General features: G+C 39.9%; 7 protein-coding genes, 1 long non-coding RNA gene and 1 other non-coding gene across 19 annotated transcripts in view; 8 read left to right on the forward strand and 1 right to left on the reverse strand.

Annotated features, from left to right (window-relative positions):
- The first annotated feature begins 434 nt into the window (after positions 1 to 434).
- On the forward strand, positions 435 to 10816 carry LOC142377207 (protein bicaudal D homolog 2-like). Its single transcript, XM_075461088.1, has 8 exons — positions 435 to 972; positions 3711 to 3923; positions 4743 to 4895; positions 5257 to 5721; positions 6282 to 7283; positions 7479 to 7630; positions 9001 to 9232; positions 9492 to 10816. The coding sequence occupies exons 1-8, from the start codon at positions 733 to 735 to the stop codon at positions 9492 to 9494; spliced, it is 2460 nt and encodes an 819-aa protein (XP_075317203.1). The 5' UTR covers positions 435 to 732; the 3' UTR covers positions 9495 to 10816.
- A 1267-nt stretch (positions 10817 to 12083) lies between these two features.
- On the forward strand, positions 12084 to 16868 carry card19 (caspase recruitment domain family, member 19). The gene is made up of 6 exons (XM_075461091.1): positions 12084 to 12140; positions 12597 to 12736; positions 13335 to 13491; positions 13618 to 13680; positions 14213 to 14278; positions 14467 to 16868. Exons 1-6 carry the CDS (start codon positions 12134 to 12136, stop codon positions 14574 to 14576), a joined length of 543 nt encoding a protein of 180 aa, XP_075317206.1. The 5' UTR covers positions 12084 to 12133; the 3' UTR covers positions 14577 to 16868.
- Positions 15593 to 15720, forward strand: LOC142377991 (U6atac minor spliceosomal RNA). Its single transcript, XR_012769586.1, has one exon. It is a non-coding gene; the product is annotated as a U6atac minor spliceosomal RNA (small nuclear RNA).
- Positions 16452 to 23051, reverse strand: ninj1 (ninjurin 1). The gene is made up of 3 exons (XM_075461092.1): positions 22826 to 23051; positions 19273 to 19510; positions 16452 to 17184 (listed from the first exon to the last, which is right to left on the reverse strand). The coding sequence occupies exons 1-3, from the start codon at positions 22880 to 22882 to the stop codon at positions 17042 to 17044; spliced, it is 438 nt and encodes a 145-aa protein (XP_075317207.1). The 5' UTR covers positions 22883 to 23051; the 3' UTR covers positions 16452 to 17041.
- Positions 23052 to 26576: 3525 nt separating this feature from the next.
- Positions 26577 to 50466, forward strand: wnk2 (WNK lysine deficient protein kinase 2). Of its 10 annotated transcripts, none has more exons than XM_075461093.1 (29): positions 26581 to 28058; positions 31763 to 31935; positions 32640 to 32860; positions 33167 to 33324; positions 34125 to 34213; positions 34426 to 34645; positions 35629 to 35881; positions 36232 to 36539; positions 36650 to 37549; positions 37967 to 38089; positions 39481 to 39513; positions 40011 to 40433; positions 40616 to 41308; positions 41448 to 41497; positions 41601 to 41763; positions 41871 to 41987; positions 42072 to 42242; positions 42335 to 42377; positions 42498 to 42653; positions 42834 to 43696; positions 44283 to 44340; positions 44458 to 44522; positions 44976 to 45562; positions 45663 to 45895; positions 45981 to 46211; positions 46374 to 46472; positions 47314 to 47358; positions 47466 to 47791; positions 48596 to 50466. In XM_075461093.1, exons 1-29 carry the CDS (start codon positions 27390 to 27392, stop codon positions 48896 to 48898), a joined length of 7773 nt encoding a protein of 2590 aa, XP_075317208.1. In that variant the 5' UTR covers positions 26581 to 27389; the 3' UTR covers positions 48899 to 50466. The 10 variants fall into 10 exon arrangements, 9 of the variants coding, with proteins under 9 accessions (XP_075317208.1, XP_075317209.1, XP_075317212.1 ...); XM_075461094.1 differs by having other exon boundaries at positions 46374 to 46448; XM_075461097.1 differs by lacking the exon at positions 46374 to 46472.
- A 1525-nt stretch (positions 50467 to 51991) lies between these two features.
- LOC142377213 (inter-alpha-trypsin inhibitor heavy chain H3-like) lies at positions 51992 to 112947 on the forward strand. Its single transcript, XM_075461104.1, has 23 exons — positions 51992 to 52178; positions 54469 to 54629; positions 54765 to 54869; positions 55206 to 55368; positions 55455 to 55565; positions 56446 to 56574; positions 56741 to 56857; positions 56953 to 57121; positions 57207 to 57317; positions 57772 to 57953; positions 58107 to 58286; positions 58386 to 58510; positions 61905 to 62125; positions 62587 to 62604; positions 63157 to 63192; positions 63881 to 63925; positions 65934 to 65987; positions 109041 to 109112; positions 110343 to 110450; positions 110909 to 111077; positions 112029 to 112177; positions 112363 to 112447; positions 112559 to 112947. The coding sequence occupies exons 1-23, from the start codon at positions 52107 to 52109 to the stop codon at positions 112671 to 112673; spliced, it is 2697 nt and encodes an 898-aa protein (XP_075317219.1). The 5' UTR covers positions 51992 to 52106; the 3' UTR covers positions 112674 to 112947.
- LOC142377832 (uncharacterized) lies at positions 78489 to 88649 on the forward strand. 2 transcript variants are annotated; one of them, XR_012769557.1, is made up of 3 exons: positions 78489 to 78574; positions 87550 to 87770; positions 88565 to 88649. It is a non-coding gene; the product is annotated as an uncharacterized LOC142377832 (long non-coding RNA). The 2 variants fall into 2 exon arrangements; XR_012769558.1 differs by having other exon boundaries at positions 87599 to 87770.
- Positions 91951 to 97900, forward strand: LOC142377214 (inter-alpha-trypsin inhibitor heavy chain H3-like). Its single transcript, XM_075461106.1, has 12 exons — positions 91951 to 92110; positions 93871 to 94031; positions 94167 to 94271; positions 94593 to 94755; positions 94842 to 94952; positions 95832 to 95960; positions 96127 to 96243; positions 96339 to 96507; positions 96593 to 96703; positions 97158 to 97339; positions 97493 to 97672; positions 97772 to 97900. The coding sequence occupies exons 1-12, from the start codon at positions 92039 to 92041 to the stop codon at positions 97898 to 97900; spliced, it is 1629 nt and encodes a 542-aa protein (XP_075317221.1). The 5' UTR covers positions 91951 to 92038.
- Positions 112948 to 120370: 7423 nt separating the features above from the next.
- LOC142377212 (inter-alpha-trypsin inhibitor heavy chain H3-like) overlaps positions 120371 to 142693 on the forward strand; it is a 24778-nt gene continuing 2455 nt past the window's right edge. The window contains exons 1-22 of the mRNA XM_075461103.1: positions 120371 to 120854; positions 122615 to 122775; positions 122911 to 123015; positions 123361 to 123523; positions 123610 to 123720; positions 124597 to 124725; positions 124892 to 125008; positions 125104 to 125272; positions 125358 to 125468; positions 125923 to 126104; positions 126258 to 126437; positions 126537 to 126661; positions 130115 to 130335; positions 130797 to 130814; positions 131902 to 131919; positions 133007 to 133024; positions 134112 to 134129; positions 135797 to 135814; positions 136381 to 136401; positions 137090 to 137134; positions 141279 to 141350; positions 142581 to 142688. Coding sequence (XP_075317218.1) covers positions 120783 to 120854; positions 122615 to 122775; positions 122911 to 123015; positions 123361 to 123523; positions 123610 to 123720; positions 124597 to 124725; positions 124892 to 125008; positions 125104 to 125272; positions 125358 to 125468; positions 125923 to 126104; positions 126258 to 126437; positions 126537 to 126661; positions 130115 to 130335; positions 130797 to 130814; positions 131902 to 131919; positions 133007 to 133024; positions 134112 to 134129; positions 135797 to 135814; positions 136381 to 136401; positions 137090 to 137134; positions 141279 to 141350; positions 142581 to 142688 — 2182 coding nt within the window. The 5' untranslated portion in view covers positions 120371 to 120782. The remainder of the gene's footprint in view (positions 120855 to 122614; positions 122776 to 122910; positions 123016 to 123360; positions 123524 to 123609; positions 123721 to 124596; positions 124726 to 124891; positions 125009 to 125103; positions 125273 to 125357; positions 125469 to 125922; positions 126105 to 126257; positions 126438 to 126536; positions 126662 to 130114; positions 130336 to 130796; positions 130815 to 131901; positions 131920 to 133006; positions 133025 to 134111; positions 134130 to 135796; positions 135815 to 136380; positions 136402 to 137089; positions 137135 to 141278; positions 141351 to 142580; positions 142689 to 142693) is intronic.

The raw sequence follows: 142693 nt of genomic DNA on the forward strand, positions 1-142693 counted from the left end.
AATAAATTTGGATAGGCCTGTCTGAGGTGTACACAGCCTCTCGCCCAGTGGCGGCTGGGATCAGCCAGCATTATTAAATTGAGTTGAACTTTTTAACATTAAAGTTCAACAGTCAAATAAAGAAAGACATTTTAGCTTTTGCCATCTAATAGGGTAAAAAAAAAATTCTGAATGTTTTATAAATATAAAAAAAGTCAGAAACTATGACTCCAACTATTTAGCACTGGTTACGGTGCATATAGTTGTAGTTTCATTATAAAATCTCTAGATGGCAGCGCTGTACTGGCTCCCTTCAGTCCGTATGGAATCCTGGAAAAGGTAGCGCAATGCATTGTGGTACCTGAAGTCAACGCGGCATCTGAGATACATTGTCTGTTCGAGAGCGACATCTCAGTTAGAACTTCATTTCCCTTCACAGCTTGACAGATTTGAATGCAGTGCAGAGAGCTTTTTCCAATCGATGATCTCAACTTAAGTTTCCTCTGTCAGCCGCACGGAGAGGCTGAGAAAAGTCCTCGAGAATGACAAAACTATCGTTCGACTTGAGCTTTTTGTTCAAACGTAAGGCGGAAAAACGCAGAGGGAACTGAACGCCATTCAAACCTTAACAATGCGGTTCAAACAAAGAGGGCAGTGATTTGTGCTCTTGGTGGTTTTCCGCTCTGCTCCTGCTAGCCAGACAGCCAACCAGGGCTGGGTCCCGTTATAGTTGAGAATCGGCGGCTCGCCAAGATGTCCATGGAGGAGCAGGAATATGCTGAGGCTGTGCTGGTGACAGAAGCCGGGCCGCAATGGCTCAGAGCCGAAGTCGAGCGTCTGGCCCGGGAGCTACGTGTAACGACACATGAAAAGATCCAGGCGGCGGAATACGGGCTGGCGGTGCTGGAGGAGAAACAGCAGCTCAAGCAGCGATTTGATGACTTGGAGAGCGAATACGAGACGGTCCGACAGGAGCTGGACCAGCTGAAGGAGGTAACCTGAGGTCAAAGCCACGCGTCCAGATATTTTTAAGTGTTGGCACTCTTGGTAGTTGTAACGTTAATGAACTGTGTCAGTATGGTGAAGATTAGGGACGTAGCCTTGTGACAATCATTAAGTGCTAGAACGTTAGACATGTTCACCGGATGTGTTAGCGGTCATTAACATGTTAGACGGATGAAGACCCACCCAAAAGACTAATCAGATCCATCATGGATCCTTCCTGTAAACTTTTGGTGGATTAGTTGCTGGAACTAACTGCTAGGCTGGAACATGACATATGACCCCCGAGCACCACAAAATGCCAAAAGTGTAAGTGTCTTTAACTTCCAAGTTTGAATTCAAATGGGATTTTCTTTTTCTTGCCTTGAAGAATTAAAAAAAAAAAAAAAAAGGCACATATTTTGGTCACTTGCCCATACTTGCTTAAGGTATGTGAAGAACCGAGGCCCTCTAATCAAATAAGAATCAGGAGCAGCGGTAGCTTATGGCATCATTTTATACATGTGCAGCTAACTTGTTGGTCTTTCAGGTCAAGAAGTAAGCCAGAAAGTCTTGTCTGTTGTCAAAAAAATAGGACGAAAGGGCATTTTTACCTTATCACTGTCGTTTATTGGCTGTTTGGAGAACTATTTCAACTATTTTCTTGAATCTCGCCACTCGTTTCAGCTTTTGAAACGTCATAACAAAGCTGCAGAGCATCCTATTGTCAAAGTTGATAGTTTGGCTTAGTGTGCTTTTAGTGGAGTTTACAAGACAGTGCTGCACACTGAAATGTACTGTTTGCAATACTTACAGAGTCCTATTGGCTGTTAATTCTCTCCTGGTGCTGTAAGCGCACTCCAGTGCAGTAGAGATGCATAATGTTGCCGCACACTTAAAAAACACAATCTGTTGGTTTTCAAACACAGTTTACCTTCGACACACACGACTGTCTACAGTGCTATTATGGTGCCGCTGTCTCAGGGCTGCCCGGTCACAGTACGCCTCCAGGTTTTGCGCTCATCAGTAATTTACACAAGTTCAAAGGAAACATTAAAGCCTAAATTGAAAAATATACTGGAAGAATTATGTAAGAGAGAATAAGGAGAAACAACTTTAGTCAATGAAATTCCCCACTTGTGCTAAAATAAGCCTCTATTTCAAAGCAGAAGTGTGGGTTTCCCCTTCTGTTCGCTGCAGCTGGTGTTTTATTGTGACCAGTTTCTCATCAACACATTTGTTTCTTGGAGTACTTCCATAAAAGTACCGACCCTACGCTTACTCATTTTGCCATTCAGTTTAAGGGGTCTGTTTGTTTGCTTTGTTGTGTGTTTGGTTTTTTTTTACTTTTACTTTTCACCTGCACCCACAAGCTCCCAAAATCATCATCATCAATCATAATATGCACAGGTCATGGGTGAACAAATGAGCTCAGGCATGTGTCAGTCTCCTCTGTAGCTGTAGAAATGTACCTGTTAACCCTACCAAGCGTCATGTATAATCATTTATCTTACTGATAAAGTCCCCATATCATGTCATCGCATGTTAAGTCGAAATGAGGAACTCCGTTTCTTTCCACGGAATGATTCTCTGGACTTGGACGACTTCTCCTCATGGTGGCTTTTGTCCACGTTACATTAATCACATCGCCAGTCCCACTTCAGTCTCGTGGTTGCTTATTGTCTTAGTCATTCGCCTGGCGTCACGTGTTGTTGAAACAGAACCATCCCATCAGTCGCACTGAGAGTGACTCCTGATCCTTTCACACCTTAACATCGGGCCGCGTCTCGTTACACAAATCGCCGCTTGTGAGAAGCAGTTGCGGATCAGTGGTGGGTTTTAGGACTTCTTTGGATGGCAGCTGTTGCATCACCAGTTTGTCTCGGTGTTGGCTTGCTCTAGGCATCCTATCAGTTTGCTGCGTCTTAACCAGTTCTTTGCTTGACACCAAACGAGTAGTGCATCTTATGAAGTTTTATATTGTTTGTTTGAGTGGAAAACAACTTATGCCCACAATTTAGCTGTTTGAGAAATGACCAGAAAGCCGCCAACAAATCATTTTTCAGGTATATTGCTGGTAATTAGTCTATAAATGGGTAAGCTCCTCCCATTTATCCGGGGTATTTTTTTAATCAGCTCAGTGGTTACATTTAGTGGTTAAGATCAGGATGACAATAATCTGAAAATACCGTCCACCTAGCAATAGATTGCACGCTTAACGGTTGGCTTTGATAATGCCTGAGAGAAAACGAGGAACTTTGCTGTCATTCTGAAGACTGTTGGTGTTCATCAGCAATTTTGGTCTGGAAAAAAATTTACACGGGTTGATTCTTGTTTCTCTGCCTTTACCAATTCACTTTTGTCTCCTCATGATTCCACTTCCCTTTATTGACGTTGATGAACGCACAGTTGCCTGCTCTTGGATTCCCTAATAGGCATGAGCCCCCGTCTCTCAAACGTGGGCCTTCAACAGCCACTGATTTTTCCACTTTGCTCGTCTTTGTTGCCATCTGAAGTGTACTCTCATGTCTCTTTTTTTTATGCTGGTAACATGGCTCTTCTCTTGTTTTGGAAAAACCCACTGGGGAATAAATTTAAAGGTAATAAATACGTAGCATTTGACTGGGCAAAGTGACTTTGGGATCATTTAAACATACAGTAGTTTTAAATGATAAATGTTCATTCTTAATAAAGTTTTGTTGTCCTGTTTTTTGTTTTGTTTTGTTTTACCTTTGTCCGTCTGTCCCCAGGCGTTTGGACAAGCTTACTCCACCCACAGGAAGGTGGCAGCCGATGGGGAGAGCAGGGAGGAGTCGCTGATGATGGAGTCTGCCAGTAAGGAGGCTCTTTACCAGCAGAAGGTCCTAGAGTTGCAGAATGAGCTCCGACAGGTCAAAGCGTCCCTCTCCAGTGCTCAAGCGGAAAACGATCGCCTGTCAACCATTGCTCTTGAGATGAGAGAGGTAATGATTAGTTCTACCCAAGTTTACTAGCATTTAGAAAGTAATTTCATAGGCTTGCTTCTCTCTCGACTCTTCCTTTTGTTCCAGCTGACGATATAACCAAACTTAATGTAAGTTGAAATTCTGAGACCGTAGTCTTTTATCTGCTGGCATTAAAGGAGAAGTTCGTGCTTTTTTTTAAACCTGCACCTTATTCCGGGCATAAAATATGTTCATCTACTCACCGCTAACAGTTTGGTGAAAGTCGGCGTCCTTCGGACGCTAATTAGATCCGCTTATATCCATATATTGGGCCATTGGCCGATGCCCCCGTTCACTCCTGTTATATGGATATACGCGGATCTAAATATCGTCCGAAGGATGCCGAATTTCACCAAACTGTTACCGGTGAGTAGATGAACGTATTTCATGCCAGAAATAAGGTCCAGGTTTAAAAAACAAACAAACAAACAAAAAAAAACTAACTTCTCCTTTAAGATAGCTGTTTATAGTATATTTAGTTAATACTCAGATATCAAAGTGTGAGCTAGTTGGTGCTTGTTAGGAAGAAGGTCAGTTTGCAAGCTGGAACAGACTTAAGGTCTTACCCCTGCGGTATGTGAAACAGGCTGCGATGCTGATCCCCATTTCACCCACGATCACTGTACCATGGCAAGGACACTAAGTGTTTGCAAATGATGCTAAACCACATCGGTGGCAGTGAATATGGCTTTCATTTAGAAGAACCGCTCATGCCACCTGCCATAACATGCCGTTCCTCTGTTGTCCCCGTTTTTTGTGTGTGTGTGTGTGTGTGTGTGTGTCTGTGTGTGTGTACAGAATTCGGAGCTGGCAGAGCTGCAGCACAGTCAGCTGCGAGATGACATCAGAGAGTATAAAGTTCGGGAGGCTCGGCTGCTGCAGGACTACACTGAGCTGGAGGAGGAGAACATCTCTCTCCAGAAACAAGTGTCTGTGCTGAGACAGAGCCAGGTGAGACGAATGATGCCAAACAGTTGGTCAGTATCATTTTAAATATGAAACGTCATTCTCGGGTTTATGATGGCACGGACCCAAATGATGTCTTCTGGTTATAACACGGCTTCGGTCGCTGTGTTGTGTGCTTCCAGTGTAAAAACCGACTTGGCCTAAATGAAAACGGGTCACTGTATCAATATTTTCTTTGAGTAATCAGCTTCTTTTTTTTTTTCTTTTTTGCACGATAGTGATTTTTTTTTTTGTTTGTTTTGTTACATCGTTACAAAAAATTGTTATCACATTAGCACGATTACAGTTGATACCACTCGAGTGAAGTTATTTGTTGTCTTATTTATATTTTCGACCATCTGCACAGGTGGAATTTGAAGGTCTAAAACATGAGATCCGGCGTCTGGAGGAGGACTCCCAGTGTCTGCACAGCCAGCTGGAGGAAGCCATGCGTCTGAGAGAGATCGCTGAGCGACAGCTTGCCGAGGCTTTAGAAACCATCAAGACGGAGCGTGAGCAGAAGGCAGCGCTGCGCAAAGAGCTCTCCCACTACATGACCATCGGTGGCTCCGTGTACAGCAGCTCTTTCAATATCTCCACCGATAACCACAAACTCCACGAGGATCCCTCCACCATCGCTGAACCTGACAATGATGATCTGATCAGAGGCTTTGAGAATGGCTTAGTGAAGACGGGCGACAGCGACGAAGACAATAGAACTGTAGTGAACAAGAGAGGAGAGGCCTTCAAGCCGGCTCCGAGCCTGGTGGACGACCTACTGAGTGAGCTCAACATCTCGGAGATACAGAAACTTAAGCAACAGCTAGCGCAGGTACGGGATACGCTTGGATGGTAAACCTTTACTTTCTGTAATTGTTCAATCAAAATCCAATTCAATTCTCCACTGTTTTCCGATAAAGTGCACATGTTGAGGTAGTACAGTGAAACTGTCAGTTTCGCTTCTCTAAATGGATGTGTTGGCTCAAACCTGTATCTAAAGTGGGCGCCCGCTGCCGCAGGGATGCAGTCAGAGGCCCAGTTAACGTTTTTTGCAACACTTTATCAAGCCATCATTTCGTGAAAGAAACCCATCCGGTCACTCAGATGTTAGTCACTTTTTCTTTAATCTTTCCCACAGCTTCATTCAGACATACCTTTGAATGTCACTGAGAGGGCCACAATGTGTGTGCCGTATTTATACTAAAAACAAAAAAAAACATGATCTTTTACTCCTCCTGAAGACTCAACTGTCCCCGCTGCTTATGAGATGAGAAGCCGCAACAATCGTAACGACTTAACGTGCATGCAGCACTGTGTTATCCCAATATTATTATTGTTATTATCAGGTCATTAAAAGTCATTCAACTGACTCTTTGATTTTATTTTTCCTAGGTTGAGCGAGAAAAAGGGTCCCTGATAAACTCCTTGCAGGAGAGCCAGAAGCAGCTGGAACATGCGTACGGCACTGTGTCCGAGCAAAAGGAAACCGTCAACAGGCTGACTGAAAATCTAAGTGCAATGAGGAAACTTCAGGCTACTAAGGAGCGCCAATCTGCCCTGGACAGCGAGAAAGATAGGGACAGCCACGATGAAGGGGACTATTACGAGCTGGACATTAATGGACCTGAGATCCTTCAGTGTAAATACACAGTCGCTGTGTCTGAAGCTGGGGAATTGAGGCAAGAGCTGAAAACACTGAGGGCACGGTATGAGGAGTGTCGAACACGATATGAAGAAGAGCGAACGCGGTTGGAGAGCGATGTCTTAGACTTGAGGTCAAAGCTGTTGTCCCTGGAGAAGATAAGCCAAGTTGATAAAGCGGAGGTGTGCCGTCTGGAGAAGGAGCTGCGCCTGGTCAGCGAGGCCGCGGGAGAATCGCTTGGCAGCCTTAACGTGGCTCAGGATGAACTCGTAACGTTCAGCGAAGAGCTGGCCAATCTCTACAACCATGTGTGCATGTGCAACAACGAGACTCCAAACCGTGTCATGCTTGACTACTACAAGGAAGGCAAGGCTCTGGTGAGAAGGGGGCACGAGGCAAAGGAGAGCCAGTCTGTACTGCTCACCAGCGGGTTGATCAGTGAAACTGAAACGGGGAAGCCAAATTCTAGCAACACCACGGTTACCCCATCTCCAGCCCCAGAGCACCGCCCAGAGCCAATGAACGTCTATAACCTCGTGGCTATCATTAGGGACCAGATCCGCCACCTGCAGCAGGCAGTGGACCGCACCACAGAGCTGTCACGTCAGAGACTTGCCAATTTGGACCTGAGCACTGTGGCAGATAAAGACAAAGAAGCTTGCATGGAAGAGATTCTCAAGCTCAAGTCCCTGCTTAGCACCAAAAGGGAACAGATCGCCACTCTCAGAGCTGTGCTCAAGGCTAACAAACAGGTCAGAAAAGGGCTTTGAGCTGGCTAAATGTATGTGTTTATGTCTATGCATGCCTGCTGTGTGAGGAAGGAAGTTCATTGTTTCTCAAACTGACAACAGAGGGGATAATCTGCATTCCTATAGGAAAACCATGGAGTTCAAAACCGTCATACCAGTAAGTCCAAGTAATTAATGATGATGTTTTACTCCATTTAGACAGCTGAGGTTGCCCTCGCCAACCTCAAGAGCAAGTATGAGAGTGAGAAGGCCATGGTTACTGAGACAATCATGAAGCTGCGTAATGAACTCAAGGCTCTGAAAGAAGATGCAGCTACTTTCTCCTCGCTTCGAGCCATGTTTGCTACAAGGTAAGATGTGCCCTCTACTCTGTTCACATAAATGATTTACATTTAATTTTGACCAACACGATAGTAATCGTCATGTAAAAGAAAGAAGGAAATAAATTGATGCTCATCAGACGGTGGAAGGTTGAAAAAACATCTCTAAAGTTTGGTTTCCACCATAAAAACCACTCACAGAACATGGTGCGTGATCACTTGTGAGGTTTCATAGGTACGTAGGGTAAAGTGTTGGCCTCTCTCTTGACTGATGCTAATGTTCACCATCAGGAGAACACTTGACAACAACGATGCACCATAAGACGGCCACTGCTCTCTCAAATGAACATGGCTTTCCTGTCTGCAGTTTGCTGAAGCTCAGTAGACAAATCAGAGGTCTGTGTAGTTTGAATGAAAAGTGTCCTGTTTGGAAAAGGAAAAAGGATTCAAATCTGATCCTGTCTGTGAAACGCTGAGGTGGCAGGAACACCATGTGGACCCGTCTGCTGCATCGAGATCAGAGTGGTTTGAGTTGATGGAACAATGAATTCTAAATTATACCACTGAATTCTTAAGGGAAATAAAAGTACCTTTGTCCCTTAAGTGCATTTCATGTTGAAATGGATCATACAATCTAAGCTTTTCCAAAGAAAGATGAGGAAAAAGAAAACCTAAAGGTTTAAAATGATAACGTCAAAGCTCAAAGTTAAATCTGATTTTAAAAATGATTTGGAAGGATCTGGAACAAGCAGTTCCTGTGAGCAAGCCCACCGACGTCCCAACATTTGAGCTCAAGTTCTTTCAAGCTGTTGTTAAAGACTGATCAGCAGTTTAAAAAAAAAAAAGTTTGATTGCAATTCAAGGGGAGGATACTTTTACAACTTTTAAATATGTGATAAGGGATCATCTTCCACTAAATGTTATAAAAAAAGAAAAACTATAGATTGTATTTGATTGTTTTTTTTTTTTCAATTACTTCTTAGGTCTTGATGGTGTTTAAGGTCACATTTCTGCAGAAAAACATTTAAGGTCACATTTATACAGTCATTTCTAAAGTGTTTACAAACCCTCATTTACTGTTTTATGTCCCACCTCTGTCTCTTTCCACCATATCAGGAGAAAAAAAAGCTAAAACCCTGCTGCTACTTGTGCACAATTATTGTGCTTCTTTGTACTTTTGTGAGAAAGACACAGAGCATTGTGGGAACAGTCTGATGTAACACTTAGTCAGCTAGCAGGGACCTCATCCTCCCATCTGGAAAATGCTGTGTGGTGAAATGGAGGAAACACATCAAGTTCAAGGCGAATTGCTCCACCTGCTGGCAAAAATGTTCATCCCTGGCTTCTCCCTGTTCCTCTCCTCTGCTGCGTTGGCCACCTCCTCCCTCTCTCTCTCTCAGATGCGATGAGTATGTGACCCAGCTGGACGACATGCAGCGGCAGCTGGCTGCGGCTGAGGACGAGAAGAAGACGCTGAATTCTCTGTTGCGTATGGCCATTCAGCAGAAACTGGCTTTAACGCAGCGCTTGGAGGATTTGGAGTTCGACCACGAGCAGGCGCGCCGCAACAGCGCCACAGCGGCGGGAGGCAAAGCCAAAACAAAAGGAAAAGGAGCCTCCTCCAACCACCACGTAAGTCAGGGGCTGCGCTGCAGAGCTGCTTCTGCGTCTTTTCCAGATGATCTCTGATGAGTAAAGCAGAGTAGTTGAATTATCCTCTGGTTGGTGCAAAAGCCAGCATGCAAAGCACACTTGAGTTCCCTTCTCGGGTTGTGGCGCCCACCTATTCTTTGCTTTAAATATCTTGACAGCTTATTATAAAACTATCTCGCTGACACAGAAGAAACTGAAATCATTGTGACTTTATTTTGTTCCTTCTTTTCGTTTGCAGTAAATCTATCAAGCCAAGTGTCCTTCAGGAAGACCGTCAGAGTGGACAGTCGCCGCTTCTCCTGGTTTTTGGCGCTTTGATCATGATCCAAATCGTATCGTCACAAAGACAAGAACATATCCAGCAGTATTTGCCAAGAGCCTTGTGTTAGAGTGCCAAAACGAGTGTTTAAAATTCTCTCAACTTTTGTCAACACTGTGCGACTGTGGAAAACGTGACTTAACGCGTCAGCTGTCCTCTGCAAGTCCGTCAGTCTCCCAGCAGTACGCATCACTATGACGACTGAACCAGAGGAAGATTCTGGACGCACGCCTTGCTGATTACTCGTTGCCTGTTACCCCGACTGAGCACTTTTTATTACTTATTTGCTCTTAGGTGATTCCTCTTTTTTTTTTCTTTTTTTTTCCCCCAATAGCTTTTTATCCAAGTCTTATTCAGTGTTTCAACTAGATCTGTGTGCTTATCTGCCAGAATCTTAATTACATTTTGAAGTGTCTAAATATATATTCTGCTAATTTATTGAATGGCAGCAAAGTCAGAGATGTCACATTGGAATTTAAAAACCAGGAGACTCAACTGGCTGGTTTAAGATCAAACAAGAGAGACAAAGGAGCTACTCTGCCTCTGTTGTACTTGGGCTGAGGTTTAGGTTTGCCTCTCTGACAATTGATAAAAACAAGCAAGGTTTTGTTCATGTTCTCTCCTTTTCAGCTAATAAAAAAGGATAACAATGCAAATAAAAATAACAATATGTAATATATGATATATCATGTTCTGAAATATGTTATTATCGCTCTGAGATCCTACAGATTGAGGGTGACAAAGCTGTTACAAGTACAACTAAGCTCGTTATGACTGAGGAACAATGTCGCAATATGAACTTATTTAAAGATTTCTAAGTTAACAAGAGTATTCAGAAAGTTTATTCATGAAGGAGTTTTTAAGTCGTTTTTAATACAACTTTTGTAAACCTTTTAAGTTCGAGGTCTGCAGTGCCATTGTGTGTTCTGTGTGTTTTAAGTGCAAAAAAAAAGTAAATGTGCCATGTGAAAATTTTACTCATTGTTGCTCACATTCTTGGTCCTAACTGATTTTTACATGTTCTTACCATGACTGCAATCGTATTTATTTGTCTGAGTAGACTACACCATTCATTGTGCTTTTTCTTTGTTGAGGGAGTCTGAATTCAGCTCTATGGTCTCAGTTTTGTGAAGACTAAACTGTGGTTACAAAAAAAAAAAAACATTAGCAAAATTCATGTCTGTCTGCTCTGCCTCCACTTATGGCTGGTGAAAAAAATAAAAATAAATCTAACTTTCACATGACTGATGTCTCTGGTGTTTTTCTTATGCAACACTTCTTTGCAAAGTATTATTTCCAATAAGATTAGATTAGATTAGATTGTACTTTATTTATCCCACAACGGGGAAATTCACTTGTCACAGCAACAACAGACATGAACAAGAAATTACAAAAAGAAATTTAAAAAAAGAGAAAAAGCAAGTACTAAAAAGTAAAGTGACCTAGTATAAATAATATTGCACATTGTGAAGTTGAAATGAATAAATACGGATAAAGAAAAATCTCTATATGAGTGGTGGATTATCATGGAAGGCAACAACATGATCAGAGGGTGCATGTGTTGAAAAGTCTGACAGCTGCTGGGATGAAGGACCTGCGGAACCTCTCCTTGCACCGTGGATGTAAAAGTCTGCTGCTGAAGGAGCTGTACAGGGACCCCACAGTGTCATGGAGGGGGTGAGAGGAGTTGTCCATGATGGATGTCAGCTTAGCTAACATCCTCCTCTCACCCACATCCTCTATGGAGTCCAGGGGACAGAGCTCGCTCTCCTGATCAGTTTGTTCAGTCTCCCTCTGTCTCTGTCCGTACTGCCCCCTCTCCAGCAGACCACAGCGTAGAAATTTGCTAAAGCTACCACAGAGTCGTAGAAAGTCCTGAGGAGAGGCCTGCACACACCGAAGGACCTCAGTCTCCTCAGCAGGTGGAGGCGACTCTGGCCCTTCTTGTAGAGGGCCTGTGTGTGATCAGTCCAGTCCAGTTTATTGTTGAGGTAAAGCTTCATTATTCCGCTTAAAAACAACGGTTGCTCGCATGCAGCGACGGATCTTCTGTGACCTGTTTTTGAACTTTGTTAGTGTGCAGACAGGCTGCACGGTGGTGGTGGTGTCAGCACTGTCGCCCAACAGCATGAAGGTTCCTGGTTTGAGTCCCCGTTGGAGACTCTTCCGTGTGGAGCCTGCATGTTCTTCAGTGAATGTGTGGCTTCCTCATCATCCAAAGATGGCCCATGTTGGGCCATATGGTGGTTCTAAATTGACTCTGGGTGTAGGTTTGACAGCACACATGGTCGGTTGTGTAGTTTGTCTGGCAGCTGGGGGAGGCTCCAGCACCCCCACAACTGTGAACTGGTTGATAGTAAAAGAATGGATGAATATAAACTAGTTTTCAAAGAAGCTTCTATAAAATACACACGTCATAGCATAGATGTAGACCTCACTTTTAATAGCAAATTGTGCACCATTAACAGGAAGTTGAAAAAAGTACGTTGACGTAAGCCTGTCTCTTTCAGCGTGATGACGTCAGAGGGCGTTTCCAAACAGAGGACAGAGGGGACTTCACAATGGGAGGTTTGTGTCTTTCTTTAACTAGAATGTAAAGAAAAGAAATGCCCGTCTCACCATTAAGGCGGCCAGTTTGGGTTTTAAATCATGTCCATGACGTCCAGGTCACGAACTGCAGCACAAACAAACACAGAAGTTTCTTCGCTTTCTCGAAGGCAGCGGGACGTCTCACTTTAAAGTCTTGTTGAGGTTTCTGAAAAAGTTCCACAGCAACACGTTTGACAGGAGAACGAGCCTTGTTGTAAAGTGTGAAGTTGATATTGACAAGTGTGTTTTCGCAGCCGTCCCGATCCACCAAGCCCTCATACTCCACTCCTGCTACAATTATTGAAATTACCTACGATTATGTCCGCTGTATTTTGCCCTAAAATAGATCAGCTGCTGCCAGTGGAAGCTAGTTGATTGTCTAACAACTGCTGATGTGCTGAGTTTTAACTGCGTTTAACTTCTCACCATGGACAGACAGTTTTCACGATCAGCTGATAGAGGACAGCGCCTTCCTCAAAGCTGAAAGGAGACTGGACACAGAGCTGGTGGACAAACTCATCCTGCAGCTCAACAGAATCTACCCGCAGATCCTTACAGACAAGGAGGCCACCAAAGTGAGTCCTACTCGTTCATTCACTCATCTGTATGGCCTGCTGGTAGATGTGCAAAGTAGACATGAGATAAACAAGGTGAAAGGCCTCCATTTGGACTAAAAGTTAGGCTTTTGAAATGTACCGCTTTAAGTTTTATTTGCAAAAATACTCTCAAAGGTAAAGCTGCTCACCCTGTAGTAGACTGACACCTTACTAATATCATATTGCCAGAACGACTGTACATAATATAGCATTATAAGTGGTGTATTAACTTTCAAGCAACATTTTATGCCGAAGCTGTGCATATTTTGAAATTTTCTTTAATCCATAACTGCAGCCCCAATGCAAAACCTTTGTCTGAAAAGCAAAATCAGAAACTACAGCTTTGAGATAAATGGATTGGTTTCGAAAATAGCCCAAAACTATTCCATTTCAAATTTAGGTAATCTACCTACATGCAATAAAAGAATGAAGAATCATGAAAGCAACTACTCTGACATTGATATAAGCAAGCTGGCTTAAACTTTTGCTTATATCCAGGGAACCTGCAGAAGTAAGCGTCGCAGTTCAGCTGGGGAAGGAAATCCTTTTATCATAACTGTTGTTCTCTGTTGTGCAGTTCAGAAACTTGGATGTCCCTACAAGTGTCCGTCTGGGGGAGCTCCTGACACACCTGCAGGCAAAGGGTGAAGAAGCATGCCGGGAGTTTTACAGAGCTCTTCACCTCCATGTGGAGGACGTGTATTACAGCTTACCCACACGGCTCCGCCTCAGAGGTTCGTCCCCAAAAGCTGCTTCTCTGTTTAATCTCACTCGCATACCTACTGTTTATATGTGTATGTCAGAATAGATTGCATGTATTCAGCTGTGTATTTCAATCGTCTCTGACATTCTCATCCCAGATTTGTTGGATCCGCTCACATTGCCCAGAGTGTACAAACAGAAGCATGTTCTGAATGACAGAGGTAATGCAAAGGTTATACGTGTCACGTGAGTGTGTGTAGGTCGTTGTTATGTTTAAAGAGAAAAACTCTTAAAAAAAGATGCGTTGCGCTTGTATTTATAACCCCTTGAGGCACGATGCTACAGATCCCTTTCAGATCAGGTGGGACATTTGTGTACTACTCCAGTTCAAACCAGATGCCACACGATGACATTGTTTGAACTTTTTTATACAAAAAGAATGTGGACAAATATTGGGGTGAAGACAATCATTTTGAAATCTGAAGGTTGCTGAAGGTTTAAGCTCTCGCATAGCTTATATTGCATGTTTTCTGTCTGCATTGAAACTGAGGAATAAAGGCGTGAACGTCAGAAAACCCTAAAGTTTTAGGAGGCGGTTTGCTTTCAGACGCTGCTTGGGTTGTAGTGCTTTTTTCCTTTTTTTTTTTTTAAAAGCACGCTGGAGCCTTAATGTGTGAACGCGCTGGCTTAATATTTACCACTGATACGTGCAGAATACCGATATTATATTCTTATGTACATATCTGTTTCCAGGTCCCCTCTTCTTTGTGGGCTGTTTCAGCTTGGCTGTGGGAATGGCTTTACTCTATTACTACAGTGGTAAATAATTTCTTAGTTTTTTATTTATTTATTTTCTTAAGGTCTCCCGATAATGTGTTCACAACAATATGATGTTGTCTGTGTTGTTGTCAAGTTCATGTTTTTCATGCAATCTTCTACTACTCAAATCTTCTTCTTCTTTATACTGTTAATCCTTTAATACTAAGAAACTGCTTTTTTTTCTGTAGAAGCTAAGGTGTCGGGAAGCAGCCGGGCTCTCGGGATGGCTGCTCTTGGTCTGAAAAGAAAAGCTCAGGAGGTCCTTATATGGTACACTGAAGAAGACCTCATGAAGTAGTGGGTGACTCCTTCACATCCGGTGCTTCATAATTACTGATACTACCAAAGCAAACTATATCCTCTCAAGTGTTCAATACTAATTTTATTCACAGTATATATTGTTTAGTATATAATTTGTTTTTGAGCTGGGGTCAAATTTGGCACTTTCTTTTCTGCACTTATGTCTTGTTAAAAGGGTTAAAGGGATTTATACATTTGAGGCTGCAAACACTTGCAAGGGCTTTATGCAGTTTTATGTCACTTAAAACCTCCAATTATGTCAATTATTTACTTACAAACAAACTTAAGAACAAAAACTATTGGTTTTCTATTGCTGACAAATTGAAAAGTCATTCTCCTCTAAAAGAACCATCTCTCACACAATAAGTCAAATTCATCAGTACCATTTAGATTTCGTGATTTGAACCTCAATTGTTTCGTTTTGTTTTAATTTATTTTTCTTTTTTTGGTTTAGATAAATATCCGTGGATTTTTGGAATTTTACAAGTTATGTAGAAGTGACATGAGATTTCAATGTACTCCTGAAAGGCAGCAACAGACACCTATCGGCCTGATTCTCAACCATGGCCGCCATCTTGTGGGCAAATGAGGAGCTGCATAATCAAACTTCGTGTCGGTTCTTGAGAAACTGAATTAGCTCTGCTGATCCCGTTTCGGCAAATAAAAAAATAATCTTGAACGCACTCATTCGAATGACCCTAAACAAATTGTAAAACAAAATTAAGACGTATTTAAAGTTTTACTGGCAATCACGTGATACTCCTTAACAAATGATATATCGCTCTTCGATCGCAGTGCATTGTGGGTGTAATTGTGATAAGCCAAAATATATCATTCTTAAAAGAATTGCCGTAATAGTTAAGCCTTAAAACAATAATGTATTGGACTAAAGAAGACTTGTAGTAGCTGGAGGCTATGTAATCGACTTTTAAGAAGAAAACGGAGCTGCACCATGAGTGAAACACGATGTTGTGAGGATCGGTATATAAAGATGCGTGACGCCTCTTTACTCTCGTGTTGTATGAAAGGAGAGAAGGTTAGCACTCCCCTTGACAAGGATGGAATTGGCCCTTGTGGCCATCAACACACATACGGTTAAGGCATTGCCACCTACTTCGTGGCATCTCTAACCACATTTTTTAATCAAGTTTCTAATTTTTCTCTCTCTCTTGACGTCGCATTAATGTTCAACTGCTCCTGTCCATATCCACAACCGCGCGTGCTGTTTTCAACATGCAACTGAAGAACGGAAGCGTGTGTCATTATTTTCCCATGAGTTAGTTTCCGCTCCGCTGGACTCGCGCAGCATCATGGAAAGTTTTATTTTTTTCTGTTGGGCCGCAGGGATACTGAAGCCTTTCGCCTTGGTTTTACAATTTTTGTCGAAATATTTAAGCGTAGCTTGAGTTAATATATATATATATATATATATATATATATATATATATATGTATATATATATTGTCCAGTCTAATGTGCCTCTGAATAAAAAGTAACGAGTTTTTTGACGATCCAGTTTTACATAAAAACAATCGATCTGCATCAAAAGTGCAGCTTCTCAACATACCGGTGGAGGGCGGCTTTGTTACTTTATGGTATAAAGATGAATCCTCAGGATATCAGAGAGGTCAATTACAGAAGCACCTGAAAATGTTCAGCAGCTCTGCTGCTTGTGCCTTGACAGTTTTGTTATTCTAAATGGAAATGTTTGATTTAATTTTTTTTCGGAAGTCTAATACTCCTGGGTTTGTCATACATTGTGTGTACCGTGTCGTAGAGAAATGCCTTACATTTGCAGGTGCCATCATTTGTAAGAACTTTGTACATAAAAACAAAAACTATGCATGGAAATGAGAAAAAAACAAGAAGCGTGTCACTATTTCTAGTTTTATTACAAATCTCATTTCAATTCACTGTATGTAATGCAAGAGTATATGATAAAACTGACTTTGGTTCTTAAAAAGTGATAAAGTGATGCCTCTAAGCACACACAAACACGTACAGACAATAACTAATGTGCATGTAAATATAAGACACTTTGCATAGCACTTAAAATAAGTAAGGGCCACTTCAATGATCGCAGGAGACATAAGTAAACATTATATTTGGCCCCCCACAGTAAAACTGTTGTACAGTGCATTGCATCATGTAGGGGGAAATTAATCCTGATACCCTCATTCAAGTTTTAATTTGGATTACGCCGTATTATTACAGTTTCCTTCCTTATTTCCAAACAAAATTAAGGCATATTGACAATAAAAAAAAAGCAACAGTGTAACAAGTTTAAGGTCTTTTTTTCAGAAAACATCAAAGTCTTGATATTTGTGTCACAAAGAGATATATTATAAAATATTTATTTGCATCAGTAACCTGAGCATGATGGGAGGTAAATAAGAACCAGCTGTCGACAACAACTTTGGGATCTTCCATCAGCAGACACCAGGCGTCCTGCAAAGTGGACGATCAAGCATTCGAGCTGGGCCGCTGCACGCCGAAGGCTGTGATGAAGACGTTGACTACGACTATGACAAAGACGAAAGCTGTGGCGACGTTCTCCATGATGTTCAGCTTGTAGTGTGTGCTCTCGTCATTTAGATTCCACTTGACTGCCATAAGAGAAGCAAAACACGGAGGTGAATTGTGCACAGTCAGTGGGAGTGACCTCTCTGCCCCACAAGGGGGCAGCACAGAGTTTCCTGTCACATTAGCTTTGACGCATTCATTACTGAAAGGTTTCAATTAACAGCACCTGACAGCACTGCCTTTAGGTGAATAAATATCTTTCTCCTTCAGTGAGGCATTACATGCCTCATTGGTCTGGGAACGAAACATGTGTGGGTCTGTTTTAAATAGGAGGCGGGCCTATATTTTTAAAGGCCATCTGAGCGCTGTCAATTCCCCTGTGAGCAGATCATCCCAATAATGAAGACAGCTCCTTCAAATTGGAACCGGCTGACAGCAGAGGCGAATTCATTTCTTCCTGCCGTGGCTCTCTAAGCTCAGCGCTCTCTCACAATAGTATTCTCTGTTAGGATGAGATAAGAATACAGCCGGAGGGGAGGAGGGGCTCTCTAACGTATTCGGGAGGACAAACCTTGGACTGTAGGCCTCAAATTCTCCAGTTGACCAGCTCAAAACTCGGGTCACTAACTAACTCAAAAAACATTTGTCTCAGTGAAAGAAGTCCCTGATATTTGTGGCTAAAAAAATCAGCCTCTAGAAACACGCCATGAAACTGATAAGTTACATCAGATACTTTTCAAATCATACATCTAACTGAAAATACAACACACACACAACATAGAACAGAAAAATATTGCTGAATCACAGCTTCTTTTCACAGCCCTCTGTCAGTGTTTGGGAACCAAGAAAAAAATCATCTGAGCTTTTCCAAAGCAAAACACCTTCCCCTTTTTAGTTTTGAAATCTAATTTCTGTTAACAGGACAGGGCAGGGCAGTTTAACACAGAGACAGAGTCTTTTATTACCAAGCTAAGTTGCTGTAATATGTGAACAATGTGGTGTGACATTGTCTTGCTGAAAACACAAGGCCTCGGCTGGAGGAGATGCCATCTGCACGGCACCGTGAATGCTGTTCCAAACTTGTGCACATAAGTCATTCAGCATTAGTAAGGCCACTTTCCTGTAGTTTCTCTCCTCTTCAGCCTGCGGGACACAGTGTCCACGATTTCTATGAACACATTTCCAATGTTGATTCGTCAGATATGTTTGCCTCGGTCTACCTTAACTGACCTCAGGCCCTCAGAAGGTTTCCTGTTTATACAATCTTTTCTTTTTTTTTCCTCGGCATGGCAGGGTTTAAACTTGGATGTGTTGATGCAGGGGTGAACTGTGTTCCCTGTCAGTGGTATTTTTGAGTCCATGCTGGCATTTATATCTGTCTACACTGCAGTGCAGTCCGAGGTCCTCAAGAGCGAGGCCATCAAAAAACTTGGCCACAAGCCGTGTCCCTTATATTCATAGATTTTATTTTTAGGATTCTTTGAATCTGTCTATTTCTTGTGGATGATGAAATCCAAAAAATTTTTTTTTTGAGCTTTATTCTTGAATTTGGAAAGTGGAGGGTCCCTTCTAATATTTCCTTTTGGAAGAGGAAGCCTCTGTTACACAACCTTTCCTGTATTTTAATAACCTGTCCCAACCTACTTGTGAAGTGCTGCTGGCCTCCAATTCAGAATGAGCTTTTATACACGTTTTTCCCCTTTATTTGGTTTGTTTCTTCTCTCTTTTTCTACTAAACATTTTACACAGCGTCCCCGCTTTTTTGAACTTTTTTTGGTTTTGAGGCTACATGATGTCTGGTTAATCACATCAGTCAATTATATCAGTAAAGCCAGACAAAGACCATGAACATATAAAACAAGAGCCGTTTTTTGTGAACAAATTTGATTTGAATAGTATTAAATAGTAAATAGTAGTAATAAATAGTATTTTTCTATTCTATTCTATTCTATAACACTGCACATTCTATATATCTTTTTTGTAGAATGTGGTGGAGTAAGACCATAAAATAAGAAAATGTGCTTTTTTTTCAACACATTTCTCATCATTCGTTGGTGCAACATTCAAAAGACCTTTGATGCCAATTTATGTAATTGAGCTTGACTTTATCTTGACTTCTCGTAAAGTGAGGAGAGCTAATACGCAGACGAGCAAGACCGCAGTGAACTTACCTATAAAGATGAGCATAACTCCGACCACAATTTGCAGGATGAGAGAGATGCTAATGAGAGTAATGAGGGGCACGAAGAAGGTGAAGCTCGGCCCTTGAACTAGCACAGCTTTCAGCTGCGCGGCGTTCGCCATGAGCAGTGCCACGTCCAGCATGCTCTCTGCTGCGCTCTTCTTGTTGGCATAATGATTCATGTTCAGGGGCCCGCGTTGCCTCCTCCAGTTTCCCCGCAGAGGAGCCTGAACATAAACACAAACCCTGACATTAGTACCACACCGAGGAAAGCACGTCATGAGGAGTTGGACCTGATAAAAAAAAAAAAAGAAATCTTCCGGCAGTTTGGAGCTGAATCATGTGCTGAACTACCAGAGACAAAACAGTGTCAAAGCACCGTCCGTCGGGTGGGTGGAGGATTTAAGATCTATCACAGCAGAGTCCTTTAACATTAATACAAACTAACCAGTCTTCCTAGACGCTAAGTGTTCAGCCCTCATCTTGTCAAAGTGAAAGCTATCTTTTTGATGCATTGCCATGGTTTCTCTGTCATTCACACTTGCGTAAAATCGGGCTTTAAAAAGTGACTTTAATATTGAGAAGTGCTCGGCCTCTGCCATCATGCTGGAGTTTTTAAGAAGTTCCTCTGGACTACAAAAGTACATTTTGTCCATCGTAGGTGTCTTTCCATTTTGAAATCCAACGTATCAATAACCAAAACGAGGGTCTAAACGGGCCCTCCTTGTTCAGGATTATTTCTAGGCGGAGAGTAAATTTCACCACATTTGTCATCCAGTGGCAAATGTTTTCTCTTTTATGGGCGTTGTTTGTCTAAAAGGGTATCAGGGCAACCCAACCCATATTCAACAAAACTTGAAATGTCATCTTAACTGTGGTGGGAAAAACCTGAAAAGGGCCCAGTTCTGCATTCCAAGTAGTTTTGTTTTGATGTGGAGGAAATTTACACAACCAAAAGTTTTTTTTTTTAGTTTTTTTTTGCTGAACAGGAACATCCGTTTAATTGGAAAGTCAATGAGCTGGATGTATTTATAGGTCAACTACAAAATGTCATGAAACTAACCAGGTCATGAACTTTGTTTCAAAGGTTTCCTCTGAAAAACAGTAAAAAAAAAAGAGAGATGCTGTTTTTTAGAAGGAAGTGCCGCACACTAAACTATAACAATATACACATAATAAACACCAACCTTGCTTAAGGTTCACAGATATTAATTCATCATTAAATATCTTTCAGTTATTCACTGAGTACCAAAACAAAAAACAGAGTGACATTTCATTGAGATGTGCTCATTCTAACGGTTCTAACGCTTTTTCCTTCCTTCGTGCAAAGCAGCAAAAGAATGGGCCACTTTCTGGTGATCTTACCAGCACAATTAGTATGTGTGTGTGTTTATGGTTAATTTAAAACCCACGTAAAACACTGCATCATGGGCTGAAGCTCGGCGCCACGTTGCTCCTTTTGCAGCTCTGAAAACCTGCCAAGCCGCGGAGGAAAAGGACGCCTTCGTGTTTGAGGGTCAGGGCTGCAGCACCGAATATGTCCACCTCGAACTCTTGAACTATTTCAGTTTCGTTCTTGGTTTGCGAAGCCACTTGAGCAAATAGCGGTAATACTACTCTGAATGTCCTGACATACTGAGGTTTTTCTGGAGGGATTTTTGCTGTGTGTTCTGGGCTGGATAGAAAATAACATTACTACTGTGCACTTGTTTGATTAACATCACATCTGATATCAGCTTTTGATCTAACTTGGCATACAGAGTCTTGTGTACTTGTATAAGTATACTTATATTACACTTTATTATTTATCTTTTAACTTGGCACACTGCAGATTTCTTGTCCAGAGTGATATCTTCAAATTGTGCGGCTCAGCTCTGAATAGTTAATAGAAGACACCTCTAAGTAGTTACGCTGTTACTACTACAGGGCAGATCCTGACTGGGTGTTTGATTTAGCCATTGTTGCTTTTCAAAGTCTGTCCTGTGGCTGGTTTTGTGTCCAAGCAGCTGCACTAACACCGCACCAGACAGCGGCGTTTTCACAGCTCTCCACCGCAGAAGTGAACCTGCAGTTAATTCCCAGTCGCGGCACCTCTTTCCGGGTCACTTCCCATTAAGAAAAGTTTTCTAAAGAGGTGTGTTTGCTTACAGTCTGTTCAAGGATAAACTGCAGAGCTTTGAGATTACAGTTAGCCGTAAAAAACAGTGAAAGGAAGTTCCCAGATTCTTCGTGCAAGTGAAAGCACCCATACAGGCAAAATAAAAAATGACCTGTGTAATAGAAGCTGGGCACGGAGGATATAACAGGAGGGATAAAAATGTAAATGTTACTAGCTAAATCAAGTTCAATCAATAAAGTGCTGCTTTATAAATACTGGCTGCATGTAGATGTGTGAAACAATTCAATTATTTATACTGAAACATCAGTGTGTAAGCAGCACGTTACGATTTCAGCCGCTGGAGACGAAGCAGGTTTTAGCTGCTTAACATACTGGTTAATATAATCTGAGGGGAGCGGAAAAGGGGAAAAAAAACTATTCAAACATTAACTATCAAACCATGTGAGATGTTTAGGATGAAAGATCACTGTTTAGTGAAGCTTCAGATTTCTGAAGTCGTGAGCTCACCTCAGTAGTCTTTTTTTCCCTCTTTCATGAAGACATCAGAAGCAGAACCTTGAGCCGAAAACAGCTGGTTTAATCTTTAAGCCAGTTTTGTATTTTAGGTGCTTGTTGGGTGATGTATCTATTGTTAAAGTAACTTATAACTAATGTTGTCGAATAAGGACAGTGGAGTACAAAGGAGCCTACAAAAGCTCTCACGCAAACGCTGTAGAGCAAAAGTGCACAGTATGGTAAAACTGAGAGAATTTAAAGCACAGTTGGAGTGTATGCACCAACTTCCCATTCTGTCTATGATTTCTGGTCTTTTGGGGAAACCTCTGACACACAACTTAGGCTACTGGCTCCTTTTACCAAAAAATGTGCGTTTTTTTGTTGTTTTTGTTTGTTTGATTAGGTCAAACATCCCAGATGTGGGTCAGTGACTGAGCTCACCCACCTGATCCCACACAGGAATGAACGTAAGCTACACTTCACCCACGGTGCCCCGTCTCGGCTGTCATCAAGTGTAAACCGACCCTTACTGAGCAGACAAAGGCGAGAGCAAACTCCAATCCCAGCACAAACAACAACAACAAAAACAGTTCAAAAACGGTCAAACAAGCTTTGAAAGTACAACCAAACTGGCCCAACGCTCAAATGTTTTGCCGCTAAAAAGCCTCCGTCCGCACACTGAATTCAAAACACTCGGAAATACACGAAAAACAGTCAACAATACTACTGAAAGGATGAGAGACGGGTGAAAACCCGACAGCTTCGCGGTGCCTTTTTTACACCGACGACTATCTCTGGGTAACCGGTTACTCTCTCTGTGAGAGCGAACGCTTGGCTGGGCAGGATGTAGGCGACGGATTAACATTACTGGACATGGAGACATTTCTCTGCCCTCCACTACCGGCTCCTTCTTCCTCTGCCACCTCACCTCCGCCTCTCCGTTTCGGTCAGCATCACCGTTCATCTCCAAACGTTCAGTCGCCATGTCTTCTATTTGTGTCCCGATAAGGCCCTTTCATGTAGAGGGGCCGCTGCCGGCGGTTATAATCACGGGCTGTCGAGAGGCTGTACATAAAATAAGGGGTACTGCTGCTGAGAGGGACGGAGGAGAGCTTACTACCGCCCCTCCAACATGGGGGCGGCTGTTGTCAGAGAGTTGCGGGCTGTTAGGAGAACTGTGAACAGGGCGGGCCTCTCACTGGCGGTGCACTTTTTTTGTGTTATTACACCACATGTGAGCTGAAGTGGAGAAGTAATATTTTGAGGTCAAGGGGGTTTCCCTTTAATTGCTGCACATTTCACCAATATACGAACTGAGTGCCTTTGCTGCCACCTAGTGTACTTACTCTGGTACTACACCCAGGGTCCTGGAGTAGACCGTGATCACACATTTAAAGGATAACTGCGGTATTTTCAACATTAAGCCTCTTTTCTGAGTCGTCTGCAATGTTTTAGAATCCCCCTCACCGCTTTTTTGATGTTTACTGCTGTCTGTGTATTTGCCTAATTTTGATTCATCTCAACCTGCTTCAGAATGGCAAGTCATGTGCATGTCCAAAAAGGTCCGTAAAAGCACCATAAACGTCCGTTTTCAAAATCATCAACTATACAACAATAATCCATATCAAATTTCGTTGCGAAAAGTTGCTTCTGTCGTGTTTTATTTGACCTTTTGTAAATCCCAAGTTTATCCACGGCTGTGAGGTGGCTAAGAAAATAGTTCGAGCATGAACGAGCTGCCAAATAAAACACGACATGTTTCTTCTGCAGAAGCAACTTTTCGTCACGAAATTTGATATGGATTACCAGTGCACACCAGTAACCACTCTGGTGAGTTGATGATTTTGAAAACGGACGTTTATGGTGCTTTTACGGACCTTTCTAGACATGTGCATGACTTGCCGTTCTGAAGCAGGTTGAGATGAATTAAAATTAGGCAAATACAAGAGACAGTGAGAGGGGTTCTAAAACATTGCAGACGACTCAGAAAAGAGGCTTAATGTTGAAAATACCGCAGTTATCCTTTAAAGGGGAAGGTCGCCTGGAAGAGCGGACAGCGGCCTGGAGGCTCAGAAGACCAGGAGGCTCACCTGGGGTTCCGTTTGAAGTGATTCTTACCATTTCTCTTGTGTTGGAGTCAACCAATCTACAGAGAGAATTAATACAGTGATCAAAAACCAGCTTAAAGGGATAGTTCGCCTCTTTTGACATGAAGCTATATGTCATCCCATATTAGCAATATCATTTATGAACATTGACTTACTCCCTGCTGCGTCCTGTGAGTCGAGTTCCAGCCTCGTTTTGGCGTTGACGAAGGTAGTCCGGCTAGTTGGCTGGGGTCGCGAAAATAAAGCGTTCAAAAGAGTAATACATTTGCATCACAAAATCGTTAGCCAGAAAAAGTCAGACCTCACAATTGCTTGGCTCTATTTTCTTTCCCTTCGTATCACTACAGGCTGTGTAAACTGTGCAGACCGAAGAGCAGACCGAGCACTCCCCTGCTTCCGAGCAGTAAACACCGTAACAGATGGGGCTATCGCTAGGTGGCTGAACGCATTGATATGAAGGGAGGGAAAAATAGCGCCAAGCGATTTTGAGGTCTGACTTTGTCTGGCTAGCGATTTTGTGATGCAAATGTATTAAGCCTGATTCTTACTCGGCGCAACCGTGCAACTGTTCTGGCTCGAGAACCATTAATGACGTCATCGAAAACGGCAGCCCCTTCACAGTTCCTTCAGCTCATAAGCGCAGTTTGCGCCGAGTATGCGTCACATTTGCAGTTCTCTCCAGACCAGCGGGCGTCACTGTTGAGGAAACAAGCTGAAAAGCATACGAAGAAAGCATACACAATGCCACCTGTGGTGTCATGTCAGCAGAGGCTGGCACATCGGATGCGGAATGAATTTACTCTGGGTGTAGAACTGTATATGTATCTCAGAGCTAAGCGGCTGCGGCAAAAACAGAAGAGAAGGTGGAATGTTCGTCCTTTGCAACAAGACGAACTTTGTCAAACGTTGTCCCAGTGTAACTTCATAGACGTGTCGTACAGATGTTTGTAGAGGCGCACCCTCTCGGTCACCGCGGTCTCTGCAGTGTTCATGTTTCCTTTCTCTTGGTCAGCTGTTTCCGGTTGAGCTCGCGCGAAGTCAGAAAAAAAGTTGTGTGCGCGCCCTTGCGACGCGCGAGGATTTTTTAGCTTGCGATGGGGGGCGTGGCGGAATTTTGGGTCATGTGACCGTTTGCGCCATTTGCGACCAACTAGTAAGAATGGGTCAAAGCGAGGTTGCGCTGAGTAAGAATCAGGCTTTACTCTTTTGAACGCATATTGTTTTGAGAAGCAAAACGCTTTACTTTCGCGACCCCAGCCAACTAGCCGGACTACCTTCGTCAATGCCAAAACTCAGCTGGAACTCGGCTCACAGGACGCAGCAGGGGGTAAGTCAATGTTCATAAATGATATTGCTAATATGGGATGTCATACAGCTTCATGTCAAAAGAGGCGAACTATCCCTTTAAAGGAAATGCAAAGTGAAGAAGATGCAAAACGACTTCAGTGGCTTGCAAACTAACCGCAGAGGCGCGCACAACAGCCAAGAGAAGGTGGAACATAACCAAAAAAGAGAAGCAATCAGAAAAAAGAGAAATACTCAAACCACCACATAACACAGACAAAATTAACTCAGTGAGACTTAGTCAAATAGAAAACAGATCCAATATTGGCAAAAAGTTCGAACAAGTCTGTGCAGAACGATCAAAATCGAATAAAAATAACAGAATAAAAGTAACATGGGTTCCCAGTGTACCGGAAAACATGTGGAAAACTGTATTAATCAGTTACTAATATGGGATGTAGCCATCTGTATGCCCCTGCTGTAAAGTTTCAAATGTGAGAAAAGCTGAGCGAGCAAAAATCACATTGCTTCTCCAGCTGAAAAGTATCACATTGGGGCTATGTGTGTCTCCTAAATAGGACCTAATCAACTGGATGGCAATAAACATATTTACTGTAAACTGGCCCTTTGGGCTCTGAACCCGCCCACCAAATGATTCCCATTTTCTCCACCGTTTCCCTGGTGATAAGAGTTGCCCCCTTAACATTCAAAACTGTCCACCAGGCTGAACCTTTCACGGATACAAAAAAAAAAAAAAAAAAAAATAGTTAGGGAAGCTGTGCCTTACTGCAAACTACTCATGGTTGACTTCTATTTGTGTGGACTGCTCAGAGGAAGTGCTCTCAATAAAATCAGAACATTTCAGTGGGACAGGAGACGTTTTCTCATACTGGGGCCAGAATAAAGTGGATTTAAGACAAAGTGAGCTCTGTTTTGTTCTCTTAATCAGGTCTTTGGAAAGCGATCTACACCTTAATGATGACATAACTCACCTGATGCTGCGGAAAATAAAATAACATCAAATGGAACATAGAAGAAGGAACAACACAGGGAAAAGTTCTGAAAATTTCATTTTTTCCACCTTGGTTTAATTACAGTTGAACGTCACCATGCAGGATCTGAACAAACTATTTATCGCATGATCGGGTGATATTAGAACGGGATCCCATGCAAGCATCCCTTTTGTTTGGGCTTTAATCATCCTCTCACTTGAGGCTTAGCGCGTCACGATGAAGGCGGACAGTGTGGTCCATGCAGCCTGTGTCATGGGAGGGTAAGGGTGCTGCCTGAAAGCGTGCCGAGTTATTGGATACGTCTTGTTGCTAGGGGCGTGGGTAGTGTCGTGGAAGGGATGCTAGTTTCCCCAAACCTCGAAGAAAGAGATGGAATCCAGGAAGACAGCGGTCGTATCAGCTGGACGAGCGATGCACTGACAGCCGCCTGATCCAACCTGGGGCGAACTGTGCCGCAGTGAGCATAATCTGATAAGCGCTTCTGTCGCTCCAGGACAAGTAGGGGAAAAGTATGTGCGAATAGTTAAAATGAAATTATGCTGAGGTCACACTTGTCGGAGCTGATACAGATTTCCACGCGGAACACCTGCGATCAGAAGTCCGGGTAGAGTGCTTACAGCGACAGAGGCGGCAGCGCACTTCTGCGTCCCGTGATGTCTTTGGAGCGGCTGGTGCGTGGCACCGTTTAAACATCCCGGCCTGCAGGCCGGGGACTTGTGTGCGGAACATATTTTATAAAATGCGCTGGATATTATGCAATGTGGAGGGAACTGGTTCCGTGAGCTCATAGGCTAAACTGGCAATGACATCAGGTTTAACTCGAATAGCTTTGTGCTGTATTGCAGCAGGGTGGACCGGGGCGTGAGCCGGCGAGGAGCAATGCATCCGTCCTCTGAGCTGGACATTTTGAGGGGATGATCTGTGTCCGGAAAAATTCAAGGCATTAGGCCATACAGCCTGTGCTGACGAACTGCGTCACTGCAAGTGTTGCAGGTAAGCAGCAAACTCTCCCACCACCGGGAGAGGAGCGTGCTCATCATCCTCCCCTGCGCGATGCCACCGGTAAGTGTTTAACCGTTTCACCGAGATGAATTCGGCGGACGATTCAAGCAAAGATCCGCCACTGGGATCCACATTTTCCTCGGCACCCAATTTAGACTCGGATATTAATGCAAACGCCTGTAGGCTTGTGTATGAGAATGGGACAGACCACAATGTCAATATACAAATCGCAGCCCTGCGAGGGGCGAGTGACCCCAGCTCTTACCCCTCCACAGAGTACCAGGGACTGGTCCGCCGGAGGTTTGTCCGGCGGAGCTTGTGGGTGTCAGACCACGAGGAGCAGCCGGTGGACACACCGGAGTTTGGCAACAGCACCCCGGTGCTCAACATCGACCTGCGGACCATAGTTGATCGGAGTCGGACCCTAGTTCTGCACGGAACCCACCTCCAGGAGACATCCAGCACGGAGAGCCAGGTGGTCCCGACAGACAGCGCCGCAGAGAGCGCCAGCGCAGATAAGGAGAAGAGTGGCAAGAGGGAGACCGAGCCCAAGGCAGAGGTGGTGACCTCCGATGTCACAGGTAAAGCAGGAAGTGATGAGAACGAAGAGGAGCCCGGGATGAAGGCTGTGTCCACCTCACCTGGGGGGCGCTTCCTCAAGTTTGACATTGAGCTGGGCAGAGGGTCTTTCAAGACTGTCTATAAAGGTCTTGACACCGACACCTGGGTCGAAGTGGCATGGTGTGAACTACAGGTGGGTCCAAGTTCAGCGTCAGCCAAGAGGAGTCAGTTGTTGGGGCTTTGTGTAGCATTTGTGTGCTTTTGTTGGCTTCATCTGCTCAAAAAGGTTGGAAGTTAATGAACAACCGGCATCACTGTGTTGCCCAGGGTCCCGTGTGGAGGTGGTCCTCATAAGCACTGCTCAACGAAAACGTGGCAAATGTTCATTTTTAATCTAAAACAATGACAGTATGATAACTATCTGTACATGTATAGTCTATAGATTATAGGTCTATAGATTCTTGCAAACTTGAGTGTTGATAATGTATTGGAAACAGCTCTGCTGATTTAATCATCAGCAGTTACAGGCAGGCTTGTGCTGGATAGTTTCCCATTGATGACAGGATTTTTTATTAAAACACCAACACCCTGAGGACTAATAGGCTCTCAATCACTTAGATGGCTTTATGAGTGTCAACGCTCACTTTGCAGCAGCGTTCCCTTGTTGTAATTTCTTACTGTAGACTTCTATTTCTTCACATTCAAAGATGTGGCGTATTGCAGTTTCTCGTTTTGACAGCCTTCGTTACATACGGTGGTCTTATCGAAACTAAATTAAAGTAATTCTGCTCCTGCAGCTAAACTGTATTCAGCAAAGTCAGCAGGTGACCTGAAAAACACATGAACTGAATTAATTTGTCAGAATTATATAGGTATACCATTTACAGTGTATCAGCAGGGATCATTTATAGTACATATAACCTCACTGCAGTGACAGCTTGCTGCATCACTAATCTGAGTATGTGGTAATCTAATGATCAGTTTAGATGTTATCCATGTGATATAGAGATTAGTCTGTAGACAGACATGCAGGGGCTGCCCTTTCAGGGCTCAAATTGTGCTAAGCTTTTTTTTTTTTTTTTTTTATGTTAGCCCAGAACAACTGTCTGGACAAGAGATGACATTTGAAATGGAAATTATCTGTGAGAATTTTCTTCAGTGAAACAAACCCATAGTTTTTCCAGCAAACACTGAATATCTGCTCGTTGTCATGCTGTTTAGTCAGAGCATGGCTTTCACTTATACACAAACACTGGGGTCCTAAGATTTCACAGGGCTCTTAAACCTGTGAAGCATCGTTTCATGGTTTTTGTGCAGCTCCAGAGTATAGTTTGACAGTTGATGTGTTTTTTTTTCATCTCCTCTCTCTTGCACCATCCAGGTTTGCTGTGTCAGGCCCCAGGGAATAATTGACAAAAATGGAAACCTCACTCAATCAGTTTCAGACATCCAGTAGAATTAAATCACTATTACACTGCGCTTATCTCGTAGCTCTTATTTGCAGCACCACAGGTCTAGTTTCCAGTGAGGCAAGCAATGAAACAGACTTTTTCTGTTTAGAAAATGTTAAAAGCTTGACATAGCCTATGTGTGTGGGGGCTAATTAGGACAGGAAACCTCAATCAGTCATTCTTTAACAAAGTTAGCGTCCAGCCCCCATATCGATAGCATCTAGAAATCAGTGGAAGACACAACCCTGCAAAGGGTTATGGGTAATTTTTAGTCTCCTAGTGGTATCCCACGCTTAAGCTTCCATTTATTATCTTTGTAACTTTGCTCAGGCTTGATCCAAAAAAATTCAGTTTTCAAATCTTCATTAGGGATTAAAAGGTGTGAAAAGGTATGCTTGTGGTTTATTTTGCAGTATTTTATTTATCTGTCAGTAGAGAAACCAATTACTGGGGTTATTATTAAACACATCTATATTATTAACTGAATTTTAAAAAAGGATAAGCATGTTTTCTGGATAAAAATGGATCTGGATCGGCACACAACATGCAGGACGATCTATACTGCAAGTGCATATGTTCACCTAAGAACCTGCGTCTGAGCAGGTTCTTAGGGGAGATCTAGTGATGATTCAACCATTCTGTCCCTGGAGATGAGGCTGTGCCCTTCAGAGCCTCTGTGTCTGAGTGGCTCGCTCACAAAAAGAGCTGCCGTAATGCAAATGCCTGCTTTATGTCTGTATACTGTGTGTACGATTAGGGGCAGGACTAAGAATGAGACTGCAGAAAACCCACTCGTAGAAAGATTTATGAATCAGATTTGTAAGCGCAGATTGTGCCTGATGTTGAGCAAGGCAGACTTCCAGTCTTGTTACTTATTCATCTGCTGAATCAGACTTGTGCAAAGCAAGTTGTTTTACACGAAATTAGAAAATGATGCAGCATATTTTGATTAACACCAAAACCACTTTTGGACCGATGTCTCACAGTTGTGCTGTATTATTTGTCTTGTCCTGATGACTTAATAATAAATTGTAAACTGTGGCTCAAACCCCTGCGGTGTTAACCACGCAGACAAAGCTGGAGAGTGAATCTTGCTGACGCAACCCTCTGCACCAAGACACAGCTGAGAGAGAGGAAGAGTGAGTTCAACTTAGGACAGTGTAAGACGTGTTGTGTCCTCAGCACACTACACTGAATATAGATAATAGTGCTTCTAATACATTTTCTTAATCAGTTTCTATTGTGCAAAATCATTTCTCTGAAAAGTTGATTCTGTGCTGCCACACCCTGCTCACGGTACATCTTCTTGCAAAGAATTTCAAAAACTAGACTAGAAAAATGAACAATAGGGACAAAGATATGAGGCACACTGAAATATATTTAGCCTGAATAAGAGCCAGAGTTTTTGAAGGAAGCTAAAGGAGCTGCATGTAATGTAAGATGCATTAGACTGGTCACCATGGTTGGTGAGTGAAATCTGATTCCCCATCATCAGTCAATAGTCAATGGTGCATGAACTTATTGTGCATCCTACTCATTTAAAACACTAATACTAACTAGCTGTTTCCATTTGAGGTGTGCCTACAAGCACAGGAGAAGACCTGGAAAATCTGGAGGTCCCGGAGCTTTTTGTCATTGCTGTAGCAGTTGGATTGTATCTGCTCTGCTGACTAGAGAGAAACAGAAATGTACAGGCTGTTTGCTGTCAGCTGCGTTACTATTTATACAACAGTTCAGGGAAGGCAAGGGCCAAAATATTGATCTAGCATATACAGATTCACTCATGCTCGTACAGAAAATGTAAACTTTAAACTCTGAAAAATTGCACAAACTAGCCACATCAAAGCCAGAGTTGGTCTTGGTGCAGTTTGGATTTTTGATTTGAACGTTTGAAATACATTTTTGAAATATGCTCACCCATTATTCACCAGCAACGCATGTGTCACGTAGAAATGAAAAAGTTGACAAAATATCTTTTATCTGTCATGACAAATGTGCCTGCCTCTGTATCAGACCATCAAATCAAACAAGGCTTTTACTCATCTGTCATCCGAAAACCTGATCATTTTTACACATGGTTCTGAGGTGTAATAGTTTTGTGTTTTCTACACAATGATGATGGAAAAGGAGTAAATGGTTCAGACCCCTATGTTTATCACGCCAAATACCAAAGCTGTTTTTACTCCAAACATGAGCCTGAAGGCCTCCCGAAGCAAGCAGACTGTTAAAATGAGGTCAAAAAGGGAAGATTACCTTTGCCATTCCACCTAGAAAATAATAAAACACTCAAAATTTTGATGATCAAGTCACTACCTGCCAAACTTGTTCAATATGGATATATTTAGTACTACTGCAGCTTCTCTGTTGATAAGGCCCGAGGGCACGGATTAAGAGAAAATGAGAGAAGTATTTTAAGAAGTTAACAGTCTTTCTTCATTGCCCATAGGAACGGAAACTCTCCAAAGTTGAGAGACAGAGGTTCAAGGAGGAGGCAGAGATGCTGAAGGCTCTCCAGCACCCCAACATTGTGCGATTTTATGACTTCTGGGAATCACCAGTGAAAGGGAAGAAGTGTATTGTTCTGGTGACAGAGCTGATGACTTCAGGGACACTAAAAACGTGAGAGTCGATATCAAAATGCATTCCTTATAACCTTCATTTTTGCTGTATTCAACTTCGTAATTCACTCTTCATTTAGTACCTTTTAAATATGTAACAAAAACAAAAAAGTTGCTAAAAACCCAATTAACGTAGTCTGGGCAACACTATGGGAAAAGTTTTCAGGTGGTCAAAACCAGTAGATTAGTCTGAAACTAGATTCATATTGAATGTGTTCTTGGGCTTATAATGTTTTATGAAAGTGATAATATCCAGCAACAAAGAAATTAAAACATATCATCAACACAGAGATCACTTGCAGACAGTCCTTAACCCTTTAATATCTGCACTGAGAAAAAGAGCAAAGGAAAAATGTTGATTTGCATTTTTTTTCGTTTCCTTAGCGCAGCAGTAATCAGAATAATTGTTTCTTTGTTTTTAGCCCCCCAAAAAATGGTTGGCGGGACACTTTCTGGTTTTGGCAGAAAGTACGATTCATTTGATCTTTGCATAACTAAACCGAGAGGTCGAGATAGTTTAGCTTGGTTAACTACCACATCTATTTTGTTAAGATCTTGCATATACACTGAAAAATGTGCTCCGCGCTGGACATTAAAGGGTTAGGATGTGAATTTGTAATTCAATATTCCCTGTGTTCAGAAAAAGCAACACTTTAACCTGCTGTGAGTTGAAACATCTATTGTGATCTTTTCATCTTCCCACAGGTATCTTAAGCGCTTTAAGGTCATGAAGACCAAAGTTCTCAGAAGCTGGTGCAGACAGATTCTCAAAGGCCTCCACTTCCTCCACACAAGGACTCCTCCCATCATCCACAGAGACCTCAAGTGTGACAACATCTTCATCACCGGTCCCACAGGCTCTGTCAAAATTGGAGACCTGGGCCTGGCAACATTGAAGAGGGCCTCTTTTGCCAAAAGTGTTATTGGTTAGTCATCAACTAGGCTCACACAACACTGTTTTAAGGATTTGAGTCAAGCAGAAAATTATTTTTTCAACAGTTTTGTGGGCTCTCAGGGGCAGCAGAAACAAACAACCAGCTTCAAAGAAACACATGATGACAGGATGCAGGTCTTTCCTGCAGAGAATTGCAGTGTAACATGATGAGCAATGTAACTCACTTGACCAGTCATTAGTTTTAATGTTACGGCTGATCAGTGTTCATATCTGTGAGTGTGTGTATGTGCGTGTGTGTAGGCGTAATTCATCAACTTCTATTGCATTCGTTTTCCAGGCACTCCGGAGTTCATGGCCCCAGAGATGTATGAGGAGCACTACGATGAAGCTGTGGATGTCTATGCTTTTGGGATGTGTATGTTGGAGATGGCCACCTCAGAATATCCCTACTCTGAGTGTCAAAATGCTGCTCAGATCTACCGCAAAGTCACCAGTGTGAGTTCATGTTTAAGCTATTGTACCCTGCTGTTGTTATTTAGACCTTCAACGTACTTTAAAATTGAGAAATTGAACTGATTTCAATTATTATTTTATCACTATTTGGAATGAAAGGTCCATTATGTGGGGAGGTTTGGTGACAACTAATTATCAGTGACTTATTTTCACTTTCAATGTTATTAATTTTTGTGATTTTAGTTTAATTGTTAAAGTGGTCCAACCAGTTTTTACAATATTAAAACTTATAACAACCACAAGCTATATATTTAGTTAAAGTACTTATAATACTTAAACTTCTACATATTGTCTAAAACAAAAAAGCACAATAAAAACATACGGTATTTGAACACTTTTGTAACTTCAGAGTGAGATCATGATCTGTGATGATTTAGCAGTAGCCACAGTGGCTACAAATGGGTGATGGAGTAGTGCTAAATGTTAAGTATGCTATTAAGATCGGCTACATTTGGCTAAAATGCGAAGTCCTTGCTGAAATCCTAAATTCTAAAGCAGCAAAAGGAGAAAAAAAGTCTTGAAATCCAAAGAAGAATGTCTGTTACACAGTATTATTTTTCTCCTGTTCGTTAACATTATCAACCAGTGCTACTCATACGGGAGCAAATGGCAACAGTCGATGACACAATCGTCCATCGCGTTAATCCCCAGAGCAGAGACGTTGGAGCGAGTAATTCCTATTTTTTGACTCTGCAGATTTAACTTGCTCCCAGCTATGGTCTGCAGTAATTGGTGCTGTTGTGAACGTGTCAGTTGGTGAGTTGAGATGTTTTGCTTTTCAGGGGGTGAAACCTGCCAGCTACAGCAAAGTCAGTGACCCAGAAATCAAGGAAATAATTGGGGAGTGTATCTGCCACAGGTGGGAGGAAAGGTAAGTGGGCCAAGACCTTTGGATTGTGGCACATTCTTCATGCAGGTAACAGAGTTTGACCCTCATCCCAGTGTTGCCTTGTTTTGTTACTGCTCCTGAAGAATGATGATAATACCAGTATTTAGCTCTCACCCTCCTTTGCCTTGAGCGTCATTACCGTCACAGTGAACTGTTGTGCAGAGCATCAGCCGGTGTTTGTGCATTTCCTGCAGATACTCCATCAAGGACCTCCTGAATCATGCCTACTTCGCAGAAGACACAGGCGTGAGGGTGGAGCTTAATGAAGAGGATGATGGGAAAAAGTCATCTATTGCTCTAAAGCTGTGGGTTGAAGACCCTAAAAAGCTGAAGGGGAAATACAAAGACACCGGTGCCATTGAGTTTACCTTTGACTTGGTGAACGAAGTACCCGAAGTAGTAGCTCAAGAAATGGTAATGAAAACAAGAACAACAAAAAAGAACATGCATTTTTTTAAGAGAGATATTCAGTTTTTTAAAAGAAACAGAATAACTGTGGACTTCTCTTTTCACCGTATGGTGTTTAAATTATTAGTCATTTGGATTTACTAAATTGGTAGCAATTAGAGATCTTAACCCAGTGACCCAGTGTTGGGCCACTTAGTTTTGTAGGTTTTTTTGTTTGTTTTTTTCCCCCAAACTAGCTATCTTTGCCCTCTTATCAATCTTTCACACTTTGGTGCAGTGGCCTGACTGCACGTTGCATCGCACAAGCCCCACTGTCGACTCAGCAGAAGTCATGAAAAATACACATTTCTTATTACCTTATTTCTTAACCTGTCAGTTAAAATCAATAAAAACGTTCAGATTAATAGAAATCATTCAAATTTCGTCTGTAAACAAATCGAAGCTGCAGGTAGCCATAGCAACAGGAGGTCTTTCCTTGTGGTGTGTTATTAGTTTACTCTCATGGTGGGAAGATTAAAAACAACTTCACACCATTAATGTGTTATAAACATGATAATATGCAGTTAAGTAATATTTGAAACAGGATGCTGTGCATTCAGAATATCAGTGCAAGTTGTTTTTCATTAGTACCTATAAGTCCTGTTATTCCATCACAAATAGTGTATAGTAATAAGGCTGCTATCTTTACTTTAGGACACTAACCTGGGTTTTTTTCATTGTTTCTGATGTAAATGAGAGTTGGTCAGTGGTTTGCAATGGTCAGTGGTGCCTATAATCACAGGCCTAAGGAATGTACTGTATCAATTGAATGTTGAGCAACTAATTAGTTGATCTTCTCTCTTTCATGTAGACTTATGGCCAGGCAGGGCAACGGATTTCCTTTGTTGTTTGGGAGAAGAGAATCTTGATTTATTACGCATAGTGTTGAGTTTCATCCTTGACTTATTTTATTCTTAATTCGCAGCAACTATCTAACCTGTGCCCTGTAGGTGGAATCAGGATTTTTCCTGGAGTGTGATGTGAAGATAGTTGGGAAATCCATCAGAGACCGCGTGGCTCTAATCAAATGGAGGAGGGAGCGGACTGTCTCAGCAAACGGAAATAGTGAGGTACCCATGAAGAAGCAGAATCTACTGCAGGTGCCCGGTACTGGTGTACCACAGGGAACCACACTGGCCACTGCAGATTATGAGGACCAAGATACTCTTATCTGCACTGTGCCTGTCATCACATCGGCCACATGTAAGAAACTAAAAGTGAAATAACACCTGAAAGTACTGAATACAACATGATCTTTGTATCTGGTGATGAGTCTAACTACTGTAGAAGCTCATGCAGCCTTAAGTGAATTACATAGACTAGGTCTTAAAATGCTTAAACTGGTGTTTGTGCAGTTTAGAGTAAGAAAGACAAAAGAGGACTACAGTGTCTGAGTACCAAATTAAAGCAACCAGACACCATGACCCAGCTTTTAACTTCCAATTAAAAGCTGCTTCACAGTCTCCCTTTCACACTGTCCTACCTTAGACTCTGTCCTTCCTGCCGAGGGTATCATGGTGAATCATTGTGTATTATTTGCTTTGTTATTACAGCTGATAGTGGAGTGAGATCTACCATGCAATTAGATGATTTAAACAATCAGCAGAATGGCACCTACCAGTCGCTTTCAGAGCCTATTTCCACAGCTCAGATTGTCTGCAGTCCCCCTGCACAGTTTGACCCCCAGATGCAACAGGGACCCTACCAGCAATCCACAACACAGGCCTCTCATGAAAACTACTCACAAGCATCCACACAATTACACCAGGGAGCTTACCAGCAAACCACAGGTCAGCTGCATCCTGGGGCCTTTCAACAACCTGCAGCACAACCGCACCAGGGGCCTTATCAGTGTCAAACAGTGAGTACAAACAATTGCATGATTATAGCAGCTTATTTTTCCCCCCTAAGTTGTTAAGTTCCTAAGTAACTTATTTTTTATTCTCTTTTTTTGGAATGTCACTTGATCAGCGTCACAACAGTGAGCCATTTGTATGCCATGAGAACCCGGCCATCCCTCAGTGTCTTAGGCGTGGCAGCGCCTCCTTGGTTGAGATGTTAAAGTGTAGGACACACAATCTCTCTAAGCTAATGAATCCCTACCTATGTCCGTTACAGGATCTGGCCTCATTATGTAGCTCAGAGAGTCCAATGCATGCTGCGGATTACCCAAACTCGAACGCTGCCCAGAATCCCTCATTATTATCTCCTTCTTTGACCCCACATCAACACACTCCTCATAACTCAGCAAGACATTTTAATTCGCCTCACCTTCCCCTGAATTTACAACGTCCCTCAGAGCTCCGTCTGAATGTGCCACGCAGCCCACAGCCTCACAGGCACCACTGCAAAGCTTGCATGTCTCTCCTACTCAAGGACAGGACAAGGGGAGGCGGATCACTGGGGCACATGCACAAACGCACTTTGTCCACAATCACCCAAACTCCTTCAAGCTTGCCCACATCCCCTCATCTGTCAAGGTCTTCTCCAGCCACTCTACTGTCTCCTTTGGCCTCACCTTCCACTCCATCACCAAACAGTGAACTGGTCATGGCAACTTCACCTTCTCACCTTTCCGCACACTTACAAGTTGGGTATCCAAGGGGTTTGTATGAAGGTGGAGATCTCAGCCTTCTCAACTACTGCCTCCATCACATTGTTAGTCGCAGGACCAGCTCCCCGACCCTCTCTGATAGGGGAGGAGTGAATCATCCAATATACAGTCACGTTGAGATTGGGGGCCCTAGTTTCTCTGCAAATGATCAGATAGGTAGGAGTCAGAGCCTGGATGTCCCTTTCTGGTGTATCCCAAATCTTGACAGGAACCTGCTGTTATCACCACCCCACAGCAAAGGCAGACCAGATCAACTGGTAGGTTAGTGGAGGAGAGTTAACGTAGACCAAATCCAGCATAGCAGCAGTAGCCTGCAGTATATCTAATGATCCTGCCAGCTGTCTCACTCCTGCTAACAGTCTCTGCTCCTGCTTTGCTCACACTAATGGTTCCATTTCTAGATCAATGTGCATAGCTAATACAGTGTCTTACAATGAACAAGATGCTTGGGTGATGGTAGATTAATGCTGAAACTTCCCTTTTTCATTCTAACTTCGTGCAAAGAACCACACCGACAACTAAGACATCCCTATTTACTTTTTCATTAGTGACAACCCCTGCTTTGAAACGCATAATCTTCAGCTTGATTTGTTGTGTATGACACAAACAGTCATATTATGTCTTCGAAACAGGATTTAATAAATGCGATCCTTCCTCCTCTGTGTTTTTGACAGACTTTTTCTGCTCCAGCTACGCCAGCCCCTACTGCGAATCAGAGTAAACAGACAGCACAGAGCTTCCCAGCTGTAGCCCCCACTCTACAAACACAGCTTACTGCCCAGCCCAGCCAGGAGCAGGTACTGCATGCATTTAACTGTGACAAGCCCCTGGCTACATTTGTAGAGAGAGAAGCAAAATTAGAAAGCAAACATTTGAAAACCATCCAGTGCAGCTCAGCCTGGCAACCTCGTATAAGAATACATAGTTTGGGATGACTGTTCTCAACAAAATACAATCTGGTTTCCAAAAAAGTTGGAGTACTTGAGCATGTGTAGCATGTGAATAAAAATAGAATATACAGTAGTGCTATGCAATTGAGCATAAGTCGAGTAAGTTCTCCTCATGCCACCAGAAGAGCTCTGGGGATGTGCCTGGTCTACAAATGTTTAGGAATGTGTTATTTGTCCAAGTAACATCTATGTAAAGTAGGGGTGCACCGATCCGCTTTTTTCACCTCCGATACGGATATCTGAGGTTTAGTATCGGCCGACACCAATCCTATACAGAAAAACAGCGCGGAATTATGGTAACAAACGGTAAATTTCATTATGTGGAACAGACTGGGATCTTTTTTTTTTTTTAAACAAATAAACAGATATAAATGTACTGAATTACTTATTTATTTAATAATTGTGCACCAGTAAAACAATCTTAACTATAAAAATATAACAAGTGCAACTGGTTCAGTCAGTGCAATTAGGGATTCAAAATCCAATGTAAATCAAAATAAATATTGAATAATAAAGGAGCTGAAATTGAGAAAAAAAACAATAGCTTCACTAGCTTGGTTGGTAGACTTTCAAAATAAATAGCAATCAGCTCTTTATAGAGTTTAGTGCAAATGGGAATTAAACATCCATTACAAAAGCATCTGAACAAAACAATAGCTTCTCTAACTTGGTAAAAACTAAAAAACAAAAGGTAGTCCCAACTTGACAAGTTTTTTCACCACTAGAGGGGGAAGAAGGCCCTTGGATGAATGCCAATCCGGTAAGAGAATATTTCAAGATTTTGCTGTGTTGAGGCTCAAGTCACACACATACTGACACTCAGTGTCAGTGACCTGCTCAAGCAGATTTCTCAAGCTTCTCAAGCTCAGGCTTAAGGGTCCCTTGGCAAAGCAAATGTGTTTGGCATAAACGGTATTCAGATTACAATTCTGCTGCCATAATACTGGACAGGACAAAGACAAAAAAAAAATTAATAAACAAATCGGCCGATATGGATCGGTCCATTGTCACCGATACCCGATCTAGAATTTTCTTCTATATAGGTACCGATACCCGATACAAATATCGGATCGGTGCATCCCTAATGTAAAGGATGCAGGTCTTCCCAGCAGAGCACTGCATTGTAACAAAATGAGTAGTGTCACTTTACTCGTCAGTGGTTTAAGTGTTGTGGCTGATCAGTGTAGTGGGTATACGTTGTTTATGTCATTTTATTCCATTGTCTCTTCTGCCTTCAGCGCCACCTTCAGTCGGCTGCTGTCCTGCCCCAGGTAGAGCAGCACACGTCAAACCACAGAGTTACAGTTTTAAAGTCTACCTGCCTAGCAGCTCACGTTTCACTGTGGAGCATTTTGAACCACACAATTTGTCAGTTTAATTGAGAACTAGTTTGAATTACTAATTCAAAACGGGTACTCCCAAAGAAAAGGAAAAAAAACCGAACGAGGCTCTAATTTCCTTCCATAGTTGTTTTCTGCTGGCCAGCCTGCATCACACCTGAGTCCCCCTGATACATCTTCCAGTTTTCTCCAGTTAGTCTCCCGCACTCCTTCCCCACTTCTGCAGATCAGTACACAGGTGTGTTGTGGTGGCATTTCAAAGACAAGAACAAACTGAAGATGCTATTTGATAAGAAAATAAACTCTTTATAATGTTAATACACATGGTGTTGCAGTGTTGAGTAATACACAAGGGACCTGTGTGAATGTTGTGTCAATCGACTGGCTGTCTTTGTTCATTTTATATCATTTTCCCTTTTCTTTCCCAGTTTCCCTCACCATACCCTGTTGTTCAAACAGTGGGTTACATGCCCCTTAAATTCTCCCCAACTCCTCTGCCGTCTGCCTACAGCAGCAGTGACCCTCCTATATCTAGCTCTTACTACTCATCTTCACTCCACTTTCCCTCCCTTCCTCTCACCCCTCATACAGCCCTGCCATCTATCCTCACACTTGGCACCCCTCAAACTCCCCTGTCCACACCTCAGCATGTGCCCAGTATGGCACTCCCAGTTCCACTACTTGCCATGACCATGTCCCCTGCAGTACCTCAGCAGCAGGTTGGCATTTCCAGATCTCAGTCAAACCTTGGTAGCTTCCATTCCACCCATCCCTTACCTCTCTCTCAGGTGCAACCTTCCCCTTTCCCCGCCCCCAACCCTGAGCAGGAATTGACTCAACAGCCTGTCCAGGTGAATATTTCCCTCCGTTTTCACTGGAATCATTCGGTCTTGAGAAGTCTGTAACGTTGAGGTGGAAATGTGTCAGTACTGTTGATGTTATGCATGCAGGGCATGTGTCTCGAGATTCAGAGGTAAACGGTCGAACTGGCGAACAACAGCTTAAATGTGTTGTTTCTCAATTCCTGTTACAGATGATTGCTTCACATCGAAATCTGGGGGACGTTCAGCTTTTGCCAACAGTTCCCCCTGTCATGCCTGCTGGTCATGCTCCACTATGGGGAAGTGGAGCCGATACTGAAACTACTGCAACCGGCCTACACTTATCTTTAGCTCCTACAACTTCAAGGACTTCAACAACTTCAATCTCAGTCTCAGGCGCAGTCCAAGTTGACACTCACTCCTCAGTACAAACTCCAAATTTGGTGCGAGCACAAAACCAACCACCAGTCCTGATATCGGCTCAAGCTGGATCCATGCCTCAAACTCCAGTCTCAACTTTTCTTAAAGCCCCAACTTCAATCCCAATACAAGCTCCAGCAACAGTGCAAGCACCAACTTCAACCCCAGTTAAAGTACCAGTATCTAAATCGGGTTTCACGGTAGAACTAACAATGGTCTCTTCCATAAGCTCAGACAGATCTTCTGCCACAGGTAAATCTCAAATTGCCACTCCAGGTATGGTTTCAGGCCCGATTCCTGTCACTGTGCCAGTACCACCTCAGTCTGCAGCTCCTGTCGCAGCTTCAGTCACAGCTCCAGTTCTGCAGCCTGCTGGCATTCAGACAACTGTCTCAGTACCTGAGAGTTTCAGCCTGGCCACAACTCAGCCACACCTAGAGACAACATCTGCCTCTAGCATCTTTCAACAAGAGCCCAGTGCAGAGGTAGGAACAGAGCCAAAGTTTTCACATTTTTTTTCTGTTATACAAGATCTCCCTTAAATGCAAAAATGATTGGGTATAAAATTAAACATTTACCAAGGTCCTCTAACTGTTTTGCATTTACCACTTTCTATGTTTTCAGGATGTTCATCGTGATAAATCAATATCACTCTCCAGTTTTACTTATGACAGGTGTGTGCCCAGTTTTTCAGTGAATTCAGATTCTATTCATTTTCATTTGTTTATCTATTTAAAGCCTAGAGATTATTAAAAAGTTTTGATTTTTTTTCTACAGTCTAAACTCTGATGTAGCATCTGGAAAGGAAACAAGTGATGGCTATGAAAGCTTTGCTAGTGGGAGCAAAGTGGATGGAAAACCCAGGAAACACCACCGCAAGTCTGCCCGCACACGTTCCAGACAAGAAAAGACCAGCAAACCCAAACTGAACATGCTCAATGTGAGTCATGGAGTAATGTATGGAAGCACAAAAATCACAGTTTCCTAAAATTCTTTTATGTCTTTGATTGTAAAGTCTTTAACCGCTCCCCCACTACACTACCCCAGGTTTGTAACACTGGCGATAAAATGGTTGAATGCCAGCTGGAGACTCACAACCACAAAATGGTGACATTTAAATTTGATCTGGATGGAGATGCGCCGGAGGAAATTGCCACTTACATGGTTAGTTCAGCCTTTTAGAAATTAGACTTGATGTCTAACTTATGTGTGACATTCTTTACCTTCTTTAAAACTCAATGTCTATAGGTCGAGAATGGCTTTATCCTACTGTTAGAAAAGGAGATCTTCATTGACCAGCTGAAGGACATTGTGGACAAAGCTGAAGACATGCTGCATGAAGACATTGAGGGTGAAAGGCTCACAGCTTTGAGCTGTAGTCCTCTTCAAGGCCAGACTTCTGAAGGGTTGGAAGGAGAGGTAAGAGAGAATTAAATATATCTGCAGATACATTGTGTATGCCGTTACATAAATGTGAAAGACAAAGCTCACATCTGTAAATCTCTCTGTAGAGTCCGCTGCCTGGAGCACCTCAGCCTGTCTATCAGCAAAATGGTAACACAATATACTCTTTCACAAAATGTATGTCTGTTAAAAACTGTACTTTCTGCATTTACACTGACTTCTATGAACACCTGTGGTTTCTTTTTCTTCTCCTGAACTCTTGGATTGCAGTTCTTCATACAGGAAAGAGATGGTTCATAATCTGTCCAGTGGAGGAAACGCCCACATCTAGTCAGGACACACCCTCTGATGGGACAGTTACGCAGTCACCTGGGAGCTCAGCCAATACCCAGCCTGCTGACAGTGTCACTGCAAGGCCCTCCAGAGGTGAATCGTGCTGAATAAATGTCAGCATAATTTCTGTCAGCTAGATGGAATAATAGCACTGCCTTTGTGGCAGCTGAATAAAAAATACACCTTCAGCTCTAAAGGCTAAACAATAGCCTTACAATGAATTAAATGTTTTTATAAATCCTTTTGCTTATTTAAATGTTTTTCTTCTTGCAGAAGAGGGATCATCCTCCACCATGTCTGGTGGTAGTGGAGGATTCTCCTATGATATTTATGGATTCTGTAGTCCCCCAATAACAGCCAATACAGACCCGCTCCTCTTTGCCACTTTGTCACCTCCTGTATCTGCACCCCCGACTCTCCAGTCAGTGTCGACAGCGGAACCTGCAGGCAGCTCAGTACAGCCTAATGTGCATCAAGCCCAAACTCAAGTGCTGCCCCCGTCACCCCCACATACGTCTTTCCCAGTGGAAGATTCACAGGGGTCCCCTCTGGGCTCCAACTCTCCTACCCATGCAGCTCAGCAAATGCCCAATTTGGCACGTCCTGTTTCTATTGCTGACGAGGTGCCCTGCTGTCCTCTCGTCATGCCACTGTCTCTGGATGTGAGCGCTTCACAGACTGGGTCTCCTCTCACTCCTCTCCCCCCTCAGGAGCTGGGTACATCCAAGGATCCACCCTCTGTCTCTTATGCTCCAGCAACACACAGCGAGCGGCCTCAGCAGCCCGTGGTGCTCCAACAGCCTTTTGCCACTGTGGGAGGGGCCAAAGGGCCCTCCTTGCCACAGAGCCCAGCACCATCCCAACACGGTGCAGGGCCCAGTGAGTCCGATGGTGAAGGGCGGCTTGGCCGTGGGGGCTTTGTTGACAGCACTATTAAAACTCTGGATGAAAAACTTCGGAATTTGCTCTACCAGGAATATGCTCCCATGTATCCATCAGGCAGTGCTGCAGAGACACCAGGATCCGGCACAGAGTACATCCAGTCTCCTCCTGGCCCAGACAGTGCCATGGGAGGTTCAGGAAACAGCACCCCAGGTCCTATGGGAGAGGGGCGCTACAGGGCAGGAGAACAGCTGGTAAGTACCACAGTACTGACCGCCATGACTGCGGCTTTAAATATTTTTGTTTGATTCATTGCCAGAGACATTTAAGGTATGATTGTCAGGTTCAAATACCTACAAATTTATAAAGAAGCAAGAGAGACGTTATAGGACTTTTTAACTCATGAGGAGAACCAACGAGGAGACAGCTTTCACAGCTTCGTCCTGATCAATTCTGACCATCTCCTCACGCCTCCTCTATTTTATTAGGGAAAATGGGTGTCTCCAGAAAGGAAACAAAGAAAAGGGTATCCTATTACAACACATCTCAAAACACAGGACAGGATCCAGTTTCAGGCCGCATTCCTAACAAGGAATTTTTACGACCATAACACAAATGAACAAGGCACACTTTGCTTACAATCTTACTCAATACAACAAACAGAGTTTATATGGGATAACTACATCACATGCATTTACAACTCAACAATGATCATCAAGTGTGCTGCTAAGTTACAGTAAGATTTAAAGAATATATATATTTTGTTAAATGATTATTGGTTTCTAATTCACTTCTCTTTATCTTATTTATGTTAATCTCTTGTCCCGTCCCCTACATAAGCCTCAAATTCCTGAGAGAATGGACAGTTTGAGCACACTGAGCGACTCAGCCGTGTGTGGTGAGTATGTATGATGCAGCATTCGCTCATCAGTCTAACACAAGTGACATCATTACTGCTCAACTAATTGCATTGTGTCAGTTTATTAGTAGTTAGTGTTTTCTACTGTTTTTTCAGCTTCCTTGTCAAGAAGACATGTTCCTCACTCTGTCTCCTGCTCTGGAACAAGAGGTCGATTTAAGGTACATGGGAAAGATTTATTCTTTTTTTTTTCCAGGGAAACGTAGAACTGACTGACTCCATGTGATTTACTCTAAGCAATTTATTCCCACGCTACAGCTTTTTGTATTTTTTACATGATATTTTGTTGTTCAAGCAGCCACTTTCACTTTTCAATTCTCACATACATCCTGACACCCCTGCATGAAAGGTATTACCTCCAGTAGGGTTCCTTAGGCAAGACCCCCTTACCCTACCCACCCATCAGTGTAAGTCGTTTTGGATAAAAGCCTCTGCCAAATGCATAAACATAAACATAAACATAAACAAAAAGACAATTTTCGTAATGTATATAATCAACATGAAATGTTTCATATTAATATATATTAAATTTGACAGAAAACCTGTATGTATTTTAAAAAAAAGTTCATTTTAAAGGGAAAGATGACTTTAGGTTACTTCCTTGTTTTTGGCAGATCATTTCTGTTCCTCCTGAGGTGGCCAACACACGAGATGTGAAGCAGAGGAGCTGGAGCAGCGCTGCCTCACCCGCGCATCCCGTCGAATATGGCGAGGACCCCGCTCTGGACGCCACGACGACCCCCACCACGATCGGCCGTTTCTCTGTGGTGAGCACTGAAGACGACATCACACAGAGGACACGTTGTAGCCGCTACTCTGCCCCGCCTGATTTCTACCTGGACACACCTCCCTCCATGGCCAAGCGGGCATCCTTGCCTCGAGCTCTGACCTCGAACTCTGTCCCAGTGGATGTCACGGTCCACGCTCGCTTCCTCTCCTCAGACTCGGGGGCAGAGAGCAGCCCGGCAAAGCTGGCCTATGCCACTCCGTCTAAACACCATCGCTCCGAACGCAGAGGAAGTGACCTGATGAAGAGGGCAGTGGCCTTTCTCCGTCGCACCGGTCGCAGCAGCAGTGTGCAGAGCTCTGACTCACCAAGTAGGCATGGAGGAGTGCACGGCTCAGCTTATGCCAGCAGTGATAATGACTCAGAGATGGAGGACTCAGACATCAAGAGGGAACTACAGAGACTCAGGGAGAAGTAAGGTTGATCTTCTGCCTTAAGTAGTGTCAGTAAATGAAATATTTGTCAATATTTGTCAAAAAAAAAATCATTATATTTCCTGTCTCTGTCCCTGCAGGCATTTAAGGGAGATCTCAGAGCTGCAGGCCCATCAGCGAGGGGAAGTGGAGCTGCTGTACCGTAGACTCGGCAAACTTCCACCTCCAGGCCTTCCTCTCTCACACGTCGCACCACACGCAAGCCGAAGAAAGAGGTCCAGCAAGCACAGGCTGAAGCCAGGAAAACTTCTCAGTCCTCTAGTTCAACAATTTAGAAATGTCACAACCAAAACCAGTGACTCTAGCAGATCCAGTGAGTTCATTTGTTTTAAACCTGGAACAGTTGAATGAATATTTTCAGGAATAAGAGTAATGCCATTGTGCGTCTGTGTGTCCAGGTGCTGCTGCAGCTACAGGTGAGCCTACAGTGAGTTTAAATGGCTCTCCAGCCAAAACTTCTTTTCCCACTCACAGTAGAGCACGGTCATGCACCAGCCACCTCCCCAGCTCAACCTCAGAGCCTGTGCAGACTCAGCAGCCCTGTTCCCTCAAAGGCTCTCTGTCTTCTGACAATATTTACGCTGGACTACATGGAGACAGCACTGGCACACAAGCTCCACCTGGACAAGGTACCACCAGCAACACCCACCGAAACATTGTAGCCCAAGTCTTTTTTTATTTAGAACAAAAGAAAAAACGTGTTTGTGGTGTTTAGTTGTATGACTTTGGGTATCTAAGTGTGTGTTCTTCTTACTCTGTCGTCTTCTTCCTTTGGTTATTCTCCTCTACAGGCTGGTCTAATTACCCGCAACCCTCAGAGCGAGTGACCTATAAATCCAGTAGCAAGCCACGAGCTAGATTTCTCAGTGGGCCTGTGTCTTTGTCTATCTGTTTGTATCTCTTCTCTTCCCGCATAGCTTCACATTTTTGTTTTATGATATTTCTATTTATCTGCTTCAGTTTTTTTTTTCCTGTCTTTGCCAAACTATTCCTCAACACCACAGGATGTTCTTTTGTCACGTCTTATATTTAATGCTTGCTTTCTTGCTGTATACTTTCTTTAATTGGCATATATTGCTTATTCAAATCTCTCAGGAACATATTTTTCCAATAATTAGTATTTTGATTGAATATTTTTCTCAATTTTCTGAAAAGCCTTTCTGATAACGTGATTAACAAATTTACAGGACTTTTCTTCAAACGAAGTTACACTAAAAAGTTTACCCGGCATAATCGTTATCAGTCATTTTCACTCAATTCTTCCTGTATATATAGTACCGATTGCCATGTTTATGAAGTTGGAGGTTTGGATAATCAAGGTTCAGTTTGATAATAATGAGCATTTACTTCAGCTGTCCCTAAACTGACACTTGATGTCTGCTTTGCCATCTTGCATTACTTGTAAACAGGTCTGTGCATGGCAAATGCATCAGTCTACTACAATTATTAACTTTTTTACCTCTCACTGCTGTTTCCTATCTCTGATTCTCTCATAATCTAGAAATGCATAATGACAAGGCTCTCATCTGGCCACCTGCATGATATTTCTAATACATCCAATTTCATGTTTAACAGGTTTGATTTTTTTTTAAAGCCTTTTATAAGTGTGCTTTTAATTTGCTCCTTTGTTTTGTGGTAGTATTCAGTTTCATTTGCACTGCATTCTGACCTGAAAATTACTGCCTGCTAATGGGACAACAATTTGTATTAAGTCCTTTTTTTATCTTGCAGGGTCAACACTGAAACGACTGTGTCTTGGTAAAGAAAGAGGCAGCAGTACGTAGCATTAACATCAAGCCGTTCCGATTCGCGTTACTTTTATCTCGTTGATAAGCCTTATTACTTGTGGTGTCATCGTGTGTGTTTCTGGCGTGCATTCTCAGGACCCGGAGCTTCGGCATCAGGAGCCGTCAATCAATCCCAGCAAATGCCAAGTGGTGTCACGCCTCCTCCTCATCAGTCTGTGATGGGCTTGGCTCAAGCTCAGGCCAATAACAGCAACAACAAAACAGGGACATATAGTGGCAAATCCATGACTACCAATGAAAACAACCTTCCTGAAGACTTCCAACGACTGATGGACGACTGGGCCCAGGAGGTTCTAATTGTCACCCACCGGCCACGTACCAACTCTCTGAGTATCCGTGGACAGCAAATTTGGGATCAGTTTGTGCCTCCAACGCTTGAACAACCTGCTAATGCTTCAGATGTGAGTCTCATGGTACTTCTCTGGCAATTTAGGATTTACTAAATCTAAAGTTTAAAATTGCCTTTTTCTCAGCTTAACTGCTGGATGTCTCAGTCTTATACCTGGTAAACTGTTTCTGTTCAATTGTTGCTTTCATTACTATACTTGTTTAGTTGGGGTGAACACGACATGTCTTGATATGCAAATGACAAATCAGGGGAGTTTCCGTAAGTGTTCATGGATAAAAATAGGAGCGGAAATCACGTTAAAGTATGAGCATATCATTTCACAATGATTGAGATTTCTAAAAAAATAACCACACATATACAAGGCTTTGTAAATCTAGTGAAAATAATACATATGCACATTTCAACCGTTGTGTGTTAAGTTTTAGTCATGAATCTACACTCAGTTTTATTTAAATTCAGTGTCATTGTAAAAAACTGAAATTCTACACTATACTATATCATCAATATATCAATATTATTTCACTTTCACTATTTCACTTTCATAAAAACAACATTCGTTCTCCACAGTTACTAATTGATTACAATATGTTGTTGAAACGTGTGGTGCAACACAGGAGTAAATAAGCCACGCCAAAACTCTTTTTTTCAAAAGTCAACAAAATCACTCAAATCAAGATTTGTTATTGTCTTAGCACTTTGTTTACTACATATAGGATTTAAATTGTTTATAGATTTCAGCTTTTCTGTGGATTTCACATAGCATCCCAATCTTTTTTACTTTTGGAGATTGAATTGTATTCTCTCACAGAGAAAGTATTTTGTGCCCTATTTAGATTGCATTGTGTAACTTTTGCAGGCACTGTCATGGACAACCCCAGGTCCAGAGGTTTGCTGTCTGCCCCCCTCATGGCTTGACAGCCCTGGGTCAACAATGATGACCAGCTCCCCACCAGGGCCCCATTACACTTATCAGCTCCACTCCCCTACTCCGTTCAGAGCTTTGTCCTCTCCTCTTCCTTTTACCCCGTGGCCTGGATTTATCTTTCCTCTCACTCCAGGAATGTTTGCCTTTCCTGCTGTGCCCCCAGCCCAGGATGCCAACAACTCAAATCCAGCGTCATCACATCAGCTGACCGATCCCAAGGCGAGGACTCTCTAATCTGAGTAGCATTGTGTCTTCCAACTCTGTTACCAAAAAGATTTCTCATCATAGTTCTAATAAATCTTATCTGCATAAAGTGTATATATTTAACCAGCATGTATGTAACCATATGTACATACTCATATCCATTCTTGAGTTTCATGCTATTTGTTTAATTTGTGTTGATGTACCTCATGTCCATATTATAGTTATACTAATTATAATAATAATAATAATAATAATAATAAAGAGTGCAGTCTTGGTAGGAGGTTTATTAAAGGTGTATAATTAGCCCATTCAGGCTCAAAAGTGCAGATTTTCATCATTGTTTATGGATGTGCTTTAGCACTGACTGAATGTACATAATGTACTGTTCATTCATGTTGTGTTTATATGAAATAGTTGATGTTTTGTTGCTCATGTCACCCCTATATATCGTAAGCTGCCGTGTGTATATATGACTTCTTGTTAGTCTGTACATAGCAACCGTGTTTGTACAGTCAACATTAGAAAATCCTTAGGTTGGTGCTGCTGCTACTTGTCTTCATGCAACATCTGATTAGAAAAAGAAAACCGTCATGCCATCACTGTGAAGACTTGACCCGCTGGTCACTAGGACCTGCTGCTTTACTCTGCTTTCTCAGCTCAGTCCAATTGTAGGTCTCATTCTTCATAGATTAAATGCTTCCAGCACAAGCGCTTGAAATATCCTTATGAGATTTGAATGAACTTGAACTTTATCTTCAGGTGCAAAGAAAAACACCTGTGAGAGTGCCTTGAATTGCAGTTTGAGTTTTCTGAAGAGAAGCATTTAGACTCAAAGCAGACAATAGATATTCTACATATGAATTATGTGATTTGAACAATGAATGTGGAGAAAGACTTATTTAATTTAGCAACAAAACATAACTAAACACAGAGTAAGAGACTGTAAAAAATAATCCAATAGTGAATTAGGTTAAACACTTTACTGTAAGCTTTTCCTTGTTCGCATAAGTCATGCTCTTGATCGCTCCACCACCTGCATCGCAGCCTGCATGAATATACTGATATTCTGAATGTGCACAGGTTGATGCGGTGGATCAGGAGGACGTCTGCATTGAAACCATGTGACAAGGAGGGCTGTGGGACTTTAAGCCACACGTCAGAATCATAATCACCCCATACCTCTACTAATGCAATCTGTAGCTTTACATATTGTTGCCTTTGTGGGTTTTGAGTGATTGCTGTGTGGTTGGTTGTTGTTTGATAAACACTGATGATGTGATAATGATGAGGAATGTGAAGAATGAGAATCATCAAGAAGCCATGTCTGCTTGATATGTTAACTGTACAAATAATGTAGGTTTTTTTCAACTTAGGTTTAATAGATTGTGGCCAAACAAAGGGTAAGCTTGAATTGGTCAAACAAATGATTTCCTATCATCTTTACCCAAGCTCCTTCCATTGACCTTGTTGGAAAACGTCATGGGGATGAGGAAAGATTACCACACTACAATGAGAATCCAACCACACTTACAATAAGCTGTGATGTGGGTCTGCAGCACTGAAACTACAGCTGTTCAATAAATATTCTACAAAAAGTGCTTTGGATACTTTGTCAAATGCAATCTTGCCATATTGTTATACAGAAGATATTTCTTATTTATCATATTCACATAAAAAAGGTATTATATGGAATATTACTTGCACGGGCTGTTCACGCTCACCCTCCTCTTATTTATCCAGACAAAGTCCACACAGTTAGTAGCCTACAACTGGATTAATATTACTGACTCTCGCTTTGAAGGTTGCAGAATTGTGGGACTGAATAATCTCCTTTCTTTCATAAAGGATGGGTCAGTGTTCCCTTTGCTGAAAGAGATCATATAGGAATCGCTAAAGCTCCTTTCCTTGATATTAAGAGCATTCAAATAGTTTTCAACATTGCTGCTACTCAGATATTTCCAGGTCGTTTCACTGAATTTAGGAACCTTGCTAAGAAAAAAAGACTATTTGACTGGACCCAATGTGTTCAGTCTCCTACAGTTTGTAGACCGCAACAAGGATCTGATATGTAGCGACATGCTTTTTACAGTTAGACGTGGTAATTCTGTGGATCAGTATTTCGGTTTGATTACATTTTGGAAGACAAAAGACAGAGACGTTAACAATGTTAACTCAGAATGACTCAGCAGAGTCATTCAGACTATAGCCAAGCTCAAGAAATGCTGGTGGCTACCTTTCCCATTAACAGGGTGATTCAAATGTTATACAGCTGTTCTCATAGCCAGTGAGCACATGACACAATAGTCTTCACAGATTAAGTTGTACTCCTAGTGATGATTAAACAGAATTAATTCCCTTTTAAAATCATTCCATGTGTGCAGTATGACCGTACTCTGAAGGTGACTATCTTAAAGGCAGAATTTCTTAAACTATGACTTTTTTTTTTTGTAGAATATGCAGTTCGGGTTCTTTTTGTTTCTTTGTGCTTTACAAGCAAATTCTGTCTTTAATCTCTTCAATGCTTGCAATCAAAGCTAATTGTATTATTACTTTTGCCTGCTGTTTTCCCAGCACTTTCCTGAACTCAGACTGATGCTCTCAAAAAAATCTGTACATACTTGAGGACACCACAAATAAATGTTTGATTGACAAAGTCAAATATTTTCCACACATTTGTATCACAAGTTACCTTCTGGAGCAGCAGTTTTCCCTTTTCAAGCTTGAAGCAAAGCACATGTCGCATGAACATTTTTAAAGAACATATATATGGGATGCATTGGAAAGGCCCGTAGGTTCATTTAGAGCTTGAAGTTGTAATCTCTCAAATGTTTTCCATTGTTCTACTTTCCTCAGAGGCTGAGAAATAAAACATTTTAACGGACAGATTTAAGAACCCTCAAGTTTTAGGAGGCTGTTTTAAATGAAGCCCCAGGTGAGAATGGGTCAATTAACCGTAGGTAAATCATCTCCAATCGTTCAAGCTGAATTTTGAAACTAGTGCTGTGTTTTCTTGTCATGAAAAGTTTGGTTAGTCCTACCAAAGCTGGGAAGCGGAGAATAACATTTACGGTAAATTTCTCCTTTTTTAGGAGGCGCAGGGGGAGTTTGTTTGTGTGTGGGCTCTCTGCCATGTGTGCAGTGAGGAGGCTTCTGAAAGAGGAGGAGACCGCATACATACAATTGCTAGAGTTTAACAGATAGTTTCAGGTGGTTAGGTTGCACTCTGGTCTAAGGCATCATGGGGAGAGCTGTGGCGCAACTCACCGTCCTTGGGCTTCTGCTGGCTTTGGCTGCCACGCTACCAAGCAAGGTATGGACACACAACATTAGTGCAAGAAAACAGACTGTACTTCACCTATATTTGAAATGGATATTTAACTGGTATGTGGAAATTGTCTTTTTTGGTGTCGCTGCATCTTTCTGTCAGTTGCAACACATTGAACTTTTCCTCTGATAAACAGAAAGGGCAGGTTGAAGGACCTACAGGCTAACTGTCCTCAGGGCGATTTCATGTTGTCGATGCGTACATTCGAGATCAAAGTCCTCTCTACGCAGATAAAAAGTATTACTGAGGATAAATGAATACATCAACAGACACATTTCTTCAGACCCTTCATGCAAGCCAGCAGAAAGTGTTGATCTACAGAGCGACTAAAAAATATAAAATGTATTAGTGTGAAATATAAAATTGCAATGACTATAACTATACATAAAATGATTAAATAGCCATATGCTTACTACAAGCAGTGCATGTGTTGATTGTGTGAAATGCAGTTTGCACCAATGGTGTTTCGTAATTTGATCTCTTCATCATCATCATCAACTTTATTATATAGCCTTTTAACACAGCTTTGGCTGAAACAAAGTGCTGTACAACACAAAATAAAAGAAGGCTTAAAACACAAGAACAATGTAAAAACAACAATAAACAACAACAATATTTAGATAATAAAAACAATAAAACAATACTAAAAACAGAGTCTCATGCTGGGTTAAAAGCCAGGGAATAAAAATGGGTCTTAAGACGGGTTTTAAAAATGGGCAGTGAAGGGGCCTGTCTGATGTGAAACGGGAGGTCGTTCCACAGTTTCGGACCGGCAGTGGAAAAGGCTCTGTCTCCTCTGAGCTTCCGCTTGGCCCTCGGGACCTCAAGGAGCAGCTGATCAGCTGACCTGAGGCATCGGGCAGGAGCATAAGCATGGAGCAGCTCAGAGAGGTAAAGCGGGGCGAGTCCATTTAAAGATTTAAAAACAAATAAAAGAATCTTAAAATGGACTCTAAAATGCACAGGCAGCCAGTGGAGGGAGGCTAAAATGGGAGTGATGTGCTCCCTCTGACCCAATTGTAAATGCTGACTGCGCAAAAGGCATTCTAACTTCACCAAAAATGTTTGGAAATGTTTAAATAGTATGAGGAAGTCTAGTGCAACGGAAAGACTTGTGGCTGCAACTTTTTTCATATGAGACGCAACATTTTCAATGTTACTAATTACAGAAATGACTGTGCAGTTTGTTGTCAGTGACTACATTTCAAATAATTTTGACCCCAGTGGTCACTAAAATGTTGGCAGTTTCACATCTGTTTCAACACTAAGATGATTTAGCTTTAAGGTATGGTTTGTGTGTTGTGTTTGTGTGGTTTAAGAATTAGTGTTAGTCAAGTAATTGGTTGTTTTTTACAGTAGCAAGTGGTATTTATGAGTAAAGAGGTTAATATTGTGTTTGATATATGTATTAATATATGTTTGAATCACAGTGGTGTGTATTTCCTTGCATCTGTTTCATGACCACTTCAAGTTTTTGGACCAACCAACCAGTGAGGACACTTAAGCCTGCTCTTATCTGTCTGACACACTGAATGAGTTTGCAGGTTCAGACTTGGTTGTAGATTTTTAGGTACATTTAGGACAGGGTCAAGGCTGATGTTACAGATGTTCAATAACCAAACAAATATGTGTGTCCATTCATGTATATCAGACATTGTGGGGACATAAATTGCTGATACAGTGACATGACCCATTCTCATTTTCAGGTCAAAGACTTCCTTTACCAAAAATAAATCAAATGAAGGGTCAAATTCTGGTTTGATATTACATTTTAGCGTAAAATCTAGGTTTGAGCAAAGGTTATAGAAACAAAAACGTGTTTGTGTGTACTTTATCCTTACTGCAGGGTCAAAATTATCAACACATAAATTGAATTTTATGTTTAAGACTTGGATTTGGGTGAAGTTTTGGACTGAGGTTAACTTTTAGTATGTTAACAAAGCAGTACCAAATGATTTTTAGTAATGTTTTATATGTTGTGGGGACTCACCAAAAGCATTGAGTCAGTCACAAGGAAATGTAATGAAGTGCCATTTTCCATTGTGTGCGCATGAGCATTTGAAGTAATTGGCACAAGGGCATACAAGTGTATCCAAAGCTTCTGGTAAATTCAAATTTTAGGTGAAAAATAACAAGAATGGGGAGTGTCTGATGTTACACAAATAATATTCCATCGACCGACACATTGTTTTTTGATCTTTGGTCAGCTGGTCATCAGCCAGTGAGATCGAGCTAGTCATCTTCTTTTTCAAATGTGCTTCCTACGTTTATACAGGATGACTGGAATATCTACAGCTTTCACATCAACTCCACAGTGACCAGTCGTTATGCCACCACTGTCATCACAAGCCGTGTGGCCAATCGCATGGATGAGTCAAAGGAAATTGAATTTCATGTCCAGATTCCTAAGAATGCCTTCATCAGTAAATTCAGAATGTACGAGAAGGAAAAAAATGATCTGTTAATATTAAAAGGCATTTGTTAATCAAATACTGTATATCATTATCACTATTGTTATTTTTAAGAGATCACACAGGCTACTCGAGATTTCAACAAATGCTCGTCTTGCAGGTTTATCGATGGTGAAGCGTATGATGGTGTTGTAAAAACCAAGGAGCAAGCTCAGCAGCAGTACACACAGGCTGTGACCCGTGGCCAAAGTGCTGGGATTGTGAGGTACATGGATCAAAGGATCTGTTTATTGCAAGAAATGGTTTTCTTTGCGATTAAATTCACAAATGTATTTTCATTTCATATTCATATTTCTTATATTTTGGCTTTTTTTCTTAATAAATTTGCTGTACTTTTGAATTTCCCCCATTGGGGGATGAATAAAGTATTTTTTCTATTCTATTCTACTTTGTATTATCATATCATATCATATCATATCATATCATATCATATCATATCATATACTTCAAGCCTCTAAAGTATTACAAATACAACTCTCTGAACTTATGCCTGCTATATAGACATACATTCAGCCTAATACAACCTCTCTTCATGTTGTAGCTCTGTTGGGAGAACCTTGGAGCAATTTAAGACTTCTGTAACTGTGGCTGCTCACAAAAAGGTGACCTTTGAACTCACATATGAGGAATTATTGAAACGCACACTTGGCAAATACGAGCTGCAAATCCATGCTCGACCCATGCAGCCCGTCAAGGACTTCAAGGTACGTTTATCATTCTGGAAAACTAAACTAGCTTGACAGAGGTTTTCTTTGTAAGAACTTCTTTTTTCCCTTTATTTTGCTGCCAGGTTGACGTGTTCATTCATGAGAAAGCTGGCATCAGTTTCATCGATGTGAAAGGAGAACTGAGCACCAATGCTCTAGCTAATGCCATCACCAAAACACACGTAGACAAACAGGTAAAGCATACAGAGATGCTATGTTCTGTTTCGTATTTAGCTCAATTGCTATCTAATTTGACAAACATTTAACTACAGGTCATGTACTACATGAACCTGTCGGTCTTATTTCTCATCCTCATTTTTATATAATGTGTGTCCTGTATACTCACTATTATATACTGAACTCAACTCGGAGCTCCCAAGTCAAAATTGCATAGTCTTTTCCAAAAACTCTGAGAAATGTTTTAAGAGCAATGTATTCTGCTCACGGGGACAGATCTACAAGCTCTGGTCATCTTTTTGGACCTTTCAGAGTGACAATAAAAAGTTTAAAAGTGGTGACATCATTATTGTGAACATGATTATTGCATCACTTTATTTTCGCTTTGTGATATATGCAGCTTGAAAAACAGAAAAGGCAAATATTTCCTCTCCGACTTCATGAAAAATCTTTTGTGAGTGTTTGCATAGTTTCAAGGAAGTTTCGTGTAGCTTCTTTTTCATGATAGGCCTGTAAACAATTACAATGCTAAATTTGACATATATTCAAAATAATCATTGACGTGGTAAAATACAAAGAGATTCAAATAAATTCATAGAAAACAAAATAATATAGTGCACAAACAAATATCTAATGTGTACATTTTTAATAGGTTGTTCAATAGCTTTGATTTTAACAACGTTTGGACTATTTTTGGGACCTGTGTGTGACTAAAAATCTGGATTAAATAAAATAAAAGCCCTGTACACTATGTACATATCTTCCTTCATAAGAAAAAAATATATATGCATGCAGAAGGAACTTTTGAGGATTTACCCTGGTGCATTGACAATGAAGTTGTAAAATCACTGACTTCTCTCTGTCAGTTGTATAAACCTTTTCAAATTTGTTTTCCAGGCCTGGGTGTATTTCTACCCAACAGAGGACCAACAGAAAACCTGCAGCAACTGTGGAGAACATGGTTTGAATGGAGATCTGATTATTGCCTATGAGGTCAACAGAGACTCTGGAATGGGAGAAATCAAGGTAACACTGTTAATATCCCGAGAGCTGTTACCCTTATATGGTCTATTAGCAGGGGACATACAAAAATACACGAGTTAGGCAAATCTACTTAAATGGATTCTATATTTTCCTTTGCCTCTTTGTCAATCTTTTAATGGATCAAACTTTTCTTTGACTCCCTCAACAGGCATCAGATGGGTACTTTGTCCATCACTTTGCTCCATCTAATCTTCCCCAAATACCCAAAAATGTCGTCTTTGTTATTGATCAAAGTGGCTCAATGAGTGGTAAAAAAATCCAGCAGGTAGAGTCACAAAAAGCTTGTCAGATCTGTACACCATTTGAGAACTCAAATAAATGGTTTCTTACCGAATTGTGCTAACGTTTTTTCTTACACAGACCAGAACAGCATTAGTCCATATTTTGAATGACCTGGCGGAGGATGACTTCTTTGGTCTTATCACTTTTGATCATGAAATTCTTCACTGGAAACAAGAACTCGTTCGGGCCACCAGTGATAATCTGCAAGGAGCCAAGAGTTATGCCAGGAGTATTCAAAGCAGAGGATGTGAGATTTCTCAGAAAACATTTATATTTTGGAATATGAAAATTTAGGAGCAGGATGGAATTTAAATTTATTTTTTTAATTTCAGCCACGAACATTAATGCAGCAGTTCTGGAGGGAACACGTTTACTGAATGCACATCCCAGAGAAGGTTCAGCATCTATTCTTATACTTCTCACCGATGGAGACCCAACCTCAGGTTATCAGATAACACAACCGCACTGCACACTTGCAGGAATTCTTTATAAATGGCACTTTATTGACACAAAAAGAAGCAACTAAAAAGGCTGGAAAGTTTTTTTTGTAGACACTGTACGTGAGAGTAATTTCCTGAAAAGATTAACACTGCAGCCTATTTTCTGGGTGACTGTTTAGCTGTCACGCCATAGAAGAGTTAGCTATGTTATTAGTTAACAGTAATATAAGTTCAATAAAGGCAATAAAGGCGATTCTGATATCTCTCACTAGTATGCTCCATCAGTGTGCATAAGAGGAAAGAGAGAAACAATTTATATTGTTTGACAGATGGAATAAAAAGCCCTCAAACACGACAACACACTCTATTCCATTTTTCAGGGATGGCTCAGATGGTTTTCAATGGTAATATGGAAGTAACGTTTAAGTTTAACTAGGTATGTTTTGTGTCCTTTCAGGGGTGACAAATCCTGCTAAAATTCAGTCAAATGTAAGACGGGCCATTGCAGGCAAATTCCCCCTCTACTGTCTTGGTTTTGGGTTCGATGTCAATTTTGAGTTCCTTGAGAAAATGTCGCTGCAGAACAGTGGCGAGGCGAGACGGATTTATGAAGACTCTGATGCTGATTTACAACTAAAGGTACTTTCTACACGATGCCAACACTCTATTTAGCAGGTGATTTCCCACATTTCCACTTTTTGATGTAGAAATGTGAGAGATCAGTATGATTTGAGTCCGGTTGACTGTGGCAAGGCTAAACACACTTATTGTTACCATGTTGTGTCTTAACAGGGTTTTTATAAAGAGGTGGCGGTTCCTCTGTTGACAGAGGTGACAATGATTTATATTGGTGGGACCAATCTAACCCAGACTAACTTCAGTTATTATTATAATGGTTCTGAGATTGTGGTGGCCGGTGAGATCACTGACAACGACATTGAGACCTTCACTCCACAAGTTGTGGGCATTTCAGTAAGGATCAGTCCACATCACACAATCAACTGCAAACCTCGTAGATCTTTGTGAAAGAACTTTCTGTACTGATAACACAATGTGTTTGTAACCTGACAGAAGAATAGAAGGGTGACATTTTCGAACACAAGCTCTTCCATGGTGACCTCTACTGAAACGGCGTCTGGAGGCCTCCTCCAGAGGGTTTGGGCCTACCTCACAGTCAAACAGCTTCTGGAGAAAGAGTGAGTGTGATTCAGGCCATCTTTTCTCTTTGTTCTTGCTTGTTATCAGTTATTTATTAAGGGGATTATTTCACTGTTAAACCAACTACACTATAAGGATATTGTTTTGTAGTCTGACTACTTCAGTAAGGTGTAGGTGTATATTAATACAGCTGAATTCCCAGTATTACTGCTTATACTTGCATATTTCTCTGTTGTTGTTTTTATTGTTAGTTTTTTTTGTGAGACTGCTAAATACATAAGAAATTGCAACTGAGCATCCCATCAAAACTACAAGTCAACTCGCATTCGCTTAGACATTTGCAGACAGTGGGTCTGCTCTAATAAAGGATTTTTTTTTCTAACCGCAGTATCATCTGACATAATCACAATTCAGGTAACTAAAATACAATGTAATTCATACTAAGCTTACATATAAGATGATCTCTGACATAGAAAGTTAGACCTAAACATTTACTCACAGAGCTAACAGTGTCAGAAATACTTCAGTCAACAATTCGATTCTCCTCCTGAGCATGTATACTGGTACAAGGATGGTGATCCAGTTAAATGAAGAAGTTAGGCTGTAACCATAACTCCTCTCAAATGTGTAACAGGAGTTTATTGAACCAGTGCAGAGATACAATCCTCTTCCATTCTGAACTTTAGATACATGCGTGGTTTGCACAGACGATCAAAGAAAAAATATCAGATGCATTTGGTATCCTAAAATAACATCCAAGTAACTGAAGGGAAAGTAATGTTGCATTAGCTATCTCAATCAATCTCCAATGCTAATACTTAATAATTGTGACAGCTTAACCAAACTACTTACCCTAAGAATGTCACAGACACTATTCCAGCATTTAAGCTAAGAGCAACATAGCAGATAAACTTTACAGAATTGACTTAATGCTTATTTCATTTTACACAAAATCCAAAAGTACATGTGGCTCCATGCACAATTAGCATTCTGAATAGTAGAGGTGATGTAGCAATTCATAACCACAGGGCCCATTAAGAAAACAGTAACAATTCTACATCACAAAAGACAAGTCCGAACTAGAAGAATGCTCCTTTGTAACAGCAGTAAAAAGTATTGATGGAATCAGCTCAAAACCAGATGGTGTCGTAGCTGAAGTAGTTATAGGATAGAAAGACACACTCATTCATGATGCAACAAAATCTCCGCCCAAAAACCAAGGATTATCCAAACATTTGAACAGTTTAAATGTTTTATTTTTTTTGAATGCTTGATAATTAAAAAAACGTTAGAAAAAAGTTAGAGAGACAAAAAGTCATGGCACTTATCTCTTTAGCGACCTGAGAGTTTTAAAATTTAAGTGGTTTTAATAGCTTAAAGTATGGAGGAGTTGTTACATGAACAAAAACCAACGCTCGAATAAAAAATTTCAAAAGCTTGTGGATATAGGAAAACAATATGCTGGCCGAGCATTCACACAATTAAAGTACTCCTTAAACCTGCTTTACTGTATAAATCCACCAGGGGGCTCTCTGCTACAGGTAAAACCTTGGTTTGGCCATATATATATAGCTTACCTTTTTTGGACATACAGGCAGTTTTCATCGTAAATTATGGCATGACTTACCGCTCTTAAAGTCTTAAATATCACACTAAAAGCAACTAAAAGCAAGCTTCTCATTTCTATCTTAGTATCATAGACTTGCTGGCAGAAAGGATTACTCACTGCTGCAAGAAGAGTCCCAAATGTGTGGCTGTGTTGTTCCACAGTGCAAACTTTTCACAGGCATGGATTAGAAATGATAAGATGCCGAGGTAGTTGAATTTATCTGTCTATTATGGCAGAGGGAAACTTCATATTCATGACACTGAGTGGCAACAGAAAATGAAGTACTCTGCCTCTGACCAGCAATCTGTATCTCAGTTGATTTGAGACTGTGCTGGAGCCCCACTAGTTTTACCCAGGCATATCCAGTGAAACCAAATTTGGAGCCTGAACATAGCACTCAAACACCAGGCAGGTGGAAGGAGAGAGGCTGGGTGCTCATGTAATATCAGACATCCCAAGTTCCAAAAACTCATTTCAGGGAGATGACAGTCTCCTCCACTCCACCACCCCCCCCCCCCCCATATTAAAAATATGCAGGGCTTTTTTAAAATATTTAGTTCTGCAGCCATTGATAAAAAGTTTCAAGCATGCTTCTGAATCAATACACAGATGGTTAAAATATATACATATGGATATGGATTTTTTTTATCAGATTAGATATTGTAGCTATCTAGATAGCTAGAAGAGTCCCTGAAGTTTCAAAATATACAATTATTACAGTAATGTTTGCATCTGGGATGCTTTGAAACCAAAGATGAAGTGATATTAAAATACATAATAATATATAGATATCTTGATTAACTTAATCAATTCAATTCAATTCAGTCATCTCAAGGCACTTAAATAATAAAGTCCAATTCAAGCCAATTGGAATTCAATTAATTGTAATCATAATTATTTTCAAAATAATCCAATTCATTCATATAAAGCCAATTCAAAAAAAAATTTGTAGCTAAGGAAACACAAATATTGTGCCGAAACTTGTCTTCAGTCCAATCTCCCGTCCTGAGCGTGCCTGAGGCGACTGTGGAAAGGAACGACTCTCTTTTATAAATATAAATATAAACAGGAAGAAACCTCTGGCAGAAGCAGACTCAGGAAGGGTGGCCATCCGCCTCGACCAGCTTGGGTTTGAGAAGACAGAAAGAGGGGACAACAAACCCTGTAACACCTTTTAAAGGATACCTGTTGGAACAGGGAAACACGAGCTAATGACCACAATAACATGTACATAATATAATTTGAGAAATTAAACGGGGAAAAAGAGAGTAAAGTGAGGAAAGGTGTGACAGATGAGGCCCCCCAGCAGTCTAGGCCTATAGCAGTTTAATTATGGGATGTTTCAGGTTCACCTGAGCCATCCCTAATTATAAGCTTTATCAAATAGGAAAGTTTTAAGCCTGGTCTTAAAAGTGGAAAGGGTGTCTGCTTCTCGAACATTTACTGGCAGCTTATTCCACAAGAGAGGGGCCTGATAACTGAAGGCTCTGCCTCCCATTCTACTTTTAGAAACTCTGGGAACCTCAAATAAACCTGCAGTTTGGGAGCAAAGTGCTCTGATAGGAAAATATCTTATAATGAGATCTTTAAGATATGATGGAGCTCGGTCATTAAGAGCTTTATATGTGAGGAGAAGAATCTTACATTCTATTCTGAATTTAACAGGGAGCCAATGAAGAGAAGCTAAAACTGGAGAAATATGATCTCTGCTGTTAGTTCTCATCAGAACTCTGGCTGCAGCATTTTGCATCAACTGAAAGCTTTTCAGAGAATATGTGAGCTCAGCCCAATTCTTTATCAATATATATATATTTATTACACAGGCTGTTGTTATCTGGATCTGAGAGCGAGGAAGTGAAGAAAGAAGCCTTGGAGCTGTCCCTGAAGTACAGTTTTGTGACCCCACTCACATCCATGGTGGTCACCAAACCTCAGGGTGAGAGCACCGATGTGCTTCACAAACCCAAGGAGGGTGAAACCCCACACAACAGGCAAGGAGGGCTTGGTTTGGCAATGTCGGCACAAAATATGCAACATACCTCACGTGAGTAACACAATTATTCGCACCTCATCCACACAGCTGTGGGTTGTCCCAATAACACAAACGTAACTGTGCAAGTAGAAAGTTTCAACTGGCAAAGTAATGTCGTAACAATAATGCTAAACTTTAAAAAAGTAACAGCAATAAATCTGTAAACATAATCTTTGTTACCTAAGCTGTTGATATTAGCTATGGCTAAACGAAAATAAATAAATAAACCATGATAAATTATTTGTCAGATACTTACATTTTACCCGAGGAGTGATGTCATTTTGAAATGAAAATCAGAATGTTTTTGTTAAATGAAGAACTTTCAAACAAAGGGGCAATAAAAAAAACTGCCAGGGTTTGTGTGAGGATGCATGCTAATTTACAGTCTGTTGTTATTTCAAAGTGAACATTGTTATTTCAGTAAACAGCTGAACCTTCATAACATGTTATTCTCTTTTTTTCTTTTTCAATAGGACTTCCTGGTTTATCTGGTATGTATTCTGAGAGAAGTATGGCAAATTAGTAATTACACATATGATGTTGGCTCTAACTCTGCACAAAATGTTTTATATGGTCACAGAGTTAATCAGTTTTAAAATGAGTGACTATCCACAAACTCATTCACAACCAAACAGATCTCATCTATGTTCAAATAATGAAAAATGACCCAGTGTAGTAATCAGGAAAATATGTGGATTACCAGTGTGTACATTTAAACACGTAAACAACTGTCAGATTTATGTTTTAGGGGAGTTTTTCATTTGCTGGTGACTTTAGACACCCTAATATATGCTCCCAGGTTAAACACAAAAAAAAAAGTGATTGTCCATAGCATGTCCCCTTTAAGTCAATTTTAAATGATCTTTAAATGCACAAAGAAAACAGAATTTCGAATGTGTTTTACCAGAACACCCACTTATCACCAGATCTGGTTGTCCCTTTCAACCACTCAGTTTGGAGGGTGCACGCTAATTTACAGTCAATTGTTATTTCAGTGTACAACTTAAGCTTCATAACACGTTATCATCTCTTTTCTTTTTCAGTTCTTGATTATGAAGATGATGCATTTGATGACCCAGGTATGCAATATTACAGATAAGTGCTTTGTTATGATGTTGGTCCAAACTCACAACCCAACAGATGCTAGTTAACATCGCTTTCCTATCTGGACCAAGTTGGAGATACATAGAGTAACTACTTACAAACTGTCTGTACCATTAAGTACTGCATTTTAACATGTAGCAATGTCATTAAACAGTCCACTGTTATTTCAAATTGAACATATTTATTTCAGTAAACATTTGGTGTCACGGGTGTAGGCGGTGGCGAGGAAAGAGGACCCAAGTGCAGAAACCAGTGAGAGTCAGATGATAGAATGAATGGCAACTAGTTTATTATAAAACAAAAGACACGGCAAAAACGGAAATACAAAAAATGTCAGGGGAAAACAAAAACACAATGTAAAGAATACTTCAGACTGGCTTTACTCAAGGAAAAGGTACAAGCCACGGGGTTAGAAACGGTGAGGATCTGACAAATGCTGAGGAAAAACCAGGAGACTAAATACTGTGGGGAGAGGGATTAGGGAATGACTGCAGCTGAGGATATCAGAACACATGTGAAGGGAGTGGAGATGATGACTGACAGCTAACTGAGGAAAGAGATGAGGAAATGGCAACACTGAAACCAGGCAGAAAAAAACACAAAATAAACAGATTGTGACAACTGAAGCTTCATAACAAGTTATCATGTTTATTCTTTTTTTAGAACCAATTCAAACGAGAACCTACTCAAGTTATTTTCCTACTGGAGGTAAGACACATCTTATATAGGTGTTCTGTTATGATGTTGGTTCAAACTCTGCAAAAAATGTTTGACAAGGCTGCTTTACCACTGTACACTGCATGCATTATTAACAGGAGACTTGTATTTATCAGGAATTACTCTATTGTTGAACTAGTAAAATGTAGTCAATCCACCATGTTTATGAATATTCATCCTCATCATTTATCTCCTTTGTGATAAAGTATATTGAATAAATAAGTACATTACAATTCTTTTACTTACCCAAATTCCAGAAAAGTTGAGACTCCAATGACTTTCAAACCTCATAAACCAATATTTTTTTAATATTTCATCATCTACATTGTACAATATCATCAATAGATTCAGAGAATCTGGAGACATCTCTTTGGGAAAGGGACATGGGGGAAAATTGATATTGGATGATCATTATCTTTGGCCCTATCTTTTGTCATGGGAATCACTGCATGGACTCAGGAAAACTTCCAGAAGTCCTTGTCTGTGAACACAGTTCACTGTACCATCCACAAATGCAGGCTAAAAATCTGTCACGCAAAGAGGAAACTATATTCTAACATGATCCAGAAACGCCGCTATCTTCTCTCGCCCAAAACTTATTTAAAATGGACTGTAGCAAAGTGAAAAACTGTTCTGTAGTCAGAACAATTTAGATTTTTATTTCTTTTTGAAAATCATGAATGCCACGCAATCCTGGCTAAAGAGAAGAATGATCTTCTGGCTTGTATCAGCACTCAGTTCAAAAGCCTGCATGTCTGATGGTATGGGGGTGCATTAGTACCTGGATGCAGTAACTTTCACATCCGGAAAGACGCCACCACTGCTGAAAGGTACATACAGGTTTTAGAGCAATTCATGGTCCCATCCAGACAACATATGGCCTTGTGTATTTCAGCAAGACACACTGCATACGGCATCAGAATGGCTTTGTAGTTAAAGAGTCTGAGTGCTGCACTGGCCTGCCTCCAGTACAGATATTTCCCTAAGTGAAAACATTTGATACACCATGAAATGCCAAATACAACTAAGGAAACCAGGTGCACGTGGTGTAGTGGTTAGCACTGTCGCCTCACAGCAAGAGGGTTCCAGGTTCGGTTTTCTGTGTGGAGTTTGCTCCCTGTGAATGTGGGGGTTCTCTCCAGCTTCCTCCCACCATCCAAAAACATGCATGTTAGGTTAATTGGTGTCTCCAAAATTGTCCCTGTGAGTGTGTGTGTGGTTGTTTGTCTCGTTTGTCTCTGTGTGGCCCTGTGATGGATTGGCAACCTGTCCAGGGTGTACTGCTGAGATAGGCCGCAGCCCCCCCAGTTGGATTAAATGGATGGATGGATGGAACTAAGGAAACCCAAACCCAGCACTTAGTAGCTAGAATCCAAACATTCCTCTCGCACAGATCCAGCAACTGGTGTCCTCAGTTCATAGACGTTTACGAAACTGTTGTTAAAACTTCTTTTGAAAAGTGTTGCTGCCATTCAAATTCAAGATAAGCTGTTATTTTTTATGAGATAGATAGATGTCTAATTTTCATAATTTGATATGTTTCTATGTTCTATTATGATTCAAACATTGGTTTATGAGATTTGAAAATCATAGCTTTCGGTTTAGGATTACATTTTGCAACGTCTCAACTTTTTTGGAGATGGGGTAAGTATTGATGATCAACTTTAGCTCTATCGCTGCAGCCTCCCATAAACTGTACAACGGATGTGCCTCACTGTAGATCTCATATTTCAATATGACCTGAAAAATGTCTTTAATCAGATTATCACCTTTGAGGCCTTCTCTTTTTAGTCAACGAGTTGAGTAATTGGATAAGTGTGTTGCAGCATTGTCCTGCACAAAGATCAAACCGTTCTTGTATGCTTCAAATGTCTTTGTGTGCTGCTGCTTGGAGAAAGTATCTCTAAGATACTGATAGCCGGTTTTAGTCTATTCTTCATCCTGTTTCACCAAGTTGAGAACATTCTGTTCTAACCAGCTGTGTGTGATTTTGTTTTAGGAAGGCAACGGCAACCTACAAAGATTTCTACAAGGACACTAAAGATTCTACGAGGTTAATGGGTTTTTTCTCACTATTTCTAAGTCATTCTTTTAATCATGTAATTTCGGCACAAACAAGTAACTGTTTGACTTATATCATATAAGTCTGGGAGGAATGTTTGCAATCAAGTTTAACGGAACATTTTAACAGCAGTTCCTTGAGAAATGATTCATCCCCTTTGGCATTTTTAATTCTTTTGTGGCAGGGACGTAGGGCAATTATATCACTGGTCAACACAACGTGCCTACTGCTTTGAAGGCAAAAAACATTTTTAAAGTAAAGAAAAGAAACAATTGATTTTTAATTAATTATTTGCAGAGCCCCTTAACAGAACTTAAAGGTGCATTAGTGTATGCTTCAGCATACCAAGAGATTTTGGACAATTTCATGCTCCCAACTTTGTGGAAACAGTTTGGGGATGGCCCCTTCCTGTTCCAACATGACTGCGCACCAGTGCACAAAGCCAGGTCCATGAAGACATGGAGGAGCGAGTGTGGTGTGGAAGAACTTGACTGGCACAGAGTCCTGACCTCAACCCGATAGAGCACCTTTAGGATGAGTTAGAGCGGAGACTGCGAGCCAGGCCTTCTCGTCCAACAGTGTTTGATTTCACAAATGCGCTTCTGGAAGAATGTTAAACAATTTCCATAAACACACTCCTAAACCTTGTGGAAAGCTTACCCAGAAGAGTTGAAGATGTTATAACTGCAAAGGGTGGGCAGACGGCATATTAAATCCTACGTATTAAGAATGGGATGTCATTTAAGTCCATATGCGTGTAAAGGCAGATGAGTGAATACTTTTGGCAATATAGTGTAGGTGAAGGTGCCAAGTTAAAGACAGGAGGATGGTTAGTTTGGATGCAAAACAATAACTAAAATCAATTCATCTCATATTAACCTTACTTTCTAAACATTATCACCACAAAACCTTGGAAAAGACTAGTCATTACGATTCACTTTCAAACCACGGATGTGCTATTCTTAGCCGTGTGGCACTGATGTTGATGCTAATGCCCAGCGTGTTCTGTTGTTACCACAGTCCTTGGAAAATGTTCAGTCCTTGAAGAAAAAGGACTGGAGACGGTCCTGTGTCCAGTCAAGGTCCAGCAACAGTGAGGGATGGCTTTACTTGCATCCTGCAGGCTGTGTAACCTGAATCCTAGTTTCAGATAATCCTGATTTTATGAGATGATGAAGCTAGTTGGGTTTTTTCTTTCGGGTTATTTTGTGTGTTGTGTTGTTTGTGTTTGTTTTACTTTGCGTTCGTTAGATCATGTCTTAAACTGGAGCTCAATCTTGCAAGAGATTTATTAACCTTGTCACTCACTTACTTGGAGAACTCTTTGTCTGAGGGACACCCCTTGCTTACTGCTCTTTCCCACTGGAGCCTATCATAACAGATGCTTTTATCCAAAGCGACAGGTCAGGTTTCAAACCCCACTCACCCACATGAAAGGCAGCAATCTTACCACAACACTATCCGGTCACAGTGGACTTTGAACGTTCCTGCATCTATGTTCAGTTATGAATGTATTAATGTTGAGAATGTTCTGTAGTTCATGTCTGTGTGGGTTATACTGAATGCCTTTAGGGCTGAGGTGGGCGTGTGAGTGGATGAGAGAGGCAAGGGGGCGGGACAAGAGTGTGTGAGTGACGGGAGCCTGTTCGTTAGGGTGCGGCTCCGGTGACCGGAGACCAGTGGAGGAGGCACTGAGACTGACTGCTTCTTTTTTTTACGGGGTTACGGCTGACAGTAATCTGTTCTGTTTAATAAAGCAGCTGTTCGCTGATCTTCTTTCGGTCCATCCTTTCAACACGTCCGTCTGGACGTTACGTATACATTTAAATAACAAACAAATGGGGAAAATACCAAGGGGGTGAATAATTGTTCAAGGCTGCATAGGTATGGCTATTATTATAAAGCATCAGTCAAAAGTTCAGACACACCTATCTGTGAATGGGTGGGTGTGCGTACAGTATGTTTTTATGTTTTTTCATGTTGTTTCTATATTTCATACCCAAATTTTAATTTTGGAAAAGCAGGTATGAAGATTTCATGAAACAGCAACTCATGGAATGTTTTTTTTTTTAAAATTTTTTCTTTGTCAAAAAAAGAGACAAAGATTCTAATGTTTTTTTAAGAGAATAAAATATCCTCCAATAAGCATATTCTACAAAAACTACATAAAAGAAAAAAAAGTCAGTAATTGTGATACATGGTTGTGGTTAGTTCTCAAAACATGTATGTCCATTTAATCTAAATCCTCCTCAGTCAATACAATCTTCTCTTAATATTCAAGGCTCCTTCATATTGAGGCGTGATCAGTGTCTGCTCTGTAATTTTGTTTACAGATTTTCAAACCATTAGGACTGAAGCACCACGACCTTCAAAAGTTTTCCTCCTTGTTGCGAGCCCAACATTTGGTAAAGTATTAATAAGATATGATTAATGGTATACTTTACCACCTGTTTATATTTTAAACACAAATGTTAATATCTAATAAAATGTCAATGAAATTAAATAATATTTTATTAGTCCCTCAGTTACAATGAGGAATTGGGAATTCAGCATTCATTTAAAGGGTGTTTTTATCCAAGCTGGTGTAAGGTTTTTGAAATGACTTATATATCTTATAATATAATATAGAACAATCTTTTTCAGGTTCTAAAAAAGTTGTTAGACATGTTAATTAAAAGCTTCTTCCCTGACAGGCGTGAGCTTTTACTTTATTATCTCCTCATCTGTTTAAGAGGACTGAAGATGATTACACATTTGATATTTACAGTTGTAAGCTGTAAGAGTGAACTCTGTTGGTGAGCCTTCAAAGGAAGTAGACGGGCCTTTCATCAGATAGCTTGGCAGTTTAGTTCATTCTGAGAAAAAAAGAACATTCAAGTGAGCCTGGCAACATGAAAAGGCCTGGATGTCCATGCCATGAGAGAAAAACCTGACTGCTGGACACTGTTAAAGAAACACCCATCCAAACATTCAATCATGTGAATAACTCTCTCCAGAGGGAAGACATGGAAATTATTCTTAAGGCTTTAGCATAAACAGGCCAGATTAGATAGCTAGACAGGTAAAACATCATAGAAATTCAACTGACTCTGGGGTAGCATTTTTAAAAACAAGAAACTAAGACCAAACTATACCTAGAAAAAATATGTGAAGTCTGTGGCTAATGGTCTAAAGACATTTGTTGGCATGGGCAGGAAGGGCTTCATTTAGTATTGGGTTAAATGTGTTTATTGAGGATGTCACAGAAGACAGAAGCATTCAGATGAAGTGTATAAAGAGCCAAGCTTAATAGCCAGTTTTCCCCACTACAGAACAATCATCAAAACACTTTGCAGAAGCAACTCTCAAGTTTTTGAGGGCAATCGTTCATCAGAACTAGTCCTAGTCCAGCTGCATTTTACAAAAATAAAGGCAGAAAGACCCAGAAACAACCACTTGGATAGCAATAAAGACCTGGCTCCTTGCTGGTTTCCCTGGGGTCCACTTCTGAGTGGCTGCAAATGTGACAGGAGAATCAAAGGACTCTCAAACAAATGATTAAGCAAATATTTGATATTCTGTCAATTTGTTCTACACATCCATGCATTTCTGACTTTCTGATTTCATGCTTGTGTTGTGTGTCTCTGTCTCTCTAGTTCCCCTTTCCCACAGGTTTTTGATTAAAAATGAGACTCAGTCTCCTCCACTTTGCTTTGACGTCAGTGGAGCTGTCCTCCTTAAACTCCTTCACCATCCCAGCAGGGGTCAGTAACATCTCTGTTTGTGCCGACACCATTTTCTGGAACACTGTGTATCAATTACTAACATATTGTGATCAAGTTGGAGGTAATAACCATCTTGCATCCTGTCAACACAATATCCACTGTTGCCAGATCTAGTATCAGTAACAAACAATCAGATCTATGAAAACTGAAGAAAAATAGTCCTCCGCACCTTTTTGACTACACATGTGGCAGTCTGTGATGTAGAAGGACCGGCATTAGATTTGAATCGATTTGGCTCTAAGGTAATGAAAACACAACAACTGATTGAGCCAAACAATTACATACAACTCGTTTTTAATAATGTAATCAATTGTCACACACCATAACTTCAAACTACGCAGTCAACAAACTTGATCTTTAATAAAAGATAAGTTATTTCTATGCTTATGTCCAGTATGGTGTTGACTTTCATTTGGTCTCTTTTGTACCAGGGCTGTATGTGAATGGTGAACTGGATTCTGTAACAAATGGGGGCTTTCAAAAGATTGTCATCCATCTCAAAACTGACCTGCATGTTGAGTTTAACACACTGGGAATCAAAGTCCAAGAGGGACAAACCGTGACACATCACACTGGACAGGATCTCTTCACAGCTGGAAGGTGACTTTGCAATGCTATGGTCTGAACTTTTGTTTAAATTGTCCTAGTCGCCCACTGGCAAGCACTATGCACGGTGTACCTGGTAAGAACACAGACAGTTTCCACTATTGAGGGAACTATTGAACTATTCCTGTGATATAGTCCTCCTTTCTTCTCATTACTAGACTTAGTTGTGTGTCAATTGCAGTCTTATCCTAAGAAATATAAAATTGTAAATTAGATGGTTTTTAGGGCATAACCTAGCCTGGCGACGCCATCCTACGTACTTCCGCCCAAAGATTTTGGCTCCGCACATAGTCTGGCCAAATCCCCCTACCTCGGTTCGCTCAGTGTTTTGCCAATCAGCAAACAGTTGCGAGTGGTGACGCAGAACTCACGCGCGGAGTCCATTGTAGTCCATATAATTGTAGTTCAACCGCAGCGGAAATAAACATGGCGACGGAAGAACGCTAGAAGCTATCCATGAAGTTGTCTCAACTCTGGAGAGCATTACACAATTAAAACGAGAGCAAGAGGAATGCCTCTTCAATATTGTTAGTGGAAAGGATGTCGAAGCTCTCCTTCCAACTAGCTTTGGGAAAAGTTTGATTTATCAAATGGTACCGGTATAATGATAGCGGATGTGGGAAGCGTGATTCGCGAGCTAGAGCCTCGCGAGAGTAAGCATGAACCTCGGCGCATAACCAACGTCATTTCTAAACATTATGATTGGTTAAGGGAACTCCGTTACTCCAATGAATTTAAGTTGCTGGGTAAGGTCCCGCCCTCCATGGAAACGGATTCCTCTTGGGTTTTCCCAGACTGTTTGACAGAGTCAACAGTCGGCTTTCGCCCAGGCTAGGCATAACCATAGGAACACAGAGAAACTGCAATATCTTTAAAGTCCTGACTGAAATGGTCCGATCAATTTGCTCATTTTGGATGAAGAAAGTTTGTTCCAACATAAGAAGGAAACTGTTGTGTTTCTTGTTGCTGCCTTCAAAGCCACCAGCACACATCGCCACACTCCCTTCTCTGTTTAATCATGTTAGTTCAGTTTGGTAAAAGTTTTCAAAAGAGTTGCCATCACCCTTAGCACACTTAAACAATCCTAAATGTGAACATTTTTACACCAGACCTTCCTCTTTAAATGGATATACAACACATGCCCGTATGAGAGGGGGCCTGAAGACAGAGATATGAGGTGATGCACTTGGAACTTAATGATCCATTTTGGTGACCAGTAGCTTTCCTTACAATAACGCTATTGATAAGAAAGCAAAGAAACATAATTGCTAATATGTTAGCATACAGACTGATTAACCAGTCGCAGATCTAAATAGTCCTTATCACTCGTGATATTTAAAATGTCAATTTGTTGTTATTTGATGGCGATACACAATTGTACAATTTGCTGTATAAAGTAATGCTTAAAATAACGACCTGTCACGTTTTTGGTTAGTAAAAATCTTCTCCATGGAGGATCTTGGGATTTTACTCGATGGTGTGCACTGAATTCCTCTTTTAAAATTCGATAAAAACATCTTAAAGGATAAGTTAATTCTAAGGTAGTGTGTGTATCTTTGCAGTGCGACAATAATCAGGCGGAACAACGAAATAGATGTTGCAGCTGACGACATCCGCATTGTCATCCTAATTCACACGAAGGACGGCAAAGAATTCTATTGGCCGGTCCTAAGACAGAGGTCATCTGCTGATGACATTGAAGGAATTTTAGGTGGGTGAAAAATGTGTTTGTGTGTACATCTCCGCAATGCTTGAAAAGTGAAACATTTGCTTGCATGATATGATATTAGGTCAATAGTTCCTTGAAACAAGGTTTCCACACAGTGGTGTCGGTTGCTACCGAGACAGTCCTGGTGAAGTGTCATATCTTGTGCTGTTGTTGGACTTTGTGTGCAGCTTTGAAGCCAGCAGTGTATGAGGAGGTTCAACAAAATTCTGTCACTAAAGTCAAGATTGAAGATCAAGAGTTTTACGCTACAAGGTATATTTTTTGTACATTTGAATGTTCTACTTTTTAATTAAGAGTTAATTAATTAAGAGAGATTAAGAGTGGAAAAGTAAATTGACCTCCTTTTTGTTTGTTCTTTTGTAGTTCCACTGCTTTTGACTACAGTGTTGCCTCTCCTGTGTCGATGCACTGCTGGCTCGTTTCAGCTGATGCTGCCCTGCAGAGATCTCTGAATGATTTCCTTGTTGCAAACCTTTAACAAGGAACCATTATGACTGATTTTTATAATATACTTTTAAGAAGAAAAAATATGGCAAACGCCACAGCCTGTTACTAACATGAACTCGTTTTTTTTTGAGTGTCTGTCATGAACTTGATTAATGACATGCTAATGGTCATGCTTTTCTTTCTGCATATTTCAAACATGTTACAAAATTATCAAGAAACGAGTATCTAATAAATGAACGCTATATGCTGCACAAATCCCTATTTCCAGAATGAAATAAAAAAATAAAAAAACCTCAATCTGTATTATGTGTTGTTGTTGTTTTTTAACCTTTATTTAATGCTATGAAATGGTTTTCATACTGTTCACTAAGCAGTTTAATTATATTTAGAAATTTTTTTTAAAGAAGATGTAAGTTTGTTGCCACCAACACACTCAAAACAAGTTTGCATGTTTATCCTTGTATAGGGTGCCAAATGTAAAAATGTAGTTAAGCTGTGGTGTACAAATTTTGAATATTTAGCACATTTTCCTCACATTTAAGTTGAAAATGAACCTAAATTAATACTGTAAACATACATTTATAGGACTCTTAAGAGCTGCTATTTACTCTTTATATTTTAACTCTATACTTGTTGTTTACAAGTACGTTTACAGTTTCATTATTTTCTTTAAATATTTCTGCCTTCCTTTACTTCACTCCCAAGTTTAAAAAAAAAATTGCTCCAAGCAAAGAGAACAATTTCTGGGCATTCATTTCCTAAGTGTCATCCTTTTTTCCCCCACTCCATGAGCCCTGAAAGACGGACTGGAAAAAGTGAGGCTCATTTTTCTAAGTTGTTGTAATAATCTTTTCTGCAACTCATAAAATGGTTGATATTTTTTTTCTATTCAAGAATCAAGATTTATTGTCATTATACAAGATAATGAAATGTTCTTCAGACTCATGGATTAAAGGCACACATTAAAGTACAATAGAATAAAATGAGACTGTACACAATATAATAGAGTAGAATTGGAATGTAATGAATAAGAATGTATACCCGTAAATATTGTCTTAGGATGAGAATAAAGCGCACTTAGTGCGAGTCCCAGTTTGGGGGTGGAAGTGAGTGTGAGCAGGGGGTTGTGAGTCTGGGAGGGTGTGTGTGTGACTGAAGGGGGGAGGGGGTGTGAGTGAGTGTTCTGCAGGGGGACTCATAGGGTGCAGTAATTATTACAACACTACAAAATGAATGACTTTGATGAAAAATATATATTCTATTGAGCGTTTGGATCCACCAACACAAACTGTCCGTGGTCAAAGTTTCCTTTCCTCAGAATCAGAATCAGAATTCGTTTTTATTGCCATTGTTAGTGAACAGTGTTCACTAACTAGGAATTTGCTGCGGCGTAAGGTGCAAACATGTAACAGGGATATAATGATAAAAAATAAAGAATAAAAATATATGAATACAAAATGTACAAGGTGTGTACAACAATACACAGTAACCAATATACAGAGCAACAACAGTGCAGTTTCGTTAGTGCAATTTTAATGATGGTAAAGTGAAGTAAAGTGTCTGTGGCAGGTTATGAAGTGATTATGAAGTGTTTATAAGTCTGATTGCAAGGGGGAAAAAACTGTTTTTGTGACGGGAGGTCCTAGTCCGAATGGACCGAAGCCTCCTGCCTGAGGGGAGTGGTTCAAATAGTCCATGTGCAGGGTGAGAAGGGTCAGCTGTGATCCGACCTGCTCGCCCCATAGTCCTGGAGACGTGCAGGTCATGGATCGATGGGAGGCTGCAGCCGATCACCTTCTCTGCGGAGCGCACAACTCGCTGCAGTCTGTGTCTGTCCCTGGCAGAGGCCCCGGGATACCACACCGTGATGGAGGAGCAGAGGATGGACTCGATGATGGCCGTGTAGAACTGCACCATCAGCTGGGCCGGCAGCTCGGCCTTCCTCAGCTGTCGCAGGAAGTACATCCTCTGCTGGGCCTTCCTGGTGAGGGAGCTGATGGTCGGCTCCCACTTGAGGTCCCGGGTGATGGTGGTGCCGAGGAACCGGTGACAATCCGCAGTGGTGATGGGGGTGTCAGTGAGGGCGAGGGGGGGCAGGGGGGCTGTGGATTTCCTGAAGTCAACGACCATCTCCACTGTCTTCTGGGCGTTGAGCTCCAGGTGGTTGCTGCTGCACCAGGTCACCAGCCGGTCCACCTCCCTCCTGTAGGCAGTCTCATCGCCGCCCGAGATGAGTCCGATGAGGGTGGTGTCGTCCGCAAACTTAATAAGTTTAACAGAGTCATGGCTGGAGGTGCAACAGTTAGTGTACAGGGAGAACAGTAGAGGTGACAGTACACAGCCCTGTGGAGATCCTGTGCTTAATGTCCGAGTTGCAGAGACACTCTTCCCCAGCCGCACGCGCTGACTCCGGTCTGTTAGGAAGTCTGTGATCCAACTGCAGGTGGAGTCGGGCACGGAGAGCACAGAGAGCTTGTCCTGGAGCAGAGTGGGAAGAATCATATTAAATGCAGAGCTGAAATCCACAAACAGGATCCTGGCGTAGGTTCCTGGGGAGTCCAGATGCTGCAGGATGAAGTGCAGGGCCAGGTTTATGGCGTCGTCTACAGACCTGTTGGCTCTGTAGGCGAACTGCAGAGGGTCCAGGAGAGGGTTGATGATGGATTTGAGGTGGGATAAAACCAGACGTTCAAAAGTCTTCATGACTACAGACGTAAGAGCCACAGGCCTGTAGTCATTGAGTCCTGTGACACGTGGTTTCTTGGGGACAGGGACGATGATGGAGGACTTGAAGCAGGTTGGGACGTGGCATGACTCCAGGGAAGAGTTGAAGATCCCTGTGAAGACCGGGGTCAGCTCCTCAGCACAGTGTCTCAGGGTGGAGGGAGACACAGGCTGCGGCTACACGAAAACGTTTTTCACTGTAAACGATACTTTTTCTTATCGTTTCGCTGTCGCGAAAACGATAGTTTTTGAAAACGGGTTCCAGAGTGGGAAAGTTTGAAAACGGCCTCGTTTCGTTTCCATTGTTACAGCTAAAACGTTTTTGCGTCAGTCACACGTTGACGCTGTGAGCCAATTTTAACACTTCTCTATTGTCTCACAGCGTGGCGTGACAGTGGCGTGTGTACTGCATCGTTTCATCGTTTTCATCCGTTTTCATCTGGACAGCAGCGCGTTTCCGTGTGGTCGCAAGAATTTTCGTACCCGTTTTCAAAAAAAACCTTGTTTCGTTTTCGTGTAGCCGTAGCCACAGAGTCAGGGCCCGCAGCCTTGTGTGGATTCAGCCTCCTGAACAGCCTGTTAACGTCCTCTTCTCGGACTGAGAGGGCAGAGGGGGGAGGGGGGCAATCCAAGGTGGATGAGTTCAGGGTGGTGTAAGGGGTGGGGAGGGGTGAGAGGGCAGAGGGGGCAGGGGGGCAATCCAAAGTGGTTGAGATCGGAGTGGTGTGGGGGGTGGGGAGGGGTGAGTCCATGACTTCAAAGCGTGAGTAGAAGTCGTTCAGGTCGTTGGCCAGTTTCAGATCGTCTGAGGAATGAAGTGCTCTGGGCTTGTAGTTGGTGATCTCTTTCAGCCCCCTCCATACAGTGGTTGAGTCGTTAGCAGAGAACCGCTGCTCCAGACGTGCATTGTACCTGGATCTAGCCTTCGACATCTCCCTGCTAAATCCATACTTTGCACCTCTGTAGCTGTCTCTGTCTCCCTCTCTGAAAGCAACCTCCTTCTGTCGACGGAGCTGTCTGAGTTTTGGTGTGAACCAGGGTTTATCATTATTGAAGAAGACTCTGGAGCGTGATGGGATGATGCTGTCTTCACAGAAGTGTATATATGACGTCACGGTGTCCGTGTATTCGTCTAAGCTGTCTGTAGAGGCCTTGAACATGTCCCAGTCTGTGGTGTCCAAGCACGTGCGTAGCTCCTCCACAGCTTCACTGGTCCAGCTTTCCTGCTGATGCTGAAATACATTTCAAGGCAAAAGTAAGACATGGCAATGATGTTGCAGGACATGCTGACACGTTGTGTATGTTTTGTTCAGAATACATGTAAGATACGAATCCTTTTGATTCTATTTAGATCATGGTGTAATGGTCTACCGTTTCCAGATCTTTGATTTTACACTTAGGTGTGCCAGAAGTAATTCAAGAGCAGTGGCTCCCTCCTGTGACAGAGAATAATATTAGAAGCACAAATACTGAATTATCAGCCTTTTTATTCATTTGCCTTTCAGGGCTCAGGGTTCTTATAAAACAGATTTTTTTATTTTCTTCGCTTGCGTCTCAGGGCTTTCATAGAAAATGAAAGTTCGACCGAATGAAAATGGAAATATTTTAACTTTCACTGCATTTTGGAAAATGTTTTCCACTTTTCAGGAAATTAGGTTTATAGTTAAACTTGAACGTGCACTTTTGGGTGATTTGTCTAAAAGAGAGGTATTCTGAGTTATTATTTCTATCAACAACTCATGGTGAAGCAATACATCATTGCTAACATTGCTAAATGCTTCTTGAGAACCAAGTTAGCAACAAAGCCAGGCCTAATGTTTCCAGCTATGTGGTTGGACTTAAGTCATTTAAGATTTTACGAGCCTTAATTTCTGCTCATCGTGCCACTGTGTAAAGAATGCAGTAAATTTTAGCCTTAACTCGGATGATAAGCTGAAGCAACTGGGCAGTGAACATTTTGACAAACGTCACCAGACATTAATAAATCATCTTTGTTGTGAACAAAGTAAGCAAACTTGTGAGGCTTTGTTGAAGCTGTGTAGAGTGACTGTGTATGATTTAAAAAGGGGGAACAATAGGGATCACGTTTACTGTTAAGAATACCTGTTTAAGTCATTCATGTAGGTTTGTGACATAGAGTAGCTGCATTAGAATTAGATCACACAGGTTACAAGGATCAGTTTGCACTTGGTTTTGCTTTTTTCATGGGATTTGGTGCCCTTAAAATATAGAATGGAGTCTTTTTATTTAGGCTGCAAAACGTTTCACCTGAAATCCAGCAGACATATCATATCAAATCATATCAAATCATATCATATCATATCATATCATATCATATCATATCATATCATATCATATCATATCATATCATATCATACAGTTTACGCCTGTCTAAAAATAAATGTTCTTGTGCCATGTGATTGGTACTGTCAGGAGAAGCCGGTGGATCTCATTGGTGCAATGTCGTGTCAGGGGCGGCGATACATAGCTTACACGAGGCTCCGCTAGCTCGGGATGTTTTAAGGCTGATTCATACTCGGCGCAACCTCGCTCATACTAGCTGGTCGCAAATGGCGCAAACGGTCACGTGTCCCAAAATTCCGCCACGCCCCCCTTCGCAAGCTAGAAAATCCTCGCGCGGCGCAAGGTCGCGCACACAACTTTTTTTCTGACTTTGCGCGCGCTCAACCGGAAACAGCTGACCAAGAAAAAGAAAAAATTAACACTGCAGAGACCGCGGTGACCGAGAGGGTGCGCCTCTACAAACATCTGTACGACACGTCTATGAAGTTACACTGGGACAACGTTTGACAAAGTTCGTCTTGTTGCAAAGGACGAACATTCCACCTTCTCTTCTGTTTTTGCCGCAGCCGCTTAGCTCTGAGATACATATACAGTTCTACACCCAGAGTAAATTCATTCCGCATCAGATGTGCCAGCCTCTGCTGACGTGACACCACAGGTGGCATTGTGTATGCTTTCTTCGTATGCTTTTCAGCTTGTTTCCTCAACAGTGACGCTCGCTGGTCTGGAGAGAACTGCAAATGTGACGCATTCTCGGCGCAAACTGCGCTTATGAGCTGAAGGAACTGTGAAGGGGCTGGCGCTTTCGATGACGTCATTAATGGTTCTCGAGCCAGAACAGTTGCACGTTTACGCCAAGTATGAATCAGCCTTTAGTCCCAGTCAGGTCACAGTTTGCACTCAAACATAATAGAAGCCGATCAGGTGTCACACGCGTCTCGGTCGGATTCACTGCGTATAAACTCGACAAAGACGATTTGGTTTTACAAGGTAGCCACACGGAGGTGAGTAATACTCATAACATAAGTTTATCTTTGGAGTTTATTTTTAAATCCACTCTACAGCTGCTGTGTTAACTGTTTCAGTGTCAAGTTCACTGTGAGTGGAGACTTGACATGTTGAACCCCAGCTGGAGAAAGCTTTTACACAGTGGTATTAAAGATTACATTTTTAATTTTTTTAAAGTCCCGAGACTTTTCAATTCAGTAAAAATAGCAGTGATATAGTTCGTGCAATAGAAAGTCAATTAAAGGTTTTACTTAAACAATAATAGAATATCTTAATGGGCCGTCAGTTTCATATGAATCAGTATTGAGTAGTTGTGGATGGTAGAAGTGGAGCTAACTGTTCTGAGGCAGTTTATTAACAATGTATACATCACATTTGTTACAATACATCAACATATCCTTGAAATATTTTTTTTATTTTATGTAAAGCTTTAATATGTTGAAGTAAATGCAGCTGTCCGATCTATAGTGGAGAAAAGCAACAATTTCCTCTTGAATATAATGAAATATTAAAGGGACACTATGTAATTTCTTCCCCCATCTTGAGGTGCAATTTTATTTTGCAAAGTCGAATGAATTTAATCTCTAGCGCCTCGTGTTTTTAAATGTGCGTTGCAACTTCTTGAACTACGGGACAGCCCTTTTACAGACAGCCGTTCCGCTTCTTATTCGCCCCATTATACAAAATTTGGCTGCAGTTCAGTTGATTTTGTCTGGGGGCGCTGGCGAGCGAGTGCAGAATGACCACTGGCCATAGGGCTGGCGCTAATAACTAAAAAAATGTTCCCGCTAGCGGCTGAAACCTGAAAATATTACTGGGATTTCTGACAGAGGGATGTAGATTTATATCAACCTGGGAGTTATATCTTTCTGTTTTCTTACAGGTCTGGCATTTGCGAGTCAGTCTCCGCTAGCATCTAAAGAACGCACGGCTGATTACGACCGGCTGCTTTACGGCACTCGTCCACTGTGCCAGAGTGCTAACCTGGTGCTGCTAACAACAACCAAAGCTTAAAGCTGCAGTCTGCAAGATTTGTTGTTGTCATACGTAAAGTCCTACTTTTTGGCATTTTAAGAGTTTACATGATCTATCAGAACGCTTGAAGTTGAAAATGGTGACCTCCGTAGTCGCAAAATGCAAGAAATGCTTATTTTTTAACCGAAAAATAAAAAGTTATTCAACTTCCTGTCCCGCCCCTTCAAAACACATGAGAACTCGTGCACGTAGACGTGCACGCCAGATGCGCCTACACGACTCCTCATTCATCAACTCACCTGTCATTTGCGATCATGGAAGACACAGTAAGTAGACTAGCCCGTAATGAAGTTCAAAAGTCCAGATAAATAAGCGTGGGGACGAGCCTACCTTGTATCGCGCGTGCACAATCGGTGATTGACAGGCAACAGAGCCCAGCTGTAAACCTGATTGGTTACCTTTTACCGGTCCGGTCTGCAATTTTGTAAACAAACCTGCTGGCTTTGGAGGGACCTAGCGGGACATATAGGGGACCTAGAGAACTCATTTTTTTTTTGTGTTGGGGTATTTAATGTACTACTTTCAGAATCCCCGGACAGTTCCAGGCATTATGCTTGAAAAAGAGTTGCAGACTGCAGCTTTAAAGTTAGCAAAGCCCACAACTTTAATATGCTTTATAGTACCTATTCTAGCCACGCAGACCCATAACAGGATGCACGAGCTGAAATCTGTAACTATTTGAGCTAACACCTCTCTGCTAGCTCAGCGCTAGGACTGACCATGCCGTAAAGTGATGCCACATGCGTGACGTCACTCGTGATGCAATACTGACAATAAATGTGTATTTTAAAAAAATCTAGTGAGTCTAAAAAAAATCAAACAAGTGCCGTTTGAAAGGATAATTTATCCTGCCTTTAGGAAAATTAAAATGAAAAAATATAAAAAATTCTATCCAAAGCAATGGCAGCATTTAAGGTGGATCTCATTGTACCACCAGAGAGTTCTGACTGCTCTGCACTGCTTCGTTGGCGCCCCCTAGAGTGCAGTACTACCCGGAAAAAACAGCCAGCTTTCTTTTTTTTTTTTTTTTTTTTTTATTGAAAGTTTTCATGAATAACAAAGCATACTGACAGTCAAAAAATAAAATAAATAATATAACATGAAATAAAATAAAATAAATAATAGCAAGAGAGAGAGAAGAGGGCCTACATTACAATAAATCAAAGCTACACATTATTTCAATTAGCCTGTTGCTCTTTTTACTCTTCATACATTTTAAGGATTTACTGTATAAAGACCACTCATTTTTAAATGCGCTGAACACAGGACTTGTCTTTATACATTTACATTTATGTAAGAGATATTTTCCTAAACAGATGACGACGTTGATCAACAGTTCTATGTTTTTATCTTTGTGTAAGCACCCATATTTAATTACATTCAAGTCAAAGAGAGGAACGGCTGGAATGTATTCACATAGCCAGTCGTACACATCATTCCAAAAAGTGTTACTGTACATGCACAGGAAAAATAAGTGATCAGTGGTTTCTACAACTTCACAATAAAATATGCAATTGTTAATGTCAATGTTAAACCTATTTTTGATAAGCTCCCTTGAGGGGTATATGTCATTAAATATTTTGAAATGTAGTTCTTTTGCTTTAGGAGGGAATGGTAGATTTAAAGAGAGTGTACGCAGCTTTTTAATAGTATATGAGTCAATATTTTGGAGATTGTTTTTACATTGAAAAGGAAATAAGTAAGATGTGAATAGTCCACGTATAACTTTATTTGAAATATTTTTACTTATAAGGTCAACTTCACCAATTCTTAAAATACTAGGAAGGTCTGGAGTAGAAACAAAAGGTGTTGAGTTTTGGACCATTGACAGAAAAGCAGGAGGGAGACATTTCATGATCTTGTTGTATTGTTGTCGGTTGCATTGAAAGTTGTGTTTTAAACAGAAATTATCAAAAGGTAAGATATTTCCGTGTTCATCTAGCAGGTGTGTTGTTGACCAGATGCCCCTCTCCAACCATTCGCCAAAGAATATGGATTTGTTTCTGTGAAGGATATATCTACAATTCCAAATGGGTGTGTTGTGTGGTGTAAAGTTGTGTTTGTACAGAAGATTCCAGTACAGGAGGACTTGAGAATGAAAAGAGGATAGTTTCACAGGCAACTTATTTGGGATGAAATCACAACGCAAGAGAAAGTGAATACCACCAAGTTTTCTAAAGATTTCTCTAGGGACACAAAACCAAAAACTGTTGTTATTAACAAGGAATGATTTTAGCCATTTGATTTTTAAAGAGCCATTGATGCAATCAAAATCAATAGCTTGTAACCCACCATCTTCATAATTTTTCACCATGGATGACTTTCTTAAATAGTGGACTTTCCTTCTCCACATGTAGTCAAAGTTTAATTTATTTATGGCTTTAATCATTTTATTAGGAAAGGACAGAGAGCTAGCAGGATAAATACATCTGGAAATACTTTCCATTTTGGTTATGTAGATGCGACCATAGAGGGATAAGTCCCTATTTAACCACCTATCCAATCTAGATTTGCATTCATCTAATTTAGAGCATAGGTGTAGCGATTCACTGAGCTTCACATCATTTGTAATATGTACTCCCAGATATTTAACAGAGGATTTAATGGGAATGCCGTCAGCAGACGAGTGGGGGGAGTTGTGTATAGCTAGAAGTTCACATTTATTAAGGTTAAGTTGTAACCCTGAGGCATTTGAGAACTCTTTTATGTACTCTATGGCTTTTGGGACTTGTTCAGGGTCTCTCAGGAACAAAGTGGTGTCATCGGCTAGCTGACTTATTTGAAGTTTAGTATTGAAAACAGTCATGTGCTGAATTTCTGAATTTTTAATTAAAATAGAAAGCATTTCAGCAGCAATTAGGAATAAATAAGGTGAGATGGGGCACCCTTGTTTTATGCCTCTTTTGATGTTAAAACGAGGGGATGTACCATTTGAAAGAGAGACAGAACTGTTGGTGTCATGGTAGATGCATTTGATTATGTTCCTAAAAAATGTTCCAAACCCACAGCGCTTTAGAGCCTGAAAAATAAATGAATGTTCAAGAGTGTCAAATGCTTTATAAAAGTCAAGGAAGAGAATAAAACCGTCATCCTGTATATAGTCATTATATTCTATTAAGTCTAATATCAAACGTACATTATTATGTATAGATCTGCCTCTCATAAACCCAGATTGTGTTTCGCTTATTATTTGAGGAAGACCGTTTTTAAGTCTATTTGAGAAGATGTGTGTTAGTAGTTTATAGTCATTGTTAAGGAGAGTAATTGGTCGCCAATTTTCAAGACTTTTTTCATCTTTACCAGGTTTGGGAATAAGTACTATTACACCTTGTTTCATGGTGTGTGGCAGTGACAAGTTAGTTATAATTTCGTTCAAAGTATGGAATAAAACATCCTTAATATCCTCCCAGAAATGTTTGTAAAAATTGGCTGTGAGGCCGTCTTGACCAGGTGAACGATCTGGTATTAAACATTGCATAGCTTTATCTAACTCCTCATGTGAGAGAGGTGCATCACAAGTTAGTTTGAAATTTTCAGAAATATGTGGGATGTGTTCTTTAATTTTGTCAAAAAAGATGTCAGCTGCCTCTGGTGAGAAGTTGCTCGAGTATAATGAGTTGTAAAAAGTGAAAACCTCGTTTGCTATAGTTTTGGGGTCAGAACATTCAGTGCCATTTATTAGTAAAGTTTCTAAGTTATTTTTCTCCTGTCGCACCTTTTCTAGTCTACAAAAATAAGCAGAATTTCTCTCACCTTCCTCTATCCATTTGGCTCTTGACCTAATATAAGCGCCTTTGGCTTTTTTGGTATAGACGTTGTCTAGTTTAGTTTGTAAGTTAAGTAGTTTCCTTTTGTCTGAATCAGACATAGTGGGCTTGTTGCAGCATATATAAATTTCCCTTAATAATTCATTTTCCTCAAGTTGAGCAGATTGCTTTAATAGTTTGCTAAAGGATATAGAAAAGTTTCTGATTTTGTATTTAATATATTCCCATTTTGAAGTGAAGGATGACAGACTTTCATCCTCGGAGATGGCTCTGATAATGCTCTTTATCCCTATGCAGAAAACATCAGAATTCAAAAGATTGGCATTGAATTTCCAGTAACCTCTATTGCGTTTAACAGAATTGGAAGGTTTAAGTAGTAAACTTAAGAGACAGTGGTCTGATAAAGGAGCAGCGGAAATTGAACAGTTGCTGATAAGTTCTTTGAAACAGTCAGAGATGAGCCAGAAGTCAATCCTGGACCTACTTGAGCCATCTGGCTTAAACCAAGAGAATTCTTTTTGATCTTGATGTAAGGAACGCCAAGGATCTATCAAATTGTGAAGGTTACAGAAATTACACAGATGAGGATTATAGTGGTGGTTAACAAACTTACTGGGGGAGCGGTCTAACCATTCATCATGAACCATATTAAAGTCACCCCCCAGTATAATGTTGTCTGTAGGGTAAATAAGTTTAATTTCTGTGATGATATTGCTGATTTCAGAGAGTAATTCTTTATTTTGGCTTAAGTTGTTGTGACCATAGATGTTTCCCAGAATAATAAAGGAGTGTTCAATTGAAAAAACACAAAGAATCCAATGTCCATCAGAGTCTTTTCTGGTGGTGAGAATTTTCCCAGGGAAGTTGTGCAGAAGAATAGCAGTACCAGCAGAGCGATTGGTACCGTGTCCAAAAATGATTTTGTCGCCCCATTGGTTAGACCAAAACTTTTCATCAGTTTCTATGGAGTGAGTCTCCTGCAGTAAAACAACGTTTGGCTTCTTATGTTTGCAAAAAAGAAAGACAGCTTTTCTTTTGATATTGTCTCTTAGGCCCCTTGCATTAAAAGAAATTAAATTAAAATCTTCTTTGAAAGAAAACATTAGACAGTAACAATAAGGAAGAAAAATAAACAGTAACAATAAGGTAAAAAAAATAAACCTTTGAACTTGGAAGTAAACTTCAGGGAGTCACAGGAATAAACTTTTCCTGTAGGTAACTTGGCAAAAACGATTCCCCTTTAAGAGATTGATTCAAAAAAACATGTCCCTCGATACTTTACCGAATTATGTGGCTTTAATGGCAACCCCGTCGATGTAGCCAATCGACCCTTTGTAATAACCTTGCTGACCAGCCTCTCTTGCCGCCTTGATCTGTGGCCACACAGCCTCTCTTGCCTTCTTGTCCTCCGGGAGAAGGTGTTCGGCGAATTTGATGTTGAGCTTTGAGCATACCTCCGAGCCCTTTGAGAGGCGCCACAGCTCATCTCGGAAGTGTCGCATGGTGAACTGTATGATGATACCGCCAGCTTTCTCTCTCCTCATAATAGAGACTCTCTGACTACGGCAAGCGGCATGTGTCAAGATTCAAGAAGCTATAGCTTCAGACTCGAGGTCCATACAAACAAAAAGACATCAAGACACATAGTACAAAGGATTACATAACACACATACAACAACACTATAAATATAGATGACAGATAACATGTCAGATAACAGAAGTTGAAATAGCCTTTGGTGTGCAAACAATGCAATTAGTCATATTCCGGGAGTAACCGGAAGTGACTTCGACGCAGCCTTAGCATTAGCAGCGTTAGCAATAGGAGCATTAGCAGCGGTAAATAAACTCCCGGTAAACTTACAAACTTTCTAATGCCTCGTTTTGTGAGTTAAGAGCCTATGTGTACTACGGCAGAAGTTTGGTAACAATCAATTAGGGGTGCGCGATCTGACAATATAAAATTGTGACTGGCGAGGAAGAGTGGAGAATCGCAGGCGATCTACCAAATTAGAGAAACCGTATAGATCGCCTTTGCCAATCAGCGCAATGATTTTTTTTTTTTAATGCTGGTTCCCGCCGATGCAGCAGACGTAGGGCGTCCTTAACCTAACCGACCAATCATAGCGAACTGTGCGTCGTGACACTTTCTTACACGCCTCCATGTTGTGTTTGTAAAAACTTAGAAAACGCATGGACAGCCATGGCTGAAAGCCAAGCCGACGAGCTGGTGAGGAAGAGGAAATCCACCTCTGTAATTTGGAATTGGTTCGGGTTTTCTTCTACCCTAACCCACTGCTGCTGGTCCACATCAGGAATGGGAACAGCAGCAGCGGCACCATCCACAGCACATAGCGGCGCACGGGAGAAACTCACAGCCAGCAGCAGCACTCTCGGGTCGGATGAGGAAACCGCTAGCTCGTAAGCTAACTACGGTGCAAGAGAAAAGGGATGCACCGCGACCGTGACAAACATTACACAGTTGAAAAGTATTCCTTTAGGGCGCTCTGGTGATGGCAGTGCGTGACTGTGGCTGCAGTAAATGAACATGCAGCGTTGCTCATCTGTTGCTAAATGGCATCATGAGGTGGAGTCAAGTCGTCATCAGTGGTTCGTTTTTCTATTTCCGGTTGCTTCACTCTTACTGTGTCAGATGTCATCAATTAGATCATTATTTTTCATCTTGAATTGGCTTACAGTTGAATTACAATGTGTTGATTGCCAAATTCTTTCTTTTACTCCTTAGCTCTTCTGTGGTTCAGCATGTCGACTTAACTCTACTGTAATTGGTCTTTTTTTTTTTTTTTGGATGGAAGATCGTGATAAAAAAATCGAAATCGTGATTTTATGCAAAAAAATCGTGATACAACATTTTTTCCATATCGCCCACCCCTACAATCAATGCATTATTAGTGGGATAATTTACGAGATAAAATCTATTTACCATTAGCGCCAGTAATAAGCCATTTGGTGGATAGCCCTATCTTGACCAGTGTTGACCATTGCTAAAGATGCTTCTGATGGGGTATTTGGCTGGATGTCATGGTGGAAATGACGCTAGGTCATCGCTTTAACGGGACCGGGTTGAAGTGATGTACAGTATACACATTATTTTGCTAGGAGTTAGCTCCTTAGCTACCCGACCTAGCAGACCATGCTGTTTAGGCTGAGCATTCTTACGGTGTTAGACACATATATGTATATATATATTACCATTCCCCCACACCCCCAACCCCACTGGTGTAGTAAGAGGTTAAAAAATTATATTACTACTTCATGGCATGCATAAGACCATCATTTACCACCGTCTAAACGTGAAGTCAAAATGACGTCATTTCCGCTTGCAGGCCTGGCGTTGGGGAAAACGCGATTCGAAGTGCTTTATGTCCCTCTCGGCACTTCGTCGTTTTTCATAGACCGGAAGGACATGGCAGCCTCCATAGAGCTTGCCCGCTCTATGTAGATACAGACAAATTATTCTTCACTCAGGAGGATAATTGAGATTTTTTACAGCGATCATATTACACCAAGGAGGACTAATTTATGAATGAATATGTAAATAATAAAATAATATGCTGTTTTTAAAGAATATCATAGGGTATTAACTGAAGTATGCATCAAAGCCACTGCAGGTAAAGTGATGAACACTGATCGTCCTGTAACATGCAGGATTCTGCTGGGAAAACCTGCATCCTGGATGCCAGTTTAACACTTGCTACCTAACTAACTTTTTTTAAGACCAGCCCACACCCCTCCCAATCCCCATGCCCCCGATATGGCAACCCCTTACAGGAGCTGCCTCCCCAGCATGACAGCAGATGGCCCCTCAAAAGCCACTGAGGAAAATCACAGAAAAAAACATCAAAGAGTCCGAGGTTTTCACCCAGCCTCCAGACTCCAAAAATACCAATCTGATAGAAGCAAACCCAGTCCACAGAGACCCCAGCCTGCAATCCACGGAGCCCAAAGGATCTGTTCCTCACGCCCTGGTACCACACACCCAAGGACACCATAAGCTGTTCTTTGGTATAGTCTTGAGTGGTCTTTGGAAAGCTTGAGGAGGACATAGTCAATATTAGGCAGGTGGTCATAAGATGATGGCTGATCGTGTGAATTTACAAAATCACTTGTGCACTCTTACACGTGCATTGTAACATGTGTTGTTTTCCTAGTTTTCAATCAAACTTAACTGCGAATTTGACGGCTTCATCCTCTGGTCAGATGGGAGTGACCAGGCTTCACAGAAGCCTGCTGCAGTGTGCGTTATTGTGGGGTCTGTTGGCTGTTCTTGTGCGTGGCTGTCCAGATGCCTGCAGCAAGTGTTCAAGGCAGGAAAAGGACCAATGTGAAGAATGCAGAGCTGGATGGACACTCCATAATAAAACATGTGTAGGTACTGTACTCAGGGTTTCACACGTAAGCCAAGAAATCATCCCATGTACATGGGATTAAACATTAAGGCCACATTTACACATAGCCGGGTATTTAGAGAAACGAATATTCCCCCCCTCCGTTTTCAATAATAACATCGTGCACACAACATCGTTTTCAAAAAACTTGTCATTTACATTAACCCGCATAAATACGCCGTCAAGCGCCATAATAACTATGCCAAACCTATTGGCGGCAGTGTAGGGAAATCAAAATCCTCAGAATCGAGGACTTTCCTCATGTGAAGGAGGAGATAACGCGAGCAAATATCACAACAAAACTGAAGGCAATAAGAGGGAAATATAGACAGTCAGTGCATACTGGACGCAGGAGCGGCCACGGAAGAGTGGTGCGCCTCTATTTTGAACTGTGCGAGCAGGTTTGGGGTGGCAAATGCAATAAGGCCAGAATCGTTTGTACAAACGTAAAAATTAGTAGAACTTTAACATCATCCATGATAATCCTAATGAGTAGCCAAACAAACTGTAAACATAAGGCGCTTGCATGACGTTAAGCATTTTCTGGCGCATAATGTGACGTTTAAGAACCTAAAACGCTGTTTCTCCCAGTTGACACGGCAACACATAACCGGCGTTATCAGAAATCCCCACTTTGGCCGGAGGTTTTAGAAATAATCGTTTTCTGTGATAAAAACGGGGTTTTGGTGTAAATGAGAGGCCAAACCGCAGGAAAATATCTGCGTCTTCATATCGTGTAAACGGGGCCTAAATGTGCTCATGTTTTGATTTGTTTCAGACATCGACGAGTGTGGCACCGAGCTGGATAACTGTTCTCCAAACGGTTACTGCTTTAACACAGAAGGGTCCTTTGAGTGCAGAGGTCAGTGCCACAGAGATGTCATGACAATGTTAAAATGTCGCGTTCCGTTTCTTGGTCGTCTCTGTAACCTGTCCAGGAACTACAGATGAAAACCAGTCTTTTGTTTTATTCGGGCACATTTACATTCTTTTTTTTCTTTTTTTTTTGGTCCCTTTCATATAAACCTACAAAAAAAAGATTAATAAAATCTGCTGTATCTAAACTGATTATGCAGAAATGAAAATGAAAATATAAGAGTATTTGAAATAAGAATGAGCCTAGTCTGTGTCAAAAAAATTGTGAACAGTGACAATTTCCAAAAGGGTTAGTGGCATGCCAACCAAACAGCTCCAAGTCTAAAAATAGATAAACTGTGGTAAATAAAGAGAGAGAAGGAACAAATCCTCAAATTTGGGATCCATTTTGGCCTGATAAATGGCTTCAACGATAACTTTTCAATATTTGTAGTTAATGACTCGTTGTTTAATCAAATGTTCTGAGAACTGGATCCCAAGAAAAAGTGAAAACTGACAAAAATGAATAAAATAAGGGTAGAGATGTCAAAAATACATGTGAAATGTATCAATATTATACCAGTGAATAATGAAGTTAGTTAATTAATCTCAACAGAAATGACATATTTTTCCTTTAAATGGGGTATTTTAGGCTTCTCTTTTATTTTTCATATATCATTTCACAGTGTGTGTGCTCATATTGCTAGTTGTGATGAAAACACACGAGATGTGAAGCAGAGGAGCTGGAGCAGCGCTGCCTCACCCGCGCATCCCGTCGAATATGGCGAGGACCCTGCTCTGGACGCCACGACGACCCCCACCACGATCGGCCGTTTCTCTGTGGTGAGCACTGAAGACGACATCACACAGAGGACACGTTGTAGCCGCTACTCTGCCCCGCCTGATTTCTACCTGGACACACCTCCCTCCATGGCCAAGCGGGCATCCTTGCCTCGAGCTCTGACCTCGAACTCTGTCCCAGTGGATGTCACGGTCCACGCTCGCTTCCTCTCCTCAGACTCGGGGGCAGAGAGCAGCCCGGCAAAGCTGGCCTATGCCACTCCGTCTAAACACCATCGCTCCGAACACAGAGGAAGTGACCTGATGAAGAGGGCAGTGGCCTTTCTCCGTCGCACCGGTCGCAGCAGCAGTGTGCAGAGCTCTGACTCACCAAGTAGGCATGGAGGAGTGCACGGCTCAGCTTATGCCAGCAGTGATAATGACTCAGAGATGGAGGACTCAGACATCAAGAGGGAACTACAGAGACTCAGGGAGAAGTAAGGTTGATCTTCTGCCTTAAAGTGATAGTTCGGAGTAGATTCACCCTAGGGTCATTTGAACCGTGACATCCAGCCAAGTAGCCCACCCGAAGTTTTTTCGATCTTGGCTGAACATCAGCTGAGTTACTGAGTTATCCCGAATAGCTTCGTACAAGGGTTAATGGATCCTGGCAGTATCTCCAAAATTACCAAAATAAAATCACATGCGATGACACCAAACTTCTACAGTAGTACAAATATGGTCTGTACTCACAAAACGATGCATTTTGAAGTTTGTACATAGTCCAGGAGTTTATTTTTATCAACACAAGCCTAATAGCTTCTCTGCTGCTAAAGCTGAGTCGACGTCACTTCCTTGATCTGGGAGCTTCAAAGTAAGATGAGGGTTGATCTACTACTGTAGACAACAAAGCAAGGCTGCTCAATTTCCCCATTGATAAAATAAATTCACAACTTTACAACATAAAAATTCATAAAAAATCATGTAGAATATAGCATATACTTTGTTGTCTACAGTAGTAGATCAACCCTCATCTTACTTTGAACCGCAACCCTCAGAGCGAGTGACCTATAAATCCAGTAGCAAGCCACGAGCTAGATTTCTCAGTGGGCCTGTGTCTTTGTCTATCTGTTTGTATCTATTCTCTTCCCGCATAGCTTCACATTTTTGTTTTATGATATTTCTATTTATCTGTTTCAGTTTTTTTTTCCTGTCTTTGCCAAACTATTCCTCAACACCACAGGATGTTCTTTTGTCACGTCTTATATTTAATGCTTGCTTTCTTGCTGTATACTTTCTTTAATTGGCATATATTGCTTATTCAAATCTCTCAGGAACATATTTTTCCAATAATTAGTATTTTGATTGAATATTTTTCTCAATTTTCTGAAAAGCCTTTCTGATAACGTGATTAACAAATTTACAGGACTTTTCTTCAAACGAAGTTACACTAAAAAGTTTACCCGGCATAATCGTTATCAGTCATTTTCACTCAATTCTTCCTGTATATATAGTACCGATTGCCATGTTTATGAAGTTGGAGGTTTGGATAATCAAGGTTCAGTTTGATAATAATGAGCATTTACTTCAGCTGTCCCTAAACTGACACTTGATGTCTGCTTTGCCATCTTGCATTACTGGTAAACAGGTCTGTGCATGGCAAATGCATCAGTCTACTACAATTATTAACTTTTTTACCTCTCACTGCTGTTTCCTATCTCTGATTCTGTCATAATCTTGAAATGCATAATGACAAGGCTCTCATCTGGCCACCTGCATGATATTTCTAATACATCCAATTTCATGTTTAACAGGTTTGATTTTTTTTAAAGCCTTTTATAAGTCTGCTTTTAATTTGCTCCTTTGTTTTGTGGTAGTATTCAGTTTCATTTGCACTGCATTCTGACCTGAAAATTATTGCCTGCTAATGGGACAACAATTTATATTAATTATTATTTGTTATTTATTATATTATTTGTATTACTGCTGGATGTCTCAGTCTTATACCTGGTAAACTGTTTCTGTTCAATTGTTGCTTTCATTACTATGCTTGTTTAGTTGGGGTGAACACGACGTGTCTTGATATGCAAATGACAAATCAGGGGAGTTTCCGTAAGTGTTCATGGATAAAAATAGGAGCGGAAATCACGTTAAAGTACGAGCATATCATTTCACAATGATCGAGATTTCAAAAAAATAACCACACATATACAAGGCTTTGTAAATCTAGTGAAAATAATACATATGCACAACTGAAATTCTACACTATACTATATCATCAATATATCAATACTATTTCACTTTCACTATTTCACTTTCATAAAAACAGCATTCGTTTTCCACAGTTACTAATTTTTAAGCTGAATTTTGAAACTAGTGCTGTGTTTTCTTGTCATGAAAAGTTTGGTTAGTCCTACCAAAGCTGGGAAGCGGACAATAACATTTACGGTAAATTTCTCCTTTTTTAGGAAGCGCAGGGGGAGTTTGTTTGTGTGTGGGCTCTCTGCCATGTGTGCAGTGAGGAGGCTTCTGAAAGAGGAGGAGACCGCATACATACAATTGCTAGAGTTTAACAGATAGTTTCAGGTGGTTAGGTTGCACTCTGGTCTAAGGCATCATGGGGAGAGCTGTGGCGCAACTCACCGTCCTTGGGCTTCTGCTGGCTTTGGCTGCCACGCTACCAAGCAAGGTATGGACACACAACATTAGTGCAAGAAAACAGACTGTACTTCACCTATATTTGAAATGGATATTTAACTGGTATGTGGAAATTGTCTTTTTTGGTGTCGCTGCATCTTTCTGTCAGTTGCACCACATTGAACTTTTCCTCTGATAAACAGAAAGGGCAGGTTGAAGGACCTACAGGCTAACTGTCCTCAGGGCGATTTCATGTTGTCGATGCGTACATCCGAGATCAAAGTCCTCTCTACGCAGATAAAAAGTATTACTGAGGATAAAAGAATACATCAACAGACACATTTCTTCAGACCCTTCATGCAAGCCAGCAGAAAGTGTTGATCTACAGAGCGACTAAAAAATATAAAATGTATTAGTGTGAAATATAAAATTACAATGACTATAACTATATATAAAATGATTAAATAGCCATATGCTTACTACAAGCAGTGCATGTGTTGATTGTGCGAACTGCAGTTTGCACCAATGGTGTTTCGTAATTTGATCTGACCCAATTGTAAATGCTTACTGCGCAAAAGGCATTCTAACTTCACCAAAAATGTTTGGAAATGTTTAAATAGTATGAGGAAGTCTAGTGCAACGGAAAGACTTGTGGCTTCAACTTTTTTCATATGAGACGCAACATTTTCAATGTTACTAATTACAGAAATGACTGTGCAGTTTGTTGTCAGTGACTACATTTCAAATAATTTTGACCCCAGTGGTCACTAAAATGTTGGCAGTTTCACATCTGTTTCAACACTAAGATGATTTAGCTTTAAGGTATGGTTTGTGTGTTGTGTTTGTGTGGTTTAAGAATTAGTGTCAGTCAAGTAATTGGTTGTTTTTTACAGTAGCAAGTGGTATTTATGAGTAAAGAGGTTAATATTGTGTTTGATATATGTATTAATATATGTTTGAATCACAGTGGTGTGTATTTCCTTGCATCTGTTTCATGACCACTTCAAGTTTTTGGACCAACCAACCAGTGAGGACACTTAAGCCTGCTCTTATCTGTCTGACACGCTGAATGAGTTTGCAGGTTCAGACTTGGTTGTAGATTTTTAGGTACATTTAGGTCAGGGTCAAGGCTGATGTTACAGATGTTCAATAACCAAACAAACATGTGTGTCCATTCCTGTATATCAGACATTGTGGGGACATAAATTGCTGATACAGTGACATGACCCATTCTCATTTTCAGGTCAAAGACTTCCTTTACCAAAAACAAATCAAATGAAGGGTCAAATTCTGGTTTGATATTACATTTTAGCGTAAAATCTAGGTTTGAGCAAAGGTTATAGAAACAAAAACGTGTTTGTGTGTACTTTATCCTTACTCCAGGGTCAAAATTATCAACACATAAATTGAATTTTATGTTTAAGACTTGGATTTGGGTGAAGTTTTGGACTGAGGTTAACTTTTAGTATGTTAACAAAGCAGTGCCAAATGATTTTTAGTAATGTTTTATATGTTGTGGGGACTCACCAAAAGCATTGAGTCAGTCACAAGGAAATGTAATGAAGTGCCATTTTCCATTGTGTGCGCATGAGCATTTGAAGTAATTGGCACAAGGGCATACAAGTGTATCCAAAGCTTCTGGTAAATTCAAATTTTAGGTGAAAAATAACAAGAATGGGGAGTGTCTGATGTTACACATATAATATTCCATCGACCGACACATTGTTTTTTGATCTTTGGTCAGCTGGTCATCAGCCAGTGAGATCGAGCTAGTCATCTTCTTTTTCAAATGTGCTTCCTACGTTTATACAGGATGACTGGAATATCTACAGCTTTCACATCAACTCCACAGTGACCAGTCGTTATGCCACCACTGTCATCACAAGCCGTGTGGCCAATCGCATGGATGAGTCAAAGGAAATTGAATTTCATGTCCAGATTCCTAAGAATGCCTTCATCAGTAAATTCAGAATGTACGAGAAGGAAAAAAATGATCTGTTAATATTAAAAGGCATTTGTTAATCAAATACTGTATATCATTATCACTATTGTTATTTTTAAGAGATCACACAGGCTACTCGAGATTTCAACAAATGCTCGTCTTGCAGGTTTATCGATGGTGAAGCGTATGATGGTGTTGTAAAAACCAAGGAGCAAGCTCAGCAGCAGTACACACAGGCTGTGACCCGTGGCCAAAGTGCTGGGATTGTGAGGTACATGGATCAAAGGATCTGTTTATTGCAAGAAATGGTTTTCTTTGCGATTAAATTCACAAATGTATTTTCATTTCATATTCATATTTCTTATATTTTGGCTTTTTTTCTTAATAAATATGCTGTACTTTTGAATTTCCCTCATTGGGGGATGAATAAAGTATTTTTTCTATTCTATTCTACTTTGTATTATCATATCATATCATATCATATCATATCATATACTTCAAGCCTCTAAAGTATTACAAATACAACTCTCTGAACTTATGCCTGCTATATAGACATACATTCAGCCTAATACAACCTCTCTTCATGTTGTAGCTCTGTTGGGAGAACCTTGGAGCAATTTAAGACTTCTGTAACTGTGGCTGCTCACAAAAAGGTGACCTTTGAACTCACATATGAGGAATTATTGAAACGCACACTTGGCAAATACGAGCTGCAAATCCATGCTCGACCCATGCAGCCCGTCAAGGACTTCAAGGTACGTTTATTATTCTGGAAAACTAAACTAGCTTGACAGAGGTTTTCTTTGTCAGAACTTCTTTTTTTCCTTTATTTTGCTGCCAGGTTGACGTGTTCATTCATGAGAAAGCTGGCATCAGTTTCATCGATGTGAAAGGAGAACTGAGCACCAATGCTCTAGCTAATGCCATCACCAAAACACACGTAGACAAACAGGTAAAGCATACACAGATGCTATGTTCTGTTTCGTATTTAGCTCAATTGCTATCTAATTTGACAAACATTTAACTACAGGTCATATACTACATGATCCTGTCGGTCTTATTTCTCATCCTCATTTTTATATAATGTGTGTCCTGTATACTCACTATTATATACTGAACTCAACTCGGAGCTCCCAAGTCAAAATTGCATAGTCTTTTCCAAAAACTCTGAGAAATGTTTTAAGAGCAATGTATTCTGCTCACGGGGACAGATCTACAAGCTCTGGTCATCTTTTTGGACCTTTCAGAGTGACAATAAAAAGTTTAAAAGTGGTGACATCATTATTGTGAACATGATTATTGCATCACTTTATTTTCTCTTTGTGATATATGCAGCTTGAAAAACAGAAAAGGCAAATATTTCCTCTCCGACTTCATGAAAAATCTTTTGTGAGTGTTTGCATAGTTTCAAGGAAGTTTCGTGTAGCTTCTTTTTCATGATAGGCCTGTAAACAATTACAATGCTAAATTTGACATATTCAAAATAATCATTGACGTGGTAAAATACAAAGAGATTCAAATAAATTCATAGAAAACAAAATAATATAGTGCACAAACAAATATCTAATGTGTACATTTTTAATAGGTTGTTCAATAGCATTGATTTTAACAACGTTTGGACTATTTTTGGGACCTGTGTGTGACTAAAAATCTGGATTAAATAAAATAAAAGCCCTGTACACTATGTACATATCTTCCTTCTTAAGAAAAAAAATATATATGCATGCAGAAGGAACTTTTGAGGATTTACCCTGGTGCATTGACAATGAAGTTGTAAAATCACTGACTTCTCTCTGTCAGTTGTATAAACCTTTTAAAATTTGTTTTCCAGGCCTGGGTGTATTTCTACCCAACAGAGGACCAACAGAAAACCTGCAGCAACTGTGGAGAACATGGTTTGAATGGAGATCTGATTATTGCCTATGAGGTCAACAGAGACTCTGGAATGGGAGAAATCAAGGTAACACTGTTAATATCCCGAGAGCTGTTACCCTTATATGGTCTATTAGCAGGGGACATACAAAAATACACGAGTTAGGCAAATCTACTTAAATGGATTCTATATTTTCCTTTGCCTCTTTGTCAATCTTTTAATGGATCAAACTTTTCTTTGACTCCCTCAACAGGCATCAGATGGGTACTTTGTCCATCACTTTGCTCCATCTAATCTTCCCCAAATACCCAAAAATGTCGTCTTTGTTATTGATCAAAGTGGCTCAATGAGTGGTAAAAAAATCCAGCAGGTAGAGTCACAAAAAGCTTGTCAGATCTGTACACCATTTAAGAACACAAATAAATGGTTTCTTACCAAATTGTGCTAACGTTTTTTCTTACACAGACCAGAACAGCATTAGTCCATATTTTGAATGACCTGGCGGAGGATGACTTCTTTGGTCTTATCACTTTTGATCATGAAATTCTTCACTGGAAACAAGAACTCGTTCGGGCCACCAGTGATAATCTGCAAGGAGCCAAGAGTTATGCCAGGAGTATTCAAAGCAGAGGATGTGAGATTTCTCAGAAAACATTTATATTTTGGAATATGAAAATTTAGGAGCAGGATGGAATTTAAATTTATTTTTTTAATTTCAGCTACGAACATTAATGCAGCAGTTCTGGAGGGAACACGTTTACTGAATGCACATCCCAGAGAAGGTTCAGCATCTATTCTTATACTTCTCACCGATGGAGACCCAACCTCAGGTTATCAGATAACACAACCGCACTGCACACTTGCAGGAATTCTTTATAAATGGCACTTTATTGACACAAAAAGAAGCAACTAAAAAGGCTGGAAAGTTTTTTTTGTAGACACTGTACGTGAGAGTAATTTCCTGAAAAGATTAACACTGCAGCCTATTTTCTGGGTGACTGTTTAGCTGTCACGCCATAGAAGAGTTAGCTATGTTATTAGTTAACAGTAATTTGAGTTCAATAAAGGCAATAAAGGCGATTCTGATATCTCTCACTAGTATGCTCCATCAGTGTGCATAAGAGGAAAGAGAGAAACAATTTATATTGTTTGACAGATGGAATAAAAAGCCCTCAAACACGACAACACACTCTATTCCATTTTTCAGGGATGGCTCAGATGGTTTTCAATGGTAATATGGAAGTAACGTTTAAGTTTAACTAGGTATGTTTTGTGTCCTTTCAGGGGTGACAAATCCTGCTAAAATTCAGTCAAATGTAAGACGGGCCATTGCAGGCAAATTCCCCCTCTACTGTCTTGGTTTTGGGTTCGATGTCAATTTTGAGTTCCTTGAGAAAATGTCGCTGCAGAACAGTGGCGAGGCGAGACGGATTTATGAAGACTCTGATGCTGATTTACAACTAAAGGTACTTTCTACACGATGCCAACACTCTATTTAGCAGGTGATTTCCCACATTTCCACTTTTTGATGTAGAAATGTGAGAGATCAGTATGATTTGAGTCCGGTTGACTGTGGCAAGGCTAAACACACTTATTGTTACCATGTTGTGTCTTAACAGGGTTTTTATAAAGAGGTGGCGGTTCCTCTGTTGACAGAGGTGACAATGATTTATATTGGTGGGACCAATCTAACCCAGACTAACTTCAGTTATTATTATAATGGTTCTGAGATTGTGGTGGCCGGTGAGATCACTGACAACGACATTGAGACCTTCACTCCACAAGTTGTGGGCATTTCAGTAAGGATCAGTCCATATCACACAATCAACTGCAAACCTCGTAGATCTTTGTGAAAGAACTTTCTGTACTGATAACACAATGTGTTTGTAACCTGACAGAAGAATAGAAGGGTGACATTTTCGAACACAAGCTCTTTCATGGTGACCTCTACTGAAACGGCGTCTGGAGGCCTCCTCCAGAGGGTTTGGGCCTACCTCACAGTCAAACAGCTTCTGGAGAAAGAGTGAGTGTGATTCAGGCCATCTTTTCTCTTTGTTCTTGCTTGTTATCAGTTATTTATTAAGGGGATTATTTCACTGTTAAACCAACTACACTAAATTGCAACTGAGCATCCCATCAAAACTACAAGTCAACTCGCATTCGCTTAGACATTTGCAGACAGTGGGTCTGCTCTAATAAAGGATTTTTTTTTCTAACCGCAGTATCATCTCACATAATCACAATTCAGGTAACTAAAATACAATGTAATTCATACTAAGCTTACATATAAGATGATCTCTGACATAGAAAGTTAGACCTAAACATTTACTCACAGAGCTAACAGTGTCAGAAATACTTCAGTCAACAATTCGATTCTCCTCCTGAGCATGTATACTGGTACAAGGATGGTGATCCAGTTAAATGAAGAAGTTAGGCTGTAACCAGAACTCCTCTCAAATGTGTAACAGGAGTTTATTGAACCAGTGCAGAGATACAATCCTCTTCCATTCTGAACTTCAGATACATGCGTGGTTTGCACAGACGATCAAAGAAAAAATATCAGATGCATTTGGTATCCTAAAATAACATCCAAGTAACTGAAGGGAAAGTAATGTTGCATTAGCTATCTCAATCAATCTCTAATGCTAAGACTTAATAATTGTGACAGCTTAACCAAACTACTTACCCTAAGAATGTCACAGACACTATTCCAGCATTTAAGCTAAGAGCAACATAGCAGATAAACTTTACAGAATTGACTTAATGCTTATTTCATTTTACACAAAATCCAAAAGTACATGTGGCTCCATGCACAATTAGCATTCTGAATAGTAGAGGTGATGTAGTAATTCATAACCACAGGGCCCATTAAGAAAACAGCAACAATTCTACATCACAAAAGACAAGTCCGAACTAGAAGAATGCTCCTTTGTAACAGCAGTAAAAAGTATTGATGGAATCAGCTCAAAACCAGATGGTGTCGTAGCTGAAGTAGTTATAGGATAGAAAGACACACTCATTCATGATGCAACAAAATCTCCGCCCAAAAATCAAGGATTATCCAAACATTTGAACAGTTTAAATGTTTTATTTTTTTTGAATGCTTGATAATTAAAAAAACGTTAGAAAAAAGTTAGAGAGACAAAAAGTCATGGCACTTATCTCTTTAGCGACCTGAGAGTTTTAAAATTTAAGTGGTTTTAATAGCTTAAAGTATGGAGGAGTTGTTACATGAAAAAAAAACAACGCTCGAATAAAAAATTTCAAAAGCTTGTGGATATAGGAAAACAATATGCTGGCCGAGCATTCACACAATTAAAGTACTCCTTAAACCTGCTTTACTGTATAAATCCACCAGGGGGCTCTCTGCTACAGGTAAAACCTGGGTTTGGCCATATATATATAGCTTACCTTTTTTGGACATACAGGCAGTTTTCATCGTAAATTATGGCAGACTTACCGCTCTTAAAGTCTTAAATATCACACTAAAAGCAACTAAAAGCAAGCTTCTCATTTCTATCTTAGTATCATAGACTTGCTGGCAGAAAGGATTACTCACTGCTGCAAGAAGAGTCCCAAATGTGTGGCTGTGTTGTTCCACAGTGCAAACTTTTCACAGGCATGGATTAGAAATGATAAGATGCCGAGGTAGTTGAATTTATCTGTCTATTATGGCAGAGGGAAACTTCATATTCATGACACTGAGTGGCAACAGAAAATGAAGTACTCTGCCTCTGACCAGCAATCTGTATCTCAGTTGATTTGAGACTGTGCTGGAGCCCCACTAGTTTTACCCAGGCATATCCAGTGAAACCAAATTTGGAGCCTGAACATAGCACTCAAACACCAGGCAGGTGGAAGGAGAGAGGCTGGGTGCTCATGTAATATCATCAGTGACACCACGACAGATATTGTAGCTATCTAGATAGCTAGAAGAGTCCCTGAAGTTTCAAAATATACAATTATTACAGTAATGTTTGCATCTGGGATGCTTTGAAACAAAAGATGAAGTGATATTAAAATACATAATAATATATAGATATCTTGATTAACTTAATCAATTCAATTCAATTCAATTCAGTCATCTCAAGGCACTTAAATAATAAAGTCCAATTCAAGCCAATTGGAATTCAATTAATTGTAATCATAATTATTTTCAAAATAATCCAATTCATTCATATAAAGCCAATTAAAAAAAAAAATTTGTAGCTAAGGAAACACAAATATTGTGCCGAAACTTGTCTTCAGTCCAATCTCCCGTCCTGAGCGTGCCTGAGGCGACTGTGGAAAGGAACGACTCTCTTTTATAAATATAAATATAAACAGGAAGAAACCTCTGGCAGAAGCAGACTCAGGAAGGGTGGCCATCCGCCTCGACCAGCTTGGGTTTGAGAAGACAGAAAGAGGGGACACCAAACCCTGTAACACCATTCAAAGGATACCTGTTGGAACAGGGAAACACAAGCTAATGACCACAATAACATGTACATAATATAATTTGAGAAATTAAACGGGGAAAAAGAGAGTAAAGTGAGGAAAGGTGTGACAGATGAGGCCCCCCAGCAGTCTAGGCCTATAGCAGTTTAACTATGGGATGTTTCAGGTTCACCTGAGCCATCCCTAACTATAAGCTTTATCAAATAGGAAAGTTTTAAGCCTGGTCTTAAAAGTGGAAAGGGTGTCTGCTTCCCGGACATTTACTGGCAGCTTATTCCACAAGAGAGGGGCCTGATAACTGAAGGCTCTGCCTCCCATTCTACTTTTAGAAACTCTGGGAACCTCAAATAAACCTGCAGTTTGGGAGCAAAGTGCTCTGATAGGAAAACATCTTATAATGAGATCTTTAAGATATGATGGAGCTCGGTCATTAAGAGCTTTATATGTTAGGGGAAAAATCTTACATTCTATTCTGAATTTAACAGGGAGCCAATGAAGAGAAGCTAAAACTGGAGAAATATGATCTCTGCTGTTAGTTCTCATCAGAACTCTGGCTGCAGCATTTTGCATCAGCTGAAAGCTTTTCAGAGAATATGTGAGCTCAGCCCAATTCTTTATCAATATATATATATTTTTTACACAGGCTGTTGTTATCTGGATCTGAGAGAGAGGAAGTGAAGAAAGAAGCCTTGGAGCTGTCCCTGAAGTACAGTTTTGTGACCCCACTCACATCCATGGTGGTCACCAAACCTCAGGGTGAGAGCACCGATGTGCTTCACAAACCCAAGGAGGGTGAAACCCCACACAACAGGCAAGGAGGGTTTGGTTTGGCAATGTCGGCACCAAATATGCAACATACCTCACGTGAGTAACACAATTATTCGCACCTCATCCACACAGCTGTGGGTTGTCCCAATAACACAAACGTAACTGTGCAAGTAGGAAGTTTCAACTGGCAAAGTAATGTCGTAACAATAATGCTAAACTTTAAAAAAGTAACAGCAATAAATCTGTAAACATAATCTTTGTTACCTAAGCTGTTGATATTAGCTATGGCTAAACGAAAATAAATAAATAAACCATGATAAATTATTTGTCAGATACTTACATTTTACCCGAGGAGTGATGTCATTTTGAAATGAAAATCAGAATGTTTTTGTTAAATGAAGAACTTTCAAACAAAGGGGCAATAAAAAAAACTGCCAGGGTTTGTGTGAGGATGCATGCTAATTTACAGTCTGTTGTTATTTCAAAGTGAACATTGTTATTTCAGTAAACAGCTGAACCTTCATAACATGTTATTCTCTTTTTTTCTTTTTCAATAGGACATCCTGGTTTATCTAGTATGTATCCTGAGAAAAGTATGGCAAATTAGTAATTACACATATGATGTTGGCTCTAACTCTGCACAAAATGTTTTACATGGTCACAGAGTTAATCAGTTTTGAAATGAGTGACTATCCACAAACTCATTCACAACCAAACAGATCTCATCTATGTTCAAATAATGAAAAATGACCCAGTGTAGTAATCAGGAAAATATGTGGATTACCAGTGTGTACATATCTGATACAGCTGATGCTGAGAAAAGACTGCTTTACCAATGTACACTGCATGCATTATTAACAGGTGACTTGCATTCATCAGGAATTACTGTATTGTTGAATTAATACAATTGTAGTTAGTTTACCCAGTGAATAAGCAACTATATTTTAGAACATTTGAATATTAGCAACAGATGCTAGTAAACATTGCTTTCCTATCTGGACCAAGTTGGAGGTTTATGGAGTAACTATTAATGCGTGTGTACCATTAATTACTGCGTTTAAGCATGTAGCATATATTAATGTCATTAAACAATTGTGCTTGGAGGCCTACATATTTTTTCTAAAAACATGACGATGATGGAATGTTTACACACTGAGAGGGGTACACTGTATCCAGTGTAGCTACGAGAGTGAGGAGAAGACTGATGTCATGTTGAAAACGCACCTCATCCACACAGCTGTGGGTTGTCCCAATAACACAAACGTAACTGTGCAAGTAGAAAGTTTCAACTGGCAAAGTAATGTCGTAACAATAATGCTAAACTTTAAAAAAGTAACAGCAATAAATCTGTAAACCTAATCTTTGTTACCTAAGCTGTTGATATTAGCTATGGCTAAACGAAAATAAATAAATAAACCATGATAAATAATTTGTCAGATACTTACATTTTACCCGAGGAGTGATGTCATTTTGAAATGAAAATCAGAATGTTTTTGTTAAATGAAGAACTTTCAAACAAAGGGGCAATAAAAAAAACTGCCAGGGTTTGTGTGAGGATGCATGCTAATTTACAGTCTGTTGTTATTTCAAAGTGAACATTGTTATTTCAGTAAACAGCTGAACCTTCATAACATGTTATTCTCTTTTTTTCTTTTTCAATAGGACATCCTGGTTTATCTAGTATGTATCCTGAGAAAAGTATGGCAAATTAATAATTACACATATGATGTTGGCTCTAACTCTGCACAAAATGTTTTACATGGTCACAGAGTTGATCAGTTTTAAAATGAGTGACTATCCACAAACTCATTCACAACCAAACAGATCTCATCTATGTTCAAATAATGAAAAATGACCCAGTGTAGTAATCAGGAAAATATGTGGATTACCAGTGTGTACATTTCTGATACAACTGATGCTGAGAAAAGACTGCTTTACCAATGTACACTGCATGCATTATTAACAGGTGACTTGCATTCATCAGGAATTACTGTATTGTTGAATTAATACAATTGTAGTTAGTTTACCCAGTGAATAAGCAACTATATTTTAGAACATTTGAATATTAGCAACAGATGCTAGTAAACATTGATTTCCTATCTGGACCAAGTTGGAGGTATATGGAGTAACTATTAATGCGTGTGTACCATTAATTACTGCGTTTAAGCATGTAGCATATATTAATGTCATTAAACAATTGTGCTTGGAGGCCTACATATTTTTTCTAAAAACATGACGATGTTTGTCAGATACTTACATTTTACCCGAGGAGTGATGTCATTTTGAAATGAAAATCAGAATGTTTTTGTTAAATGAAGAACTTTCAAACAAAGGGGCAATAAAAAAAACTGCCAGGGTTTGTGTGAGGATGCATGCTAATTTACAGTCTGTTGTTATTTCAAAGTGAACATTGTTATTTCAGGGAGCTTGCTCTTTTTCCAATTTAAAATTCCAGACTTTTTTAAAACTGATACTTTTTTTCCCCCCAAAACCTTAACTTTATGTACTTGTAACTTGTGTGCCTACTTCATTGGGTGAGATTGTACCGACTGTGTTTATTAGAAATGTTCATTTTTATAGGCTAGTATTCAATGAACAAATGCATTATTCACAGTAAATTATGCTTTTACTGATGAAAACGTTTCAAAACATGAAAATCACAAGTACATGAATTTCACATCAAACAAGTGTCACAAAAACTATCTATGAAAAAAAATGAATGAATGGGTGGATGAATGTATGTAGAATTCAGTGTCTTCACTCACATCTCATCCCATTAGGCTAATACAGTACGTGACCAGTTAGTAAAATTATAGTTTTATAGCCTACCTTCCTATTTCTCATTTCACAATGCCTTTGAGCATACTGTAAAATGCTACCATACATTTATTTTCCATACTTTATTAAGACTTTCACACAAAATTCAAGACTTTTCAAGGTCTGGAAAACAGTGCTTCAAAATTCCATACTTATTAAGACTTTCAAGACTTGTGCAAGCACCCTGTATTTCAGTAAACAGCTGAACCTTAATAACATCTTATTCTCTTTTTTTCTTTTTCAATAGGACTTCTTGGTTTATCTGGTATGTATTCTGAGAGAAGTATGGCAAATTAATAATTACACATATGATGTTGGCTCTAACTCTGCACAAAATGTTTTACATGGTCACAGAGTTAATCAGTTTTGAAATGAGTGACTATCCACAAACTCATTCACAACCAAACAGATCTCATCTATGTTCAAATAATGAAAAATGACCCAGTGTAGTAATCAGGAAAATATGTGGATTACCAGTGTGTACATTTAAACACGTAAACAACTGTCAGATTTATGTTTTAGGGGAGTTTTTCATTTGCTGGTGACTTTAGACACCCTAATATTTGCTCCCAGGTAAAAAAAAAAAAAAAAAGTGATTGTCCACAGCATGTCCCCTTTAAGTCAATTTTAAATGATCTTTAAATGCACAAAGAAAACAGAATTTCGAATGTGTTTTACCAGAACACCCACTTATCACCAGATCTGGTTGTCCCTTTCAACCACTCAGTTTGGAGGGTGCACGCTAATTTACAGTCAATTGTTATTTCAGTGTACAACTTAAGCTTCATAACACGTTATCATCTCTTTTCTTTTTCATTTCTTGATTATGAAGAGGATGCATTTGATGACCCAGGTATGCAATATTACAGATAAGTGCTTTGTTATGATGTTGGTCCAAACTCACAACCCAACAGATGCTATTTAACATCGCTTTCCTATCTGGACCAAGTTGGAGATACATAGAGTAACTACTTATAAACTGTCTGTACCATTAATACTGCATTTTAACATGTAGCAATGTCATTAAACAGTCCACTGTTATTTCAAAGTGAACATATTTATTTCAGTAAACATTTGGTGTCACGGGTGTAGGCGGTGGCGAGGAAAGAGGACCCAAGTGCAGAAACCAGTGAGAGTCAGATGATAGAATGAATGGCAACTAGTTTATTATAAAACAAAAGACACGGCAAAAACGGAAATACAAAAAATGACAGGGGAAAACAAAAACACAATATAAAGAATATTTCAGACTGGCTTTACTCAAGGAAAAGGTACAAGCCAAGGGGTTAGAAACGGTGAGGATCTGACAAATGCTGAGGAAAAACCAGGAGACTAAATACTGTGGGGAGAGGGATTAGGGAATGACTGCAGCTGAGGATATCAGAACACATGTGAAGGGAGTGGAGATGATGACTGACAGCTAACTGAGGAAAGAGATGAGGAAATGGCAACACTGAAACCAGGCAGAAAAAAACACAAAATAAACAGATTGTGAAAACTGAAGCTTCATATCAAGTTATCATGTTTATTCTTTTTTTCGAACCAATTCACAAGATAACCTACTCAAGTTATTTTCCTACTGGAGGTAAGACACATCTTATATAGGTGTTCTGTTATGATGTTGGTTCAAACTCTGCAAAACTGTTTGACAAGGCTGCTTTACCAATGTACACTGCATACATTATTAACAGGAGACTTGTATTTATCAGGAATTACTCTATTGTTGAACTAGTAAAATGTAGTCAATCCACCATGTTTATGAATATTCATCCTCATCATTTATCCCCTTTGTGATAAAGTATATTGAATAAATAAGTACATTACAATTCTTTTACTTACCCAAATTCCAGAAAAGTTGAGAATCCAATGACTTTCAAACCTCATAAACCAATATTTTTTTAATATTTCATCATCTACATTGTACAATATCATCAATAGATTCAGAGAATCTGGAGACATCTCTTTGGGAAAGGGACATGGGGAAAATTGATATTGGATGATCATTATCTTTGGCCCTATCTTTTGTCATGGGAATCACTGCATGGACTCAGGAAAACTTCAGACAACATATGGCCTTGTGTATTTCAGCAAGACACACTGCATACGGCATCAGAATGGCTTTGCAGTTAAAGAGTCTGAGTGCTGCACTGGCCTGCCTCCAGTACAGATATTTCCCTAAGTGAAAACATTTGATACACCATGAAATGCCAAATACAACTAAGGAAACCAGGTGCACGTGGTGTAGTGGTTAGCACTGTCGCCTCACAGCAAGAGGGTTCCAGGTTCGGTTTTCTGTGTGGAGTTTGCTCCCTGTGAATGTGGGGGTTCTCTCCAGCTTCCTCCCACCATCCAAAAACATGCATGTTAGGTTAATTGGTGTCTCTAAAATTGTCCCTGTGAGTGTGAGTGTGTGTGTGGTTGTTTGTCTCGTTTGTCTCTGTGTGGCCCTGTGATGGATTGGCAACCTGTCCAGGGTGTACTGCTGAGATAGGCCGCAGCCCCCCCTGTTGGATTAAATGGATGGATGGATGGAACTAAGGAAACCCAAACCCAGCACTTAGTAGCTAGAATCCAAACATTCCTCTCGCACAGATCCAGCAACCGGTGTCCTCAGTTCATAGACGTTTACGAAACTGTTGTTAAAACTTCTTTTGAAAAGTGTTGCTGCCATTCAAATTCAAGATAAGCTGTTATTTTTTATGAGATAGATAGATGTCTAATTTTCATAATTTGATATGTTTCTATGTTCTATTATGATTCAAACATTGGTTTATGAGATTTGAAAATCATAGCTTTCGGTTTAGGATTACATTTTGCAACATCTCAACTTTTTTGGAGATGGGGTAAGTATTGATGATCAACTTTAGCTCTATCGCTGCAGCCTCCCATAAACTGTACAACGGATGTGCCTCACTGTAGATCTCATATTTCAATACGACCTGAAAAATGTCTTTAATCAGATTATCACCTTTGAGGCCTTCTCTGGTTAGTCAACGAGTTGAGTAATTGGATAAGTGTGTTGCAGCATTGTCCTGCACAAAGATCAAACCGTTCTTGTATGCTTCAAATGTCTTTGTGTGCTGCTGCTTGGAGAAAGTATCTCTAAGATACTGATAGCCGGTTTTAGTCCATTCTTCATCCTGTTTCACCAAGTTGAGAACATTCTATTCTAACCAGCTGTGTGTGTGTGTGATTTCGTTTTAGGAACGCAATGGGAACCTAAAATGTCTTCTAGGAGACAAAAGACTCAACGAGGTTAATGTTTCTCCCCCCCCCCACTATTTCTAAGTCATTCTTTTAATCATGTAATTTTGGCACAAACAAGTAACTGTTTGACTTATATCATATAAGTCTGGGAGGAATGTTTGCAATCAAGTTTGACGGAACATTTTAACGGAAAACTTTAACAGCAGTTCCTTGAAAAATTATTCATCCCCTTTGGCATTTTTATTTTGTGGCAGGGACGTAGGGCAATTATATCACTGGTCAACACAACGTGCCTACTGCTTTGAAGGCAAAAAATATTTTTTAAAGTAAAGAAAAGAGACAATATTGATTCTTAAAGAATTATTTGCAGAGCCCCTTAACAGAACTTAAAGGTGCATTAGTGTATGCTTCAGCATACCAAGAGATTTTGGACAATTTCATGCTCCCAACTTTGTGGAAACAGTTTGGGGATGGCCCCTTCCTGTTCCAACATGACTGCGCACCAGTGCACAAAGCCAGGTCCATGAAGACAAGGAGGAGCGAGTGTGGTGTGGAAGAACTTGACTGGCACAGAGTCCTGACCTCAACCCGATAGAACACCTTTAGGATGAGTTAGAGCGGAGACTGCGAGCCAGGCCTTCTCGTCCATCAGAGTTTGATTTCACAAATGCGCTTCTGGAAGAATGTAAAACAATTTCCATAAACACACTCCTAAACCTTGTGGAAAGCTTACCCAGAAGAGTTGAAGATGTTATAACTGCAAAGGGTGGGCCGACGTCATTAAATCCTACGTATTAAGAATGGGATGTCATTTAAGTCCATATGCGTGTAAAGGCAGATGAGTGAATACTTTTGGCAATATAGTGTAGGTGAAGGTGCCAAGTTAAAGACAGGAGGATGGTTAGTTTGGATGCAAAACAATAACTAAAATCAATTCATCTCATATTAACCTTACTTTCTAAACATTATCACCACAAAACCTTGGAAAAGACTAGTCATTACGATTCACTTTCAAACAACGGATGTGCTATTCTTAGCCGTGTGGCACTGATGTTGATCCTAATGCCCAGCGTGTTCTGTTGTTACCACAGTCCTTGGAAAATGTTCAGTCCTTGAAGAAAAAGGAGAGGAATGTTCTGTAGTTCATTTCTGTGTGGGTTATACTGAATGCCTTTAGGGCTGAGGTGGGCGTGTGAGTGGATGAGAGAGGCAAGGGGGCGGGACAAGAGTGTGTGAGTGACGGGAGCCTGTTCGTTAGGGTGCGGCTCCGGTGACCGGAGACCAGTGGAGGAGGCACTGAGACTGACTGCTTCTTTTTTTTACGGGGTTACGGCTGACAGTAACCTGTTCTGTTTAATAAAGCAGCTGTTCGCTGATCTTCTTTCGGTCCATCCTTTCAACACGTCCGTCTGGACGTTACGTATACATTTAAATAACAAACAAATGGGGAAAATACCAAGGGGGTGAATAATTGTTCAAGGCTGCATAGGTATGGCTATTATTATAAAGCATCAGTCAAAAGTTCAGACACACCTATCTGTGAATGGGTAGGTGTGCGTACAGTATGTTTTTATGTTTTTTCATGTTCTTTCTATATTTCATACCCAAATTTTAATTTTGGAAAAGCAGGTATGAATATTTCATGAAACAGCAACTCATGGAATGTTTTTTTTTTTTTACTTTTTTCTTTGTCAAAAAAAGAGACAAAGAGTCTAATGTTTTTTTAAGGGAATAAAATATCCTCCAATAAGCATATTCTGCAAAAACTACATAAAAGAAAAAAAAGTCAGTAATTGTGATACATGGTTGTGGTTAGTTCTCAAAACATGTATGTCCATTTAATCTAAATCCTCCTCAGTCAATACAATCTTCTCTTAATATTCAAGGCTCCTTCATATTGAGGCGTGATCAGTGTCTGCTCTGTAATTTTGTTTACAGATTTTCAACCTATGAGGACTGAAGCACCAAGACCTTCAAAAGATTTCCTCCTTGTTGTGAGACCAACATTTGGTAAAGTATTAATAAGATATGATTAATGGTATACTTTACCACCTGTTTATATTTTAAACACAAATGTTAATATCTAATAAAATGTCAATGAAATTAAATAATATTTTATTAGTCCCTCAGTTACAATGAGGAATTGGGAATTCAGCATTCATTTAAAGGGTGTTTTTATCCAAGCTGGTGTAAGGTTTTTGAAATGACTTATATATCTTATAATATAATATAGAACAATCTTTTTCAGGTTCTAAAAAAGTTGTTAGACATGTTAATTAAAAGCTTCTTCCCTGACAGGCGTGAGCTTTTACTTTATTATCTCCTCATCTGTTTAAGAGGACTGAAGATGATTACACATTTGATATTTACAGTTGTAAGCTGTGAGAGTGAACTCTGTTGGTGAGCCTTCAAAGGAAGTAGACGGGCCTTTCATCAGATAGATCGGCAGTTTAGTTCATTCTGAGAAAAAAAGAACATTCAAGTGAGCCTGGCAACATGAAAAGGCCTGGATGTCCATGCCATGAGAGACAAACATGACTGCTGGACACTGTTAAAGAAACACCCATCCAAACATTCAATCATGTGAATAACTCTCTCCAGAGGGAAGACATGGAAATCATTCTTAAGTCTTTAGCATAAACAGGCCAGATTAGATAGCTAGACAGGTAAAACATCATAGAAATTCAACTGACTCTGGGGTAGCATTTTTAAAAACAAGAAACTAAGACCAAACTATACCTAGAAAAAATATGTGAAGTCTGTGGCTAATGGTCTAAAGACATTTGTTGGCATGGGCAGGAAGGGCTTCATTTAGTATTGGGTTAAATGTGTTTATTGAGGATGTCACAGAAGACAGAAGCATTCAGATGAAGTGTATAAAGAGCCAAGCTTAATAGCCAGTTTTCCCCACTACAGAACAATCATCAAAACACTTTGCAGAAGCAACTCTCAAGTTTTTGAGGGCAAGCGTTCATCAGAACTAGTCCTAGTCCAGCTGCATTTTACAAAAATAAAGGCAGAAAGACCCAGAAACAACCACTTGGATAGCAATAAAGACCTGGCTCCTTGCTGGTTTCCCTGGGGTCCACTTCTGAGTGGCTGCAAATGTGACAGGAGAATCAAAGGACTCTCAAACAAATGATTAAGCAAATATTTGATATTCTGTCAATTTGTTCTACACATCCATGCATTTCTGACTTTCTGATTTCATGCTTGTGTTGTGTGTCTCTGTCTCTCTAGTTCCCCTTTCCCACAGGTTTTTGATTAAAACTGAGACTCAGTCTCCTCCACTTTGCTTTGATGTCAGTGGAGCTGTCCTCCTTAAACTCCTTCACCATCCCAGCAGGGGTCAGTAACGTCTCTGTTTGTGCCGACACCATTTTCAGGAACACTGTGTATCAATTACTAACATATTGTGATCAAGTTGGAGGTAATAACCATCTTGCATCCTGTCAACACAATATCCACTGTTGCCAGATCTAGTATCAGTAACAAACAATCAGATCTATGAAAACTGAAGAAAAATAGTCCTCCGCACCTTTTTGACTACACATGTGGCAGTCTGTGATGTAGAAGGACCGGCATTGCTAATAGATTTGAATCGATTTGGCTCTAAGGTAATGAAAACACAACAACTGATTGAGCCAAACAATTACATACAACTCGTTTTTAATAATGTAATCAATTGTCACACACCATAACTTCAAACTACGCAGTCAACAAACTTGATCTTTAATAAAAGATAAGTTATTTCTATGCTTATGTCCAGTATGGTGTTGACTTTCATTTGGTCTCTTTTGTACCAGGGCTGTATGTGAATGGTGAACTGGATTCTGTAACAAATGGGGGCTTTCAAAAGATTGTCATCCATCTCAAAACTGACCTGCATGTTGAGTTTAACACACTGGGAATCAAAGTCCAAGAGGGACAAACCGTGACACATCACACTGGACAGGATCTCTTCACAGCTGGAAGGTGACTTTGCAATGCTATGGTCTGAACTTTTGTTTAAATTGTCCTAGTCGCCCACTGGCAAGCACTATGCACGGTGTACCTGGTAAGAACACAGACAGTTTCCACTATTGAGGGAACTATTGAACTATTCCTGTGATATAGTCCTCCTTTCTTCTCATTACTAGACTTAGTTGTGTGTCAATTGCAGTCTTATCCTAAGAAATATAAAATTGTAAATTAGATGGTTTTTAGGGCATAACCATCGGAACACAGAGAAACTGCAATATCTTTAAAGTCCTGACTGAAATGGTCCGATCAATTTGCTCATTTTGGATGAAGAAAGTTTGTTCCAACATAAGAAGGAAACTGTTGTGTTTCTTGTTGCTGCCTTCAAAGCCACCAGCACACATCGCCACACTCCCTTCTCTGTTTAATCATGTTAGTTCAGTTTGGTAAAAGTTTTCAAAAGAGTTGCCATCACTATTAGCACACTTAAACAATCCTAAATGTGAACATTTTTACACCAGACCTTCCTCTTTAAATGGATATACAACACATGTCAGTATGAGAGGGGGCCTGAAGACAGAGATATGAGGTGATGCACTTGGAACTTAATGATCCATTTTGGTGACCAGTAGCTTTCCTTACAATAACACTATTGATAAGAAAGCAAAGAAACATAATTGCTAATATGTTAGCATACAGACTGATTAACCAGTCGCAGATCTAAATAGTCCTTATCACTCGTGATATTTAAAATGTCAATTTGTTGTTGTTTGATGGCGATACACAATTGTACAATTTGCTGTATAAAGTAATGCTTAAAATAACGACCTGTCACGTTTTTGGTTAGTAAAAATCTTCTCCATGGAGGATCTTGGGATTTTACTTCTACTGAATTCCTCTTTTAAAATTCGATAAAAACATCTTAAAGGATAAGTTAATTCAAAGGTGGTGTGTGTATCTTTGCAGTGCGACAATAATCAGGCGGAACAACGAAATAGATGTTGCAGCTGACGACATCCGCATTGTCATCCTAATTCACACGAAGGACGGCAAAGAATTCTATTGGCCGGTCCTAAGACAGAGGTCATCTGCTGATGACATTGAAGGAATTTTAGGTGGGTGAAAAATGTGTTTGTGTGTACATCTCCGCAATGCTTGAAAAGTGAAACATTTGCTTGCATGATATGATATTAGGTCAATAGTTCCTTGAAACAAGGTTTCCACACAGTGGTGTCGGTTGCTACCGAGACAGTCCTGGTGAAGTGTCATATCTTGTGCTGTTGTTGGACTTTGTGTGCAGCTTTGAAGCCAGCAGTGTATGAGGAGGTTCAACAAAATTCCGTCACAAAAGTCAAGATTGAAGATCAAGAGTTTTACGCTACAAGGTATATTTTTTGTACATTTGAATGTTCTACTTTTTAATTAAGAGTTAATTAATTAAGAGAGATTAAGAGTGGAAAAGTAAATTGACCTCCTTTTTGTTTGTTCTTTTGTAGTTCCACTGCTTTTGACTACAGTGTTGCCTCTCCTGTGTCGATGCGCTGCTGGCTCGTTTCAGCTGATGCTGCCCTGCAGAGATCTCTGAATGATTTCCTCGTTGCAAAACTTTAACAAGGAACCGTTATGACTGATTTTTATAATATACTTTTGAGAAGAAAAAATATGGCAAACGCCACAGCCTGTTACTAACATGAACTCGTTTTTTTTTGAGTGTCTGTCATGAACTTGATTAATGACATGCTAATGGTCATGCTTTTCTTTCTGCATATTTCAAACATGTGTTACAAAATTATCAAGAAACGAGTATCTAATAAATGACCGCTATATGCTGCACAAATCCCTATTTCCAGAATGAAATAAAAAAATAAAAAAACCTCAATCTGTATTATGTGTTGTTGTTGTTTTTTAACCTTTATTTAATGCTATGAGATGGTTTTCATACTGTTCACTAAGCAGTTTAATTATATTTAGAAAAAATTAAAAAAAAGATGTAAGTTTGATGCCACCAACATACTCAAAACAAGTTTGCATGTTTATCCTTGTATAGGGTGCCAAATGTAAAAATGTAGTTAAGCTGTGGTGTACAAATTTTGAATATTTAGCACATTTTCCTCACATTTAAGTTGAAAATGAACCTAAATTAATACTGTAAACATACATTTATAGAACTCTTAAGAGCTGCTATGTACTCTTTATATTTTAACTCTATACTTGTTGTTTACAAGTAGGTTTACAGTTTCATTATTTTCTTTAAATATTTCTGCCTTCCTTTACTTCACTCCCAAGTTTAAAAAAAAAAATTGCTCCAAGCAAAGAGAACAATTTCTGGGCATTCATTTCCTAAGTGTCATCCTTTTTTCCCCCACTCTATGAGTCCTGAAAGGCGGACTGGAAAAAGTGAGGCTCATTTTTCTAAGTTGTTGTAATAATCTTTTCTGCAACTCATAAAATGGTTGATATTTTTTTTCTATTCAAGAATCAAGATTTATTGTCATTATACAAGATAATGAAATGTTCTTCAGACTCATGGATTAAAGGCACACATTAAAGTACAATAGAATAAAATGAGACTGTACACAATATAATAGAGTAGAATTGGAATGTAATGAAACGAGAATGTAATGAATAAGAATGTATACCCGTAAATATTGTCTTAGGATGAGAATAAAGCGCACTTAGTGCGAGTCCCAGTTTGGGGGTGGAAGTGAGTGTGAGCAGGGGGTTGTGAGTCTGGGAGGGTGTGTGTGTGACTGAAGGGGGGAGGGGGTGTGAGTGAGTGTTCTGCAGGGGGACTCATAGGGTGCAGTAATTATTACAACACTACAAAATGAATGACTTTGATGAAAAATATATATTCTCTTGAGCGTTTGGATCCACCAACACAAACTGTCAGTGGTCAAAGTTTCCTTTCCTGCTGATGCTGAAATACATTTCAAGGCAAAAGTAAGACATGGCAGTGATGTTGCAGGACATGCTGACACGTTGTGTATGTTTTGTTCAGAATACATGTAAGATACGAATCCTTTTGATTCTATTTAGATCATGGTGTAATGGTCTACCGTTTCCAGATCTTTGACTGTACACTTGTGCCAGAAGTAATTCAAGAGCAGTGGCTCCCTCCTGTGACAGAGAATAATATTAGAAGCACAAATACTGAATTATCAGCCTTTTTATTCATTTGCCTTTCAGGGCTCAGGGTTCTTATAAAACAGATTTTTTTATTTTCTTCGCTTGCGTCTCAGGGCTTGCATAGAAAATGAAAGTTCGACCGAATTAAAAAGGAAATATTTTAACTTTCACTGCATTTTGGAAAATGTTTTCCACTTTTCAGGAAATTAGGTTTATAGTTAAACTTGAACGTGCACTTTTGGGTGATTTGTCTAAAAGAGAGGTATTCTGAGTTATTATTTCTATCAACAACTCATGGTGAAGCAATACATCATTGCTAACATTGCTAAATGCTTCTTGAGAACCAAGTTAGCAATAAAGCCAGGCCTAATGTTTCCAGCTATGTGGTTGGACTTAAGTCATTTAAGATTTTACGAGCCTTAATTTCTGCTCATCGTGCCACTGTGTAAAGAATGCAGTAAATTTTAGCCTTAACTCGGATGATAAGCTGAAGCAACTGGGCAGTGAACGTTTTGACAAACATCACCAGACATTAATAAATCATCTTTGTTGTGAACAAAGTAAGCAAACTTGTGAGGCTTTGTTGAATCTGTGTAGAGTGACTGTGTATGAGATTAAAAAAAGGGGGAACAATAGGGATCATGTTTACTGTTAAGAATACCTGTTTAAGTCATTCATGTAGGTTTGTGACATAGAGTAGCTGCATTAGAATGAGATCACACAGGTTACAAGGATCAGTTTGCACTTGGTTTTGCTTTTTTCATGGGATTTGGTGCCCTTAAAATATAGAATGGAGTCTTTTTATTTAGGCCGCAAAACGTTTCACCTGAAATCCAGCAGACATATCATATCATATCATATCATACAGTTTACGCCTGTCTAAAAATAAATGTTCTTGTGCCATGTGATTGGTTCTGTCAGGAGAAGCCGGTGGATCTCATTGGTGCAATGTCGTGTCAGTTTTCCGAGCACGCGGAATTGCTTGTTAAGAGTTTTCTTACATTCCGGAGGGGCGGCGATACATTGCTTACACGACACTCCCCTCGCTCGGGATGTTTTAGTCCCAGTCAGGTCACAGTTTGCACTCAAACATAATAGAAGCCGATCAGGTGTCACACGCGTCTCGGTCGGATTCACTGCGTATAAACTCGACAAAGACAATTTGGTTTTACAAGGTAGCCACACGGAGGTGAGTAATACTCATAACATAAGTTTATCTTTGGAGTTTATTTTTAAATCCACTCTACAGCTGCTGTGTTAACTGTTTCAGTGTCAAGTTCACTGTGAGTGGAGACTTGACATGTTGAACCCCAGCTGGAGAAAGCTTTTACACAGTGGTATTAAAGATTACATTTTTTTTTTTTTTTTAAAGTCCCGAGACTTTTCAATTCAGTAAAAATAGCAGTGATATAGTTCGTGCAATAGAAAGTCAATTAAAGGTTTTACTTAAACAATAATAGAATATCTTAATGGGCCGTCAGTTTCATATGAATCAGTATTGAGTAGTTGTGGATGGTAGAAGTGGAGCTAACTGTTCTGAGGTAGTTTATTAACAATGTATACATCACATTTGTTACAATACATCAACATATCCTTGAAACATTTTTTTTATTTTATGTAAAGCTTTAATATGTTGAAGTAAATGCAGCTGTCCGATCTATAGTGGAGAAAAGCAACAATTTCCTCTTGAATATAATGAAATATTAAAGGGACACTATGTAATTTCTTCCCCCATCTTGAGGTGCAATTTTATTTTGCAAAGTCGAATGAATTTGCTCTCTAGCGCCTCGCGTTTTTAAATGTGCGTTGCAACTTCTTGAACTACGGCACAGCCCTTTTACAGACAGCCGTTCCGCTTCCTATTCGCCCCATTATACAAAATTTGACTGCAGTTCAGTTGATTTTGTCTGGGGGCGCTGGCGAGCGAGTGCAGAATGACCATTGGCCATAGGGCTGGCGCTGATAACTAAAAAAATGTTCCCGCTAGCGGCTGAAACCTGAAAATATTACTGTGATTTCTGACAGAGGGATGTGGATTTATATCAACCTGGGAGTTATATCTTTCTGTTTTCTTACAGGTCTGGCATTTGCGAGTCAGTCTCCGCTAGCATCTTGCTAACGGAATCTGAAGAACGCACGGCTGATTACGACCGGCTGCTTTACGGCACTCGTCCACTGTGCCAGAGTGCTAACCTGGTGCTGCTAACAACAACCAAAGCTTAAAGTTAGCAAAGCCCACAACTTTAATATGCTTTATAGTACCTATTCTAGCCACGCAGACCCATAACAGGATGCACGAGCTGAAATCTGTAACTATTTGAGCTAACACCTCTCTGCTAGCTCAGCGCTAGGACTGACCATGCCGTAAAGTGATGCCACATGCGTGACGTCACTCGTGATGCATGACTGACCATAAATCTGTATTTTAAAAAAATCTAGTGAGTCTAAAAAATCAAACCAAATGCCGTTTGAAAGGATAATTTATCCTGCCTTTAGGAAAATTAAAATGAAAAAATATAAAAAATTCTATCCAAAGCAATGGCTGCATCTAAGGTGGATCTCATAGTACCACCAGAGAGTTCTGACTGCTCTGCACTGCTTCGTTGGCGCCCCCTAGAGTGCAGTACCACCCGGAAAAAACCGCCAGCTTTCTCTCTCCTCATAATAGAGACTCTCTGACTACGGCAAGCGGCATGTGTCAAGATTCAAGAAGCTATAGCTTCAGACTCAAGGTCCATACAAACAAAAAGACATCAAGACACACAGTACAAAGGATTACATAACACACATACAATAACACTATAAATACAGATGAGAGATAACATGTCAGATAACAGAAGTTGACATAGCCTTTGGTGTGCAAACAATGCAATTAGTCATATTCCGGGAGTTACCGGAAGTGACGTCGACGCAGCGTTGGCGTTAGCAGCACTGTTGCTGTCTGGAAAGTGTTCTTTTAAATAAACTCCCGGTAAACTTACAAACTTTCTAATGCCTCGTTTTGTGAGTTAAGAGCCTATGTGTACTACGGCAGAAGTTTGGTAACAATCAGTGCATTATTAGTGGGATAATTTACGAATAAAATCTATTTACCATTAGCGCCAGTAATAAGCCATTCGGTGGATAGCCCTATCTTGACCAGTGTTGACCATTGCTAAAGATGCTTCTGATGGGGTATTTGGCTGGATGTCATGGTGGAAATGACGCTAGGTCATCGCTTTAACGGGACCGGGTTGAAGTGATGTACAGTATACACATTATTTTGCTAGGAGTTAGCTCCTTAGCTACCCGACCTAGCAGACCATGCTGTTTAGGCTGAGCATTCTCACGGTGTTAGACACATATATGTATATATATATATATGTACATAGGCGCCGTCTGCGTGCACGCACGGAAAAATCCGAGCATTGAAGTGACACAATCAACCATTATCGTATATTTTCACACGTAGGCAACATTGTAATTGCCGAAGGAGATATACTACATTACTATGTCAGACTGCTATATATACCCCTCCTATGAGACTTCGACCACCACAGCAGACGCGCTTTTCAAGCTACTTCAAGACGCACTGGTGAGATTCGCATTGCCACTTAACAAATGCAGAGGGCAGTGCTATGACGGTGCGTCGAATATGGCTGGAATTAAAGCTGGTTTGCAAGCACGCGTGCTGGAGCAGGAAGCCCGGGCGCAGTATGTGCATTGCACCGCACATTTGCTGAATTTAATGGTACATGATGTCGCCCAAAGCATCCCTGCATGTAGAAACTTCATGTCAAATCTTACGATCCTGGTATGTTAAATTAATAATCAGTCTCATATCTTGCTACTTTCGTGAAAGTTCTCGTTTGGTTGGACAGACATTACGTAAAGAAAGCATACGACACAATCTGTGATTATAACATATATATAGATATATGAACTATTTATTAAAATGATATGATCAAAGACATGAACCTTAAACAAACAGGAGATGCATTGAATATGGGTGATTATATAAAACACTTAGTGAATGGAAAATAAAATATGGGGAATGGAGAGATACTGGATTTATTCAAATAGTTTAGGTTGGCTTACCTACTATTTGAAGCTAAAGGCTGACATCTTGAATTAATTTATCATTCTAATAGTGAAAGTCTCGAGACATCCATCAAACCCACTTTAAGGTGAAAAATGGGTCGGCCTTACTGTACTGAAGTTCTGTTTAGTCGGCTCGGAACACGGCAGGTGGTGGCCACGCAGTCCGAGGGGTTTTCTCTGCGTTCTGCTCCCAGGGGCCTTCCGTAGTCGTGGATTACTTCAGCGGGCTTTGCAGCGGCCTGGACGGTTGCTTCTCTTCACCGGGAAACGGGAGCGCTGGTGCCAAAGACTTCACTGTGCAGGATGATTAAACTCGTCCGAGTGTCAGAGTTGGTTGCTGGCTTCTCTGATGAAGTGAACTTAAGTTCACGGAAGATTAATAAAAGGTTGTTTGGAGTTGGCTTTCTTGGTAGGAAAAACTGTGATGGCTTGCAACAGCGGAGGTTAGAACGTGCGACGTAAAAAGGACGTGGATGACGATGAACGAACAAAACACAGAAAGCGTGTATCTTCAGACTCCTTCATTCTGTTTATCTTTGTTCGGGTCTTTCTTTCTCGTCTTTCCTTGAGTCCTTCTGCCATCTTCTCCCTCCCTCCTGTCGTCTTCTGCACAGCTCATCTTCTCATCTTTCCGCTCTCTTCAAATCTCTCCAAATCTGAAAAACTGAACAACTGAAAATCAAATCCAATCTGCTCTCAACTCTGATCTGAGTTTGGATTTGCGGGGTCCGTGGTTTGACTCGCGGAGGCGGGGCCTGACGCCGGCTTACACTACTCTTTCAGCCAATGATATGCCTGAACTGTGGTGACGTCTGCCTGGGTGTCTCTGTGTAAGATGGTCTGTTCAGCGTCTTTAAAGAGACTTCTAAATATAACAAAGAAACTCTTATTTCTCCATTAATGCTGTCTCATAGAACATTTGTCTTGGTGATTCTGAAAACACCACAACTTGTTAAGATATGCAGATTAAAGATATAACATAGACTTGTGATATAAAGACATCAAATAACACAACATGACACAGATGATTATGAGTCTCAAAATTCAGATAAATATCTGTAAAGTCGTGACATATGAATAGCGAACCACACAATGTTAATTTTCTGTGTTAACAATGGAGATACCAAACAAATAACAAATAGATACCGAAGGGACATCGTTAACAGTTAAATTGTTGCATATAACTGTCCGGTTTACTGGGTCTTTGGGGATTTAAATGTTCAACACTACAGACCGCTAGGGGGCAATGTGGTTCCATAGGCAGGTTGGGCATTTTCCACCAAGATCAGTTCTCCGTCAATATTTAAGCCAGAATCGTACAAATTGTCTCTATATGCGTCTTGTGATCTAGCTGGAAACCTGAAAGAACTTGAATGAGGTTATCAAACACATTTAATACAGTTTTAAGATTCGACTAAAAGTAAGTATTAGTACAGTCTTTTCAGCCATCTGGTCCCTTCTCTGGTGGAAAGGGGGTTAAAGTGTCAACTTCAATTTATGGTCCAGATAAGATAGGCAGGTCTCCCAATTTCCCAAAAGAAAGGTTCTTTGTTCATTTGAGCTTATTCCAATTTATGGCAAGTGTCTGTTGCTAGTTCCACTCCCAAAAAGCTTTCAAAGGGCCGAAGGTCGTTGTAACTTAGGCAGTTTTCTGTCTCTCTCTCCTTTGTGAAAAAAAAGAATGAAGATCTGTTTTTTATCCAGATACATCCCCCACAGGAATGTTGGTTTCTTCAGAGGCTGCAAGGCCTTTTTTTAATCCAACACGGCACTGTGACTGCTACATAATGCTTCAGATGTGAGTCTCATGGTACTTCTCTGGCAATTTAGGATTTACTTAAATCTAAAGTTTAAAATTGCCTTTTTCTCAGCTTAACTGCTGGATGTCTCAGTCTTATACCTGGTAAACTGTTTCTGTTCAATTGTTGCTTTCATTACTATGCTTGTTTAGTTGGGGTGAACACGACATGTCTTGATATGCAAATGACAAATCAGGGGAGTTTCCGTAAGTGTTCATGGATAAAAATAGGAGCGGAAATCACGTTAAAGTACGAGCATATCATTTCACAATGATCGAGATTTCTAAAAAAATAACCACACATATACAAGGCTTTGTAAATCTAGTGAAAATAATACATATGCACAACTGAGATTCTACACAATACTATATCATCAATATATCAATACTATTTCACTTTCACTATTTCACTTTCATAAAAACACCCTTCGTTCTCCACAGTTACTAATTTTTAAGCTGAATTTTGAAACTAGTGCTGTGTTTTCTTGTCATGAAAAGTTTGGTTAGTCCTACCAAAGCTGGGAAGCGGACAATAACATTTACGGTAAATTTCTCCTTTTTTAGGAGGCGCAGGGGGAGTTTGTTTGTGTGTGGGCTCTCTGCCATGTGTGCAGTGAGGAGGCTTCTGAAAGAGGAGGAGACCGCATACATACAATTGCTAGAGTTTAACAGATAGTTTCAGGTGGTTAGGTTGCACTCTGGTCTAAGGCATCATGGGGAGAGCTGTGGCGCAACTCACCGTCCTTGGGCTTCTGCTGGCTTTGGCTGCCACGCTACCAAGCAAGGTATGGACACACAACATTAGTGCAAGAAAACAGACTGTACTTCACCTATATTTGAAATGGATATTTAACTGGTATGTGGAAATTGTCTTTTTTGGTGTCGCTGCATCTTTCTGTCAGTTGCACCACATTGAACTTTTCCTCTGATAAACAGAAAGGGCAGGTTGAAGGACCTACAGGCTAACTGTCCTCAGGGCGATTTCATGTTGTCGATGCGTACATCCGAGATCAAAGTCCTCTCTACGCAGATAAAAAGTATTACTGAGGATAAATGAATACATCAACAGACACATTTCTTCAGACCCTTCATGCAAGCCAGCAGAAAGTGTTGATCTACAGAGCGACTAAAAAATATAAAATGTATTAGTGTGAAATATAAAATTACAATGACTATAACTATACATAAAATGATTAAATAGCCATATGCTTACTACAAGCAGTGCATGTGTTGATTGTGCGAACTGCAGTTTGCACCAATGGTGTTTCGTAATTTGATCTGACCCAATTGTAAATGCTGACTGCGCAAAAGGCATTCTAACTTCACCAAAAATGTTTGGAAATGTTTAAATAGTATGAGGAAGTCTAGTGCAACGGAAAGACTTGTGGCTGCAACTTTTTTCATATGAGACGCAACATTTTCAATGTTACTAATTACAGAAATGACTGTGCAGTTTGTTGTCAGTGACTACATTTCAAATAATTTTGACCCCAGTGGTCACTAAAATGTTGGCAGTTTCACATCTGTTTCAACACTAAGATGATTTAGCTTTAAGGTATGGTTTGTGTGTTGTGTTTGTGTGGTTTAAGAATTAGTGTCAGTCAAGTAATTGGTTGTTTTTTACAGTAGCAAGTGGTATTTATGAGTAAAGAGGTTAATATTGTGTTTGATATATGTATTAATATATGTTTGAATCACAGTGGTGTGTATTTCCTTGCATCTGTTTCATGACCACTTCAAGTTTTTGGACCAACCAACCAGTGAGGATACTTAAGCCTGCTCTTATCTGTCTGACACGCTGAATGAGTTTGCAGGTTCAGACTTGGTTGTAGATTTTTAGGTACATTTAGGTCAGGGTCAAGGCTGATGTTACAGATGTTCAATAACCAAACAATCATGTGTGTCCATTCCTGTATATCAGACATTGTGGGGACATAAATTGCTGATACAGTGACATGACCCATTCTCATTTTCAGGTCAAAGACTTCCTTTACCAAAAACAAATCAAATGAAGGGTCAAATTCTGGTTTGATATTACATTTTAGCGTAAAATCTAGGTTTTAGCAAAGGTTATAGAAACAAAAACGTGTTTGTGTGTACTTTATCCTTACTGCAGGGTCAAAATGATCAACACATAAATTGAATTTTATCTTTAAGACTTGGATTTGGGTGAAGTTTTGGACTGAGGTTAACTTTTAGTATGTTAACAAAGCAGTGCCAAATGATTTTTAGTAATGTTTTATATGTTGTGGGGACTCACCAAAAGCATTGAGTCAGTCACAAGGAAATGTAATGAAGTGCCATTTTCCATTGTGTGCGCATGAGCATTTCAAGTAATTGGCACAAGGGCATACAAGTGTATCCAAAGCTTCTGGTAAATTCAAATTTTAGGTGAAAAATAACAAGAATGGGGAGTGTCTGATGTTACACAAATAATATTCCATCGACCGACACATTGTTTTTTGATCTTTGGTCAGCTGGTCATCAGCCAGTGAGATCGAGCTAGTCATCTTCTTTTTCAAATGTGCTTCCTACGTTTATACAGGATGACTGGAATATCTACAGCTTTCACATCAACTCCACAGTGACCAGTCGTTATGCCACCACTGTCATCACAAGCCGTGTGGCCAATCGCATGGATGAGTCAAAGGAAATTGAATTTCATGTCCAGATTCCTAAGAATGCCTTCATCAGTAAATTCAGAATGTACGAGAAGGAAAAAAATGATCTGTTAATATTAAAAGGCATTTGTTAATCAAATACTGTATATCATTATCACTATTGTTATTTTTAAGAGATCACACAGGCTACTCGAGATTTCAACAAATGCTCGTCTTGCAGGTTTATTGATGGTGAAGCGTATGATGGTGTTGTAAAAACCAAGGAGCAAGCTCAGCAGCAGTACACACAGGCTGTGACCCGTGGCCAAAGTGCTGGGATTGTGAGGTACATGGATCAAAGGATCTGTTTATTGCAAGAAATGGTTTTCTTTGCGATTAAATTCACAAATGTATTTTCATTTCATATTCATATTTATTATATTTTGGCTTTTTTTCTTAATAAATATGCTGTACTTTTGAATTTTCCCCATTGGGGGATGAATAAAGTATTTTTTCTATTCTATTCTACTTTGTATTATCATATCATATCATATCATATCATATCATATCATATCATATCATATACTTCAGTACATCCAGGCCTCTAAAGTATTACAAATACAACTCTCTGAACTTATGCCTGCTATATAGACATACATTCAGCCTAATACAACCTCTCTTCATGTTGTAGCTCTGTTGGGAGAACCTTGGAGCAATTTAAGACTTCTGTAACTGTGGCTGCTCACAAAAAGGTGACCTTTGAACTCACATATGAGGAATTATTGAAACGCACACTTGGCAAATACGAGCTGCAAATCCATGCTCGACCCATGCAGCCCGTCAAGGACTTCAAGGTACGTTTATTATTCTGGAAAACTAAACTAGCTTGACAGAGGTTTTCTTTGTAAGAACTTCTTTTTTCCCTTTATTTTGCTGCCAGGTTGACGTGTTCATTCATGAGAAAGCTGGCATCAGTTTCATCGATGTGAAAGGAGAACTGAGCACCAATGCTCTAGCTAATGCCATCACCAAAACACACGTAGACAAACAGGTAAAGCATACACAGATGCTATGTTCTGTTTCGTATTTAGCTCAATTGCTATCTAATTTGACAAACATTTAACTACAGGTCATGTACTACATGAACCTGTCGGTCTTATTTCTCATCCTCATTTTTATATAATGTGTGTCCTGTATACTCACTATTATATACTGAACTCAACTCGGAGCTCCCAAGTCAAAATTGCATAGTCTTTTCCAAAAACTCTGAGAAATGTTTTAAGAGCAATGTATTCTGCTCACGGGGACAGATCTACAAGCTCTGGTCATCTTTTTGGACCTTTCAGAGTGACAATAAAAAGTTTAAAAGTGGTGACATCATTATTGTGAACATGATTATTGCATCACTTTATTTTCTCTTTGTGATATATGCAGCTTGAAAAACAGAAAAGGCAAATATTTCCTCTCCGACTTCATGAAAAATCTTTTGTGAGTGTTTGCATAGTTTCAAGGAAGTTTCGTGTAGCTTCTTTTTCATGATAGGCCTGTAAACAATTGCTAAATTTGACATATATTCAAAATAATCAATGATTTGGTAAAATACAAAGAGATTCAAATAAATTCATAGAAAACAAAATAATATAGTGCACAAACAAATATCTAATGTGTACATTTTTAATAGGTTGTTCAATAGCATTGATTTTAACAACGTTTGGACTATTTTTGGGACCTGTGTGTGACTAAAAATCTGGATTAAATAAAATAAAAGCCCTGTACACTATGTACATATCTTCCTTCTTAAGAAAAAAAATATATATGCATGCAGAAGGAACTTTTGAGGATTTACCCTGGTACATTGACAATGAAGTTGTAAAATCACTGACTTCTCTCTGTCAGTTGTATAAACCTTTTAAAATTTGTTTTCCAGGCCTGGGTGTATTTCTACCCAACAGAGGACCAACAGAAAACCTGCAGCAACTGTGGAGAACATGGTTTGAATGGAGATCTGATTATTGCCTATGAGGTCAACAGAGACTCTGGAATGGGAGAAATCAAGGTAACACTGTTAATATCCCGAGAGCTGTTACCCTTATATGGTCTATTAGCAGGGGACATACAAAAATACACGAGTTAGACAAATCTACTTAAATGGATTCTATATTTTCCTTTGCCTCTTTGTCAATCTTTTAATGGATCAAACTTTTCTTTGACTCCCTCAACAGGCATCAGATGGGTACTTTGTCCATCACTTTGCTCCATCTAATCTTCCCCAAATACCCAAAAATGTCGTCTTTGTTATTGATCAAAGTGGCTCAATGAGTGGTAAAAAAATCCAGCAGGTAGAGTCACAAAAAGCTTGTCAGATCTGTACACCATTTAAGAACACAAATAAATGGTTTCTTACCGAATTGTGCTAACGTTTTTTCTTACACAGACCAGAACAGCATTAGTCCATATTTTGAATGACCTGGCGGAGGATGACTTCTTTGGTCTTATCACTTTTGATCATGAAATTCTTCACTGGAAACAAGAACTCGTTCGGGCCACCAGTGATAATCTGCAAGGAGCCAAGAGTTATGCCAGGAGTATTCAAAGCAGAGGATGTGAGATTTCTCAGAAAACATTTATATTTTGGAATATGAAAATTTAGGAGCAGGATGGAATTTAAATTTATTTTTTTAATTTCAGCTACGAACATTAATGCAGCAGTTCTGGAGGGAACACGTTTACTGAATGCACATCCCAGAGAAGGTTCAGCATCTATTCTTATACTTCTCACCGATGGAGACCCAACCTCAGGTTATCAGATAACACAACCGCACTGCACACTTGCAGGAATTCTTTATAAATGGCACTTTATTGACACAAAAAGAAGCAACTAAAAAGGCTGGAAAGTTTTTTTTGTAGACACTGTACGTGAGAGTAATTTCCTGAAAAGATTAACACTGCAGCCTATTTTCTGGGTGACTGTTTAGCTGTCACGCCATATAAGAGTTAGCTATGTTATTAGTTAACAGTAATTTAAGTTCAATAAAGGCAATAAAGGCGATTCTGATATCTCTCACTAGTATGCTCCATCAGTGTGCATAAGAGGAAAGAAAGAAACAATTTATATTGTTTGACAGATGGAATAAAAAGCCCTCAAACACGACAACACACTCTATTCCATTTTTCAGGGATGGCTCAGATGGTTTTCAATGGTAATATGGAAGTAACGTTTAAGTTTAACTAGGTATGTTTTGTGTCCTTTCAGGGGTGACAAATCCTGCTAAAATTCAGTCAAATGTAAGACGGGCCATTGCAGGCAAATTCCCCCTCTACTGTCTTGGTTTTGGGTTCGATGTCAATTTTGAGTTCCTTGAGAAAATGTCGCTGCAGAACAGTGGCGAGGCGAGACGGATTTATGAAGACTCTGATGCTGATTTACAACTAAAGGTACTTTCTACACGATGCCAACACTCTATTTAGCAGGTGATTTCCCACATTTCCACTTTTTGATGTAGAAATGTGAGAGATCAGTATGATTTGAGTCCGGTTGACTGTGGCAAGGCTAAACACACTTATTGTTACCATGTTGTGTCTTAACAGGGTTTTTATAAAGAGGTGGCGGTTCCTCTGTTGACAGAGGTGACAATGATTTATATTGGTGGGACCAATCTAACCCAGACTAACTTCAGTTATTATTATAATGGTTCTGAGATTGTGGTGGCCGGTGAGATCACTGACAACGACATTGAGACCTTCACTCCACAAGTTGTGGGCATTTCAGTAAGGATCAGTCCACATCACACAATCAACTGCAAACCTCGTAGATCTTTGTGAAAGAACTTTCTGTACTGATAACACAATGTGTTTGTAACCTGACAGAAGAATAGAAGGGTGACATTTTCGAACACAAGCTCTTCCATGGTGACCTCTACTGAAACGGCATCTGGAGGCCTCCTCCAGAGGGTTTGGGCCTACCTCACAGTCAAACAGCTTCTGGAGAAAGAGTGAGTGTGATTCAGGCCATCTTTTCTCTTTGTTCTTGCTTGTTATCAGTTATTTATTAAGGGGATTATTTCACTGTTAAACCAACTACACTATAAGGATATTGTTTTGTAGTCTGACTACTTCAGTAAGGTGTAGGTGTATATTAATACAGCTGAATTCCCAGTATTACTGCTTATACTTGCATATTTCTCTGTTGTTGTTTTTATTGTTAGTTTTTTTTGTGAAACTGCTAAATACATAAGAAATTGCAACTGAGCATCCCATCAAAACTACAAGTCAACTCGCATTCGCTTAGACATTTGCAGACAGTGGGTCTGCTCTAATAAAGGATTTTTTTTTCTAACCGCAGTATCATCTGACATAATCACAATTCAGGTAACTAAAATACAATGTAATTCATACTAAGCTTACATATAAGATGATCTCTGACATAGAAAGTTAGACCTAAACATTTACTCACAGAGCTAACAGTGTCAGAAATACTTCAGTCAACAATTCGATTCTCCTCCTGAGCATGTATACTGGTACAAGGATGGTGATCCAGTTAAATGAAGAAGTTAGGCTGTAACCAGAACTCCTCTCAAATGTGTAACAGGAGTTTATTGAACCGGTGCAGAGATACAATCCTCTTCCATTCTGAACTTCAGATACATGCGTGGTTTGCACAGACGGATCAAAAAAAAAATATCAGATGCATTTGGTATCCTAAAATAACATCCAAGTAACTGAAGGGAAAGTAATGTTGCATTAGCTATCTCAATCAATCTCCAATGCTAAGACTTAATAATTGTGACAGCTTAACCAAACTACTTACCCTAAGAATGTCACAGACACTATTCCAGCATTTAAGCTAAGAGCAACATAGCAGATAAACTTTACAGAATTGACTTAATGCTTATTTCATTTTACACAAAATCCAAAAGTACAAGTGGCTCCATGCACAATTAGCATTCTGAATAGTAGAGGTGATGTAGCAATTCATAACCACAGGGCCCATTAAGAAAACAGCAACAATTCTACATCACAAAAGACAAGTCCAAACTAGAAGAATGCTCCTTTGTAACAGCAGTAAAAAGTATTGATGGAATCAGCTCAAAACCAGATGGTGTCGTAGCTGAAGTAGTTATAGGATAGAAAGACACACTCATTCATGATGCAACAAAATCTCCGCCCAAAAATCAAGGATTATCCAAACATTTGAACAGTTTAAATGTTTTATTTTTTTTGAATGCTTGATAATTAAAAAAACGTTAGAAAAAAGTTAGAGAGACAAAAAGTCATGGCACTTATCTCTTTAGCGACCTGAGAGTTTTAAAATTTAAGTGGTTTTAATAGCTTAAAGTATGGAGGAGTTGTTACATGAACAAAAACCAACGCTCGAATAAAAAATTTCAAAAGCTTGTGGATATAGGAAAACAATATGCTGGCCGAGCATTCACACAATTAAAGTACTCCTTAAACCTGCTTTACTGTATAAATCCACCAGGGGGCTCTCTGCTACAGGTAAAACCTGGGTTTGGCCATTTATATATAGCTTACTTTTTTTGGACATACAGGCAGTTTTCATCGTAAATTATGGCATGACTTACCGCTCTTAAAGTCTTAAATATCACACTAGAAGCAACTAAAAGCAAGCTTCTCATTTCTATCTTAGTATCATAGACTTGCTGGCAGAAAGGATTACTCACTGCTGCAAGAAGAGTCCCAAATGTGTGGCTGTGTTGTTCCACAGTGCAAACTTTTCACAGGCATGGATTAGAAATGATAAGATGCCGAGGTAGTTGAATTTATCTGTCTATTATGGCAGAGGGAAACTTCATATTCATGACACTGCGTGGCAACAGAAAATGAAGTACTCTGCCTCTGACCAGCAATCTGTATCTCAGTTGATTTGAGACTGTGCTGGAGCCCCACTAGTTTTACCCAGGCATATCCAGTGAAACCAAATTTGGAGCCTGAACATAGCACTCAAACACCAGGCAGGTGGAAGGAGAGAGGCTGGGTGCTCATGTAATATCATCAGTGACACCACGACATTTTCTCATACAAAGTAGTTGTTTGCCGCTGTGTTCAGGTTTAAAATACGGCTTTAATTCACTTTAATTTGTCTTTACTTTATCACTTTATTACATTATAAAAGCACGTAGAGTGATAAGTATGGCCATGTTTCTCTAAAAGACCGTTAAATGTGGACATTTAAAAATATGCAGGGCTTTTTTAAAATATTTTGTTCTGCAGCCATTGATAAAAAGTTGCAAGCATATTTCTGAATCAATACACAGATGGTTAACATATATACATATGGATATGGATTTTTTTTTTATCAGATTAGATATTGAAGATATCTAGATAGCTAGAAGAGTCCCTGAAGTTTGAAGGGATGCTTTGAAACCAAAGATGAAGTGATATTAAAATACATAATGATATATAGATATCTTGATTAACTTAATCAATTCAATTCAGTAATCTCAAGGCACTTAAATAATAAAGTCCAATTCAAGAAAATTGGAATTCAATTAATTGTAATTATAATTATTTTCAAAATAATCCAATTCATTCATATAAAGCCAATTCAAAAAAAAAAATTTGTAGCTAAGGAAACACAAATATTGTGCCGAAACTTGTCTTCAGTCCAATCTCCCGTCCTGAGCGTGCCTGAGGCGACTGTAGAAAGGAACGACTCTCTTTTATAAATATAAATATAAACAGGAAGAAACCCCTGGCAGAAGCAGACTCAGGAAGGGTGGCCATCCGCCTCGACCAGCTTGGGTTTGAGAAGACAGAAAGAGGGGACAACAAACCCTGTAACACCATTCAAAGGATACCTGTTGGAACAGGGAAACACGAGCTAATGACCACAATAACATGTACATAATATAATTTGAGAAATTAAACGGGGAAAAAGAGAGTAAAGTGAGGAAAGGTGTGACAGATGAGGCCCCCCAGCAGTCTAGGCCTATAGCAGTTTAACTATGGGATGTTTCAGGATCACCTGAGCCATACCTAACTATAAGCTTTATCAAATAGGAAAGTTTTAAGCCTGGTCTTAAAAGTGGAAAGCTTCTCGGACATTTACTGGCAGCTTATTCCACAAGAGAGGGGCCTGATAACTGAAGGCTCTGCCCCCCATTCTACTTTTAGAAACTCTGGGAACCTCAAGTAAACCTGCAGTTTGGGAGCAAAGTGCTCTGATAGGAAAACATCTTATAATGAGATCTTTAAGATATGATGGAGCTCGGTCATTAAGAGCTTTATATGTTAGGGGAAGAATCTTACATTCTATTCTGAATTTAACAGGGAGCCAATGAAGAGAAGCTAAAACTGGAGAAATATGATCTCTGCTGTTAGTTCTCATCAGAACTCTGGCTGCAGCATTTTGCATAAAAAAGCTTTTCAGAGAATATGTGAGCTCAGCCCAATTCTTTATCAATATATATATATTTATTACACAGGCTGTTGTTATCTGGATCTGAGAGAGAGGAAGTGAAGAAAGAAGCCTTGGAGCTGTCCCTGAAGTACAGTTTTGTGACCCCACTCACATCCATGGTGGTCACCAAACCTCAGGGTGAGAGCACCGATGTGCTTCACAAACCCAAGGAGGGTGAAACCCCACACAACAGGCAAGGAGGGTTTGGTTTGGCAATGCCGGCACCAAATATGCAACATACCTCACGTGAGTAACACAATTATTCGCACCTCATCCACATAGCTGTGGGTTGTCCCAATAACACAAACGTAACTGTGCAAGTAGGAAGTTTCAACTGGCAAAGTAATGTCGTAACAATAATGCTAAACTTTAAAAAAGTAACAGCAATAAATCTGTAAACATAATCTTTGTTACCTAAGCTGTTGATATTAGCTATGGCTAAACGAAAATAAATAAATAAACCATGATAAATTATTTGTCAGATACTTACATTTTACCCGAGGAGTGATGTCATTTTGAAATGAAAATCAGAATGTTTTTGTTAAATGAAGAACTTTCAAACAAAGGGGCAATAAAAAAAACTGCCAGGGTTTGTGTGAGGATGCATGCTAATTTACAGTCTGTTGTTATTTCAAAGTGAACATTGTTATTTCAGTAAACAGCTGAACCTTCATAACATGTTATTCTCTTTTTTTCTTTTTCAATAGGACATCCTCCTTTATATGGTATGTATCCTGAGAGAAGTATGGCAAATTAATAATTACACATATGATGTTGGCTCTAACTCTGCACAAAATGTTTTACATGGTCACAGAGTTGATCAGTTTTGAAATGAGTGACTATCCACAAACTCATTCACAACCAAACAGATCTCATCTATGTTCAAATAATGAAAAATGACCCAGTGTAGTAATCAGGAAAATATGTGGATTACCAGTGTGTACATTTCTGATACAACTGATGCTGAGAAAAGACTGCTTTACCAATGTACACTGCATGCATTATTAACAGGTGACTTGCATTCATCAGGAATTACTGTATTGTTGAATTAATACAATTGTAGTTAGTTTACCCAGTGAATAAGCAACTATATTTTAGAACATTTGAATATTAGCAACAGATGCTAGTAAACATTGCTTTCCTATCTGGACCAAGTTGGAGGTATATGGAGTAACTATTAATGCGTGTGCACCATTAATTACTGCGTTTAAGCATGTAGCATATATTAATGTCATCAAACAATTGTGCTTGGAGGCCTACATATTTTTTCTAAAAACATGACGATGATGGAATGTTTACACACTGAGAGGGGTACACTGTATCCAGTGTAGCTACGAGAGTGAGGAGAAGACTGATGTCGTGTTGAAAACGCACCTCATCCACACAGCTGTGGGTTGTCCCAATAACACAAACGTAACTGTGCAAGTGGAAAGTTTCAACTGGCAAAGTAATGTCGTAACAATAATGCTAAACTTTAAAAAAGTAACAGCAATAAATCTGTAAACATAATCTTTGTTACCTAAGCTGTTGATATTAGCTATGGCTAAACGAAAATAAATAAATAAACCATGATAAATTATTTGTCAGATACTTACATTTTACCCGAGGAGTGATGTCATTTTGAAATGAAAATCAGAATGTTTTTGTTAAATGAAGAACTTTCAAACAAAGGGGCAATAAAAAAAACTGCCAGGGTTTGTGTGAGGATGCATGCTAATTTACAGTCTGTTGTTATTTCAAAGTGAACATTGTTATTTCAGTAAACAGCTGAACCTTCATAACATGTTATTCTCTTTTTTTCTTTTTCAATAGGACAACCTGGTTTATCTAGTATGTATCCTAAGAGAAGTATGGCAAATTAGTAATTACATATATGATGTTGGCTCTAACTCTGCACAAAATGTTTTACATGGTCACAGAGTTAATCAGTTTTGAAATGAGTGACTATCCACAAACTCATTCACAACCAAACAGATCTCATCTATGTTCAAATAATGAAAAATGACCCAGTGTAGTAATCAGGAAAATATGTGGATTACCAGTGTGTACATTTCTGATACAACTGATGCTGAGAAAAGACTGCTTTACCAATGTACACTGCATGCATTATTAACAGGTGACTTGCATTCATCAGGAATTACTGTATTGTTGAATTAATACAATTGTAGTTAGTTTACCCAGTGAATAAGCAACTATATTTTAGAACATTTGAATATTAGCAACAGATGCTAGTAAACATTGCTTTCCTATCTGGACCAAGTTGGAGGTTTATGGAGTAACTATTAATGCGTGTGTACCATTAATTACTGCGTTTAAGCATGTAGCATATATTAATGTCATTAAACAATTGTGCTTGGAGGCCTACATATTTTTTCTAAAAACATGACGATGATGGAATGTTTACACACTGAGAGGGGTACACTGTATCCAGTGTAGCTACGAGAGTGAGGAGAAGACTGATGTCGTGTTGAAAATGCACCTCATCCACACAGCTGTGGGTTGTCCCAATAACACAAACGTAACTGTGCAAGTGGAAAGTTTCAACTGGCAAAGTCATGTCGAAACAATAATGCTAAACTTTAAAAAAGTAACAGCAATAAATCTGTAAACATTAGCTTTGTTACCTAAGCTGTTGATATTAGCTATGGCTAAACGAAAATAAATAAATAAACCATGATAAATAATTTGTCAGATACTTACATTTTACCCGAGGAGTGATGTCATTTTGAAATGAAAATCAGAATGTTTTTGTTAAATGAAGAACTTTCAAACAAAGGGGCAATAAAAAAAACTGCCAGGGTTTGTGTGAGGATGCATGCTAATTTACAGTCTGTTGTTATTTCAAAGTGAACATTGTTATTTCAGTAAACAGCTGAACCTTCATAACATGTTATTCTCTTTTTTTCTTTTTCAATAGGACATCCTCCTTTATATGGTATGTATCCTGAGAGAAGTATGGCAAATTAATAATTACACATATGATGTTGGCTCTAACTCTGCACAAAATGTTTTACATGGTCACAGAGTTGATCAGTTTTGAAATGAGTGACTATCCACAAACTCATTCACAACCAAACAGATCTCATCTATGTTCAAATAATGAAAAATGACCCAGTGTAGTAATCAGGAAAATATGTGGATTACCAGTGTGTACATTTCTGATACAGCTGATGCTGAGAAAAGACTGCTTTACCAATGTACACTGCATGCATTATTAACAGGTGACTTGCATTCATCAGGAATTACTGTATTGTTGAATTAATACAATTGTAGTTAGTTTACCCAGTGAATAAGCAACTATATTTTAGAACATTTGAATATTAGCAACAGATGCTAGTAAACATTGCTTTCCTATCTGGACCAAGTTGGAGGTATATGGAGTAACTATTAATGCGTGTGCACCATTAATTACTGCGTTTAAGCATGTAGCATATATTAATGTCATCAAACAATTGTGCTTGGAGGCCTACATATTTTTTCTAAAAACATGACGATGATGGAATGTTTACACACTGAGAGGGGTACACTGTATCCAGTGTAGCTACGAGAGTGAGGAGAAGACTGATGTCGTGTTGAAAACGCATCTCATCCACACAGCTGTGGGTTGTCCCAATAACACAAACGTAACTGTGCAAGTGGAAAGTTTCAACTGGCAAAGTAATGTCGTAACAATAATGCTAAACTTTAAAAAAGTAACAGCAATAAATCTGTAAACATAATCTTTGTTACCTAAGCTGTTGATATTAGCTATGGCTAAACGAAAATAAATAAATAAACCATGATAAATAATTTGTCAGATACTTACATTTTACCCGAGGAGTGATGTCATTTTGAAATGAAAATCAGAATGTTTTTGTTAAATGAAGAACTTTCAAACAAAGGGGCAATAAAAAAAACTGCCAGGGTTTGTGTGAGGATGCATGCTAATTTACAGTCTGTTGTTATTTCAAAGTGAACATTGTTATTTCAGTAAACAGCTGAACCTTCATAACATGTTATTCTCTTTTTTTCTTTTTCAATAGGACTTCCTGGTTTATCTGGTATGTATCCTAAGAGAAGTATGGCAAATTAGTAATTACATATATGATGTTGGCTCTAACTCTGCACAAAATGTTTTACATGGTCACAGAGTTGATCAGTTTTGAAATGAGTGACTATCCACAAACTCATTCACAACCAAACAGATCTCATCTATGTTCAAATAATGAAAAATGACCCAGTGTAGTAATCAGGAAAATATGTGGATTACCAGTGTGTACATTTCTGATACAACTGATGCTGAGAAAAGACTGCTTTACCAATGTACACTGCATGCATTATTAACTGGTGACTTGCATTCATCAGGAATTACTGTATTGTTGAATTAATACAATTGTAGTTAGTTTACCCAGTGAATAAGCAACTATATTTTAGAACATTTGAATATTAGCAACAGATGCTAGTAAACATTGCTTTCCTATCTGGACCAAGTTGGAGGTATATGGAGTAACTATTAATGCGTGTGTACCATTAATTACTGCGTTTAAGCATGTAGCATATATCAATGTCATTAAACAATTGTGCTTGGAGGCCTACATATTTTTTCTAAAAACATGACGATGATGGAATGTTTACACACTGAGAGGGGTACACTGTATCCAGTGTAGCTACGAGAGTGAGGAGAAGACTGATGTCGTGTTGAAAATGCACCTCATCCACACAGCTGTGGGTTGTCCCAATAACACAAACGTAACTGTGCAAGTGGAAAGTTTCAACTGGCAAAGTCATGTCGAAACAATAATGCTAAACTTTAAAAAAGTAACAGCAATAAATCTGTAAACATTAGCTTTGTTACCTAAGCTGTTGATATTAGCTATGGCTAAACGAAAATAAATAAATAAACCATGATAAATTATTTGTAAGATACTTACATTTTACCCGAGGAGTGATGTCATTTTGAAATTAAAATCAGAATGTTTTTGTTAAATGAAGAACTTTCAAACAAAGAGGCAATAAAAAAAACTGCCAGGGTTTGTGTGAGGATGCATGCTAATTTACAGTCTGTTGTTATTTCAAAGTGAACATTGTTATTTCAGGGAGCTTGCTCTTTTTCCAAATTAAAATTCCAGACTTTTTTAAAACTGATACTTTTTTTCCCCCCAAAACCTTAACTTTATGTACTTGTAACTTGTGTGCCTACTTCATTGGTTGAGATTGTACCAACTGTGTTTATTAGAAATGTTCATTTTTATAGGCTAGTATTCAATGAACAAATGCATTATTCACAGTTTTACTGATGACAACGTTTCAAAACATGAAAATCACAAGTACATGAATTTCACATCAAACAAGTGTCACAAAAACTATCTATAAAAAAAAATGAATGAATGGGTGGATGAATGTATGTAGAATTCAGTGTCTTCACTCACATCTCATCCCATTAGGCTAATACAGTACGTGACCAGTTAGTAAAATTATAGTTTTATAGCCTACCTTCCTATTTCTCATTTCACAATGCCTTTGAGCATACTGTAAAATGCTACCATACATTTATTTTCCATACTTTATTAAGACTTTCACACAAAATTCAAGACTTTTCAAAGTCTGGAAAACAGTGCTTCAAAATTCCATACTTATTAAGACTTTCAAGACTTGCTCAAGCACCCTGTATTTCAGTAAACAGCTGAACCTTCATAACATGTTATTCTCTTTTTTTCTTTTTCAATAGGACTTCCTGGTTTATCTGGTATGTATTCTGAGAGAAGTATGGCAAATTAGTAATTACACATATGATGTTGGCTCTAACTCTGCACAAAATGTTTTACATGGTCACAGAGTTAATCAGTTTAAAAATGAGTGACTATCCACAAACTCATTCACAACCAAACAGATCTCATCTATGTTCAAATAATGAAAAATGACCCAGTGTAGTAATCAGGAAAATATGTGGATTACCAGTGTGTACATTTAAACACGTAAACAACTGTCAGATTTATGTTTTAGGGGAGTTTTTCATTTGCTGGTGACTTTAGACACCCTAATGTATGCTCCCAGGTTAAACAAAAAAAAAAAGTGATTGTCCACAGCATGTCCCCTTTAAGTCAATTTTAAATGATCTTTAAATGCACAAAGAAAACAGAATTTCGAATGTGTTTTACCAGAACACCCACTTATCACCAGATCTGGTTGTCCCTTTCAACCACTCAGTTTGGAGGGTGCACGCTAATTTACAGTCAATTGTTATTTCAGTGTACAACTTAAGCTTCATAACACGTTATCATCTCTTTTCTTTTTCATTTCTTGATTATGAAGATGATGCACTTGATGACCCAGGTATGCAATATTACAGATAAGTGCTTTGTTATGATGTTGGTCCAAACTCACAACCCAACAGATGCTAGTTAACATCGCTTTCCTATCTGGACCAAGTTGGAGATACATAGAGTAACTACTTATAAACTGTCTGTACCATTAAGTACTGCATTTTAACATGTAGCAATGTCATTAAACAGTCCACTGTTATTTCAAAGTGAACATATTTATTTCAGTAAACATTTGGTGTCACGGGTGTAGGCGGTGGCGAGGAAAGAGGACCCAAGTGCAGAAACCAGTGAGAGTCAGATGATAGAATGAATGGCAACTAGTTTATTATAAAACAAAAGACACGGCAAAAACGGAAATACAAAAAATGTCAGGGGAAAACAAAAACACAATATAAAGAATACTTCAGACTGGCTTTACTCAAGGAAAAGGTACAAGCCAAGGGGTTAGAAACGGTGAGGATCTGACAAATGCTGAGGAAAAACCAGGAGACTAAATACTGTGGGGAGAGGGATTAGGGAATGACTGCAGCTGGGGATATCAGAACACATGTGAAGGGAGTGGAGATGATGACTGACAGCTAACTGAGGAAAGAGATGAGGAAATGGCAACACTGAAACCAGGCAGAAAAAAACACAAAATAAACAGTTCGTGACAACTGAAGCTTCATAACAAGTTATCATGTTTATTATTTTTTTAGAACCAATTCACAAGATAACCTACTCAAGTTATTTTCCTACTGGAGGTAAGACACATCTTATATAGGTGTTCTGTTATGATGTTGGTTCAAACTCTGCAAAAATGTTTGACAAGGCTGCTTTACCAATGTACACTGCATACATTATTAACAGGAGACTTGTATTTATCAGGAATTACTCTATTGTTGAACTAGTAAAATGTAGTCAATCCACCATGTTTATGAATATTCATCCTCATCATTTATCTCCTTTGTGATAAAGTATATTGAATAAATAAGTACATTACAATTCTTTTACTTACCCAAATTCCAGAAAAGTTGAGACTCCAATGACTTTCAAACCTCATAAACCAATATTTTTTTAATATTTCATCATCTACATTGTACAATATCATCAATAGATTCAGAGAATCTGGAGACATCTCTTTGGGAAAGGGACATGGGGGAAAATTGATATTGGATGATCATTATCTTTGGCCCTATCTTTTGTCATGGGAATCACTGCATGGACTCAGGAAAACTTCCAGAAGTCCTTGTCTGTGAACACAGTTCACTGTACCATCCACAAATGCAGGCTAAAAATCTGTCACGCAAAGAGGAAACTATATTCTAACATGATCCAGAAACGCCGCTATCTTCTCTCGCCCAAAACTTATTTAAAATGGACTGTAGCAAAGTGAAAAACTGTTCTGTAGTCAGAACAATTTAGATTTTTATTTCTTTTTGAAAATCATGAATGCCACGCAATCCTGGCTAAAGAGAAGAATGACCTTCTGGCTTGTATCAGCACTCAGTTCAAAAGCCTGCATGTCTGATGGTATGGGGGTGCATTAGTACCTGGATGCAGTAACTTTCACATCCGGAAAGACGCCACCACTGCTGAAAGGTACATACAGGTTTTAGAGCAATTCATGGTCCCATCCAGACAACATATGGCCTTGTGTATTTCAGCAAGACACACTGCATACGGCATCAGAATGGCTTTGCAGTTAAAGAGTCTGAGTGCTGCACTGGCCTGCCTCCAGTACAGATATTTCCCTAAGTGAAAACATTTGATACACCATGAAATGCCAAATACAACTAAGGAAACCAGGTGCCCGTGGTGTAGTGGTTAGCACTGTCGCCTCACAGCAAGAGGGTTCCAGGTTCGGTTTTCTGTGTGGAGTTTGCTCCCTGTGAATGTGGGGGTTCTCTCCAGCTTCCTCCCACCATCCAAAAACATGCATGTTAGGTTAATTGGTGTCTCCAAAATTGTCCCTGTGAGTGTGTGTGTGGTTGTTTGTCTTGTTTGTCTCTGTGTGGCCCTGTGATGGATTGGCAACCTGTCCAGGGTGTACTGCTGAGATAGGCCGCAGCCCCCCCAGTTGGATTAAATGGATGGATGGATGGAACTAAGGAAACCCAAACCCAGCACTTAGTAGCTAGAATCCAAACATTCCTCTCGCACAGATCCAGCAACTGGTGTCCTCAGTTCATAGACGTTCACGAAACTGTTGTTAAAACTTCTTTTGAAAAGTGTTGCTGCCATTCAAATTCAAGATAAGCTGTTATTTTTTATGAGATAGATAGATGTCTAATTTTCATAATTTGATATGTTTCTATGTTCTATTATGATTCAAACATTGGTTTATTAGATTTGAAAATCATAGCTTTCAGTTTAGGATTACATTTTGCAACAACTTTTTTGGAGATGGGGTAAGTATTGATGATCAACTTTAGCTCTATCGCTGCAGCCTCCCATAAACTGTACAACGGATGTGCCTCACTGTAGATCTCATATTTCAATACGACCTGAAAAATGTCTTTAATCAGATTATCACCTTTGAGGCCTTCTCTGGTTAGTCAACGAGTTGAGTAATTGGATAAGTGTGTTGCAGCATTGTCCTGCACAAAGATCTAACCGTTCTTCAATGCTTCAAATGAAGAAAGTATCTCTAAGATACTGATAGCCGGTTTTAGTCATTCTTCATCCTGTTTCACCAAGTTGAGAACATTCTGTTCTAACCAGCTGTGTGTGTGTGTGATTTCGTTTTAGGAAGGCAAAGGCAACCTAAAACGTTTTTTAGAAGCAGACAAAAGACTCAACGAGGTTAATGTCCCCCCCCCCCCCCCCCACTATTTCTAAGTCATTCTTTTAATCATGTAATTTTGGCACAAACAAGTAACTGTTTGACTTATATCATATAAGTCTGGGAGGAATGTTTGCAATCAAGTTTAACGGAACATTTTAACAGAAAACTTTAACAGCAGTTCCTTGAAAAATGATTCATCCCCTTTGGCATTTTTAATTCTTTTTAAGTATCTTTTGGGGCTTTTTATGCCTTTAATGATAGGACAGTTGGAGAGAGACAGGAAGCAGAAAGAGGGGGAAGATATGCAGCAAAGGGCCGCTCGGTGCAGGACTCGAACCGGGGCCAGCTGCAGCGAGGACTATAGCCTCTGTACATGGGGCAGCTGCTTAACCCACTACGCCACCAACCGCCCCGCATTTTTAATTTTTTTGTGGCAGCCACGTAGGGCAATTATATCACTGGTCAACACAACGTGCCTACTGCTTTGAAGGCAAAAAATATTTTTTAAAGTAAAGAAAAGAGACTATTAATTTTTAATGAATTATTTGCAGAGCCCCTTAACAGAACTTAAAGGTGCATTAGTGTATGCTTCAGCATACCAAGAGATTTTGGACAATTTCATGCTCCCAACTTTGTGGAAACAGTTTGGGGATGGCCCCTTCCTGTTCCAACATGACTGCGCACCAGTGCACAAAGCCAGGTCCATGAAGACATGGAGGAGCGAGTGTGGTGTGGAAGAACTTGACTGGCACAGAGTCCTGACCTCAACCCGATAGAACACCTTTAGGATGAGTTAGAGCGGAGACTGCGAGCCAGGCCTTCTCGTCCAACAGTGTTTGATTTCACAAATGCGCTTCTGGAAGAATGTTAAACAATTTCCATAAACACACTCCTAAACCTTGTGGAAAGCTTACCCAGAAGAGTTGAAGATGTTATAACTGCAAAGGGTGGGCCGACGTCATTAAATCCTACGTATTAAGAATGGGATGTCATTTAAGTCCATATGCGTGTAAAGGCAGATGAGTGAATACTTTTGGCAATATAGTGTAGGTGAAGGTGCCAAGTTAAAGACAGGAGGATGGTTAGTTTGGATGCAAAACAACAACTAAAATCAATTCATCTCATATTAACCTTACTTTCTAAACATTATCACCACAAAACCTTGGAAAAGACTAGTCATTACGATTCACTTTCAAACAACGGATGTGCTATTCTTAGCCGTGTGGCACTGATGTTGATGCTAATGCCCAGCGTGTTCTGTTGTTACCACAGTCCTTGGAAAATGTTCAGTCCTTGAAGAAAAAGGAGAGGAATGTTCTGTAGTTCATGTCTGTGTGGGTTATATTGAATGCCTTTAGGGCTGAGGTGGGCGTGTGAGTGGATGAGAGAGGCAAGGGGGCGGGACAAGAGTGTGTGAGTGACGGGAGCCTGTTCGTTAGGGTGCGGCTCCGGTGACCGGAGACCAGTGGAGGAGGCACTGAGACTGACTGCTTCTTTTTTTTACGGGGTTACGGCTGACAGTAATCTGTTCTGTTTAATAAAGCAGCTGTTCGCTGATCTTCTTTCGGTCCATCCTTTCAACACGTCCGTCTGGACGTTACGTATACATTTAAATAACAAACAAATGGGGAAAATACCAAGGGGGTGAATAATTGTTCAAGGCTGCATAGGTATGGCTATTATTATAAAGCATCAGTCAAAAGTTCAGACACACCTATCTGTGAATGGGTAGGTGTGCGTACAGTATGTTTTTATGTTTTTTCATGTTCTTTCTATATTTCATACCCAAATTTTAATTTTGGAAAAGCAGGTATGAAGATTTCATGAAACAGCAACTCATGGAATGTTTTTTTTTTTAAATTTTTTTCTTTGTCAAAAAAAGAGACAAAGATTCTAATGTTTTTTTAAGAGAATAAAATATCCTCCAATAAGCATATTCTGCAAAAACTACATAAAAGAAAAAAAAAGTCAGTACTTGTGATACATGGTTGTGGTTAGTTCTCAAAACATGTATGCCCATTTAATCTAAATCCTCCTCAGTCAATACAATCTTCTCTTAATATTCAAAGCTCCTTCATATTGAGGCGTGATCAGTGTCTGCTCTGTAATTTTGTTTATAGATTTTCAACCCATTAAGACTGAAGCACCAAGACCTTCAAATGATTTCCTCCTTGTTGCGAGCCCAACATTTGGTAAAGTATTAATAAGATATGATTAATGGTATACTTTACCACCTGTTTATATTTTAAACACAAATGTTAATATCTAATAAAATGTCAATGAAATTAAATAATATTTTATTAGTCCCTCAGTTACAATGAGGAATTGGGAATTCAGCATTCATTTAAAGGGTGTTTTTATCCAAGCTGGTGTAAGGTTTTTGAAATGACTTATATATCTTATAATATAATATAGAACAATCTTTTTCAGGTTCTAAAAAAGTTGTTAGACATGTTAATTAAAAGCTTCTTCCCTGACAGGCGTGAGCTTTTACTTTATTATCTCCTCATCTGTTTAAGAGGACTGAAGATGATTACACATTTGATATTTACAGTTGTAAGCTGTGAGAGTGAACTCTGTTGGTGAGCCTTCAAAGGAAGTAGACGGGCCTTTCATCAGATAGATCGGCAGTTTAGTTCATTCTGAGAAAAAAAGAACATTCAAGTGAGCCTGGCAACATGAAAAGGCCTGGATGTCCATGCCATGAGAGAAAAACATGACTGCTGGACACTGTTAAAGAAACACCCATCCAAACATTCAATCATGTGAATAACTCTCTCCAGAGGGAAGACATGGAAATCATTCTTAAGTCTTTAGCATAAACAGGCCAGATTAGATAGCTAGATAGGTAAAACATCATAGAAATTCAACTGACTCTGGGGTAGCATTTTTAAAAACAAGAAACTAAGACCAAACTATACCTAGAAAAAATATGTGAAGTCTGTGGCTAATGGTCTAAAGACATTTGTTGGCATGGGCAGGAAGGGCTTCATTTAGTATTGGGTTAAATGTGTTTATTGAGGATGTCACAGAAGACAGAAGCATTCAGATGAAGTGTATAAAGAGCCAAGCTTAATAGCCAGTTTTCCCCACTACAGAACAATCATCAAAACACTTTGCAGAAGCAACTCTCAAGTTTTTGAGGGCAATCGTTCATCAGAACTAGTCCTAGTCCAGCTGCATTTTACAAAAATAAAGGCAGAAAGACCCAGAAACAACCACTTGGATAGCAGTAAAGACCTGGCTCCTTGCTGGTTTCCCTGGGGTCCACTTCTGAGTGGCTGCAAATGTGACAGGAGAATCAAAGGACTCTCAAACAAATGATTAAGCAAATATTTGATATTCTGTCAATTTGTTCTACACATCCATGCATTTCTGACTTTCTGATTTCATGCTTGTGTTGTGTGTCTCTGTCTCTCTAGTTCCCCTTTCCCACAGGTTTTTGATTAAAAATGAGACTCAGTCTCCTCCACTTTGCTTTGACGTCAGTGGAGCTGTCCTCCTTAAACTCCTTCACCATCCCAGCAGGGGTCAG

The sequence above is a fragment of the Odontesthes bonariensis genome, chromosome 3, assembly GCF_027942865.1.
Source record: "Odontesthes bonariensis isolate fOdoBon6 chromosome 3, fOdoBon6.hap1, whole genome shotgun sequence".
NCBI lineage: Eukaryota > Metazoa > Chordata > Actinopteri > Atheriniformes > Atherinopsidae > Odontesthes > Odontesthes bonariensis.

Excerpts from the sequence above, each read along its gene's own strand:
- LOC142377214 (XM_075461106.1), top strand. The coding sequence starts at position 92,039 with ATGGGGAGAGCTGTGGCGCAACTCACCGTCCTTGGGCTTCTGCTGGCT. Across the intron at positions 94,953-95,831 it reads AAACACACGTAGACAAACAG|GCCTGGGTGTATTTCTACCC; the intron begins GTAAAGCATACA and ends TTTGTTTTCCAG. Across the intron at positions 95,961-96,126 it reads CTGGAATGGGAGAAATCAAG|GCATCAGATGGGTACTTTGT; the intron begins GTAACACTGTTA and ends CTCCCTCAACAG.
- card19 (XM_075461091.1), top strand. Across the intron at positions 12,737-13,334 it reads CAGACAAGGAGGCCACCAAA|TTCAGAAACTTGGATGTCCC; the intron begins GTGAGTCCTACT and ends TCTGTTGTGCAG. Across the intron at positions 14,279-14,466 it reads TTTACTCTATTACTACAGTG|AAGCTAAGGTGTCGGGAAGC; the intron begins GTAAATAATTTC and ends TTTTTTCTGTAG.
- wnk2 (XM_075461093.1), top strand. The coding sequence starts at position 27,390 with ATGAATTCGGCGGACGATTCAAGCAAAGATCCGCCACTGGGATCCACA. Across the intron at positions 38,090-39,480 it reads CCCAGCCCAGCCAGGAGCAG|CGCCACCTTCAGTCGGCTGC; the intron begins GTACTGCATGCA and ends TTCTGCCTTCAG. Across the intron at positions 42,378-42,497 it reads GCCTGTCTATCAGCAAAATG|TTCTTCATACAGGAAAGAGA; the intron begins GTAACACAATAT and ends CTTGGATTGCAG.
- ninj1 (XM_075461092.1), bottom strand. The coding sequence starts at position 22,882 with ATGGCGACTGAACGTTTGGAGATGAACGGTGATGCTGACCGAAACGGA. Across the intron at positions 19,511-22,825 it reads ACCGAAACGGAGAGGCGGAG|GCTCCTCTGCGGGGAAACTG; the intron begins GTGAGGTGGCAG and ends GTTTATGTTCAG. Across the intron at positions 17,185-19,272 it reads AGTTATGCTCATCTTTATAG|TCAAGTGGAATCTAAATGAC; the intron begins GTAAGTTCACTG and ends CTCTTATGGCAG.
- LOC142377207 (XM_075461088.1), top strand. The coding sequence starts at position 733 with ATGTCCATGGAGGAGCAGGAATATGCTGAGGCTGTGCTGGTGACAGAA. Across the intron at positions 4,896-5,256 it reads CTGTGCTGAGACAGAGCCAG|GTGGAATTTGAAGGTCTAAA; the intron begins GTGAGACGAATG and ends CCATCTGCACAG. Across the intron at positions 7,631-9,000 it reads CGAGCCATGTTTGCTACAAG|ATGCGATGAGTATGTGACCC; the intron begins GTAAGATGTGCC and ends TCTCTCTCTCAG.
- LOC142377213 (XM_075461104.1), top strand. The coding sequence starts at position 52,107 with ATGGGGAGAGCTGTGGCGCAACTCACCGTCCTTGGGCTTCTGCTGGCT. Across the intron at positions 54,630-54,764 it reads TTCATCAGTAAATTCAGAAT|GTTTATCGATGGTGAAGCGT; the intron begins GTACGAGAAGGA and ends CTCGTCTTGCAG. Across the intron at positions 57,954-58,106 it reads ATGCTGATTTACAACTAAAG|GGTTTTTATAAAGAGGTGGC; the intron begins GTACTTTCTACA and ends GTGTCTTAACAG.